The sequence below is a fragment of the Schistocerca serialis genome, chromosome 7, assembly GCF_023864345.2.
Source record: "Schistocerca serialis cubense isolate TAMUIC-IGC-003099 chromosome 7, iqSchSeri2.2, whole genome shotgun sequence".
NCBI classification, from domain to species: domain Eukaryota; kingdom Metazoa; phylum Arthropoda; class Insecta; order Orthoptera; family Acrididae; genus Schistocerca; species Schistocerca serialis.
The window spans coordinates 44,768,202-44,912,380 of record NC_064644.1 but is presented as its reverse complement, the minus strand read 5'-3'; positions in this window follow the sequence as shown (position 1 = coordinate 44,912,380).

Genomic DNA, 144,179 nt, shown 5'->3' with positions numbered 1-144,179 from the left:
TACAATTCACTTCTTTTATTCGTGATACTGATAACGCACGTGGTCGCAGGCTATGATCCAAAGAACAAACAGCTTAGAGGAAGAAGAGGCGACGCTTTCTCGAGGACCCGCACATCATTTTGCAGTACAATTCTCGGACACATACGGCGCAGCTACGACTGATTTGTTCGAGTGACGGAGCTGGGATGCGCTGCACCACCCACCACATTCCTCGAGCCATTGCCACTTCACCTTGATTCATAAACTGAAGGAGCGACTTCGCGACATTCGCTTCAGAAATGTTGCACAGATTCGTAGCGTGATACACCGCTCCACTCTAAGTCATTACATCCGGCGCTACAAAGGGTATTCTATGACTTTCACATCGCTGGCAGTGGGCTATACACAGTGGTCGTGATTCCTTTGAAAAACTTTGAAACACGACTCTATTTTGTATCAGCTGTAAATAAATGGCTACCATTATTAAAGTTCCAAACGTCGTACATCGAGGTACAGTTTTCGCTAACCACAGACGCAGCGGTTCTGTGAAGTAGCTCTGCATATGTGCATGTATGATGCGGAGGCGGTTATCCGTTAGCCGAAATATGGCGACTAGAGTTTCCTCGAGAAATGTCGTTACCCCGTGCCCTATAACCCTCATTAAGTATGAGATCACATCATCTAATTTAAACCAAAAACATAAAGACTTGTGATTTACCGCTTTACCCCTCAACTGCTCAAGGTACCAGATTGTGGCAACTACAATACCGTGTAACAACTTGCGACAAACGCTGTGGTAAGGTCTGGGTCCAAACCCGCTCCAAAGTGCGGCATTCTGACAGTCGACTCGCCGGCAGCGGCTCTCACGCCCCCATTGCTATTTGAGACGTTTGCAGCTTCTGGACTGGGAAAGCCGGCGCAACGGCAGCAGCGAGCAGTAACTGTGCCACACACTCGTACTGACCCCGCCTAAAGCCAAGCCCGTTGACGTTCAGAGAGCCAACCAACTGTTATGCCTGAGCTGAAAATTTAATAAAATCGAGGATACCGAATTTTTCTGCTGTGTTTAGTTGTAAGTAGGCTGTTTGCTATGTAAGTAGGCTGTTTAGGTTTTTATATTGGTAACGCCACCGTCACGTAGCGCTCTGTATGAAAATCACTGACTGTGAAGGCTGTGGTTGGTTTGCATTGTTGGAGTATATGCTATTGTAGCTTTGGTTAGTTGGCTGTTAACAACGCGTAGCGTTGCGCAGTTGGAGGTGAGCCGCCAGCAGTGGTGGATGTGGGGAGTGAGATGGCGGAGTTTTGAGAGCGGATGATCTGGACAGAGACAGTAAATTTGTAAGACTGGATGTCATGAACTGATATATATATTATGACTTTTGAACACTATTAAGGTAAATAAATTGTTTGTTCTTTATCAAAATCTTTCATTTGCTAACAATGCCTATCAGTAGTTAGTCACTTCAGTAGTTAGAATCTTTTATTTAGCTGCCAGTATTGGCGCTCGCTGTATTGCAGTAGTTCGAATAACGAAGATTTTTGTGAGGTAAGAATTCATGAAAGGTATAGGCTATTGTTAGTCAGGGGCATTCTTTTGTAGAGATTACTGAAAGTCGGATTACGTTGCGCTAAAAATATTGTGTGTCAGTTTAGTGAATGTTTGAGTACGTTCAGTTTTGCTCAGTTGTGTGAAAACCAATAACGTAAGATGTTTATCAGCACAATCATTCATTAATTTTTCTAAGGAGACGTTACAAGTGTTTGTGTGCCACTCGCAGATGCAAACTTGCAACTTGTCAAACCAGTAGTCCGACAACTTTTCCACTCTGCAGGGAAGTGTGCTGCGATTCGAAGGGACGAAGACTGGGGTTTAACGTCCCGCCGATGCGAGACGGGTTATAATTTGAAACATACTGGTAGATTAAGGGTATACGGAACGCCCTTTGCTTACAATGTTAAATTGAGCTAAAAGTTAGGAACATTTCCTCATTTGTTATTTGGACGATACTCTTGATTTTTTCACAGAACGCAGAGATATGTTCTGCTTTTATGCTGAATTACTAATTTTGAAAAAATAATGTATAGTTTTTCAGATATTTTATTTTTTGTAAATGTTAAAAAAAGTTATACATTTTAACAAGTATTTTAAAATTTACATCCATCAATACAAAATAATTCCACATATCTTTTAATTCAGATATATTAGAAGGTCTTAAGGAACAACTACAGAAAATTTCATCTTTCTACTATAAATAGGCCCTGAAAAAATGTACCTTATACACAAAAAACTAAAGTTACGGGAAATTAGCTTCAAAGTTTTTACTTCAGAATCGTACAACAGCTTCCTCTTGATGGCTCTGCTATGCTGTCTAGCCATCTTTGAATATACTTTTATGGCATTATCTGAAGACCTGAGCCGTTCCTTGTCCAAACAAAGCATAGCTGCGACAGTTCGTAGTCCTACACAGAGCCCCAACTTTTGCAGAACTTTGCACTTTGTTATATTACCCTGATTGAATGATGAAACAGCATCATAAACGCCAAAGTGAAGTGTGTTTATACCCAAAAACACAGTTTTAGGTAGTCTATTCCATATCACATGGTTCACAACACTCATTTGGATTTTGAGTCCAGCCATGAAGACATTTCATTAGTAGACTAATATCTGCGAGGTCTCGGAATATTCGTTTTATTTCATCCATTGTGGCAGGTGGCAGGTGATGAGGGTGATTGTATTGTTTCTTAGTTACCTTGCACCAACTATCGTCTGCTTTTGGACATAGCCCATGTTGGGGATTCTCATTGTTTGAAGCTGTACGAAAAAACAGAGCCCAGACTGCTCTTCTCATTAATTCTGCATCTGCTGTATTCTGTCTTATTGCTAGACCATAGCACTTCTGAATATGATCTATTGTAGCATCTGTCAGTCTATTTTTCCCATCTAAAGTTTCTCCATCGCTCAGTTTCTTGCCCTTCATGCAAGCCTTGAGCCGTCGAAGTCTTGATCCCATCCTTTTCTGAACATGGCCAACACACTCCAGTTTGGAAATTTTCACATCGTTACCATAGGGTCTCAGTTCCTCAATATCTTTGAAAGCCTTTGAGTCACCATCTCCAAGATAATTTATGTATCTAACGTTGTACCATTTTACTGAGCGTTGATAAATACTTCTTACACCAACAACTTCCATACCACCACTTGACCCATAGTAATTTGCCATGCACTCCTCTTCATGTTTAGTTTTCATTTTCTCCTTGCATCTGCAATGCTTGGAAAGTATTGCCACATCAACTACCTTATTAGTGTCCGCACTTGTAGCTGTTACTACACCATTCAGAGATGTGTGGCCTCTCTTCTGCCAGCTTCCATCAAAAGCTATTGAAAAGTCTCTGCTATTATTATTTTCAACAACTGCTTCCTCAACAGCATCTTTCATGTTTTCCTGTGCCACATCTTCTACAGCAGAGCCTATTGCAATTATGTGTTGGTAAATTTTGAAGGTGGAGGAGGAGGTTCATCACACCACACAACATGGCACCTGCAGCCCTGCCCTTTCCTATACACCGTAATCCATAAACCAGTGTAATGTTTATATCGTATAGTTTACCTGTATCTGCAGTAACATGTGAGGAATTGAAGAAAGTAACACTGTGTTTGCAATAACTGCACATCAACTCTAATTCACAAGCAAGTCCTACATGTAAGTTTGTTTTCAATGAAACGCCACATTTTCCACATTGATTGCAGCACACATTGGTCTCCAAAACGTCTGATAATAAAGAGACGTTAATTACCTCATATTTTGTAGTCCCAGCATTTAGTTTCTTGTATTCTTCTTCAGTTCCAGCTAGTTTTCTTCTTGATGCACTTTCCGGTGTAGTGGCAGCAGCATCAATCAATGTATCACTACCAGTGTTGAGGTTAGTCGCTACTGGGACATCAGATGCTGATGAAGATGAATCAGACGATTTTTTAGTACACTTTGCTTTCTTGAGCCAATGTACACGCTTTCTAAATACCTTCAGACTCTGTCTTGGCATGTTGAAGGAAAGAAAATTCAATGACTTCTCCACATACGACTTTCACAACAATGACATGGATGTACTCACAAAGGAAACAATACAAATGATGCAGAATCTATTGTCAACTGTCTAGCAGTGTAGCCAAAAGAAAAGCTAACTCTCTTGTGCTCTATTATATCTCTGGCAAGGCTGTCTATATCAGGTATATTTCGCGTCTCATATACAAGGTGCGGAACATCGTGTGTCGAAATTATTTTAAAAAATTATTTAAAATAGTTCTATTCACATCATCCAAATAATTTATACATGGTATTAAACAGGAGAGTCTAAATTTTTCTAAAATGCCTTGTAAGTAGGCTGTTTAGGTTTTTTTATTGGTAACGCCACCTCTGTATGAAAATCACTGGCTGTGCTGTGTGCAGTCTGTGGCTAGTTTGCATTGTTGTCTGCCATAGTAGTGTTGGGCAGCGGCAGCTGGATGTGAACAGCGCGTAGCGTTGCGCAGTTGGAGGTGAGCCGCCAGCAGTGGTGGATGTGGGGAGAGAGATGGCGGAGATTTGTAATTTGTCATGAACTGCTATATTTATATATGATGATATCAAGGTAAATACATTGTTTGTTCTCTATTAATATCTTTCATTTGCTAACTATCCCTATCAGTAGTTAGTGCCTTCCATAGTTTGAATCTTTTATTTAGCTGGCAGTAGTGGCGCTCGCTGTATTGCAGTAGCTTGAGCAGCGAAGATTTTTGTGAGGTAAGTGATTTGTGAAAGGTATAGTTTAATGTTAGTCAGGGCCATTCTTTTGTAGGGAATTTTGAAAGTCAGATTGCATTGCGCTAACAAAATATTGTGTATCAGTTTAAGGACAGTCATGTAGAATTGTTCAAAGGGGACGTTTCATATGTCGACCCTTAGCCGAGGATACCTCACTGGAATCTTCTGATTTTTTTCTTGTAGTTTGTGTAATTAGTGTAGCTATTGTTTATTGCTAGCGCGTAATTATAGAGAGAATTTACTTTGTAGTTGTAGTTTTTCATTGTTGTACAGTAAAACAGTTGTGGCATGCATGTAGATTTGCACCAAGTATTTCGCAGCTGCGCTGGCAATTAAGTAGACATTATTTCCATTGCTATGTTATTTTATTTTGCTCTTCAAATTGTGCTTTTCTGTGTTGTCGTGTGAAATATTGTGACAATAATGGCGTGTGAAAAACGTAATACTAGGCTCCAAAGTAAACTGAGAAATGACAGTGAAGACGAAAGCAGTGTGTTAGCGCCGCAGAGTAATGAATTAACAGACATTCAAAGTAGTAATTTGGTAACTGTGCATAGGGAAATGGAGCGGGCGGCAAACAATGGCGTGGACAGTGAAACAATTAGTGAAGAGGGACGCATTATCGATCGATTGGTCGGCAACAGCTCGCCTCAGGAATCTGAAATGACAGGACACAATTTCGCAAATACTGTAGATTCAGGTTTTGGGTTCTCACCGTTTTCTCAAATGAGTCAAGACACATTTTCCGCTTGTCAAAATGTGAATGTTGCCGGTGCAACTTCACTGCCGAAAAGCACTGAGGAACATGTTTCAGACACCAGTGCATTGTTATTACAATTAATGCAACAAATAGGACAAAAGCTTGAAAAGTTAGACACAATGGAACACCACCAGAGACAAACACAGCAACAGTTAGACACAGTGGAACAAAATCTCAAAAAGTTAGACACAATGGAACAAAATCAGAGACAAACACAGCAACAGCTTCAAAAGTTAGACACCACACTTGAACTAACACGTGAAGATTTAACTACTGAGTTACATAACATTGAATCGAAATGTCAAAAAGTCTGTAATGACGTAAAAACACAAATTTGTGAGCATTTTCAACCTATTTTTTCGCGGCATGAAAATGCATTACAGAATCACGAAGCAGCCATAAAAGAACTGCAAATTATTGTTCATGAAAATCATGAGACCTTGCAAGCTAAAATTGACTCAGTTGCATATACCGATTCGGTTACGCAACTGGCAAAAACTCAGGAAAACTTAAAGAACACAGTAGATTCGATTTCAACACAAATGGACACTCTGAAACTTGGTTCAGAAAAACACACTGAGGAAATGTGTTCACTATCGGAGAAAGTAGCCGAACTTTCGGATCAGGTCACTAACTTATCTACAAAGGTAGATGATGATCTGAATGATACAAGACCCGTAGCCTTCACTGACACAGAAGAGTATGAACAAATAAGAAAATTCAAACAAAATCAGAATCAAATTAATACACAACACCAAAGAGAAATCCGGGAAGTACAAGATCAGCTGACACAGGTAATACAAGAATTACGTACTTCAGAGGATGCTCGCGCCCCAATACGGGAAGAGGGACACAGAAATACGGAACAGCCACAAAATAATAACACAGGGCATTTCGGAAGTTATGAAAGAAATTGGCAATGTGCACCGAATTTTGAGATGGAACGGCCGACACGACCTAACAATGACCGATATGCGACTCGCCGACATGATGATTTTGACTATAAGCTGTTCATTACTACACGTAAATTCAAAACATTTAAGAATTCTGGCAATGACATTCATCCACAAGCATGGCTCCATCAATTCTCTCATTGTTTTCCTCCCAACTGGTCGTTAGAACACAGATTAGAATTTATGTGTGGCTACTTGGAGAATGAACCAGCTGTAAGAATGCGATCGGTAATTCACGATTGCCACACTGAAGGAGAGTTTTACCATGCCTTCCTCTCAGCATATTGGTCTCAAGCCACACAAGACCGAGTAAAACATGGTATCATAATGATGAAACATTTCGAACAATCTGAATTCTCCAGTCTTGTGAAATATTTTGAAGACATGTTGCATAAGAATCAGTATCTTTCAAACCCATACAGCCCCTCAGAACTCTTTCGCATTTGCTTACCCAAATTGCCTGAACATTTACGACATATTATTTTAGCAGGACGTTGTAAAGAAGACATTGAGGCTTTTCAGGGACTGTTACAAGAACTGGAAATTGACACAGACAGTCGCGGGATGCGAAAACAGGAAAACAATCACTACAGGTCACTTCCGTCACAATTCCGTGACGACAGAAACAATAACTGGACACGACAGGTCTATTCTTACAACCCAAATCGTGACCAAAACAGACACCACCCATATGACAACCATTGGCAGAGTAATAGTTACAGAGAAAGATCGCATTTCCGTAGTAATGAATATGACAGAGATTACCATAGAAACAGACAATATGGGAACAAAAACGATTATTATCAAGGGAGACAGAATAACTCCAGACGCAACGGTCCAGCACGCAGTTACGATTCAGGGAGAAATTCTCCACCACTTAACCGCCAAGAAAGAAACTACAGGAACTACCGACATGACGACAGACCATGTGATCGTAACGACAGACCTGAATTGCATCAGAACTGGCGGGATTCAAACAGAGCAGGGCCCTCTCGTCACGGTGAATTTGTAGAAGTTAGGTCTCCAAATCCCAATAACGACGCACGCCAACAAAGAGACAGACAATGACTCGCACAGCAGGCAGCCGCGTGCGCCCGCTGGCTCAGGGAAAAATAACATTGACGCTAACCTTGAGCAAAATTCCAGTATTCTTTACGGACGAATACCGCATGATAATTGCATTCAAGTTGAAACTCTGTGCACTAGGAAGAGTAAAGGTTTACACCACATTTCACATGTAAAACCGTTTATTGAGAGATAATCTGCTTTTTAACTTCGTCTTTGCCATAAAACTTTTCACTTCACATTTCTAGTATGCTGTGTCAGACTTAAGAAACTGTTAACATACAACAATGTTTGAAGTTAAATATCCAGTCTAGAACCTAGGGAACATTTTTAAACAGAAATTACGAATGCATTGTTATAGTGAACAGATGACACAGTGTTGTATTTGTACATTCTTGCTTGTTAGTTGCACGATTACATAACGACTATAAGGCTCACATACTTAGAACATTTACCAGTACTGCTAATGAGATTTTAATGCAACATTTTGGTTTACTTGAAAATACATTCTGGGTTTAATGTACTTTCTGTGAGATACCAGACGACACAGTGGTTAGTTTAAGTGACAACTACACGATTTTTATCACGACGCTACTAATGAGTGAAAATTTACAATGTTGCATTTGCAGTGTTTCTGTTTTATATCTGCACAGTTTTCAGTTTTATTCTGGAAAGTAAAACATGTTTCAGTAGTAACTTTTATGGTATAGCAACAATGAGACAGCCTTTTTCGTGGCACAACATTACGTTACTGTACAGTACTTTCTTCATCACGCCAATAAGCATAATAACTACAATATCTATACGCAAAGCATTTCACTTTTGTTTATCATGAGGTAAGTACATTGACTTCTGCAGAACTTAACTTTCGGAGGACGATAACTATGACACTTCCACACAGATTATGTTGCAACAAGACGCACATTTAGCGCTACAGTACACGTATTTGAGTGATTAATTTTGTACTTAAAACATTTATTTTTAAAGATATTTGAAGTATAATGATACAAAGGTTTTCAGTGATACATTTCATTCCATTGCTGTAATCTGTAACACCTGAGGGTATAATTACATTAATCTTCAGGGGGGTACACGCCTACTTTGTGTACCATGTGTTTGGCAAGCACAAGGAACCCTAGCTAATATGGTATTTGCTTATACAACTTTACACATCGGTACCATATTTCTCTAACACACAAATTACACAGCTATCTGATCATTTAACTGAGAGAGACAAACATTTATTTTTACTATATCAGTGACAGATGTTTACGTAATTACACAGTTGGATAACTTCACACTTATGAAACTGTATTTTGTCTGTACTTTGTAAACTGTTCATATTTTTTCGGAATCATTGTGATACTATGAGAGCTTTGAATGATGTATTTGGTATGAGATCATGATTTTTAAAGTACGTTTGAGGCAGCTGACACTTTTGACATGAGCAGAGAATTTTTTTAGGCTTAGAAATTATTGGAGGAAGTTACGACGATTTTGAGATTTGACTGAAGTGTTATGATGTTATTATTACGACGACGATGTGTATTATGTTGTTGAGGAATGTTTATTATGCTACGTATTTCTCATGATGAAATATTGAAGAAGTGTCGACAAATATGTATATGTATAATGAGGTAAGGAATAATGAGTAGTGTTTAGGGACTCTGATTTATGAAAAGGATGTTGGAAACCAAGAAACGTACTTTAAGAGTTATGAAATGTGTGTGTATATTCGTGAATGTATTACAATGCAGACGAAATTTTTTTTTGGACACTGTTATATCAATAGCATTTTGTTTCTACAGATTTGTAACGCAAATTCTTGACCTGTGAAATATTTTTATATGAGACTGTCACTGTAGCGGTAAATATTTCCGTAAGAAAGTTAAGTGACCACCTGCACGTAATGCGTCATGGGCACCCAGCTGTGTCAGACGCCTGGAGAAAAAGCCATTAGAGCGTGCCTTTCAGAGCACAGGAAGAAAAAAAAAAAAGGGAGGCCATTATCCTGGCCATTGTCATTCCTTTAGAGAAAGCATCGCAAATCCGACACGCTGATTACTTGGAAACATATCGTACTTTCTGATATTTACTGAAATGCCTAATGAAATGACGAGAAATATTCTTACATCTGCAAACCTGATAATGACAAGTGTCTTTCTACGAGAATTGAGAGCTACTGACTTACGAAATGCCACATAGCTATTGAATGATGATTTTATGCTTTGGTTTGCGTAATTGCTTATTTCATTTGACATCTGTTTCCAGCTGTGTTGCAGCATTGGTTTCATAAAATAAAATTAAATGCATTTGCTAATGTGAACACTTTCTGTCAACAGATTTATTAAATAATTATTTTCTGATCCACATTCTTCGAAAAAGGAGCTCTTGGAATGGAGAGAACAATAAGAAGGGACTAATACCAGTAATTGCATCTATAATTTTCTTTTCAAGTACTTGGTAATTTCTTTTGTAGAATAATTTGTGGTGCACCACTTTAATTACATAGACATTAAGATGTGAATATACATTTCCCTTATCTGCATTGTTGTTTTTACTGTAATATTTTTTCTGCTTGAGCTATGTCATGTTTAGATATAAGCTGCTGTTTGCCGGGCATAGTGCTACTGAACTTTAATTTGTGTTACTCTGCTAAGCCAGATATATTTTTTTGTTGCTGCACATTGGCTCATATTAGTTGTAATGTTGCATTGCTTGGTAATTTAGATTTACTGTAGCTTGCTTTGCAATTTTCCAATTTTTGGTCATTGCTGTTTGTGTTACTTATTTTGTGCTGCTGCATTGCCTCGTCCCTTAGTTTAGCGTCTGAGCTCAGTAGATTTAAGTTAGCTTAGGAATGAGTTGCGATGAATTGGGAGAAATGCATTGAGAAAACAGGTTTAGGTAGGATTTTCTTGGAAATAAATGTTGAGGTAAGAAATGTGTGAACATATAAATACAGAAAGCATGCTTAGATAGAATTTTTTTGGTGGAAACAAAGGATGAAATAAGAGGAAAGATATATGAAGTTTTGGGTTGGACTGCAGTACCAAATGTTACACTGAAAACGAACCCTGTCCTTTCCTATTGGTGTTATCCCACTATATGTTTGTGTACCCTTGTGTATTTGTTTTCTTCCTGTCTCTGTGCAGTTTCATAGAATTTTTTCTTCTTTTAATATTAAGCTACATTCACTATGATGAGAAATACTGTTATCCTCAAATATAATTTGCATTAATAATATGTTATTTACCTTGTAAATATGCTTAGACATTATTTATTCTGGTTTGTTGCTCACATGTGAAGGTGATGTTTCAAAAGTTCTTGTGATCTTTATGTATTTACTTATGTCATAATTCCTGTAACACTGATGTATATGTCTATTTCTATTCTTTTGTAAAGCCTGTACTGCAAATGTTATCTGTATTATTATGTTCTTTAATGATGTATTTTGTACCTTTGTTATTGTATTCTTCTGTTATAAAATTGTAATTGTCACCAGTTCATGATATTATTAACTTGTAAGTTCCATTTCACTGCACACGTTTCTGTTGGTCATAGTATGTGGACAATATGTGAGAAGTAGGGACTGTTAGTGTTTGCACGTGTGTTAATAATTCAGCAAGGGACTGGATAACAGCATTGCTGGTTCTAAGGACAATTCCAAAAACTTTGTGAGTGCACAAGTGGTGGTTTATGGACTTGCTATGTTCTCTGCAAGACTCTTCAATGGTGTTTGTGCACTTGCACAGTCACAACAGATGGCTGCTGGCCATCTCTACAAGGACTACAGTGGGTCTGCATCTTTGATGACCCACCAATACCATTATCTCTACAAGGACTACAGTGGGTCTACACCTTTGCTGACTCACCAATACCATTATTTCTACAAGGACTGCAGTGGGTCTGCACCTCTGGTGGCCCACCAATACCGTAATCTCTACCAGGACTACACTGGGTCTGCTCTGTGATGACCTACCTACCAATATTCTTCCAAATTGCGACTGACTCTGCTGTGGGTTTGCTCTGTTGTGGCCCATTATCTGTCAGCATGTCAAGAGTCAGCACTGTCTTTCCATTGGAAGGACAACGCTACTTCTTCAAGACTCCATGGAAATCCACTACTTCTGTGTGCATTCTCTTTTACTGTTCAGACTTTGAAAAAAAAAAAAAGAAAAACACTGTAATTTTACTGTGATGAATCAGGACTGTCTTTATGGACTGTGAGAAAATTTTAGCTTTTGACCAACATTGTATCAATAAGTGTGTGCATTTTATATCATTGTTACTGTAATTGTGAAAAATTTTTGTCAAATCTGTATTGGCCAGTGCCCAACACCATTTGTAAAAATTTTTTTGTGGGGAGCATGGGGGCTATGTAAGTAGGCTGTTTAGGTTTTTTTATTGGTAACGCCACCTCTGTATGAAAATCACTGGCTGTGCTGTTTGCAGTCTGTGGCTAGTTTGCATTGTTGTCTGCCATTGTAGTGTTGGGCAGCGGCAGCTGGATGTGAACAGCGCGTAGCGTTGCGCAGTTGGAGGTGAGCCGCCAGCAGTGGTGGATGTGGGGAGAGAGATGGCGGAGATTTGTAATTTGTCATGAACTGCTATATTTATATATGATGATATCAAGGTAAATACATTGTTTGTTCTCTATTAATATCTTTCATTTGCTAACTATCCCTATCAGTAGTTAGTGCCTTCCATAGTTTGAATCTTTTATTTAGCTGGCAGTAGTGGCACTCGCTGTATTGCAGTAGCTTGAGCAGCGAAGATTTTTGTGAGGTAAGTGATTTGTGAAAGGTATATATAGTTTAATGTTAGTCAGGGCCATTCTTTTGTAGGGAATTTTGAAAGTCAGATTGCATTGCGCTAACAAAATATTGTGTGTCAGTTTAAGGACAGTCATGTAGAATTGTTCAAAGGGGACGTTTCAGCCTTTACCCAAAAATCGATTTTTTCATCGAAAAACTCATTCCGTTTACCCTTAAAAATGTCCACCGTATTGCAACTCGAAACCGAGACCTGAAAAACAGGAGAAAGTTACTGGTGCAAATAAGGCAGTGAGGTTGAGCCGTAAGTCATGCTCGAGTAGCTCAGTCGGTCAAATACTTGCAAGGAAAAGCATTACTGTTAGGTTCGAGTACCGATCCGGAGCGTAGTTTTAATCTGCTAGAAAGTTTCTAACTGTACAAAGTTTCCTTATTTATACCCACAAGTTATGCTTGGTAAAGCGACGAAAATACTTTTTTGAAAGTCTGGTGGTAAGTTACCCATTTCATACACTCACGAGAACAATTTAAATGAACGTTTGTTCCTAGAGCTCCTGCGGATAGCGATAACTTTGAAGGTTTATCATCGACTCTTGCTTGTTTGGATTCAAGTCATTTAGTTCTCAGTCCGCCTGCTTAGTTAGCCGGCACGGTAGCTCAGCGTGTTCGGTCAGAGAGCCGGTTGGCCTCTGTAATAAAAAACTGAGTGGAAAGATTAACCAACGAACTTCAACAGGATGTCTTGCGACGTCCGCAACGACCAAACACAACGATCAATAACGAACAAAATGGAGGAAAAAAAAAAGTTGGGTGGTAACATGCTTGCCTCGCATGCACTAGGCTCGCGTCCGGTTTCCGGCCGGGTCGGAGATTTTCTCCGCTCGTGGACTGGGTGTTGCGTTGTCCTCTTCATCTTTCCACCCTCATCATCAGCTGCAAGTCGCCCGATGTGGCGCCGAATCAAATAAGACGTGCACTTGGCGGCCGAACCCGAATGGGACATCCCGGCCAATAATGCCATACGATAATTTCCTTCTTTCATTTCATTTAGTACTTAGTTATATTCCGGCCGCAAAGCGTCCGGGCACCTACCAGTGTATATTAATATGCTGTGTGCCCACACTCCTTAAATTTTGCTGAGGACACTTTCAATGAGGTGTCCGATTATATATGGATGAATGGCAAACCCTTTACTCTTCTAGAGCCGAAAACAGGGAAGGAAGTGATCTTGGATGTCGGTGTTATAACTCTACCCGAAGGTGTTCCATTGGGTTCAGGTCGGGACTCTGGACTGGTTAGTCCATTCCAGGGATGTTATTCTCCACAGGCTACATACTGGCCATTAAAATTACTACACAACGAAGATGACGTGCTACAGACGCGAAATTTAACCGACAGGAAGAAGATGCTATGATATGCAAATGATTAGCGTTTCAGAGCATTCACACAAGGCTGGCGCCGGTGGCGACACCGTGCTGACATAAGGAAAGTTTCCAACCGATTTCTCATACACAAACAGCAGCTGACCGGCGTTGCCTGGTGAAACGTTGTTGTGATACGTCGCGTAAGGAGGAGAAATGCGTACCATTACGTTTCCGACTTTGATAAAGGTCGGATTGTGGCCTATCGCGATTTCGGTTTATCGTATCGCGACATTGCTGCTCGCCTTGGTCGAAATCCAATGACTGTTAGCAGAATATGGTATCGGTGGGTTCAGGACGGTAATGTGGAACGCCGTGCTGGATCCCAAAGGCCTCGTACCACTAGCAGTCGAGATGACAGGCATCTTATCCGCATGGCTGTAACGGATCGTGCAGCCACGTCTCGATCCCTGAGTCAAGAGATGGGAACGTTTGCAAGACAACAACCATATGCACGAACAGTTCGGCGACGTTTGCAGCAGCAGGGATTGTCAGCTCGGAGACCGGGGCTGCGGTTACCCTTGACGCTGCATCACAGACAGGAGTGCCTGCGATGGTCTACTCAACGACGAACCAGGGTGCACGAATGGCAAAATGTCATTTTTTCGGATGAATCCAGGTTCTGTTTACAGCATCATGATGGTCGCATCCGTGTTTGCCGACATCGCGGTAAACACACATTGTAAGCGTGTATTCGTCATCGCCATACTGGCGTATCACGCTGCGTGATGGTATGGGGTACCATTGGTTACACTTTGAACAGTGGACGTTACATTTCAGATGTGTTACGACCCGTGGCTCTATCCTTCATTCGATCCCTGCCAAACACTACATTTCAGCAGGATAATGCACAACCGCATGTTGCAGGTCCTGTACGGGCCTTTCTGGATACAGAAAATGTTCGACTGCTGCCCTGGCCAGCACATTCTCCAGATCTCTCACCAATTGAAAACGTCTGGTCAATGGTGGCCAAGCAACTGGCTCGTTAGTATACGCCAGTCACTACTGTTGATGAACTGTGGTATCGTGTTGAAGCTGCATGGGCAGCTGTACCTGTACACGCCATCCAAGCTCTGTTTGACTCAATGCCCAGGCGTATCAAGACCGTTATTGCGGCCAGAGGTGGTTGTTCTGGGTACTGATTTCTCAGGACCTATGCACCCAAATTGCGTGAAAATGTAATCACATGTCAGTTGTAGTATAATATATTTGTCCATTGAATACCCGTTTATCATCTGCATTTCTTCTTGGTGTAGCAATTTTAATGGCCAATGGTGTATTACCCAACATGCATTATGGCATGGTGCATGATAGCGCTAATACAAACAATCATCGTCTCCAAATTGTACTCTCAATAAACTTTGCTGCACAGTGCGATGATATCCTGCCGCATTTAACGTTTTCTTAGGCGCAAGAAAGGACGACACTCTCCCCACGGAAAACACCCGTGTACCACGACCACCCCTTCCGTACTTCACTGCTGACACTACACGTTGTGGCAAGTAACGCTCTCCAGCCGTTCACCACGCGCAAACCCCTCCATCCGATTGCCACATGGTATACCGCGAACCTTCACTCCAAATCTCTCGTTGCCAGCCAGCCGCTGTCCTATGGTGTCGTTCTTTACACCACTTCAAGCGTCGCTTAGCATTTGTTACAGAAATGTGTGGTTTATGAGAAACTGCCCCAACATTGCATCCCATTCTTTTTGACTCCCTAAGCACAGTCATTTTGCTAGCTGGATTGCTGGTAGCGCATTGGAACTCACAGGTGATTCCTTCCACTGATTTCGTGCCATTTTTTGTAGTCACCGCTGGGAATGCTCGAAAGTCTCCGCCCACACACGAATGAGGTCTGCCTACTCATTGTTTAGGTGTGGTTGTTCCTTCGCGTTTCCACTTCACAGTCACATCATCAACAGTCGACTTGGGCAGCTCTGGAAGTGTTGAAATGTTCCTGGTGGATTTCTTACAAGCTTTTATCCAATAATTAGTCCACGTTCAAAATTACTGAGCGCTCCTGAGCCACCCATTCTGCTGTTACTGCGGCTCTGCTGTCTGCACACTGCTTCCCACCTCCTCTATGTTGGCGCGCCCACACCACAGTGCTTCCCGCCTCTCATGACATCCAGTGATCCATTCCTTATTAGATACGAACGTCCAAATACTTCTGATAAGGTACTGCATATCTGTTCAGCAACAAATTCCTCCTTCTCCTCCTCCTCCTGTTGTATGACACTTCCGGGCAGTTTTTCGCCATCCTGCAGTCCTGTAGAGTACGACCAGAAACCTTCTCGCGCTGCTTCTAGTTTGTTTTCAATCTGTGTGATACATGTCAACACCTCTAATCATTGCTTCTCTGAAGTTAACATTTATTCTTCCATAATACCATCACGATTTTTCCTTAAGTCCTATCTTTCTTAATATCTGAACATGTTTCTCACATAAACTGTCCTTTAGTCTGTTTGCAGTTTCTATTAATTTCGTTCCCAAGCAGCTTGTACTGTAATCTTCTTACTTCAATAGTAAGATTCTTTCTTCCTTACGCTCGAGTACTTCGTGAGTCATCCGTGATTACTTCACCTCTGCTTCCGCTGTATCTACAGTGTGCTGTGTAACGCCACTTTCAATAGTTCAAACCACCACTAACTAATATTAATTTTAATTTTTTATAATCAACAGCCTCAGCTGCACCGTTTACCTAGAATTTACATAGGTTTCAGTTGGGATAACCCAACCTTCTTCAGAATAACAGTAACTACCGTTTGTCCATAGTGGCCATCGTCAAGCTAAAACTACAAATCCATAAATTATCATCAGACTGCAAAAACGTATCTGAAACTGCCTCGGCCCGACTTTGCGACCGCGATGCAGCAGCCTCGAGTGCTGTACTGTACTAGAGTTCCAGTTGCTGACAGGGTCGCGAAATGTTGAAAATATTTAACTAACAAATATGACTGCAGATGAATTCCAGTTTGCTAAATTTTAAAAGCGGAGATGCTCATTGTAAATAATTTTTGCACCGGTACGTGGCTTCCTTTATATGATGGCTTCATTTTCTTCGGGGTATCATTGTTGTTTCCGGATTTTGTTGTAAGATGAGACCTAAAACTTTTCAGTATTGTAAAACTAAAATCAATTACTATCTGCGAAATAATAAGTGTTCATACTTTCAACTTCTGTATTCTTGAATATTTCAAATAACAGGTTGAGGAAATAATTCCCATCAGCAACTGTGAGCTACAGCTTCCAGACAAATACAGGGTGAACGTTAATGAAACTGTTAAATTGCAGGGACAAATTCCTAACTGGAAATGCAGGAAAGGAGGTCCTATGAACAAGTGTCCGGGAAAGCAACGTTGCCGCTGTAGATGTCGCTGACCAATGACAGTTCCTCTGGCTTCTTTTTTTTTTCTTTTTTGTTTTTTAGTGGCTCTGAACACTATGGGACTTAACATCGAAGGTCATCACTCCCCTAGAACTTATAACTACTTAAACCTAACTAACCTAAGGACATCACACACATCCATGCCCGAGGCAGGATTCGAACCTGCGACCGTAGCGGTCGCGTGGTTCCAGACTGCAGCGCCTAGAACCGCTCGGCCACTCTGTCGGCCGCTCCTCTGGCCACGTGCCGTTTACTCTTTGTGTGTTGCAGACTGTGTTATTGATCCATCGTTCTGTAAGCAGCAGACTGGTCCGGTATTCACGTCGGCAAAAAGCTGAGGTGGTGTTCGTGTAGGCCAAGCGGGTGGAAACGGTCGAGAGGCAGCACGGCTGTACCAAAACATTCTCACAGGCACCAACCATGCCACACAACATTTGTAGCCCATGTTGGCCGCTTGTGTGATCGTGGGACCTTTCAGAGAAACGAACGTGCAGGGAGGCGACGGACTGTGCGTACACCACATTTGGAGGACTTGGCTCTGCAGCGTATTGAGACGAACTCTAGAACAAGCTCCAGGCAAGTGGTCCGTCAACATAGTTAAGCCAAAGTAGGATTACGTGTATCGTGTGAGACATTGCATCCCATGGAGGACGCTTTGAACATTTGTTGTGTCGTGGATGCTATGCAGTTCTGTACTGTGTTCCGGGACGATTTGTTGTCGTTGCACGCACACCGTCCATTTCCGGTCACATACTCACAGGAACTTTTTTCCTCCATTTGCCGTCAGATATTAATCTCTGCACTTTGTCGATTTTATTATTGTTCACCCTGTACAAAACACGTGCAGCCTTCACAGTCGAGTTCACACGGCTCCCTTCTTGCAAATGCTCTTCCCGCCAAGCAAGTGGGAACAGCAACTACGTTTGTAGGTACAAAATCTAATTATTACAGTATTTAAATTAACTTATATGCAGGTATATTCCATATGTCAACAGGGAAAATGTTATTGGAAATGTTGGAAATAACTTTATAGGCTATATGGACATTGATGATTGTCTCAAAGTACTTAAAACTGTGTTTATCTTGCCAGAATTCCCCATTAAAGCTGTGTGCCAGAATTCACCTCGATGCGTGATTCTTCGTCTCGAACTTATTTCGTAAGGATATTCATTCATTTATCGTATTGCAGTACATATGTAAGGTTTCTGTGTGTTATCGATGTACTCGTCAGAGAGCGAGCAAATTACGTTGCTGTCGAACAATCTTTGGTCTTGTCGTGGCAGATTCTTCGCCTCTGCGCAGTCTGACACATTCTTACTTGACGTGTGGTGGGCGATGGACGTATTTAGTACTGCTGTGTTGACTTGTGATTGTATCTGTTGAATTATAACGGACAGCAAGGGTGAATAAGACGTATATATTAGAAAGCGAATATAACTTTTGAATAATGTTATTACTTTCTTTTCTTTGAAGAGAAGAAGATTGAGTGAAGACTGCAGCACTGGGCAGCTAGTTTGTCAGAATGACTGCTGTCAGCTAGTTAGCTTCGTTCATTTGCTCAGAGCTGACCACCCAACTTCCCTGAGTCATGCATTAACATATTAATTGAGTGAACTGCGTGATCTTTGTAGAAATTTTCTGTTAACATTGCATGCTTAAGTCATAGTTCACTTTGTTAAAGGTAGTATTGTTCAGACGTATGTTATGTGTGAAGATAAAACGAAGTTTTATTCTGTCTTTTTGAATGATAGGAGCTGAAACGTTTGTGGCACAAATGTTGCATGGGACAACGGGGGCCATAAGATGACGTTGGTTTTTTGTTGTTAGGTGGGGTCGCGTCAGAGATATGAAGGTCAAATTTGTTTTTTTATTTTTTATTTTTTTGTGGGATGCTATAGTTTGGTACTTATTTTCTGATAGCGGCTATCGAGACAAATCCAATGATGAGTAACAGTAAGGTTTCGAAGGTCAGCGAAGGTCAAAAAGGTGGCATGAACGTCCATTTACAGAAGATGTTCGAAATGATGACCACTGGTATCAGTGCAGTGCTGCAGTCTTCTTATCGTGGATTGAGTGGTATTCCATATCACTTCGGCACTTATCGAAGCTCTGACAATTCTCTCTCGTATATCGTGCAAATAGTAAATATTCGCCGAATACGGCATATCCATCTAACGTGCCATTGACATGTAAACACCATTCAAAATGGCTCTGAGCACTATGGGACTTAACTGCTGAGCTCATCAGTCCCCTAGAACTTAGAACTACTTAAACTTAACTAACCTAAGGACATCACACTCATCCATGCCCGAGGCAGGATTCGAACCTGCGACCGTAGCGGTCGCGCGGTTCCAGACTGTAGTGCCTAGAACTGCTCGGCCACTCCGGCCGGCAAACACCATTCGACGGTTTCGCAACACAACACTGATATCAACGGTGAGACTAATATCGTGGAATCAGGAGAATGTGAATGACGTATTCCTTCGAAGAACAAGTCGGTATGCTTCTCACTTATGGAGAATGCCAACGAAATTCAGTGAGAGCTAGTCTTATATGCTGAAAGATATCCTCAACGTACTCACCCTACACGTCGTACATTTAAATATGTGTATGATAAATTGAGAACAACTGGATCTTAAATGCATCAGAAACATATCCGGCAAAGGAAAGTTACTAACAAGGAAACGGAAACTGGTACTCTTGCCACTACGGCTGAAGTCCTTGTGTTAGTTCGCGTCAAATCGCAAGGGAATCTGGCATGAGCCAGAGTAGTGTCGTTCGTGTTCTGCATCACCATAAATATCATCCTTACCATATCAGTCTCCACCAAGAATTAGGTGGTACGGATTGTGTGCGTCGCATTGAATTCTGCTGATGGGCTCAACTTCAGATTGAGAAGGATGACACATTTATTAATTTGATTTTATTTACTGACGAGGCTACATTCATGAACCATGTAAATGTTAATTTACATAACATACATTATTGGGCAAGTGAAAATCAATATTGGCTGCGGCAAGTTGCCCACCAAATACCGTGGTTGGTAAATATACGGTGTGGGATTCAGGAGGTCAGAATTATAGGCCCCTATTTCATCGAAGGAGATCTTAATGGTAGGAAGTTCGCCACATCCCTGCAAGAAACATGAGGTCTGTTATTGGAAGGAATACGTTTAGGAACATTTCGACATTTGTAGTAACGTCCTATGGGACCAAACTGTTGAGGTCAACGGTCCCTATGCTTACCCACTACTTAATCTAACTTAAACTAACTTAAGCTGAGCACAACACACACACACCCATGCCCGAGGGAGAAATCGAACCTCCGGCGGGGGGGGGGGGGGGGGGGGGTGCCGCGCGGACCGTGACAAGGCGCCTTCAGGACCAAGGAACAGAATTTGGCATCAAACACGATGGCTAGAGATGAGTTGCAGAGACAATTCCTCAATCGTTTTACTGGACGCGGAGGGGATGTGTCGTGGCCGGCTCGTTCGCCAGACCTGACGCCTCTGGATTATTTTCTTGTGGGGATTCGTAAAAGACATTGTTTATAAAGACGTTCCAACTACACCTGAAGGTAGGCGAGAGGGAATAGTCAGAGCATGTGCTTCGATAAGTGCCGATGGGATGAGAAATAACACTCAGTCCATGATAGGAAGATTGCAGCTCTTCATTGATACCAATGGTCATTACTTCGGACACCTTCTGTAAATGGACGTTCATGCCACCTTTTTGACCTTCGTTGACCTTCAAAGACCTTACTGTTGCACATCGTTGGATTCGTCTCGATAGCCGCTATCAGAAAATAAGTACCAGACTACAGCGTCTGAATTAAAAAAGGAAGTTCACCTTCATGTCTCTGACGCGACCCCACCTAGCCAAAGTAATATTATGCCCCCATTTGTCCCACGCAGCTTTTGTCCCACAAACTTTTCAGCTCCTATCATACTTTCGGAGTTATTCTTGGTAACAATAGTTAGTGATTCACCCTGTATACTTCATTCTAAAATCTTGGAATATCATTTCATAGGAATAGTTGCTCTCGTCATTCCTCTCTTTAAACATTTCGCATTATCACATCTCACATTTTATTTAGAAATTAAAATCTAGCTTAGCCACCGCCTGCTTGCTGTTTGCTATTGTGTTTTCGAGAAATCTGTAACAGCGCCGTCAAGACGCGAGATAAGTGGAAATTTTGAATAGGGCCAGATAATTGCTTCACTTCAGCTGCCCATTGTATATAACACAAGTTGTCTCCAGGTCAGTTACACATCAATTCAAATTAGGTTTTGTTTATTCAGAGGTTAGCATACGAGTGTAAGTTGGATAACAGTTTGTGGATACATAGTTTTGCTAATACGCAGATTTTATAGAATCGGTGGTAAAGTTAGGCCTAATTCGACACAGAAACAAATATAATTGAGAGGCTACGCATGTACAAATATTACAAAACTGCTACATGTCAACATTTAAACAAGGCTCTCCAGCATAAAATAACAGACATAACAACAGCTATAGACCGATGTCAAGGTCTTTAGCGTATCACATCATATCACTCATCGTTGTCAGAAAATCTTGCAAAGGATCCTTTTAGACGCAGGTGGAACATGTTAATACGCGGTAGCAACTGTCTGTCGTTCCGCACCACAGTCACACGATGCTGATGAAGATTTAGCCAACTCGTAGAGTGCGTCTGCACATCTTTCTTGGCTCATTCGGATGCGGTTCAATGTAGCTCGAACTTCCCGAGGCTGGCTGAATCCAGGGGGAAGCTTCTGGAGGCAAGACAGCTTCAGGCATTGTGAAGGACAGTTTTGTTGCCAGCAGCGTTTCAGTTCATCGATGGTATTGAATTCAGTTTCTGTGAGAATGGTGGCTGTGATCAGAGTGGAATGACTTGATTTTAGTCTTTTTCGGTCCGCACGGAATACATCATACAATATTGGAAGGTCAGTGTTATCAGCAATCTTTTGGTGTTCAGGCAATAGCGAGTGCTCTTCCGTCTGATATTAGGAGATGGAATATGGCTCAGTGTAGGTAACCAGTGTGCGGGAGTGCATCGTATTGACCACTAGCAACGCGCATCACCTCTTTAAGTTGTACACCAGTCTTTTTTACGTGCGAACTTAAGCCAGACAGACGCACAGTAGTCTGCTGCTGAGTATACCAGCCGGCCGGTGTGGCCGAGCGGTTCTAGGCGCTTGAGCCTGGAACTGCGCGACTGCTACGGTCGCAGGTTCGAATCCTGCCTCGGGCATGGACGTGTGTGATGTCCTTAGGTTAGTTAGGTTTAAGTAGTTCTAAGTTCTAGGGGACTGATGACCTCTGATGTTAAGTCCCATAGTGCTCAGAGCCATTTGAACCCATTTTTTGAGTATACCAAACCGAGTGTTGATACCCAAAGAGTGTCTGCCGACGACCCCCAACGAGTGCCACAGAGCTTATGGAAAATGTTGTTTCTGCTTTTGAGGTTAGCACATATTGGTGTTAAGTGCTTCTTAAAGGAAATCGTTTTGTCTAACGCGATCCCAAGGCATTTTGAATGCGTGTTAACATGAAGTTTGTCTCCCTTAAAATAGCCATCGAGGGCTCTGTTCAAAGGTGTTCAAATACCCCTGCACTATCGACGTTTTTTCGGTAATCCTCGACAAATATCGGGCATGTCCAGCCAGAACAAATATGATCGCTGACATCAGAACACGCTCACACTGAAGAAATACTGCCGCGACTGATCAGTGGTGCTGGAACGTCAGTGAGCGTGTGTGGCTGGAGGTAATGTACGAGGCGCTGGCGGTGGCTGTGCGTGGGCGTCGCCTGCCGCGATACGGCCCCCGACACCCGACACCGGCGGTCTTTACGGCGCTCCGCCCCTCCCCCACCCCTCCCCACAGCAAGGTGCGGGCGGCAGATAAGGCGCCCGCCACGCCTCTCCTCTCCTCTCCTCTCCTCGTAAACGCGGCTGCCGTCATCGCCGCGGGAGCCGCAGCTGAGCGGAGCGACGGCCCGCTCCCATCGCCGGCTGAGGGAGTGCCGAACACTGCACAACACGACGCAGAACGTGCTGTGGCCACAACAGCTCAGCACGCAAGCCCGGGCTAAGGCGGGGAACCATCTCAGTAATCTAGTCTGCCCCCGAACTACACTGAACGGGATAGCGATATGCATGTGCATTTTCAACTTCTCGCGGCGTAATAAATAACCCATTAAATTTCGGGCATGCAGCCGCGCAAATAAAATTTCCTCCACTGATATTTCGGCCGCGTATCGTCCGGCCATCCTCAGAGTGAGACCTGTAACTAGCACTATTGGTTCATCAACGTATTTTTCTGCCATATATTTAGCTTCCTTATTAAAACCATTGGTAGGAAAATGTGGACACAACATTCCTAATTCTATTGATTTTATTCAGAGACTTAGTAATGTCAGGCTAAATAGTACGGATGTGCTTGGTACTTTTAATGTGGTATCATTATACACCAAGGTACCTTTAAAGGACTCTTTATCTCTTATCGGCCAATATTTTCTTAAGAACATTATGGCCTTATTTGAACATGTGCTTTTATCATCTTATTTTCAGTTTAATGGTGAAGTTTATGAGCAAATTGGTGTTGCCATGGGAAGCCCCCTCCCCCCTCTGGTAGCTAATTTATTTATGGAAGACTTCGAGGACAAGGCACTGGACTCGGCAAGTTTTAAACCAACGATCTTCTAGAGGTACGTGGACGACACATTCGTGGTATGGCCCATTGGATGAATTACATCGATTTCTTGAGCATTTGAATTCCATTCATGCTAGAATTAAATTTACTGTGGAACTAGAAAAACAGCCTTGCCGCAGTGGATACACCGGTTCCCATTAGCTCACCAAAGTTAAGCGCTGTTGGGTGTGGTCGGCACTTGGATGGGTGACCATCCAGGCCGCCATGCGCTGTTGCCATTTCTCGGGGTGCACTCAGCCTCGTGATGCAAATTGAGGAGCTCCTCGACCGAATAGTAGTGGCATCGGTCAAGAATACCATCATAACGACCGGGAGAGTGGTGTGCTGACCCCACGCCACTCCTATCTGCATCCTCCACTGAGGATGACACGGCGGTCGGATGGTCCCGGTAGGCCACTCGTGGCCTGAAGACGGAGTGATTTTTTTATGGAAATAGAAAAAGATGGCTGCCTCCCCTTTTTGGATGTTGCCGTTCGCCATAAAGGTGATGGCACATTGGGACATGCAGTATATCAGAAACCAACACACACAAATCTATATCTTCATGCCAGTAGCTGCCATCACCCTTCACAGACCATAGGTGTCCTTAAGACCTTAGTGCATTGGGCACACTGTATATCTGATAAAGACGATTTTCAAGAGGAGCTCACATACCTCAAGAACATTTTCTCCATAACAAATTCGCAGAGCATTCGATGCAAAACCTAAAATTCAGGTATGTGATGGGGAAGAAGATAGTAATTCCTTCAGGTCTAGTGCGTTTTTGCCCTATGTGGATGCTCTTTCCTCGAAGATAGGCCGCATTCTTGAGAAACACTGTGTTAAGGTGATCTTCCGGCCCCCCAAGAAGATTGCAGCTTTACTCGGCTCTGTGAAGGACGATTTACAGCTTCGTAAAGCGGTGTGTATCAGATTCCTTGTGGAAATTGTGAGAAGTCGTACATAGGTCAAACAACACGCAACATTCATGAGAGGTGTGTGGAGCATCGAAGATAAACATGCTTATTACAGCCAGACAAGTCAGCTGTGACCAAACATTGTATTGATACAGGGCATTCCATGAATTACAGTGATGTGAAGATTTTAACATCCAACTCTTCTTTTTGGGAATCTGTCTTCAAGGAAGCTATAGAGATTAGATTAGCTAATAATTGTAAGATGACAAGAACTATGCCACGTACATGAAGTCATCAAAGATCACCTAACTCACGTTGAGCGAACAGTAGGGCTGAACAAAATGACTGACGAGGCACAAAGCATCTTGTAGATGGTATTGTATGGACATATTGGAATAATCATTGTCGGGTGATGGTTTTAAAGTAATTCACACGACATAAAAACTTTGTGGAAATGCGTCGATTTACTGGAGGCTAGTTTATCCCAGGGAAGTACCCAGAAATGACTGCGGCATGGGGCTGGGAAGCGGCAAAGGGAAGTGACAATAGGCAGCTTAGGGCGATTCAAGCTCTGAGAAAGTGGTAATGGGGCGTGGCCTCCAGCTGCCTTAAGATGAGTGACAGTGAGTGGGTGGTTGACCCCATGCTGGTGTACCGGGAACTTGTACGCCTGTTGATAAATGTCAGTCGTCCAGTTTTCAGTGAAACATCCAAGAAAGCCACGTAAAGCTATGGTGGAGCAGTCAACAGAGGTCAAAATATGTGTGTTCATGACTACAGCAACTTCATGCTGAATTCACGGTCCGCAGAGTCTGAAGTAAATCAGGTGAAGAGCGACAGAATGAAATAGACCGGTCTCCGATGGGAACGTAGGACCAAGGAATTTGAAGTACTCTCCTGGGAGTCAGAATTCCGGAAAAATTGGTGTTTGTGCAGACGCTAACCTTAATGGGTGGCCTGGGAGGAGCTAAATAGCAGAAGTTGAGAGGAAGGGAAATTTTGTGGGAATTTGTTCACTTCCCAGAGCAGGCATTGGTCGGCACTGGGAAGGGACGCATAATTAACGCGACTTGCGCTGCAATTGGCGTAAGTGATTTTGCTGGAGGGGAAACCGAGGTGAAGAGCGGACTGGGAGAAGTCCCCGTAGAGGTCTTCCGTTCCCAGCTTGCCTAGAGTGCGGACGTGGCGTTCTTTACTCAGCTTGCCTGAGAAAGAGTGAGCATCTCTGCAGTTTAGGACTTAGCAAATGGAACGATTGAGCTTGGAGATAGGAAGTTTTGGTTCAGCTATGTACTAAGCAAGATAGCTGGGAGTGAATAGACGAGTGCACCACGAGGTCGGCCGATGTCTGCACAATGACGCCGCTCCGCCACGCTGTATTCGGTGATATTGCACCCTCTCCGGCCACTGGTTAATTTGTTGGATTACGTCGGCAAAGTTTCCACGAAGGTTTCATGCGCCGTGTAGTGTAGAATTCTTCTCGCACTTCACATTACGCCTGGGTCAGTCGATAGGAATTACTTTTAGTTGTCACGCTTTACTCCACGCAAACGCAATTTATTACCACTGCCTGTTAGGAGAGTCATGTAATGTGATGATTGAAGGTCGTGAGTTACAAATAAATCTGTGCTAATCAACTGCATCTGTTTTCAATCAAGTAGTTGAAATCCCAAGTCACTTTCTTAAGTAATTTTATGTTCAACATTTGCATCTGGTGTTCAATAGCTGAATATAACATCAATGTGCACCCCTTTTAATTAAAAGGGATCAATTCTGAATTAATTAATGTCAACACTGCTACCACAGTTCAATCACGAGTCACAGGGCCTTATTACTTTCGTTGCGTTATCTGACATTGCGGCAGTTTTGCACTCTCTGTTGATCTGTTAGTCAATTAACTGGGGGGAACACACACCAAAACCAGATAAGTGACGGGTGGGATGTTACATAATTTAATAAATAGAGATAGTGGTTTTAATTTGGACAAAGCATGGAATCCGGCTCTTGGGGTAATTAAACTGCAGAGAAGTCGTCATGGTGTCAGCGCCGCCGATCATACATCGATGAGCGAATCGAATGTCTGTACCCCTTCGTCACAGGCGGCGGATGTGTAAGCGGATTTCTCTGCCGCCGACAAGCATCTGTGACCCGCATGTGCAGTACCGCTGCGGTGGAGAATATAAGGCCGCGCTTGGCATCTTGTCGTCAGTCTTGTAACTCACTCTGAGGATGGCCGGACGATACGCGGCCGAGATATCAGTGGAGGAAATTTTATTTGCGCGGCTGCATGCCCGAAATTTAATGCATTAGCGATATGCATGTTTGCAGATACCGGTAGTGGTGTGCAAAAGGTATAAAAGAGCAATGCGTTAGCAGGGTTGTCATTTGTACTCCGGTGATTCTTGTGAAAACGTTTCCGACGTGATAATGCCGCATGACGAGACTTAACGGGCTTTGAACGCGGAATGGTAGGTGGAGGTAGACGCATGGAACAGTCAATTTCGGAATTCGTAAGGGAATTCATTAATCCGAGATCCACAGTGTCTAGAATTTGCTGATAATACCAAATTTCATGCATCTGAAAAACATTGGGAATATCATAAAGATATGTACAGCCAGTTCGTCGATTTTCAACGTGCATATGACAGCATCCACAGGAATAGCCTATATAATGCAATGTGTGACTTCAGAATCCCCCAGAAGTTAGTGAGAATGGTGCAAGCTTGTATGGAAGGATCAAAGGCAGCAGTACTTTTCCGAGGAGCCACATCAGAAACATTCGAGATTGAGACAGGCCTCAGACAAGGGGATGCTCTGTCATGTGTTCTGTTCAATGTCATCTTAGAGAAACTAATAAAAGAGTGTAGCCAACAGGAGTGGTCTGGATTAGAGATGGACGGTAAGTTCAATTGTCTCGCATATGCAGATGACATAGTACTATTAAGTGAATCAAAGCACGAGTTGAAAGAAATGTACCAGAAAATGAACAATAATGCACTGAAAATAGGGCTCAAAGTGAATCGAGACAAAACAGAGTTCATGCAGTTAGGAAGAAGACAAGAGCAGGTGGAATTTCTAGAGATAGATGGCAAGAGGTTCAAGAGAGTAGACCAGTTCAAATACTTGGGATCTTGGTTTATCACGGACAACAACATAAAAATGGACATCAAAGAAAGAATAGCAGTGGGAACGAAATACATGCATTCCCTCAAAGAGACGCTCGGTTCTAAATCGATCTCAGTGAGCACTAAGATGAAAATCTACAACATAGTGATATGCCCAGCAGTAATGTACGGTTCGGAAACATGGGGCATGACCAAGAGAGAAGGGGAAAACTATTAATATTTGAAAGAAGAGTAATGAGGGAGATATGGGGACCAGTTGTAGATAACGGAGAATGGAGGAGGAGGAAAAATGAGGAAATCTGCCTTCTGATGCGACAACCAACTATCCTACAGAAGATATAGAGCAAAAGAATACAATGGGTGGGCCAAGTAGCCCGTATGCCAGATGGAAGACAGGCGGAGATGGCACTAGCGGGGACACCAAACACCAAACGCCCCATTGGACGAACAAGGCAGCGCTGGATGGACGACCTGGCGAAGGACGTAGCAGCCCTGGTAACTGAAGACACCTGGAGGAGCCGGGCACAAAACAGGAAGGAATGGAGGCAGTTTGTGGAAGCAGCGCGTGGTGTGCAGGGCCTGTGATCGGTGAATATCTGTCATGCATTACCTCTCACCACGAATAACGCAGTGACCGACGGCCGCCACTTATAGACCGAGAGCAGCGGCGTTTGCGCAGAGTTATCGGTGCTAATAGCCAAACAACACCGCTTGAAGTAGACGCAGAAATCATTGTGGGATGTACCACGGATGTATCCGTTAGGACAGTGCGGCGAGATGTCGCGTTAGAGGGTTGTGGCGGCAGACAACCGATGCGAGTGCCTTCGCAAACAACACGACATCGCCTGCAGCGCCTCTCTTGTGCTCGTGAGCACATCGGTTGGACCCTGTTGTTGTTGTGGTCTTCAGTCCTGAGACTGGTTTCATGCAGCTCTCCATGCTACTCTATCCTGTGCAAGCTTCTTCATCTCCCAGTACCTACTGCAACCTATATCCTTCTGAATCTGCTTAGTGTAATCATCTCGTGGTCTCCCTCTACGATTTTTACCCTCCACGCTGCCCTCCAGTACTAAATTGGTGATCCCTTGATGCCTCAGAACATGTCCTACCAACCGATCCCTTCTTCTAGTCAAGTTGTGCCACGAACTCCTCTTCTCCCCAGTCCTATTCAATACTTCCTCATTAGTTATGTGATTTACCCATCTAATCTTCAGCATTCTTCTGTAGCACCACATTTCAAAAGCTTCTATTCTCTTCTTGTCCAAACTATTTATCGTGCATGTTTCACTTCCATACATGGCTACACTACATACAAATACTTTCAGAAACGACTTCCTGACACTTAAATCTATACTCGATGTTAACAAATTTCTCTTCTTGAGAAACGCTTTCCTCGCCATTGCCAGTCTACATTTTATATCCTCTCTACTTCGACCATCATCAATTATTTTGCTTCCCAAATAGCAAAACTCCTGTAATACTTCAAGTGTCTCATTTCCTAATCTAATTCCCTCAGCATCACCCGACTTAATTCGACTACATTCCATTATCCTCGTTTTGCTTTTGTTGATGTTGATCTTATATCCTCCTTTCAAGACACTATCCATTCCGTTCAACTGCTCTTCCAAGTCTTTTGCTGTCTCTGACAGAAAAAATTTTCTAACTTACCTGCCCGATTAAAGAATCTGACATTCCACGCTCCGATCCGTAGAACGCCAGTTTTCTTTCTCCTGATAACGACATCCTCTTGAGTAGTCCCCGCCCAGAGATCCGAATGGGGGACTATTTTACCTCCGGAATATTTTACCCAAGAGGACGCCATCATCAATTAACCATACAGTAAAGCTGCATGCACTTGGGAAAAATTACGGCTGTAGTTTCCCCTTGCTTTCAGCCGTTCGCAGTACCAGCACAGCAAGGCCGTTTTGGTTAGTGTTACAAGGGCAGATCAGTCAATCATCCAGACTGTTGCCCTTGCAACTACTGAAAAGGCTGCTGCCCCTCTTCAGGAACCACACGTTTGTCTGGCCTCTCAACAGATACCCCTCCGTTGTGGTTGCACCTGCGGTACGGCTATCTGTATCGCTGAGGCACGCAAGCCTCCCCACCAACGGCAAGGTTGGACCCTAGACGACTGGAAAACCGTGGCCTGGTCAGACGATTCCCGATGTCAGTTGGTAACAGCTGATGGAGTATGAGTGTGGCGCAGACCCTGCGAAGCCGTGGAGTTAAATTGTCAACAACGTGCAGTACGAGCTGGTGGTGGATCTATAGTGCTCAGAACATTCTGGAACATTTCGAGTGTATGATTTGGCCATCCAGATCACGCAACATGAATCCCATCCGACGTGAAGGGGAGGTCAGTTAGTGCACAAAATCCTGCACCGATATCGCTTTCGCAATTATGGCGACTATAGAGGCAGCACTGGTCAATATTTCTGCAGGGAACTTCCAACGGTTTGTTGAGTCCACGCCACGCGAAGTTGCTGCACTACGCCGGGTAAAAACGAGGTCGGACACGATATTAGGAGCTATCTCATGACTTTTATCACCTCAGAGTAAAGAACAACCTTGTCTACTTGCACAGCACTAAAAAAGTCACTCTAGTTTTATTTTCCAAATAACTGAGACGAAATCGGAGTGTACACTGATAAACCAAAACATTATTACCAGCTCATGACGCCTTGAGCGTTGCGGCCACGTGTACAGAAGTATGTAAGCGGAATAGACATGGACGGGGGATCACTCTAACGAAGATACGGGCTGCAAATGGAGAAATCCATTGAGATAAACGACTCTGAGACTCTGACAAAGGGCAGATTATTATTACGCAGAGCCTGAGGAGGAGTATCTTGAAACCGGAGAAACTGGTCGAATGTTCACGTGCTACTCTCGTGAGCACCTACGGAAAGAGGTAGGACAGTGAAGCTACCACTGGGCGGTAAATGGTTTGACGCACAAGACTCTTCACAGAACGTGGGGTTTGGAGGCTGGTCTGCTCTGCAAAGTGGGACAGATGGTAACGTGTGGCATCTCTGCCGAAACAGTACAATGCTGCTTTCATGCACAAGTGTTTCATAGCACACCGTTCACCGTTCGGCAGACCTCCCCTACATGTCCACATGTTGACCCAACGGCATCGTCAATTACGATTATTCAACTGTTCGACTGTGTGTGAATTGCTAAGGGCCGGCCGGTGTGGCCGAGCGGTTCTAGGCGCTTCAGACCGGAACCGCACGACCGCTACGATCGCAGGTTCGAATCCTGCCTCGGGCATGGATGTGTGTGATGTCCTTAGGTTAGTTAGGTTTTAGTAGTTCTAAGTTCTAGGGGACTGCTGAACTCAGTCCCATAGTTCTCAGAGCCATTTGAATCATTTTTGAACTCCTAAGGGACCAAACTGCTGAGATCATCGGTCCCTAGACTTACACTACTTAAACTAACTTATGGCAAGAACAACACGGACACACCCATGACCGAGTGAGGAGCCGAACCTCCGGCGGGAGGGGCCGCGCAATCCGTGACATGGTGCCTCAAACCGCTCGACCAATCCGCGCGGTAATTACGATTGCAATGAGCATGAGACCAGCGGGATTCGACGTTCGATCAATGGGAACGTGTCGAGTCTTCCGGTGAATCACATATTTGCTACACTAGGTCGATGATCGTCTCCGCAAGCGCCTTCAACGAGGTGAACGACGGCTCGAAACGTGCAGCGTGCTACGTACGAAGACTGGTGGGAGCAGTATTATGGTAGGCATGCTCTTGCATTGAACCTGTGGTTGTGATTGAAGAGTCGCTGACAGCTGCGAACCGCCTGAATCTCTTCATGTTTGATGTCTTCTCCATGGCGATGTCGTCTTTCAGCAGTATAATTGGCCCTGTCCTATGGAACCCACCTGAGTCGCTATGGGGCGCCATCATAGTGTACGGAAATCAGTGACTCATTGTTTACGCGATCCGTTCGTAGACATCTAATACCACATGCCTCAACAAGCCTACGTATAAAATTCCGGATACCTGATATACAGATTCAGTTACTTATTTTTTTTCCAAAGACTGACAAACAAGCTATTAAGCAAGCAGTCATAATGTTTTCACTCATTGTATAGCAAAGAGGAACTGATGAGATTGCGAAAACCTAGTGAATTTTCATAGAATCACCTCCAGATAGGAGCGTTCTGTACGAACTCAGTAATGCCGAATCCGGCTCTCCATCAAGTAGTGAAGTTCTCGGCGATGGTCACATCGCGCCGCAGTCGATACTAGCGCTGTTAATTCAGGCTACTCCCTCGACAAAAATTATCCTAAAAACGAGAGGCACACGGCTCTGAAGAATACTGCATACACCGTTAGAGCTGCACCTGAATCGCCCTGCAAAAGAAACGATTCTGTAGTCATCATTCGATTGATAGTACGGTAAGCCGAAGGAACGCTCTGTGTACGAATGGCGCTACCAAAGGAAGACTGGACGAGAAATAATAGCGAATTCTTAATCTGACATTGAAACTCACGCTACAGACAGATAATAAGCATAATTGAGCCGTGGTAAAATTTTGCTGTTTTGAAGAGCGCGCCGCAGCGTCTAGTGTAAAGCAGTCTCCCTCCGTTTCTGGCGGTGGCGCCACTGTGGCAGTCGCAGCTTTGGTGTCTCCCTCTGGTGTGAAAGGGGGAAGGTAGCCTGTTCACGTGCATTTAATGGGCGCTATGAGCTCGCTAGTCGGAGCGAGTCGGACCTGTTGGTCAGCCGGGTCAGTGTGGGGCTGTCAGTGTCTGTCTGTCTTCCGGAGTGCTAGTATGCGTTAGGCCAGTCTGCTCGAGTTGCTCGGGCAACGGTCATTGGCAGTTGTATCGATCGGTTGGTCGGTCGCGCACTGAGACACAAGATGACTTGTCTACCTTGAGCGTCGGCGCATGGGAGGTCCCCACGTGAGTCCAGTGGGCCGCGCCGTATAGAAAGGGGTAGTGGCTTCGCGGTTGACACGAGAGCAACAGGAGTGAAACCACGACATCAGTCTGGCCGGTGCGAGCTGCGACGAAGTGAGACGGGAGATCGGCGCGCCTTCCTGCGTCCGTTGAAGCGGCTGGCAGCGGACGGTTCGGGAGAGCGTTGGGGGTGCTGCGCCAGGTCTTCGCCAGAAATCGCAGTTTATTAGAAGTTAAGTGATTGGAGATATGTTGTTTCATTTACTTGTTAAATTCTACTTGTTTTCATGGTGAGGTCATCAGACGCTTTGTTTTGGGATCGTCCCACCATTATTCTGTGTTTGCCCACCCGTGGGAAAGTGGTTATTTATGAATTGGGTGGTCCGTTTTTCCCTTGTGGAGTAGGGGCGGATTAGAGCAATCTGCAGTTCGGGTTGTTAAGTAATCCCCCTGTCAATCTGCCATACGTTAGTAGCTGCCTCTGTCGTGTTTGTCGGATTCGGGGCTAACTAAATTATTGCTTAAGGTGAAGGCCGAATACCTGAAATATATTTTTATCTTGCCTAACATCTTGAGAGGCGGTATATGTGTAATGTAGAGCATGTTTGTACATTTTATGTATGACTACATTCCATGGTTTCTTATTTAAATGGTCATTTTAGTATATAAAGTTGCCACCCTTCCACTGTAAGAGTTTTCTTTTAAAAACAATTTGCACTTTCGGTGGGAAGTAATTTTTTTATGTGAGTGTTTTCTACCATTTCCATCCCTCCTAAGGGGAGCATAGTTTATGTGTTAGTGTGAGTTGTTAAAAATTTTTAGTTTACAGTAATCTGGTGTGTTGCAGATTTGCACTAGTGTAGTCTTTCAGAGGTTGTTGTGAGCGGTCGTGACTATGGCTGTGTTAAAAGGGAGCGTCAAGATTCTCAGCCCGAAAGCTCATACTATAAAAAAAAAAAATGTTATTTCTGCCTCTCAATAAATTTGTAACTTAATATTTTGAGGGCGCTTTCTGATTATAATTTTAAATCTTTTTTTTTTTTTTAAAAAAAAAAGGAAAGGGCTTTTAGGAATAAATTTTCCATTTGTTGAAAGAAATTTGTTTTCATCAGTTACCCACTGGCAACTACTTCCACGCTCACATAGTGTTATTAAATGTGTTAATGTTCTTGATGAGTCGCTAGTAAATGAAGTAAATTCTTTAAGAAAAGATTTTGAAAGTATATCCACGGTTCAGTAATGTTTCTACAAAACAGTATGTAACTTAAGAAATTTCATTTCGACCAATGATACGAAGCGTATTCCGAAAGTAAGGTCCGATCGGTCGCGAAATGGAAACCACAGTGAAAAACAAAAGTGTTTTACCTGCAATAGTTATCGACACCTTCCAGCAAAGTCTCTACATAGTCGACGCTCCATCTATGACATTTGTCGTAGCTTTGTACCAACTTTCCAATATCCTTGTCATATAAGATCATAGAAGGCAGCCGCCAGCACTTTTCTCCGATTCTCTACGCTGATCTGCATTTTGTGGTATGTGCCAAAATGCTGACTTCATAGCCAGCGGTTCATGTCAGCAGAGATGAAAATCAGAGGGAGCGAATTCTCGGCTGTATGGAGGGCGATCAAACATTTCTCATCGAAAACGCAGCCGGAGCGTCCTCGTTGCCCCTGCAGAATGCGGCCGAGAATTGTCATGAAGTAGGAAATGCGTGACAGTTATGTTCTGTGGGCTGCATCAAATCAGGCGAAATCTCTCACGGGCACTCAGACATGGCGGGAGACACTGTTTTCTAGGCATCTTCAAGTGCTCACTGTGCTCCCAGGACTGAAAACAGACCTGACACGATCAACGGCCATACTAGAGACACTGTTCAACACACCTGCTCAAAGCTTTGTCGGATTTTCATTGCTCTTTCCATTTCGCGACGGATAGGACGTCACTTTCAGAATGCGGCTCGTAATTTTCTGTCTTCCTACTCAGAACACGATGGCAGCTAGCCCCTATCCTGAAAGAGATATCCCAGTGACTTACGAAGAACAGTTTTGTTCTCTCTGTCTCTCTCTCTCTCTCTCTCTACATAACACTCATCAACAAGAGATGAAATATTTAGTTTGTTCAATATTGATTGGTACTCCTCCTAATCCCTATGCAGAGTAGCAGTTTGAAATGTGTCCCGATGTATGCTGTGCTTGAAGACTGTAATACTGCCTACCTCCACCAAATGGTTTTGCTTATTTCAATGGGTGGCGGATTACAGCAGCAGTTGTTCCTACTTGCGAGTGTGCTGGTGGATATCAATAATACAGCATGGAAGCAGACAATCGCGTCTACAGTGTGGTTTCTCTGGAGAGAAGAGGTGACTGCTTCAGAAGTCCGCAAGGGCTTAGTAGCGACATGTGGGGAATCAGCACCAAGTCGCAGATCCGTGTTTCGTTGGTTACCAGAGTTCACAGACGGCAGGTAGACCCCTACTGTTCCGAAAAACATAAAAGTACTGGGGGGGGGGGGGGGGGTCCAGAAACAGCAAGAAAACAAACAGTGTTCAGAGGGTTAACGACCTGACAATGAAGCACAGGCGAGTCACGTTTGATGAACTACAGAATGCAACAAGTCTATCGCGGGGAACCCTCAGTATCATCATACATGAGGAGGCGTGTGCACGTTGGGTGCCCAATCTCTCATTAGTGCGTAGAAACAAAAGCGTGTGGAAATACGCCAACAGTTGGTGCAGATCCAGTGGAGTTATTTGAGCGTCTGGTCACCGTCGACGAGTCATGCTTCTTACATGAGACTCCAGAAAAGAAATGCCAGCCTATTGAGCGGAAGCATAGTGGAACCCTCGTCCCAAGGACGGCCGGGACTATCCGTGCAGAAGCAAATGGCAACTGTGCTGTGAGATCAGGAAGGGATATTGTTGGTGGATTGGCTCTCTCCCAATGCGACTCTCAACAGTGATCGGTACTGCCGTTTACTGTACGATCTCGGCCGACGCATTCAACAACGCTCCCACGGAGAATTGGGCCGTGGCCTTCTTCTGCAGCACAATAACGCGCGGCCACATGCAGGTCACCAGACTATTGCCATCGTGCGTGAAACCAATGACGAACTTCATGCAGTTCTCCATTAGCGGCATGGGGTAACCCTAAAGGAATAGTTTGCTACGCGAAAACGGGAGCTCTCAGAACGATGGCAAAAGTGCATAGACATGTTGTTGTTGTTGTTTGTCTTCAGTCCAGCAGCTCTCCATGCTACTCTATCCTGTGCAAGTTTCTTCATCTCCCAGTACCTACTGTAACCTACATCCTTCTGAATCTGTTTAGTGTATTCATCTCTTGGTCTTCCTCTAGGATTTTTACCCTCCACGCTGCCATCCAGTGCTAAATTAGTGATCCGCTGATGCCTCAGAACATGTCCTACCAACCGATCCCCTCTTCTAGTCAAGTTGTGCCACAAACTTCTCTTTTCCCCAATCCTATTCAATACCTTCTCATTAGTAGTTATGTGACCTACCCATCTAATCTTCAGCATTCTTCTGTAGCACCACATTTCGAAAGCTTCTATTCTCTTCTTGTCCAAACTATTTGTCGTCCACGTTTCACTTCCATACATGGCTACACTCCATGCAAATACTTTCAGAAACGACTTCATGACACTTAAATCTATACTCGATGTTAACAAATTTCTCTTCTTCAGAAACGCTTTCCTTGCCATTGCCAGTCTACATTTTATATCCTCTCTACTTCGAGCATCATCAGTTATTTTGCTCCCGAAATAGCAAAACTCTTTTACTATTTTAAGTGACTCATTTCCTAATCTAATTCCCTCAGCATCACCTGATTTAATTCCACTACATTCCATTATCCTCATTTTGCTTCTGTTGATGTGCATAGACATAGGCGGGGAATATCTGTAGCATAATCTGTATGCGTAGGTGTTATCATGCTTTTGTTGATGTGCATAGACATAGGCGGGGAATATCTGTAGCATAATCTGTATGCGTAGGTGTTATAAAGAATACTCCGATAAAAATAGAGTAACGAAGATCATTCCAAGGTCTCCTCCAATTACCCTGCCCAATAAAACCGAACATTTAAGCGGAAAAAAGAGATTCTTCACTCCTCCTCATCTCTACAGACCTTACTGAAATACAGGACGATCGAATTCAGCTGCGTAATTTCAACTATGTATTAAGGCGCAGCGTATACGTAGCGGATCGCAACAGCGAAAACTACACATCTCAGATGCATGATGCAAGAACTCGAGAGTCAATAAGCTCGAGGCAGACTGGAACGTCTCGGACTTCTGTGCTCCTAGAGTAGAGGAGAATGTTGTACCTTAATACATTTTGAAATAGAACCTATTGAAAGCCAACAGAGTTTGTACTTTTCAAGAGAGGTTAAATTGTTACAACATTAAAGAAATTCATTTAATTTGCAAATTTCACATGTTGTATTATAACTCTTCCGTTTGAAGGTGCAAGACTGCACGGCCAGCGAAGAATGACTTAATTGCCCAAATGATATATAGTTTTAAAAATACATAGAATTAGGTTCAACACAAAATTATTTCACTGAAATAGCTGTAATAGATCCCACAGCATTTAAATAAGTAGATCTGAAAATTTTTACAAATGCTGCATAAAACTTGTAACACCATAGTTTAGACATTACATACCTTTTGTTGATTCATTTTGCTTTCTGTTTTGTTCAACATTCCATTGCTGAGCTTCTGTAAATGTTGTTTGATTGAATCAATAACACAAAATTGTATACTCCTTTCTTTGTAAAAACTTTGATGCCATGGTTTGATTCTATGCAATGTAGTGTATCTGTCATTTAAATTCTTTCTCATTTGGAGGGAACAAAAGTTACTGTATATAAAAGTAATTTTGTTGAAATAATTTTTTATAGAAATACCAATATGTGCAAATGGCATGTTTTGTTTAAAGTAACTACTTGCTGTTATGTAAAGACTGATCCTCACTAAGGTCTTTTACGTATTTTGTATGTAAAATGTGGTGTGGTTCCCCTCGGAAATGGAACTGTGTAGCGCGGGCAAAATGTGGTGGGCATGGATAGAAAGGTGGAACTAAGAGTCAGTCGGGGACGAGCTACCAAACTATCAACTGCCCATGTAAAAGTTGTGTATGGTGCTGGTTCTCGAGAGAGGCTTTTCCTGACGCTTTCCAATGCCTCGTATGAGTGAATAAAGAGCTGGAACCATTCTGGAATTGGTATACCTATCATCGCCACCAAGAAATGATAGAGTCCAGCATTTCTACTTGCAAATCCTCCTACCAACATGCACTCGCCACCACATTGCGCAATCACTGTAATGGAACAGAAGAACTAAAGTAACGTACAGTGAAGGATCAGCTCATAGGATGTTGTAGTGTATTAAAATATAAGGTAAAATTTGACTGAGGTCTTGTACCTACTGTGATTTATCCTCAGTCACTTACCCACTTAGGGTCCCTCCCACTCTAAAGTGCTTACCGAGTGTCCTTTATTGAAAGTATATTAAAATTAATATGACAATAGAGTGTGCTAAAATTAATTGTTTGTTGAAAGGATCTCACAAATATCTCAATTTTGTGTTTCACTGCAGTAAAAGTTCAGAACTGCAACGGTTGAGACTTATATGTTCATGTCTAATAAGTGCTGGTTTCACTAATGAAATGAAAGTGTGTTTAGTTCGCTCTGCTACAGTGGTCAAAATTAAGGCACCCCCCCTCATTGAAAATAGTTCAAATGCACAAAGTTACTTAATTATAGAAAGTTTCAATTACTTTTGCTATACAAGTCAAATTCTGTACAATACTGGGTTCCTCTTGTGTATTAAAAGTGCATATTAGTGGTGTAACAGGATCCACAGTTTGTCTATTGTGCTGATGCCAGATAATGATTAATAGAAAGACCACTAACTATGAAAACAGTAACTTCTTTATTCAAAGGACAGTGAGAAGTAATTTGTTAGTGAACTCCATTTAATTTTCATTCCAAGTAGGAAGGTGTTTAGTAGTGAGACACTTAATCTATGCACAATAACTAATTTTGCTGTGAAACATATCCATATGTCACAACAGATAGGAATTTGTTTGAAAAGTAATATTAAATCTACGTCCAATTTACGATTCTACAGTAAATATCAATAGTAACGTTATTGAGACTATTCAGTTTGACTAAGTCCTCAAGGTAATAGTGTGTTTTGTTATCTGTTATATTTATGGAAATAGTTTGTTCTGCTCTGTCAGCTCCAACCTAGTCCACCCCCGGTAGCTAAGTGGTCAGCGCGACAGACTGTCAATCGAAAGGGCCCGGGTTCGATTCCCGGCTGGGTCGGAGATTTTCTCCGCTCAGGGACTGGGTGTTGTGTTGTCCTAATCATCATCATTTCATCCCCATCAACGCGCAAGTCGCCGACGTGGCGTCAAATCGAAAGACTTGCACCAGGCTAACGGTATACCCGACGGGAGGCCCTCGTCACACGACATTTCATTTCAGCTCCAACCTTAATTTGAACATACTGCATGCAGGTGCCAGAGTTGATTGCACTCTCGTGTGACAAAGTATAGGCTGTGTTTGCCCACTGAAGTTACTTATTTTCAGTTTCTTGAATAAGAATGTTACTCATTCTTATGCCTAATTAGGCTGGCGGCTGTTTTCTTTATTCTTTGAACTATATGGATAGGTAAAATATTGTTTGTTACAGTTTAAATATTTACGTAATTCTGACTTTCACTTCCGATAAGCCACCTCCATTAGGTACATCACGGTCAAAACAACAAAATTCCTTTCAGAGGATAACACTGCTCTGTTGCTTTATACCATAGTTGATTTAACAAGATAGTTCCATTTTACGATCTGCCTCCAACTTTAAGGTTATGGTATAGCAGTAGCACACGGTAGTGTTATGAACTCAGCTTCGTGTCTCCCACCAACAAAAACAAAATAAAATGGCGGAAACTCTTTGTTGCAGTCTCTAACGCGCCTTCCTTCATGTGATTCTAAAATCGATCACTTAGACAGAAACGCCTGTGAGGTATTGCTGAGCTTTCCCCTGTGGATGTCAAAATGACCGCCTAGGTTGGACTGGCGACGGTCAGATTGCTACCCATGGACTCATGGGCATTTATTAAATGGAGTCCTGCAACGGATAACTACACGCTAAGACAAAAAAAAAAAATCTTTCACCATGAAGGAAATATCCGAAAGAGACGGAAATTGGTATATGTGATGCGCAGGTACAGACAATCAAATGATTCCAATTTCACATATTTGGATGATTTATTCAGAAGAAGGAGGTTCACAAAGTGTGCAAGTCAATGTCGCGTGTGTCCACCTCGGGCCCTTATGCACGCAGTCGTTCGTCTTGGCCTTGATAGTGTTGTTTGAGTCCTCCTGAGGGATGTTTTGCCCAATTCTGATCAATTGGCTCGTTAGAGCGACAAAATCCCAAGCTGGTTGGAAGGTCATACCCATATTGCTCCAAACGTTCTCAATTGGAGAGAAATCCGGCGACCTTGCTGGGCAAGGTAGGGTTTGGAAAGCACGAAAAGAAGCAGTAGAAACTCTCACTGTTTGATGGCGGGCATTATCTTGCTGAAAAGTAAGCCCAGAATTGTTTGCCATCATGAGCAACAAAACTGGATTTAAAATATCGTTGACGTACCCCTGCATTGAAAGGATACCACAGAGGACGGCCAAAGGGGTCATACTACGAAATGAAATGGCACCTCAGACTACCACTCTGGTTGTTATCCCATCACTCCCTGGGGCGTCTGCAGAAGACAATTCTAGTCCAGTCAATACGATTCCAAGCTGAAGATGTGTCTGGAGTCGCCCCGGAAGCGGTGGGATACCAGCCAGACTGTGGCTCTCCATACGGCCCACCAGGAATCATGGTGATGGTCTGGGGTGCCATCTCTTTTCATAACAGGACCCGTTTGGTTGCCATCCGCGGCAGTCTTACATCATAGCCGTACGTCGACGGTATTAACCCCCCCCCCCCCCCCCCGTTTTGTTGTTCTTCATGGTAAACCATCGTGAGCTTGCTTTTCAGAAAGATAATACCCGCCAGTACACGGCGGGAGTTTCTACCGCTTTCCCACGTGCTTCCCAAACCCTAGGGCAACAAAGCCGACGAATGGCTCCCCATTGGAGAATGTTTGTGGCATTAAGGATAGCGTCCTCTAACCAGCTCTGGATTTTGACGATTTGACGCGCCTATTGGGCAGAACATGGCACGATATCGGCCAGGAGGACATCAAATAGCTGTACCAATCAGCGCCAAGACGCATAAATGCTTGCACAAGAGCCAGAGGTGGACCAATGCGCTACTCACTTGCTCAATTTGTGAAAATCTTTTTCCTGAATATATCATCCGGATTTTTTGAAATTATGATAATTTATTTTTCTGTTCACCTACATCACATGTATCAGTTTCCATCCCCTTCGGATAATTCCTTCTTCGTGCGTTGCGGTTTACATTGATTTTTATTTTCTATATTTTTTACAAGAGTATAATACACTCCTGGAAATGGAAAAAAGAACACATTGACACCGGTGTGTCAGACCCACCATACTTGCTCCGGACACTGCGAGAGGGCTGTACAAGCAATGATCACACGCACGGCACAGCGGACACACCAGGAACCGCGGTGTTGGCCGTCGAATGGCGCTAGCTGCGCAGCATTTGTGCACTGCCGCCGTCAGTGTCAGCCAGTTTGCCGTGGCATACGGAGCTCCATCGCAGTCTTTAACACTGGTAGCATGCCGCGACAGCGTGGACGTGAACCGTATGTGCAGTTGACGGACTTTGTGCGAGGGCATATAGTGGGCATGCGGGAGGCCGGGTGGATGTACCGCCGAATTGCTCAACACGTGGGGCGTGAGGTCTCCACAGTACATCGATGTTGTCGCCAGTGGTCGGCGGAAGGTGCACGTGCCCGTCGACCTGGGACCGGACCGCAGCGACGCACGGATGCACGCCAAGACCGTAGGATCCTACGCAGTGCCGTAGGGGACCGCACCGCCACTTCCCAGCAAATTAGGGACACTGTTGCTCCTGGGGTATCGGCGAGGACCATTCGCAACCGTCTCCATGAAGCTGGGCTACGGTCCCGCACACCGTTAGGCCGTCTTCCGCTCACGCCCCAACATCGTGCAGCCCGCCTCCAGTGGTGTCGCGACAGGCGTGAATGGAGGGACGAATGGAGACGTGCCGTCTTCAGCGATGAGAGTCGCTTCTGCCTTGGTGCCAATGATGGTCGTATGCGTGTTTGGCGCCGTGCAGGTGAGCGCCACAATCAGGACTGCATACGACCGAGGCACACAGGGCCAACACCCGGCATCATGGTGTGGGGAGCGATCTCCTACACTGGCCGTACACCACTGGTGATCGTCGAGGGGACACTGAATAGTGCACGGTACATCCAAACCGTCATCGAACCCATCGTTCTACCATTCCTAGACCGGCAAGGGAACTTGCTGTTCCAACCGGACAATGCACGTCCGCATGTATCCCGTGCCACCCAACGTGCTCTAGAAGGTGTAAGTCAACTACCCTGGCCAGCAAGATCTCCGGATCTGTCCCCCATTGAGCATGTTTGGGACTGGATGAAGCGTCGTCTCACGCGGTCTGCACGTCCAGCACGAACGCTGGTCCAACTGAGGTGGCTGGTGGAAATGGCATGGCAAGCCGTTCCACAGGACTACATCCAGCATCTCTACGATCGTCTCCATGGGAGAATAGCAGCCTGCATTGCTGCGAAAGGTGGATATACACTGTACTAGTGCCGACATTGTGCATGCTCTGTTGCCTGTGTCTATGTGCCTGTGGTTCTGTCAGTGTGATCATGTGATGTATCTGACCCCAGGAATGTGTCAATAAAGTTTCCCCTTCCTGGGACAATGAATTCACGGTGTTCTTATTTCAATTTCCAGGAGTGTAGAACAGTGAGACATGAGTGTTGCACCTCATAACAGATAACAAACACGGTGATCAACTACGAAATGAAATAGAACAGCAGTCCACATTAATCCCTGTTTGTTACAAAGTTCCTTGCTGACATACATGAGTTAAAAATTATTGAAGGATCTGTTCAGTCAAAAAATGCAGAGAATGAGAAAATTAACGTTTTCTATGGAAAGTACTAACACAACATTTGAATGTCCCGGTAACAACAGGATAGCTTAGGTGAACGGGATGAAACCTTAATGTAGGCATGAATTATGGGAAGATGAATCCGCGATGACTCCAGAAGAATAAAAAACGTTACATAGAAATCTTTACTAATCGAGTCACGAAAGAGCCATCAATCACTCGAGAAAAATATTAGATGTACCTAGTCGTAACAACGCGCCTACAAAAGTGCGGTAGTTCTCATCCCCTGCTCGCCGAATGTGCTATTTCCCACTATATTCAGCACTCAGAAGGGAAACTTCCCCATCGCAGCCCCTCATATTTAGTGGTAAGATGGCCCACTCTAACACCAAACACAGATCAAGCATGAAAACAGGAAGAAAGTGTACTGAATTGTGAAACAAGAAGCGACGTGGGAACAGTCAAAGGTCAAGATGTCCAACATTGAGCGCGGGCGTACAGCGGCGGTGCCGCAGTCATATGGCCAGGGTGTTGCACTGTGGAGGGGCTATCCAAGTCTCCTCCGTTCCACACTTTTCCTCTCATACAATTATAAACTGTCTTGACTGACGTGTCTGTTCGCTGTATTCAAATTTGTGGTTTAATGTCCGTTTGCAACAGCGAAGTGTAAAGAAAGAACCTCCACACGAATGTACCTCCTATTTGTTCTACACTAGTAACACATGCTATGACTTTTGTGTTGCGTTTTGAATCTTGAATTCCTTTGTTGTAACATAGTTCACAACCGGTTTTTTTTCATTTTTGTGATTTCCTTTACCATCCTTCCCCAATCCGATGGAAACGATGACCTCGCCGCCCCCCGCCACCCTCCCCCCCCCCCCGAATCAATCAACCAACCAACCATTTCTATGAGAGGTCTAAGCGGCATCTGGCCATGTAGCGCTATTCTTCACATTTACCTGTGACGGTAATACATTCTTCTTGTATAAGAAATGTATAGTATGACTACAAGAGGAGAACATGTGAGTGTACTGTCATATCGCTGAATTGGTTGCGGAGTATCTTTGCGGCCAGCCGCGTCTGCAGAGTCGAGCACTTTTTTTTTTTCTTTATTGTAATTTCATTCTCCTGCCCCATATGGGCAGGGGAGGGCTGTCAGCAGCACAATCCGCCGCTCTTCAGCCGAGTGACATGACAACTAAAACAAGAATAAAATAATACATACATAAGCAGATAAAAAGGGGAACATAAAACAAAGTAAGGGGAGAAAATGGAGGTAAAAATACACTGACACGTAGACGTTCATTGGGGACAGTTAAAAAGGTCACCAGAAAGTTAAAAAACACAGTTGGCGATTCTTAAAACCAGAGAAGACACTGGATGCGCATGCACATGTTAAAAGTTGGCCACAGTATTAAAAACACTCCGAAACAACACACTTAAAACCCACTTGGAGCACACACGACGAAGAATAAAACTACCAGGTGGAACCTGCCGAGGGAAAGGTCAGAGAGGATGGAAAAGGAGGGGAGAGCATGGGGCAGACTGGGGAAGCGGCGGGATGAAGAGAGGAGGGGCAACCGTGGGTTCACGAAGAGGCAGGAGACACATGGGGCGGGAGAGGAAAAGGGAAGACAGGGCAGGAGGGAGCGCAGAGACACTGAAAGAAGGCACAAGAGATGGAGGGGGAGTAGGAGGGGAAATCCGCTCGGAAGGAGGGAGGGGGGGGGGGAGAGGGAGCCCTGAGGAGGAGGCAGGAAGAGGAGGTTAGAATCGGTAGGAAGGGTAGATGTCAGGGCGAAGCTCATCATCCGGGAGGGGTAGACGGTGGAAGTTGTGTTGGGAAAGGAGATGGAGGGTGTGGAGATGGAGAGAGGGCGGGACACAACGGTAAAGGCGCGGCAACTGGGTAGAAGTGGAGAGGAAGGGAGACACCAGGGGGTGAGGGGGATCAAGGCGGCGGACAATATATAGTGTGCGGATGTGTTCGAGGAAAAGGGGAAGGTGGGGGAAGGGGATGAGGTCAAGTCGAGCACGGGACACGGAACTGTTATGTTGTGTTGTGGGTAGCTCTGCATGTGAGAGGCATTGTTAGTATGGAAGTTGAAGTTTTGCTACAAGTGCTGTTACAGTAAAGTGATGAAATATGGAAGTGATTCAGAGGAAAGTGGGTCAAGATGTAGTTAAAAATGGGCAGTGCCGTCGATAACGTATTTGTGTATTCTCTCGTTACGTGTCGTACTGTACAGTATCATTCATGTGCGCTGTGTTCGGTCTCCCAGAATCAACTAACGTAATCAGTAAAAATTAGTTATCACAAAAGAGTGCAATAATTTGCCAGTGTCTTGTAGCGAGCGTGAGAAGGTGTGTTCGGTCATCGACTTTCTGCATCATCAACAATCAGCCGCGCCGCGACGGTTACGCGCACGCTCGCACAAGTGAGAACTGAAAATTTATCTTTATGGACGGTGTTATATTATTACTAGCGGCAAGGAGGACTGGTACCAGATATCTGTGTATGTGTGACGAGCGTAAGAACTTTCGTTCGATTATTCGGCTTCAGCATCATCATCGCGCCGTGTTCGGTTACGCGTACGCTCGTCCTAGTGATGTTGTGGCCAGATAATCATCTAGAAGTTGGCATAAAAACTTACCACTTAGAATGTAAGCAGTGCTACCTGCGATTTCTTATCGGCTCAGAATGTAGATGTTCATACCAGACGTAGGAAAGTGTTGTGTTTTAACGTTGAGTGGCTCCCCTAAACCCGCTTGCATATTTAGATAGATTATTTCAGGCAAACCAGCAGCAGTGTGGAGCAGAACAGTACGACCGCCACGGGATTACCAGCTACGTGGTGTGGACAAGGCGCACGGTCAAGAAGTGAAGAAACAGTTTTTAGGGTCCCCCGCCAGTTGTACCCCCGGGCGTGTTACAGATGCGTAAATGATCGGACGGAAAGCTCATAACTTTGTAAGGGATAAAAACAGGGGTGGAAGGAGTTGTGAACACAGATCTCTCACTTCACAATCCAACACCATAACTACGGAACAATGATTCCTGACATTTTCTCGATGTTGCATATGTTGAGCCTGCTTCCTTTTTTAACAGTTCAGTACACCTTCTTCCAGTTTTCATACTCGATCTGTGTTCAGTTTTTGAAGAGCTATGCACTGAGCCATTTTACCACTAAATCTGAGGGAAGTGCGCTGTTGAGTTTCCCTCATCAGTTGAGCGGATAGCAGCGAGCGCCTTAATCTGCAGCAGACGGCAGCACATGAGCTTCCTAAGACGAAATGTGTTGTGTCTTGTATCCACGCTCGAAGACCTCTGCTCACTGTCCCCAGGAGAAGTGCTCTCCACCGTAGCCCGAATCGAAGTGTGTTCTCCACCTACAGATGGTTCTTTCTCACCTCTACAGTTCCACGAAGTTCCCGTGTACCGTTGGAAAACGCTCTGGAAATGCTGACCAATGACATTTTTGCTAATAGGATAGTTACCTCCTCTCCTGGTAAAAGGTTTAGAACATTAATGACTCGTGACGAGCCCACCGCCGCAGTTCTTGATTTTGAGTTACTCAGCCACTCCTTAGCTAAGTTTTCTACTCAGGCCAATACACTCGTCTCCATGTACGTATTTTTCGGAGGCTGGCGCCCTGACGACTTCTACTGTCCTATTTTTTTGCAGAGTAACCACGATGAGCCCTCTTACATTTTGGGCGAGGTGTTATTCACCTCGCGAAAAATGTCACCGGGAAATCGGCTCAGCGCTTTACAAACAGAAGAGAATCGCTGTGCAGGTGTGTCGCTTCTCACATAGCATCGAGATCTACGTTTGTCACTGACACCTCCTGGCCCATCTTCTTCGCAAGGCGACTCGTCAGTTCCTTTGAAAGGTGTTTTGGCCAGACGGCACTGATTGTAAAAACTCAGACGCTACACGAGTGAATGAAGGCTGGACCCCAAACGCGCAGGGAGCATTGTACGAAGAACTGCAACAGTGCGGCTATCAGACGACATTATTAAGTAATTCTTCAGTAAAAAAAAGCTGGATAAACTGAAAGAACCAAAGGTTGTACAGAGTTTCAGGAAGAGCATAAGGGAACAATTGACAGGAATGGGTGAAAGAAATACAGTAGAAGAAGAATGGGTAGCTTTGAGGAATGAAATAGTGAAGGCAGCAGAGGATCAAGTAGGTAAAAAGACGAGGGCTAGTAGAAATCCTTGGGTAACAGAAGAGATACTGAATATAATTGATGCAAGGAGAAAATACAAAATTGCAGCAAGTGAAGCAGGCAAAAAGGAATACAAACGTCTCAAAAATGAGATCAACAGGAAGTGCAAAATGGCTAAGCACGGATGGATAGAGGACAAATGTAAGGATGTAGAGGCTTATCACACTAGGGGTAAGACAGATACTGCCTACAGGAAAACTACAGAGACCTTTGGAGAAAAGAGAACCACTTGTATGAATATCAAGAGCTTAAATGGAAACCCAGTTCTAAGCAAAGAAGGGAAAGCAGAAAGGTGGAAGGAGTATATAGAGGGTCTATACAAGGGCGATGTTCTTGAGTACAATATTATGGAAATGGAAGAGGAGGTAGATGAAGATGAAATGAGAGATATGGTACTGCGTGAAGAGTTTGGCAGAGCACTGAAAGACCTAAGTCGAAACAAGACCCCGGGAGTAGACAACATTCCATTAGAACTACTGACAGCCTTGGGAGAGCCAGTCATGACGAAACTCTACCATCTGGTGAGCAAGATGTATGAGACAGGCGAAATTCCCTCAAACTTCAAGAATATAATAATTCCAATCCCAAAGAAAGCAGGTGTTGACCGATGTGAAAATTACCGAACTATCACTTTAATAAGTCACAGCTGCAAAATACTAACGCGAATTCTTTACAGACGAATGGAAAAACTTGTAGAAGCCGACCACGGGGAAGATCAGTTTGGATTCTGTAGAAATGTTGGAACACGTGAGGCAATACTGACCCTACGACTTATCTTAGAAGAAAGATAAAGGAAAGGGAAACCTACGTTTCTAGCATTTGTAGACTTAGAGAAAGCTTTTGACAATGTTGACTGGAATACGCTCTTTCAAATTCTGAAGATGGCAGGGGTAAAATACAGGGAGCGGAAGGCTATTTACAATTTGTACAGAAACCAGATGGCAGTTATAAGAGTCGAGGGACATGAAAGGGAAGCAGTGGTTGGGAAAGGAGTGAGACAGGGTTGTAGCCTATCCCCGATGCTATTCAATCTGTATATTGAGCAAGCAGTCAAGGAAACGAAAGAAAAGTTCGGTGTAGGTATTAAAATCCATGGAGAAGAAATAAAAACTTTGAGGTTCGGCGATGACATTGTAATTCTGTCAGAGACAGCAAAGGACTTGGAAGAGTAGTTGAACGGAATGGACACTGTCTTGAAAGGAGGATATAAGATGAACATCAACAAAAGCAAAACAAGGATTATGGAATGTAGTCGAATTAAGTCGGGTGATGCTGAGGGAATTAGATCAGGAAATGAGACACTTAAAGTAGTAAAGTTTTGCTATTTGGGGAGCAAAATAACTGATGATGGTCGAAGTAGAGAGGATATAAAATGTAGACTGGCAATGGCAAGGAAAGCGTTTCTGAAGAAGAGAAATTTGTTAACATCGAGTATAGATTTAAGTGTCAGGAAGTCATTTCTGAAAGTATTTGTATGGAGTGTAATTATGTATGGAAGTGAAACATGGACGATAAATAGTTTGGACAAGAAGAGAATAGAAGCTTTTGAAATGTGGTGCTACAGAAGAATGCTGAAGATGAGATGGATAGATCACATAACTAATGGAAGTATTGAATAGGATTGGGGAGAAGAGGAGTTTGTGGCACAACTTGACCATAAGAAGGGATCGGTTGGTAGGACATGTTCTGAGGCATCAAGGGATCAATTTAGTATTGGAGGGCAGCGAGGAGGGTAAGTATCGTAGAGGGAGACCAGGTTGCAGTGGGTACTGGGCGATGAAGAAGCTTGCACAGGATAGAGTAGCATGGAGAGCTGCATCAAACCAGTCTCAGGACTGAAGACCGCAACAACAACATTTATTACCAATCAGCGGTTGACGGGAGAGGGGTACCTACATTTTTGGAAAATTCATTTGTCGAACTAAATGAAGACGTTCCTTTAGCCAAGCGAACTGGAATGTACTTTCAACACGACGATGCCCCTCCACATGTTACCTTCCGTGTGAGGGACCATCTCAGCCACACCTACCCTAATCGCGGGATTCGCCGTGGCGGTGCTACTAACTGGCCTCCAAGATCACCTGACCTTACACCTTTAGATTTCTGTTTGTAGTGTTGGATGAATTCAGAAGTGCACAAAGTGAGGATAAGTACACAAGATGAACTGCTTCGTCGCATCATGGACGCTGCTGAATTGATTAGTAACCAACCACAGCAATTGAACAAGCAACACAACATGTTATCGCTAGAGCGCAAAAGTGCATTGACGTTCATGGTGGAATTTTCGAACGTGTTCTGTGAACTGTACAACATCTCTACGATAAGTGTTAAAGCCGTTTGTAACAGACGTGGTACGACTTTCTGAAATAAATACATGTAACATGCATGTTGTAATGCATTATGTACTAAATGCAAAGTAAATAAACATTATGTAAAAATGTGTAACATAACTGTACTTATCTGTAACATCGTTTTCAAGAAAATCACGTAACGGTCCCGTTGTATTGCGTATACGTTCACGTTGTGCGCATCAGTTTTGCAGAATTAAAGTTCCTTTCAATACCCATACCTCACTAACGAAGCATTTGCGGACCTATGTTCATATAACATTTTTTGTTCAGAATTACTTATACTGTCATTGTGTAAAATATTGACCGTTCCTCCCCAAACACCTGTATATGAGTAAATAAATGTGAGAGCTTATCTAAACAAAATAAAGACAATTTTATCAAGGTGCAAGAATCAGTCACAGCTCACCCCAGTCCTACCATTCCCTCTAGCTGTGCACTGATATTAGACGCCATGCTTCTGCTTACGTTTTCGACTCCAGCAGGTATCACCTCGTGACTGCAGTGCCCTGCAACTAATGTCTGCGTTTTCTCATTGAGGCTTCATGAACTGAAAATTCCGGTAGGGTCGTGGTGGCCACAGTCGTGGATGGATTATTCCGTCCTTTTGATTTTTTATAGATATTCTGGGTGCAGTCCAACTTAATGTGAAACTAAGAATAAGAATAACGATAAATCGGACACTGGAGAGAAGTCTCTTTATCTATTGAGGATCGTTATGTGTGTAAACGAGAACAAACGTTTAGATGGTTACTCTATCACAGTAGGACAAAACACTATTCTTTGCAAAGACTCTAGACATACAACTTGTAATGATTAGTATTTACCGTTAAAAAGTTTAATGTTCAGGTAAGTCAGAACTTTCTAATATTAGTAAATTGCTGATTGCGCTAAGCGAACGGGAGCTATATTTTCATACCCAAACTGTCTGAAAACGATGTTGTCAGGAAGAGTGTTTGCAATTTCGTTCATCATATTAGATGTTTCAAGAAACCCTACAGCTGTATCGTTCATGATTTAAAAAAGTAAAAATGCACCACTTATTTTTCTTATGCCTAGCACAACGCCGTTTGAGAATTTATTCTCATTTTGAAGTGCATTTGTTTACATGAAAATGTTTGATTATGTTTGCCCGTGTGATTTTCTGCCTCTTGCGTCTTTTTAGACTGCAGTCGAAAAATCGGACAAAACGAATCTTTGTGTGTTTTTAAATGCTACTGTTAGAAATAATATATATAAGGTTGTAAATTATAAAATTTATTTTTGCCACTGTTGACTACTAAATTAGCGATTAAGTTTTTCTCCAATGAGGAAATGTACATCTTCATGAAACTTGTTATAGTTATCATATGCAGAAGAAACGTTCCAAGAAATTACCTGATTCACTATGTAGTTTGTCATCAAGAACTTTTTCTCGTTGCTTTTTGTGGTGTACAAAAATTCCGGCACCTCCATTAAATTCATTTATAAGATTTTTGGAAGTGACAGAGTATCTTAAGGTCTTCTATGTTTTCGAATGCGTGGAAAGTGTTTTCTATATGTGTTACTATTGCTGATTTTGTAAATTGGTTACGTATTTAACAGGTGATGTGTTCAGTGTATCTAATTTGAAAATTCCTGTCAGTTTGTCCTATGTAGTAGCTTGAGCAAGTTTTACTTCTCACTTTGTATATTCCTGAGTCGGAAAATTTATCTTTTTTACTGTTTAATGTGTGGAGTAGTTTCTGTTATAATTTGTTGCATGTGGAGAAAACTACTTTCACTTTATGTGACCTAAGTACGTTTGCTACGTTTTGAGAAATGTTGCCTACATAGTCGGCCGGAGTGGCCGAGCGGTTCTAGGCGCTACAGTCTGGAAACGCGCGACCGCTACGGTCGCAGGTTCCCTCGGGCATGGATGTGTGTGATGTCCTTAGGTTAGGTAGGTTTAAGTAGTTCTAAGTTCTAGGGGACTGATGACCTCAGATGTTAAGTCCCATAGTGCTCAGAGCCATTTGAACTTTTTTTTTCTTTTTTTGCCTACATAAGGTATGCTAGCCATATATTTGACTTTGTTATTGGTTCCTCCTAAAGAACCATGCATTTCTTTCTTTTTTGTTATTTGTCTCTGCATAATGTCTACCTTTGAGCTGGGGAAGTCATTGGCCACTTAAGTTTACTTATTGATGCATAATCTTTCCTCTCTGTCCTATTTGTTCAGTGGGGTTTTATTTGCTCTATCTTCGTTTTGTATTCAGCTTTCTTGTGTAGGTCTGGGTAACATGATGTGGCAGCAATTGTTTTGCTGAAAGTTATCTTTTTTCTGTATATCTTGAAATTGTGCCTGTTTCTCTCGTCTTCTATGCACAAATCTAGAAAATTAATGCTATTGTTTATTTGGTATTAAGCTGTGGCATTTATTTCCATGTGCACATTATAAAACAAATTTGTGATGTTACTGGTATTTTTGCTGACATTCGAAAACATAGAAGATCTTACAATACTCACTCACTTCCAAAAATATCATACAATCATGGAGGAGCTAGAAATTTTTGTACACCACAAAAAACAATGTGAAGAAATTTTCGATGACAGTCTAGATAGTGAATTAGTTAATTCCTTCAAAAGTTTCTCCTGCGTATGATAACTGTAACAAGTTTCATAGTTATGTACATGTGCTCACGAGAAAAAAAAGTAATCGATAATTTAGTAGTCAATAGCGACAAAAATAAATTTTATGATTTACAACCTTATACGCATACATAATGTAATCCAAAAAGACTGTAACAACTCTGTGTACAAACTCTGTGAGAAACCATAGCATCGTCATATCTTTGTAGCATGTTTTGTAAACAAACAGTGTAAGCGATTATTTGCGTGTGTGTGAAATCTATATAATGGAGACGGCAGAATACCTGTAAGTACACAAACAAAAATACTATATCAGTAGCATTTAAAAACACTCGAAAATTCATTTTGTCCAACATTCCAAGTGCAGTGTAACTTCCAAAACACGCAAACATCGCGAAACATATTCATATAAGCAAGTACACATATGCCCTTGAAAATTAGAATAAATTCTCGGAACGCGTTGTGCTAATCATCAAAAAATAAGTAATTGGGGCATTTCTCATTATTTAAATCATGAGCAACACAGCTGTAGGCTACTAATATGATGAACGAAATGAAGCTATTAGTGCCTAGCCAGGCCACGAAAGTAATACGCAATTTCAAAAACATGAAAATGAAAGTTTTCAGAACAACTTCCCAAAAAAAAAAAAAAAAAAAAATGGAAATGAGAATACGGCATTGTGGGTCGGGAGTCCCCCATTCGAGGAAGTTCGGCAGCCGAGGGCAAGAACTTATTGCATTCATCGCCACATTGGGTGACTTGGGCGTCGGAGATGGGGATTAAGTGATGATGAGGACAACACAACATCCAGTCTCTGGGCGGAGAAAATCTGCTCCAGACGGGAATCGAACCCGGGACCCTTGGTGTGGCATTCCGCACCGCTGACCACTCACCGAAGCGGGTGTGGACGATTGCACACATAAAATTCAACAAAGAATGTCGGCAATTAGTTCTAATTCCTAACTACATTAACTACAGACTGGGACACAAAAGACGCTGTACAAAGATTTTAAAGCGGAAAACACAAGCAATATGGTTAAATCTAAAAATAAATCTTCTATACAAAAAGAAAGGCATTATAAACAGACAACTTTTGGACATACATTTACTAACAGCAAACAGAATGTACTATAATATATGGAGCCTTGTATTTGAGAAAATTCATGACATTTTGTAAGGAATACCTTAAGATCTGTGACACACGCAGTAAGAAACTGCATAATCTGAAATCTAAAAAATATCAGAATAATAAAGAAAGGAACATCGCTAAAATCACACGTTCTACAGCAGGGTAGTGAATAACACAGACAAAGCATTTAATGAAAGAGAGTTAATAATGTTAAATGAAGGTTTAAAATATAATGCAAAAGAAAACCTATCAGACAACACAGTGAAAAAGCTCATAGTTGTAACAAAAATGCAACAGACATGGTAAAACTAAATAGCAATGAAACATCTGGCATAGGTCACAAACTAAACAAACTCGAAAAGGAAGTAGTGAAGTATAAAGATAACCATAGACGTATACAAAATGATTTTAAAAAGCAGCATGGCGTGCTGCAGCAAACCTTTCTTCGGATTGCTGACCACAACCCAAACACGCCACACATCAGGAAACTTTCACCACGTGCTGGACAGGTGCCATGTTGACAGCCGGGATAGATTTCCTCGTGCCATTTTCGATATACTCATTTGTTGTTCTCCAGTATTTGATTGTCGAACGGTTCATTGGAATGTGACCAAACCATCCGCTGTAACACCTGCAGCAGTCGAGCGTTACCCTTACGGTCAAGGTACTGTTGTCCACAGCAAGTGACTGGAGGTGATGGCTCTTTCTGAATAAAGGTTTTCATGGTACACCCTGCCCCGTACTTCCACGACCTCGGATACGCAGCGTGCTACCGTGAGTCCTGTATGGCCTCAGGCTGATGCGCTACCAACATGCTTCTATCGCATGCTGCAGTCGACTGTCAGGCCCATTGTTAGCGCAAAGTCTGACACGTAGTTGGTTGGTTGGTTGGTTTTGGGGAGAGGTGACACGTGATCATGACACAATACCGCACCAGCGAACAATCACGGGGCATCAGATGAAATTCCTGACCACATTACGTATTTATTGGTAGGTGGACCCAGAATGGTACCTTGGACGGAGAGTCATCGACAGGAGTAGTAGCGGCTTCGGGATTGCTCCAGGAAATTGTGTTGGGACGCTTTAATTATTACTGACCTAGCATTAATAGAAACCTCAGACAAGTTTCAGGTGAATAAAGGTGATCAAAAATTCAGGCAGACCCTGATAAGGTTTCAAAGTGCTGCAAAGACTGGCAACTCCTTTAAACGTACTGAAATGAAACACTGTATACTTCAGAAAACGTTGAGAAGTAGTATTTCATAACTACAGTATCAATGAGTCAGAACTGACTAACGGGAATGCTAAAAACCTTATTTTGTAGATGGTTGAATATTGATGCCACTTATCTCGCTAAAGGCTAATTACGAAGTTGCGAGTTGCGGTATTAAGTGAAGAATCTATGAATATTCTACATGTCCCTTCGTATTGCTCCCGTAGGCCTGTGAAGTCCAGATAAAAATCATTACAGTGCTCACAGAGGCTTTTAAACATCCCTCTTGCACGATAAAACGCTAACATGAGGTACAATGGTAATTATCTCAGGCCGTGCACTTCACAGTGCTATGGAGTGTATGTAACTCGATGTGGTACTTGGAAATGATGCTGTCTTCTGGGGACAACAAAAATCTCTTGCACATTTCAAAAATACTATGATCCGAGTGACAACTCCATTACCACTAGAAGAAATACAGCTAGCACAACATATAACATAGCGGAAACATATGGAAAACAGTAAACTTAGAAGTCAACATCCTACCCATGAGTGATCGTTGTTAATAGTGAATCAGTGCTTCAAGGGGAAGAATGATCGTTTCGAAAATTCCTCATGTTACATACCATGCAACGCTTATGAGAAGGAAGTCAGGAAGTCATAGGAAAAGGGCAGCTCTATTCTTGGATACGGCGTCCGCTTCTGCGAATGTTCTACGAACAGAGCGCTTTCGTAGCTTGCGACGGCTCCGGACAGGGGGCCGTGGGTGGCGCTGATGAGAAGAGGCGCCATGTTTTGAGGGCGGCGCTAATAGGAGCGGCCCATGAATACATAAATTTTGATCCACGGATTAACGCCTAACGCCAGTAAGGCGACCAAGTAGTGCGCGCCGGGCTGCCTGCCTGCTAGGGGCGGCAGCAGTCTGGGAGCAACTCGGCCACTTCTAGTACGGGCCGTGGCTAATGACGCAGGACGGACTAAAACACCGGCATACATTTAGGGCTATTTAGAGATTTGTGAGTGTTTTTGTGTCTTTATTTGCTGTAATTTGTTTTGACCAGGCATCATGTTTCTTGTAGTGGGCCAGTTCTTGTCGTGGTCTTCAGTCTGCCGACTGGATTGATGAAGCACTCCGCACCAGCCTATCCCGTGCAAGTCTACCTACTGCAGCTTACATTCGCTTGAATATGCCTACTCTAAACAAGCTTTGTCTCCATCCTCAGTTTTGCTCCCCTCCCTCAGTTAAGAAATTAAATCTTCATCGATGCCTCAGGATATCTGGCCTGCCGAGCCATCACTTACTTTAGTGGTGTGTCTTAAAGTCTTTTGCCCACCATTACATTCACTGCCCCTTTGCTAGATACTCGTTCTGCCTACGTAATTTCAGCATTACCTAAAACCCCATTTCAAAAGCTTGCATCTTATCTTGTCTGTGGCTTCAATCGTCCACGTTTCACTCCAAACAAATAATTTCTGGAACGTTTTTCTAACAAACCATTTTTATTCGATTTTCAAACATTCATTCGTTCCAGAAAAGTTGTGATGTTGCCAATGTTCATTTTATATCGCCTTCGTCTCTCGTTGATAATTTTGTTACCCAAATAGCAAAACTTATCTGTTTGTGTTGATGTCTCGTTTCTTAACTGAATTCCTCTCAGCATGGCCTGATTTAGAGTTACTACACTCCGTTAACCATCTTGTCTTTTTTATGTTTGTCTTGCAAACTCTTTTCATGACAGTATCAATTCCGTTCAACTGCTCTCCCCAGTATTTTGCCAGTATTGTGTCATCAGAAAGCCATTAACTTTTTCTTCGATCTCTCTCAACACTCACTATCATTCAAAATTTCTCCTCAGTTTGCCGTTACAGGGTCATCTGCAATCCATTAAGCCTTTATTTCATCCCTCTGAACACTAATTACCTTTAGAAATTATTCTTAGTTTATTTTTCTGCTTATCCATGTACAGACAGAATAACATTGGGATAACGTCCAAAGCTGTCTCTCTTCCTTCTTGACTACTGACAGCCTACCATGTCCTTCCAGTCTGCTTTCTGGACAAGTTGCGCATGTCCTTTCGCCTCGTGTACAGTTTCACTGATAATTTCAGAAATCCAAAATGTTTTTTCCCAGTCAATAATATCAAAAGCTTTTCTTTCTAGATCTAGTGTGTCGTAGTATTTCACATTTTGATACTCTAACAACTTAATAATACCTGATAATTAATTATTTAATGCAGAGAGTATTACAGCTTCCTAAATAACTACTAAGTACAACAAAAAACAAAAAATACGGATAAAGTAAACTAATGTCTAAGGTTATTATAAAAAAGCAGTAATAATAATAAACAAAAGAATTCCTAGAATATAAATTTGTGACGCCATTATCAGATCTTTATTTCGCTAGCTGAGCAACGTTAATTTTCTTTCCAGACAGACGGACCCTACTAATGTCTTTTATTACAACCTATGCCCCACTGCCCTAAGCTGTCTAGTGTCATGGATCCCAACGGATAAACAACGTGAATTATATGGTAGTCGTATTCTAGGGTAGCCATAGTGGCTATTATTGGCAGACCGACGCTGTGAAATGAATTGAAACAGTGAACTCCGTTCACTATATATACGTCATTTCTGTTCTTTCAGACATGACAGAAAGAAGAGCCACCATTTTTATCCAGCAGCCAATATGAATTAAGACACAAGGCAGTTACAGACATTGGCTGCAAGTGGGCACTGATTATATCAATGGGAAACATTGAAAATTTGCGCCAGACTGTGATTCGAACGCGGGTCTCTTGCTTACTAGGCGGATGCTTTGACAACTCTGCCTTCCAGATACAATGGTCATCTCTAACCCAGCACGCCTCCCGTCAGACCAACCACACAAGACTCGAACTCTTACGGGAATCAGCGAAATGCCACTAGAAATGAATATAAAGAGCAAGGGGCATTGCATCAACAGTGTGAGCATATGTTGAGAATTGGGTCTGACGGGAGACATGCTAGGGTAGTCTGAGCAGTTGCGATGACCACTGATTCCAGATGGTTCAGGGGTACGTGACCAGGCCTCAGAAGGCGACCCCTGCCACGTTTCCACCTCCTCTCAGGATTCTCTTAAAAAAATGGTAAGGTAGTCGCTCGCGATAAGCGGGAAATAATAATAAAAGTGCACAGCGCAGCTGCCCAGTAAGCAGGAGTCGCGGGTTCGAAACCGGTCTGGCAACAATTTTCAACTTTCTCCATTGTTATAAATCAAGACCCACTACCAGACAATGTCTACAATTTCTTTATGCCGTCCATATACTGTTTTTGTAACATCTGTATTACCCCAGTTTAGATTTCGAATGTAAGGACGTTGATCGCGATGTCAATGCATCAGATAAGCATATCTGTGAATTTTGTTGAATCCTGAAAACATTGTGTTAATCAACGTCTTGCCTGTCTACCTAAGACATTTTCTAGCAACGGAAAAATTTTAAAGGATCAAACAATTGGCTAATGCCTCACAGATTTTGACAGATGCACAAAATAATTTGCTCAAATCGGAAAGAAGGATCGCGCTATCATCTCAGCACCAAAATATTCCATACCTTGTCTTACGGCACCAAGGCTCCGTTAGTGACCGATGAGAAACATTTGACAGCCCCTTTCGGTCTAAGACAAAAGTTCCCACTAAAAACTCCAAATACCTGGAACATGGAGTTCTTTTCCTAGGTTGATACTACACTGAAGCGCCAAAGAAACTGGTATAGGCATTCGTATTCAAATACAGATATATGTAAACAGGCAATTGTTAGATCGATTACTGCTGCTACAACGATAGGGTTATCAAGATTTAAGTGAGTTTGAACCTGGTGTAGCCACGCGGTCTGAAGCCCTCTTGTCACGATCCGCGAATCCCCCCCCCCCCCCCCCCATCCCGTTGGAGGTTCGAATCATCCCTCGGGCATGGGTGTGTGTAGTCCTTAGCGTAAGTTAGTTTTAAGTTGGATTAAGTAGTGTGTGTAAACTTAGGGACAGATGACCTCAGTAGTTTGGTCTTCCGTTGTAAGATGGTAAGGGAGTATGCTGTTCTCCTGGCACATCAGTTCTTCGGTTCTTTGTTTGGGTCCAGTTCTAGCTTTACCTGGTTTTCCGTTCTCCACGAGCTGACTTGCAATTTGATTTGCAGAAATGTTACTATGTAGTAAGGACTCTGGTGTATCATCACTGAGGTGACTAAGTCAGCTCCAGGCATTGAAACTGTTTCTTCCCATGTCCAATTCTTCCATTAATTTACCCCATTGGTTGCGTTTGGATTCAGAAATGGATAACACGCTGCCCGATAGAGATAGTTTCATCACTGAAATGGTCGTTTTTGAATAGGTCTTGATATTCTTTCAACAAAGTGGATGTTTCGGAGGTAATGTCTTGAATGTAACTGGTCCTGCAGCGTCTAGGAATAGTTTTCTTGAGCAGTACTGGACTACTTCCAGAAACTCTTCATATGCCTCAGGAACACGATCAATTATTGTAATCATTTCATCAAGCATTGTGGAGAATATTTGCCCGTTTGCCTTCTTGAAATTGTACCTTCGCCTGAAGGCCACGGTGTGTGGGCGGATTTCTGGTACCAACTGACACATAACTGGACGGAGTTGTGTGACCGGAATCGGTGTACAAACAGATTTGATACTTCGTTCAGCCAATTTCTCACTCACAAAAATAAGATCAGGATTGTATCCGCGTTGCCATCTACCACTATTGAAAGACGGAGGAAATTTATTATCGTGGATCAAAGATAGTTGATGCAGTTCTGCCCATTCTAGTACGGCATCTCCATTTGGACCATCCTGAGAGTAGCCCCAAACAGCGCTGTAGCTGTTGAAGTAACCAATAATTACAAATGGCTTCAGGCTGCTGAAATTGGCAGGTGAATTAAATAAGAATGCTTCATTAGGAGGCTTGTAGACAGAGGAAACTACAAGGTTACTAACTTCTACAGTAATTATTTCAATATTATTTTGCTCTGTGATGGTAGTCGTGAGAATATGGAGATCGGGTTTGGCAAAGATGACACTGCCATATTGGCCATGAGGTCTTTCAGCCACCAATTTCATTCCTGAGTCTTAGGGCGTCCATGAATGTCTCTATGTGTTTCTTGGACGCATAATGGAGCGCATTTGTGTGTATAATTAAGGTTGTGTAATAGCTCTTCTTTACACGTTGATAAACCTTCAATGTTTACAGAGATAATTGTAATGTTTGGCTCTGGTACGAACCTTTCACGGTTGTTGGATACCATCTTGCTCATCTTACTTGTGAGGAAGGAGAATATGATTATTATTGCTGTTAGTTTCACTCGTAGCAGTTTGTCCTTTTAGGTTCCTGCCTAACCACAGACTAGGAAGTTGCGAAATATTTATTTCATGCTTCGTTCTCTAATCAAACGGAAATGTAAATAACATTAAATATATCAAAACATAATAATATTACATTCGTAATAATATCTCAGAATGTGTTAACAGAGCTGAGATGAATATATTCAGATGGGGTGGGATGCGAACCTACATAAACCACGATATAATCCGCTACGCTAGCGCTTACTTACGTGATATTAATCTCCTGTCTCGGTAATTATAGCATATCTTGAAGGATTATATCGTAGATGCTTTATTAAATAACAAATGGTTCAAATGGTTCAAATGGTTCTGAGCACTATGCGACTTAACTTCTGAGGTCATCAGTCGCCTAGAACTTAGAACTAATTGTTGTTGTTGTTGTTGTTGTTGTGGTCTTCAGTCCTGAGACTGGTTTGATGCAGCTCTCCATGCTACTCTATCCTGTGCAAGTTTCTTCATCTCCCAGTACTTACTGTAACCTACATCCTTCTGAATCTGCTTAGTGTATTCATCTCTTGGTCTCCCTCTACGATTTTTACCCTCCACGCTGCCCTGCAATGCTAAATTTGTGATTCCTTGATGCCTCAAAACATGTCCTACCAACCGATCCCTTCTTCTAGTCAAGTTGTGCCACAAACTTCTCTTTTCCCCAATCCTATTCAATACCTCCTCATTAGTTAAGTGATATACCCACCTTATCTTCAGCATTCTTCTGTAGCACCACATTTCGAAAGCTTCTATTCTCTTCATGTCCAAACAAGTTGTCGTCCAGGTTTCACTTCCATACATGGCTACACTCCATACAAATACTTTCAGACTAATTAAACCTAACTAACCTAAGGACATCACACACATCCATGCCCGAGGCAGGATTTGAACCTGCGACCGTGGTGGTCGCTCGGTTCCAGACTGCAGCGCCTGGACCCGCACGGCCACTCCGGCCGGCAAATAACAATTTTTGATAATTTTGACGTGTTTGTGAGAATCTTCGGTGCACCGCTACCCTGAAATGGCATACTGCAAGTTAATACAAGCGCGTTTCATGCTTAATTTGTATATTATTGACGATAACAGCTGACTGCTGAAAGAGCACTCTTATATGAAAATGCACTACTGGCCATTAAAATTGCCACTCCAAGAAGAAATGGAGATGATAAACGGGTATTCATTCGACAAATAAATTATACGAGAAGTGACATGTGATTAAATTTTCACGCAATTTGGGTTCATAGATCCTGAGAAATGAGTACCCAGAACAACCACCTCTGGCCGTAATAACGGCCTTGATACGCCTGGGAATTGCATCAAACAGAGCTTGGATGGCGTATACAGGTACAGCTGCCCATGTAGCTTCAACACGATACCACAGTTCATCAAGAGTAGTGACTGGGGTATTGTGATGAACCAGTTGCTCGGCCACCATTGACAAGACGTTTTCAATTGGTGAGATATCTGGAGAATGTGCTGGCCAGGGCAGCAGTCGAACATTTTCTGTCTCCAGAAAGGCCCGTACAGGACCTGCAACATGCGGTCGTTCATTATCCTGCTGAAATGTAGGGTTTCGCAGGGATCGAATGAAGGGTAGAGCCACGGGTCGTAACACATCGGAAATGTAACATCCGCTGTTCAAAGTGCTGGCAATGCGAAAAAGTGGTGACCGAGACGTGTAACCAACGGCACCCCATACCATCACGCCGGGTGATACGCCAGTATGGCAATGACGTATACACGCTTCAAATGTGCGTTCACCGCGATGTCGCCAAACACGGATGCGACCATCGTGATGCTTTAAACAGAACGTGGATTCATCCGAAAAAATGACGTTTTGCCATTCGTGCACCCAGGTTAGTCGTTGAGTACACCATCGCAGGCACTCCTGTCTGTGATGCAGCGTTAGGGTAACCGCAGCCATGGTCTCCGAGCTGATAGTCCGTGCTGCTGGAAACGTCGTCGAACTGTTCGTGCAGATGGTTTTTGCCTTCCAAACGTCCCCATCTGTTGACTCAGGGATCGAGACGTGGCTACAGGATCCGTTACAGCCATGCGGATAAGATGTCTGTTATCTCGATTGCTAGTGATAGGAGGCCGTTGGGATCCAGCACGGCGTTGCGTATTACCCTCCTGAACCCACCGATCCCATATTCTGCTAACAGTCATTGGATATCGACCAATGCGAGCAGCAATGTCGCGATACGATAAACCGCAATGGCGATAGGCTACAATCCGACCTTTATCCAAGTCGCAAACGTGATGGTACCCATTTCTCCTCCTTACACGAGGTATGACAAGAACTTTTCACCAGGCAACGCCGGTCAACTGCTGTTTTTTGTACGAGAAATCGATTGGAAACTTTCCTCATGTCAGCACGTTGTAGGTGTCGCCACCGGCGCCAACCTTGTGTAAATGCTCTGAAAAGCTAATCATTTGCATATCACAGTATCTTCTTGCTGTCGGTTAAATTTCCCGTCTGTAGCACGTCATCTTGTTGGTGTAGCAATTTTAATGGCCAGTAGTGTATTAACCGTAGAAAAAACATTATGTGACGTTTAACTATAACAATAATGACAATAAATCAAACGAAGAACGACACGTTTTTTATAAATCTTCGATACGCGTGCACGATACGAACTCTTGTGAGAACACCACATCGAACGCTAACGGATGTCGACAGTACTTCCTGTGGTCGTCGATATTGCACGTGACGTTAAAATGACGTCACATTTTCAGAAAGTCTTGTGAAATAAGTGTTATCCCGTCGTATGCGGCGAAGATCATAATTACTGTAGAAAGGTAGAAAACAAAGAATACGCTCACATCATGTCAAGAGTAACGAGAGTGAGCGCTACAACGATTCAGTAATTTTCTCAACGTCTTCCGCAGCCAAAGATTGTGTGTGCGAAATGTATGTGCCAAACGACGCTGGTAGAAGGATATTTGCGAAGCAACTCAAATCGCTTGATACGGGCAAGTCTTCAGGTCCAGATTGTATACCGATTAGGTTCGTTTCAGATTACGCTGATACGATAGCTCCCTACTTAGCAATCATATACAACCGCTCGCTCACCGATACATCTGTACCTGCGGATTGGAAGATTGCGCTGGTCGAACCAGTATTCAAGAAGGGTAGTAGGAGTAATCCATCGAACTACAGACCTATATCATTGACGTCGGTTTGCAGTAGGGTTTTGGAGCATATACTGTATTCAAACATTACGAATCACCTCGAAAGGTACGATCTATTGATACGTAATCAGCATGGTTTCAGAAAACATCGTTCTTGTGCAACGCAGCTAGCGCTTTATTCGCACGAAGTAATGGCCGCTATCGACAGGGGATCTCAAGGTGATTCCGTATTTCTAGATTTCCGGAAACCTTTTGACACCGTTCCTCACAAGCGACTTCTAATCTAGCTGCGGGCCTATGGGGTATCGTCTCAGTTGTGAGACTGGATTCGTGATTTCCTGTCAGGAAGGTCGCAGTTCCTAGTAATAGACGGCAAATCATCGAGTAAAACTGAAGTGATATCAGGTGTTCCCCAGGGAAGCGTCCTGGGACCTCTGCTGTTCCTGATCTATATAAATGACCTGGGTGACAATCTGAGCAGTTCTCTTAGGTTGTTCGCAGATGACGCTGTAATTTACTGTCTAGTAAGGTCATTCGAAGACTAGTATCAGTTGCAAAGCGATTTAGAAAAGGTTGCTGTATGGTGTGGAAGGTGGCAGTTGACGCTAAGTAACGAAAAGTGTGAGGTGATCCACATGAGTTCCAAAAGAAATTCGTTGGAATTCGATTACTCGATAAATAATACAATTCTCAAGGCTGTCACCTCAACGAAGTACCCGGCTGTAAAAATTACGAACAGTTGGAAAGACCGCATAGATAATATTGTGGGGAAGGCGAGCCAAAGGCTGCGTTTCATTGGCAGGACACTTAGAAGGTGCAACAAGTCCACTAAAGAGACAGCTTGCACTACACTCGTTCGTCCTCTGTTAGAATATTGCTGGCTGTGTGGGATCCTTACCAGGTGAGGTTGACGGAGGACATCGAAAGGGTGCAGAAAAGGGCAGCTCGTTTTGTATTATCACGTAATAGGGGAGAGAGTGTGGCAGATATGATACGCGAGTTGGGATGGAAGTCACTAAAGCAAAGACTTTTTCGTCGCGGCGAGATCTATTTACGAAATTTCAGTCACCAAGTTTCTCTTCCGAATGCGAAAATATTTTGTTGAGCCCAACCTACATAGGTAGGAATGATCATCAAAATAAAATAAGAGAAATCAGTGCTCGAACAGAAAGGTTTAGGTGTTCGTTTTTCCCGCGCGCTGTTCGGGAGTGGAATGGTAGGGAGATAGTATGATTGTGGTTCGATGAACCTTCTGCCAAGCACTTAAAAGTGAATTGCAGAGTAATCATGTAGATGTAGATGTAGTATATAAATAAAATAAAACACTGTTCCGCATGCTCGGTTTTTGTTCATTAGGCGACGGATTATTTCGTCCACGGTCCTTTAAGCAGCATTTAAGAGTGTGTCTGTGTGGCGGAGGTGGGAATCGCGGCCGTCCGGCACAAAGGACGTGTACTCGCACAGTGCCGGGAGGGAAGTCTCTTTGACGCGGCCGGTCCGCACGCGACGCGCGCCCATTACGCACGGGCGGGCGGTCACGTGATTCTGTTAGAGCGTCCGCTGCCGCGGCCGCACCTCGGGCGCCGCCGCCCTGCCCCAGCCGCGCCGTCGCGACGCCCCTGCCGGCCGCTGATTGGATGCAAACTTATCGGCGCGGCGGTTACTTCCGCTTGATTGGCCGTCGCCCTGGCTACGCCAGATAAGCCCCCAGCGCCCTCCTCCAGGCGCCGCAGATAACCGGCCCCTCGCGCAGACACCCTCCACCCGACACCCTCGCTATATTTAAAAGCTAGGCAGGGGCGCGCGCAGCACTCGTCGCCAAGGGGCTGCTCGCATACAGGCGGGAGTTGAGGTGTGTCTCTGTGCCGAGACCGGCCTTCCAGCACTCTACCTTCACGCATTCTATTTATCCTTGCATTTATTGCTCTTATATTCAAACTCTCTCTTCATTTTCAAATGTGTGCTATTAGTCTCTGATTCGGATCTCCTTCGCAGTTGTTTCTAATCATATCTACACTACTGGCCATTAAAATTGCTACACCACGAAGACGACGCGCAACAGACGAGAAATTTAAGCGACGGGAAGAAGATGTTGTGATACGCAAATGATAAGCTTTTCAGAACATTCACACAAGGTTGGTGCCGGTGGCGACATGAGGAAAGTTGCCAACAGATTTCTCATACACAAACAGCAGTTGACCGGCGTTGCCTGGTGAAACGTTGTTGTGATTCCTCCTGTAAGCAGGAGAAATGCGTTCCATCACGTTTCCGACTTTGATAAAGGTCGGATTGTAGCCTATCGCGATTGCCGTTTATTGTATCGTGACATTGCTGCTCGCTTTGGTCGAGATCCAATAACTGTTAACAGAATATGGAATTGGTGGGTTCAGGAGCGTAATATGGAACGCCGTTCTGGATCCCAACGGCCTCGTATCACTAGCAGTCGAGATGACAGGCATCTTATCCGCATGGCTGTAACGGATCGTGCAGCCATGTCTCGATCCCTGAGTCAACAGATGGGGACGTTTGAAAGACAACAACCATCTGCACGAACAGTTCGACGACGTTTGCAGCGGCACGGACTATCAGCTCGGAGACCGTGGCTGCGGTTATCCTTGACGCTGCATCACAGACAGGGGCGCCTGCGATGGTGTACTCAACGACGAACCTGGGTGCACGAATGGTAAAACGTCATTTTTTTCGGATGAATCCAGGTTCTGTTTACAGCATCATGATGGTCGCATCCGTGTTTGGCGACATCGCGGTGAACGCACATTGGAAGCGTGTATTCGTCATCGCCATACTGGCGTATCACCCGACGTGATGGTATGGGGTGCCATTGGTTACACGTCTCGGTCACCTCTTGTTCGCATTGTCGGCACTTTGAACGGTGGACGTTACATTTCAGATCTGTTACGACCCGTAGCTCTACCCTTAATTCGATCCCTGCGAAACCCTAAATTTCACCAGGATAATGCACGACCGAATGTTGCAGGTCCTGTACGGACCTTTCTGGATACAGAAAATGTTCGACTGCTGCCCTGGCCAGCACATTCTCCAGATCTCTCACCAATTGAAAACGTCTGGTCAATGGTGGCCGAGCAACTGGCTCGTCACAATAAGCCAGTCACTACTCTTGATGAACTGTGGTATCGTGTTGAAGCTGCATGGGGGGCTGTACCTGTACACGCCATCCAAGCTCTGTTTGACTCAATGCCCAGACGTATGAAGGCCGTTATTACGGCCAGAGGTGGTTGTTCGGGGTACTGATTTCTGGGGATCTATGCGCCCAAATTGCGTGAAAATGTAATCATATGTTAGTTCTAGTATAATATCTTTTTCCAATGAATACCCGTTTATCATCTGCATTTCTTCTTGGTGTAGTAATTTTAATGGCCAGTAGTGTACTATTAAGAATTAAATTATTCTTCCCTACACATTGCCAACAATCTTTACACCCGTTCCTCTTATTTTCCAGCATACCATACACTTTCATATATACTGTCTGATCAAAAGTAGCCGCCCACTTATTAGTGGACATTAATATGAGGCGTGTCAACCATCGTCTTTATGAACTCTTTTGTGAATACTTTCAGTGAGGACTCTCAATGTCTGTTGAGGAATGGCAGCTTGTTCTTTCTCAAGAGCTGAAACCAGAGAATGGAGTGACGTCGGTCTCTGGTTTCTGCATTGAAGTTTAATTGATCCCAAAGCTGTTCCATTGGCTTCAAATCGCGACTTTGGGCACGCTAGGCCTTTTGTGGAATATTAGCGACCACAAACCATTGCCACGCAGGGTGCATTGTCAAGCTGAAACAAACAGATCATCGTCTCCAGATTGTTCATCCACTGTGCACAATATACATTCCTAGAAAGTGTGTTCGTATCCTTCCGCATTTATCATTTTCTGAAGTGCACTGAAGAGGCCACACTCTAACCAAGAAAAGAAATCCGTACCGTAACTCCACATCCTCCGTACTTCACAGCTGGCATAGCAGGTAAGGTTCTTCAGTCGTTCGCCAAACCCAATCCCTTCAATCGGATTACCAGACGGTATAGCTTCACTCCTCAATGCAAATCAGTCTGAGACGGGTGTTACGATTAATCAAGGAATACCCCCAGTTGGGAAACGGGGCCAAAATTAGTTGGTCACTGTCGAGTTGCAATTTACAATCTCTTTATTGATTACTTCAACCATTAAAAGTCATTTCTTTATCACTTGACCAGGAACAGATCCAAAATGGCTTGTAGGCATGAGTGCCTTTTCAAAACAATTTACTTTACAGTTAACGGCCAAGCCATTTTGCTTAAAACCGACGTTAATAAAACATTTGATTACAAATCAAAATTTTCCAAGTAATGAAATTGAAAACTTTACTTTACCGTTAATAGCCAAGCTATTTTACTTAAAACAGACTTTGATAAAGCATTTAATAACAAAATTAAAACTTTCCAAGTAATGAAACAAAAAAAAACACAAATTTGCATACAATTTCGCCACCGAACATGTAGGGAGCCAACTTGTTTTGGCACAACAAGGTATTACATTACAAGGGCTCGCTAACAGGAGACAGAACTAGCATTTCCAAATGATTCCAAGTAGATTAAACAATCAAAGTAAAGATACAGTCATTCACCTTTTACAATAACTAACAATTTTAAAGCCACTTAATTTTAAAAACCCACCAATGAAAGGCAAACTTAAACTTTTTAAACAGTGGCCAAAAACAATCACAGTAAAATACAACCATTTAACATTTTACAATAACTAACAACTTTAATACAATGTCCTGGGATAGAAATAATTAACGGACCGGGTGTAAGGGCGGCCCCAATTGTCTCCCGAAGGATGCTCAGGCTAGAAGCGGACTAACAGACCCACAACGCCTCACATTCAGCAATCACATCGACCTCACGCGAGGCCAGGGGAGGAGGAGGAATAAAATCAGGAAACATAATCCCTGCCCAAAAATACACTTCCTCCCAGGCAGTACTAATAAGCCAAAAGTTCACTATCTATAATTACACCGGCGACAGGGACAGGAAATCCGAACGCAGGATGCCACAAGGCAGAAAAAATGTGATCTGAAACAATAATCACTGCCCAAAAATACACTTCCTACCGGGCAGTACCAATAAGAAGCGGAAAAGATCACTGTCTATAAATACACCGGCGACAGGGACAGGAAACCCGAACGCGGGAGGCCACAAGGCAGAAAAGACTCTGGTTGCACAAACAAAAATTCTTCAATTAACATCTAAACCTTTAACCAACTTAGCTTGCAGTTTATCAGAGAAACAGCAGGTGAACTCCGATGCAAAGGTTCCTCACACCCGACCGTGTACACGTCGCCAGCGGACCCAACTGGGCACAGTCACGCAGCCGCGCGCTCTCTCACCGGAGCCCTCGTCTTGTCTGCACCCAAGGCGGCGAAATACCACTCCTCAGGTTAGGCGAGTTACTAGTCCATCATTCCCTCCTCCAGACGGGCAATTTAACATCCGTTGCCGCTCCCACCAAGTAGTCACTCGGAACCACAGCCGTGGCCCCCGGGTGCTCACAGCAAGAGCTTACAGCCTTGTCCCGTCAACGCGTCCCACTCGTCTCGCACCGCCAGGATAGACCACGCGGCTTCTCGGAACAACAGCCAACCGTCCACCGCCACGCCGCGCCGCGGTCTCATCGTACGACATGCTCTAATTCCCGAGTTTAAAAACCGACCGACCGACTCGTCACCGCTAGGCAACCAACCAGCCATCCTTCCAAAGATCTTATTCCTTTACATAAGGCTAACAGGAAGCAACGACTCGAAGATCGATAAGACCAGACACGCCGCCAGAGGGGAATCTCAACAGAATCGTACGCAGCATGACGATAAATATGAAAGAATCAATTAACGATGGAATGGAAGGACTCAGAACAATCTTTACAGCGCGATATATGTTGAGAGCCGACACACGGCTCACAGTCTATTCCAGTCATCCACCGTCCCGTGGCGTTGTTCTCTACGGAACATCAAGTGTCGCTTAAAACATCGAATACAGAAATGTGTCGCTTATGAGGAGCTGCTCAACCACTGTGCACCATTATTTTCGACCCCTGCGCACAGTTATTGTGCTGGCTTGACTGTTGGTGAGTCCTCCAGCTGATTTCATGCGATTTTTTTGCAACCACCTTCCACAATGCTCGACGGTCTCCCTCCATCAGTGAACGAGGTCTGCCCGTCTTGGTTAGTCTTACGTATTTCCAGGTCACAATCAACATCACCAGCAGCCGGCTTGGGCAGCTTCAGAACTTTTGAAATGTCCCTAATATATCTGTCACTCAGGTGACTCGCATTGGCTATTCAACGTTCGAAGTCGCTCTCCCGACCGATCGATTCTGCTTTTACTGCTCCTCTACTGACAACACAATAGTTCTCATCTCGTTTTACACTAGTGGTCTAGAGAGCCTGTATAGGGAGAGAGTGGCCAACCGGACGATATGGCGGCCATTTTTCTATCAAACTGCGGGCGGGACTTTTGAATGCCCAGTAGTGGAGTAGTGGAGTACACACTCACCGAATCAAAAGCACAAGACAATATGGCGAAATGGCTCTGAGCACTATGGGACTTAACATCTATGGTCATCAGTACCCTAGAACTTAGAACTACTTAAACCTAACTAACCTAAGGACATCACACAACACCCAGTCATCACGAGGCAGAGAAAATCCCTGACCCCGCCGGGAATCTAACCCGGGAACCCGGGCGCGGGAAGCGAGAACGCTACCGCACGCCACGAGCTGCGGAATATGGCGAAATCATTCGTTAAATGCCTTTGTTTATAAGAATAATGTGTTATAATAATTTTCACACAGACAATTTACATGTCTGTTTTCAAATTTAACTATGTATATTGCAAGTTGTTTTATATGTAGTAAAAAACAAAAACGACTTACTTCGCATAGATAAGAGTACCTGGTTGGTCTCCACAAGGCCCCTGTTTGATTTATGTCTGCCCTGTTGACTGCCACTGCCCACTGCTTTCGTCTTTCTTCATTGCGTGGAAATGCTAACATGCGAAATCCACCTTCGCCTCTATTGGAACAACCAAATGCAGCACAACCTGGCATCGTTTACGAACGTCTGCAGAACGAACTACAGATGTCAAAAACAATACTGTACAATTACTAGCGTGTTTACTTCAAACGTGTAGGCCTACCGACTTCATCACAAAACGCTTCATTATTTCAACGCGATCTTAAAGATCGCTAACGCTAATTACGTACTAAAAACGATATACAACTAAATCGAACATGCATGCACAACGCATAACAAGTCTCTCAATAATTCAAATACCTTTTAATCGTTTCCAAAAGTCCCCTGAACTTCAATTCAACTCAAAAGCACGGCGAACGTAGGTAGCGCGAGAGACGTTTGGCGCCATTTTTCTGCCAAAGCTAATCAACCAATCACGGGCAACTTCACCTCCGGCCACTCTCTTCCTATACAGGCTCTCTAGAGTGGCCCCGACTCTCGTGACATCTAGTGGTCAGTTCGCTAACACATACGATGCTTTTAATCAAATACGGTATCTCTATTACTACTTGAACGTAACGTCCGTCACTGTTGTCCGCCGTCGTCTCCAGATTGCACATAACCCTTTCACTGGTTCCTCTTATTATCAACATCTTCCTATAGATACAAGTATTTCCCATTAATCGCCGCTTTAAGCCTGTTGCAATTGTGTTTCTATTAAGACATACCTTAGCCAGCAACAGTGAGTAAATTCGGTTTTCATCTTTGCCTTAAAGGACATTTTTAAACATGTCAATCTGCATTGCAATTTCTAGTATTACTCTGCTGGCCACTAATATTGCAATATCAGGAATCATAGCAAATAACGAATCTTCGTTATTGTCCATACACACTGCGTTAGGAAGAATACCTGATTAAATTTGTAGGTAATTTGGGTAAAATTTACAGGATGCGAAATTTAGTAAACATAGCTGCCCCCCCCCCCCCACCTCCACCTGTGAACCATGGACCTTGCCGTTGGTGGGGAGGCTTGCGTGCCTCAACGATACAGATAGCCGTACCGTGGGTGCAACCACAACGGAGGGATATCTGTTGAGAGGCCAGACAAACGTGTGGTTCCTGAAGAGGGGCAGCAGCCTTTTCATTAGTTGCAGGGGCAACAGTCTGGATGATTGACTGATCTGGCCTTGTAACACTAACCAAAATGGCCTTGCTGTTCTGGTACTGCGAACGGCTGAAAGCAGGGGGAAACTACAGCCGTAATTTTTCCCGAGGGCATGCATCTTAACTGTATGATTAAATGATGATGGCATCCTCTTGGGTAAAATATTCCGGAGGTAAAATAGTCCCCCATTCGGATCTCCGGGCGGGAACTACTCAAGAGGACGTCGTTATTAGGAGAAAGAATACTGGCGTTCTACGTATCGGGGCGTAGAATGTCAGATCCCTTAATCGGGCAGGTAGGTTAGAAAATTTAAAAAGGGAAAAGGATAGGTAAAAGTTAGATATAGTGGGAATTAGTGAAGTTCGGTGGCAGGAGGAACAAGACTTTCAGTCAGGAGAATACAGGGTTATAAATACAAAATCAAATAGGGGTAATGCAGGAGTAGGTTTAATAATGAATAAAAAAATAGGAGTGTGGGTAAGCTACTACAAACAGCATAGTGAACGCATTATTGTGACCAAAATAGATACGAAGCCCACACCTACTACAGTAGTACAAGTTTATATGCCAACTAGCTCTGCAGATGACGAAGAAATTGATGAAATGTATGAGGAGATAAAAGAAATTATTCAGGTAATGAAGGGAGACGAAAATTTAATAGTCAAGGGTGATTGGAATTCGAGAGTAGGAAAAGGAAGGGAAGGAAACATAGTAGTGAATACGAATTGGGGCTAAGAAATGAAAGAGGAAGCCGCCTGGTAGAAATTTGCGCAGAGCATAACTCGGTTCAAGAATCATGAAAGAAGGTTGTATCCAAGGAAGAACCCTGGAGATACTAAATGGTATCAGATAGATTATATAATGGTAAGACAGAGATTTAGGAACCAGGTTTTAAATTGTAGAACATTTCCAGGGGCAGATGTGGACTCTGACCACAATCTATTGGTTATGAACTGTAGATCAAAAGTGAAGAAACTCCAAAAAGGTGGGAATTTAAAGAGATGGGATCTGGATAAACTGAAAGAACCAAAGGTTGTACAGAGTTTCAGAGAGAGCATAAGGGAACAATTGACAGGCATGGGGGAAATAAATACAGCAGAAGAAGAATGGGTAGCTTTGAGAGATGAAATAGTGAAAGCAGCAGAGGATGAAATAGGTAAAAAGACGAGGGCTAGTAAAAATCCTTGGGTAACAGGAGAAATATTGAATTCAATTGATGAAAGGAGAAAATATAAAAATGCAGTAAATGAAGCAGACAAAAAGGAATACAAATGTCTCACAAATGAGATCAACAGGAAGTGCAAAATGGCTAAGCAGGGATGGCTAGAGGACAAATGTAAGGATGTAGAGGCTTATCTCACTAGAGGTAAGATAGGTACTGCCCACAGGAAAATTAAAGAGACCTTCGGAGAAAGGAGAACCACTTGCATGAATATCAAGAGCTTTGATGAAAACCCAGTTCTAAGCAGAGAAGGGAAATCAGAAAGGTGGAAAGAGTATATAGAGTGTCTATACAAGGGCGATGTACTTCAGGGCAATATTATGGAAATGGAAGAGGATGTAGATGAAGATGAAATGGGAGATATGATGCTGCGTCAAGAGTTTGACAGAGCACTGAAAGACCTGAGACGAAACAAGGCCCCCGGAGTAGACAACATTCCATTAGAACTACTGACAGCCTTGGGAGACCCAGTCCTGACAAAACTCTACCATCTGGTGAGCAAGATGTATGAGACAGGCGAAATACCCTCAGACTTCAAGAAGAATATAAAAATTCCAATCACAAAGAAAGAAGGTGCTCGCAGATGTGAAAATTACCGAACTATCAGTTAAATAAGTCTCAGCTGCAAAATACTAACGCGAATTCTTTACAGACGAATGGAAAAACTGATAGAAGTGGACCTCGGGGAAGATCAGTTTGGATTCCGTAGAAATGTTGGAACACGTGAGGCAATACTGACCCTACGACTTATCTTAGAAGCTAGATTAAGAAAAGGCAAACCTACGTTTCTAGCATTTGTAGACTTAGAGAAAGCTTTTGACAATGTTGATTGGAATACTCTCTTTCAAATTCTGAAGGTGGCAGGGGTAAAATACAGAGATCGAAAGGCTATTTACAATTTGTACAGAAAGCAGATGGCAGTTATAAGAGTAGAGGAGTATGAAAGGGAAGCAGTGGTTGGGAAGGGAGTGAGACAGGGTTGTAGCCTATCCCCGATGTTATTCACTCTGTATATTGAGCAAGCAATAAAGGAAACAAAAGAAAAGTTCGGAGTAGGTATTAAAATCCATGGAGAAGAAATAAAAACTTTGAGGTTCGCCGATGACATTGTAATTCGGTCAGAGACAGCAAAGGACTTGGAAGAGCAGTTGAACGGAATGGACAGTGTCTTGAAAGGAGGGTATAAGATGAAATCAGCAAAGCAAAACGAGGATAATGGAATGTAGTTGAGTTAAGTCGAGTGATGCTGAGGGAATTAGATTAGGAAATGAGCCGCTTAAAGTAGTAAAGGAGTTTTGCTATTTGGGGAACAAAATAACTGATGATGGTCGAAGTAGAGAGGATATAAAATGTAGAATGGCAATGGCAAGGAAAGCGTTTCTGAAGAATAAAAATTTGTTAACATCGAGTATAGATTTAAATGTCAGGAAGTCGTTTCTGAAAGTATTTGTATGGGGTATAGCAATGTATGGAAGTGAAACGTGGACGATAAATAGTTTGGACAAGAAGTGAATAGAAGCTCTCGAAATGTGGTGCTACAGAAGAATGCTGAAGATTAGATGGGTAGATCACATAACTAATGAGGAGGTATTGAATAGAATTGGGGAGAAGAGGAGCTTGTGGCGCAACTTGACTAGAAGAAAGGATCGGCTGGTAGGACATGTTCTGAGACATCGAGGGATCACCAATTTAGTATTGGAGGGCAGTGTGGAGGGTAAAAATCGTAGAGGGAGACTAAGAGATTAATACACTAAGCAGATTCAGAAGGATGTAGGCTGCAGTAGGTTCTGGGAGGTGAAGAGGCTTGCACAGGATAGAGTAGCATGGAGAGCTGCATCAAACCAGTCTCTGGACTGAAGACCACAACAACAACAACTGCCACCTGTGGCACCAACAACGACTGTACCCCGACTGGGCATCCCGCCGAACCGAGCTTGGATGAAAGCTACGGTTACGCCATTCTGTGCTGCCTCAGTCACTCAATTTTACGTGCACACAATTTTCCCTCATCGCACCCACACTACCTTTAATCCCCTCACTTCTCCCGCTTATTCTCCGCCTCTCTCCACAATTTCCATAATATCCTATTAGTTCTAGATTCTAGTGATTGTTGCAATTGTGGGTCGTTGACTTGCGTTAATTATATCCCCGTAACCTCCCAACTATATTTGTTTATGTGTGAAATTTAGCCCAAGTTTGCCTCACACACTATAAAAATCTGCATACTACTAAAACTATGTATTCACAGACTGTTATCCAGCTTACACTCGTATGCTAATCTTTGACTAAACAGATCCTAATCTGAACTTAACTGTACCTGATCTCAATGCAGCTTGTCTTTATATTAAATGCGCAACTGAAGTAAAACGGTTATCTGGCCCTAATCAAACTTTCCACTTACCTCGCGTTCTGACAACGTTGTTGCAGATTTCTCGAAATACAACAGCAAACAGCAAGCAGGCACTGGCTGAACCAGATTTCTATTACTAAGTGAATGTTCAAACGGTTGCGTACTACATGATGCAATGTGGGAATGTGTAATGATAAACAATAGGGTGGGGATAGTAACTATTCCAAAATTATACACTCCTGGAAATGGAAAAAATAACACATTGACACCGGTGTGTCAGACCCACCATACTTGCTCCGGACACTGCGAGAGGGCTGTACAAGCAATGATCACACGCACGGCACAGCGGACACACCAGGAACCGCGGTGTTGGCCGTCGAATGGCGCTAGCTGCGCAGCATTTGTGCACCGCCGCCGTCAGTGTCAGCCAGTTTGCCGTGGCATACGGAGCTCCATCGCAGTCTTTAACACTGGTAGCATGCCGCGACAGCGTGGACGTGAACCGTATGTGCAGTTGACGGACTTTGAGCGAGGGCGTATAGTGGGCATGCGGGAGGCCGGGTGGACGTACCGCCGAATTGCTCAACACGTGGGGCGTGAGGTCTCCACAGTACATCGATGTTGTCGCCAGTGGTCGGCGGAAGGTGCACGTGCCCGTCGACCAGGGACCGGACCGCAGCGACGCACGGATGCACGCCAAGACCGTAGGATCCTACGCAGTGCCGTAGGGGACCACACCGCCACTTCCCAGCAAATTAGGGACACTGTTGCTCCTGGGGTATGGGCGAGGACCATTCGCAACCGTCTCCATGAAGCTTGGCTACGGTCCCGCACACCGTTAGGCCGTCTTCCGCTCGCGCCCCAACATCGTGCAGCCCGCCTCCAGTGGTGTCGCGACAGGCGTGAATGGAGGGACGAATGGAGACGTGTCGTCTTCAGCGATGAGAGTCGCTTCTGCCTTGGTGCCAATGATGGTCATATGCGTGTTTGGCGCCGTGCAGGTGAGCGCCACAATCAGGACTGCATACGAACGAGGCACTCAGGGCCAACACCCGGCATCATGGTGTGGGGAGCGATCTCCTACACTGGCCGTACACCACTGGTGATCGTCGAGGGGACACTGAATAGTGCACGGTACATCCAAACCGTCATCGAACCCATCGTTCTACCATTCCTAGACCGGCAAGGGAACTTGCTGTTCCAACAGGACAATGCACGTCCGCATGTATCCCGTGCCACCCAACGTGCTCTAGAAGGTGTAAGTCAACTACCCTGGCCAGCAAGATCTCCGGATCTGTCCCCCATTGAGCATGTTTGGGACTGGATGAAGCGTCGTCTCACGCGGTCTGCACGTCCAGCACGAACGCTGGTCCAACTGAGGCACCAGGTGGAAATGGCATGGCAAGCCGTTCCACAGGACTACATCCAGCATATCTACGATCGTCTCCATGGGAGAATAGCAGCCTGCATTGCTGCGAAAGGTGTATATACACTGTACTAGTGCCGACATTGTGCATGCTCTGTTGCCTGTGTCTATGTGCCTGTGGTTCTGTCAGTGTGATCATGTGATGTATCTGACCCCAGGAATGTGTCAATAAAGTTTCCCCTTCCTGGGACAATGAATTCACGGTGTTCTTATTTCAATTTCCAGGAGTGTACTCCAAAACAACGATTTTAGAATGAAGTATGTATTAAAATGATAGTAAAATTTTGCGTGTTCACACATAACATTGACCCGAACAATACTATGCTTAACAAAGCGAACAATTATTTAAAAAGGGAAGTATGGAAACGAAAAATTTCTATAAAAAAACAAACTTTTTTTAAACAGTTGAAATCTTAATGTAGGATTCAGGGTAGTGGGGTGGCCTATCTCTCAATCTGAGAAAGCGAACAAACAATAATCATTTCTACAAATTAGGTGCGCAGTGCTGCAGTCTCACCTCAAGCTTCTTCTCTTCAAGAATAGAAAAAAAAAAGTTATGCAACACCAATGCATACGTTATATTGATCCTTGCTGTCCTGTACGACCATCTGCCTTCATCTAACTGATACAATCATTAGTCCACACCCCACTACTAAATATGTCCATCACCTACCACACTTCAACTAAGAATGTATCAGAATGCGCAAAGACGAAGACTGTGCAGCGACGAGATCAAAGATTGTTTAACGCTAACGTAATTTGCTCTCACTCTGATATGCACATCGATAACTTAACAAAAAGGAAAATGTCATGACCACTTTACGAGCTTACTGAACCCATCGATTCTGTATTCGTGTATTCATCGTGAAATCCAGACCAAGGCGCGGAACGATAAACCACAGTCTCGATCTCCACATTCTTATGGCGTTGAATTTCGACACATGCATCAACCATTCACATAACGTGCAATGTGTTTCACAAGTTAGTACACAGCACTCGCATTCTGAAAGTGTTTACTTAAGGCGAATGCTGGAGTGCTTCTCTCGAACTGTGTGCCAGATTTTTATAATCGGAGTTCAGTTACTACTGACCTCGACGTAGATTTAATGGCACACCTTAACCTTTCACTGAATATTGGCCGAGATTTTCTGCATGAAACAAGGAACATTAATCAAAACCGAAACTAATTGAATCCTCCTTGGGATATCTGAATGTAAACTGTGAGTAGGATATTGTAACAGCACTCTGAAATAAACCGTTAGAATTTTTTTTGGGAGGGGAGGGGGACAAGGGAGGTAGGATGGTTCAGGTTGGTAACAGATTCAGCTGCGTCCGACACTCTAGCTGTATAAAATCCAAGTGGAGCTATTTTAACGTCAGGGAAAGCGTTATTGTGTCTTGGTACACATCAGATTTAATTTGAACCTACCCAACTGCGTGTGTGCGGCAAATATATTCCACTGCTGCTAGAAATGCAAGAACCAGTGATCGAATATGATCATCTAAACTCGATTTCACAATCTTCTTTATTTCTACTGTAATGTGTCCACAGGACGTACTGAAATTTGGAAATTTATGGTACGTTTCTATGGGACCAGACTGCCGAGATCATCGGTCTCTAGACTTACACACGATTTAATCTAACTTAAACTAACTTACGCGAAGGACAACATACACGCACATGGTCTTGTTTCTCTAAAAAATGGTTAAAATGGCTCTGAGCACTATGCGACTTAACTTATGAGGTCATCAGTCGCCTAGAACTTAGAACTAATTAAACCTAACTAACCTAGGGATATGACACACATCCATGCCCGATGCAGGATTAGAACCTGCGACCGTAGCGGTCGCCCGGCTCCAACTGTAGCGCCTAGAACCGCACGGCCACTCCGGCTGGCTCTTGTTTCTCTCACAGTCTTCAAAGAGAAAGATAAACGTCACAAATTGAATGGGTTAACAAATCAAGAAATTTATATATGAATATCGTTAGTTAAGAACTTTTGAGCACTGACGTTTTAATAGTATGATTCTAAGTGACAACACACAGTGTACTGATGCTAAAGATCAGATAATGTAGTAACCCGAAACGCGCCATGAGAAGTTGAGAATAAAGAAAACCTGGCTACGAAGAGGAGTGTGTGACGAGATGGCGTCAGATCCCCTCAAAGACATTTTGACTAAGGTGATGAGAATTTACATCATCAAAAAAATTAACACGAATTTAGTTTTGTAATACGCACTAAATATTGCAAAAATTATATCGCTAGTAGCAGCGACAAAAAGGAAATCGCAAGAGAAGGTGGACATAAACGGGTCCATAAAATTCGATTTCGTAATGCCCATGGTCTGATGTAAAACACATTTGCAATCGCAATGTTTCCTGAACGAACCAAAGCTTCCTTCGATATCGTTGTACACGCTTCAGTTATGAGATACTTTAGATTCTGTGACTTCGTAGGCTTTCCCAGCGTAATAAGTCTTAAAAGTCTCTTCGGGTTTGCTGCCGGATCCTAAAATCAAGTTGACTCGATATTTCGGCGGTCCAGCTGGTCACCATCTTCATGGAGAATGCTGCTTCTGCTGATGAGTCCCGCTGAGAACCGACGCCAGGCTGCAAATCGACGTCCAATAAATTCTCTTTGTCATGGCACGGATTTCATCTTTGACCTTATTCTAGAGAAAAAGAAGGAGTTGGGTGAGCGCTTTATTAGCTACTATCTAACAGTTAGCTGGGCACCCATCGTGCTGATATCACACACGTAACATGTCCACTTCGGTAAGAAATTGCGAGTACGTGTTACCTGTTACGATTTGTTCAACAAAGGAAGGATCAATCACGTAGTCTCCAATAACACCGCACCAAAACTTTACACTCCACAGCCTCTGACCAAATTCAGCCATAGCTGCTTCTTTGCGATTTACTAACGGATATTTCTTACAGTCTGTTTTAGATAATTTAGGGTGAAGGTTGTTTCATCAGGAAAAATTATTTGCAGAAAGAACTTTCTGTTCTGATGTCGCATCAGAACATGACACCTCAATTCGATGCATTCTGTGCAATCCCGCTGGTTAATTTGGTAGTGAAGTGACTTATGGTAGGAATAGGAGCTGCTTGCACACAAAATGCGAGAAACGCTAGGGTGACTAATTCCAGAGACACTCACAATTTATCCGGTGCTGACATATGGATTCTGAGCAACAACTTGCAGGACATCTTTTTTTTAAATTTTTTTAATAAATTGTAATTCTTGTTGACTTGTTGGATACTCTCTGACAGGATACGTTTGTAGATACAGCTAGACTATTTTCTTCGTGCTCCTTCTATATTATCTGTAAAGAAATGGAATGTCTCATTTCTCTTCTTTAATGAAATACATTTTTGTTTCACAGCAGTCAGTAGTCGATATATGTGAACGACACAGATACAACAGGAATCTGCATGCATTTCTCTCTTCTCCTGTTATACAAGTATCACGGCGATGTTTTTCCCTTTCCTGTCCAACGTGACGTGTTCTTTACTTGAGTGTGGAATCAGGAACATCCACGGAAGACAGCAATCAGTTTGATTTCTGCAGATAAATCGTTAGTTCAAATTACTGATTTTTTTTTCGAAGCTATCTTTCTGATTCTTGGCGAGTGAAAATCATCTCTAAGGCCCATGAGTCTAGTTGCAGAAACTGCTATTGTTTTATTTGAGAAAACAAAGGCGAAGTTGGTATCGGTATCTCTGTAATTAATACCGCTATGACAAGAGACGATACATCGTTTGCTTAGGACTTTGTTACATTTGTTCACATTTCCCATGTTGTTGACAGAGACCATCAGTGAGCTCACTACATTTGATTACAGAGGTTACCAGTAAATGCTCAGACATGTTTTCTGTCTAAACCAGTTTTGAGTCTTACGTCATTCTCTTGTGTCATAGTCTTTAGCCGATGGCTGCATCAGTATTATGTAACAGGAGCGGGCGTTTCGACAGCTCTCCTACTAGAAGACTGTGGTCAGACGCACGCTCCTACCAAGTACTGACACAGCCATCATCTTACTTGTGAATATTAACGTATGGGAATTATAAACAACTTGCGGACTAAAAGTTGCGCTCTCCTTTCATAAATTGCAAAATTATTTCTCTATTATCTGCTCAAGATACATACGCTATTAATAAAACTAATAACCATTGTATTTTTCTTTAAATACCATTAACTTTGTTTCCAATATCGATGCAAGATACTCAATAAGTTATTGTGTTAATGATGTTTGTATCAATGAAATTGTCATCAATTAATTCACACTCAGCTTATATTAGTTTGACATTTAAATCAAAATTTTAGTTGCTACGTCTATTTACGTCACGTATATTTCAATTGCTTGTTTAGGACAGGAATCTAGTAAACACACACTCATCAAGGAGACAGATATGAAAGTAATTCTTTACTACAGATAACCACTACGAGACCCATTGCATACTAGACAGAGAAATCTTAGATCTATACAGAACAAGTACGATACTGGGATAAATCCTTCAAATTACACAACCTCAAAATGAGGAAAAATAATCCTCCCATTTAGGTATTAATTCTTTTCTGCAATTTTAGACCTATCCAATAACAATGAATTTCAGTACGGTCTGAGTGGCACATGGTTAAACACTCCGACACGAATACAAAGAAACCCAGTCTCTTCTCCAAGAGAAATCGATTTATATTTCGAAATCTGCACATATATTGCATAATCACTGAAGGTGCAAGCATTTAGACTTAAGTAATGGGACAGAGAACTCGGCTTCTATCAAAGATAATGTGGGGTCCTAGCTGACCAAACCCACCAGCTTTTAACTAAGTATAAAATTCAATTCTGGATTTCACACAATTGTGCTCTGTGAATTTACTTCACACATTTGAAGCAGTTTGACTTTACTAACTGTACTGGAGAATTTCTTTGTGCTGAACGCCACATGGTAGGCAACACATTCACAGGCAAAATACTTTCTTTTAAAACACAAAAATGGTGGTAAATCCATACCCTAAATTAGTTCTACGATAATTAGCATGATCTCCCCCTAATATAAATATGCTGAAATAAAGATAGTGAAATATAAACATCGCACACTAATTAAATTCAGAGTCCCCCTTTCACAGGCTGACAGAAAACACATCTGTTTTTATCCAGTCTCACCAGCAGCGTGTGCTTCTACCGTACGAGAGGTAACTGTGCCTCGCTATCACCCACGGCAGAGGTAGCCACCAAAAATGTCCACAGCACCCACTTGTCGACCTGAGGAAGACTACCCGCTCAGACACCTGCTCTGAAAATCACTGTAAAACTCTATCACTGATCCATCTCGACAGTTACTTGGTACCATCACGAAATCAAAGTCAGCTCTCGAATACGTTCCCAGCAGCACAGTGTCCGTTTGAGGCCGAAGTCGGCGGAGGCGATGGCTTTGAGGCGGCTGCTGGTACCTCACTGCAGAGTTGCTGTGGTGATCCTGCTTGACTGGTAGTGCAACTGGAACTGCTCGCTCTGAGACCGGACGGCCACTTGGTCACGGGCTTGGCGGACTGATACTTGCTCGATGTTTCTGCGGACACGTGATCGGAGGAAGAGGTCGGCCCGAGCATGTAGCACCGCATGCCGTGACGAGAGGATCGTGGCTGGTGAAGCGAGCGCCGCACGTTTCCATAGCGTCCGCCGGAACCGTAACTTACAAGCGAACATTCCCAAGTGTCAATAAGTGAGCTTGATGAAAACTGGCGGGTGTGTAGAGGGGCAAAATAACGCAGTAATTACTTTTTTGTTTGTGCCCATTTTCACTGTTAAGCGCTAAAAAACACCCCGAAACGTAATTTGGTATGTTGGTTTGCAATGATTATCTTCGAAACAATGATGAAAAAAAATTTTTTCTCATACAAAAGTTGAAATGTATTTAATGTTTTAGAAAACCGTTTAATCGAATTTTGTAATAATTTGAAATTTCGCAAAATGCCCCATACCATTAATTAATTCTGAAAACGAAAACTTTCGTTACAACTTTAACTAAAGGATCCATATAATCAGGTGCAAACTACATGGTGAAGAGCAATAGTTTTTTTTATTTTTTTTTTTTTAAGTCGTCAGTCTTCTGAGTGGTTTGATGCGACCCTCTACGAATTCCTCTCCTGTGCCAACCTCTTCATGTTAGAGGAGCACAACCTACGTGCTCAATTATTTGTTAGGTGTACTCCAATCTCTGTTTTCGTCTACAGCTTTTACCCTCTGCAACTTCCTCTAGTAGCATGGAAGTTATTCCCTCAAGTCTTAACGAATGTCCTATCATCCTGTCCCTTGTTCTTATCAGTGTTTTCCATATATTCCTTTCCTCGCTGATTCCCTGGGGAACATCCACATTTATTATGATATCATCCCAGCAAATTTTCAACATTCTTCTCTAACAACACATCTCAAATGCTTCGATTCTCTCCTTTACCCACAGTACCTGTCTCACGACCATACAACGCTGTGCTCCAGACGTACTTTCTCAGAAATTTCTTCCTTAAATTAAGGCCTGTGTTTGATACTAGCAGACTTCTCTTGACCAGGAATGCCCTTTTTGCCAGTGTTAGTCTGCTTTTGATGTCCTTCTTGCTCCGCCCCTCATGTGTCATTTGCTGCCTAGGTAGCAAAATTCCACAACTTCATCTGCTTCGTGATCACTAATCCTAATGTTAAATTTCTATTTGTTCCCATTTCTGCTACTTCTCACTACTTTCGTCTTTTTTAGATTTACTCTCAGTCCATTTTCTTTACTCTTTAGACAGTTCATTCTACTCTAAAGGAAACCTCCCCGTCGCTCCCCCCTCAGATTAAGATATAAGTTGGCACAGTGGATAGGCCTTGAAAAACTGAACACAGATCAATCGAGAAAACAGGAAGAAGTTGTATGGAAATATGAAACAAATAAGCAAAATATACAAACTGAGCAGTCCATGCGAAGATATGCAACATCAAGTGTACTGTGAGCGCAGGAGCGCCGTGGTCCCGTGGTTAGCGTGAGCAGCTGCGAAACGACAGGTCCTTGGTTCAAGTCTTCCCTCGAGTGAAAAGTTTAATTTTTTTTCAGACAATTATTATCTGTCCGTCCTTCCGTCCGATGCGAGATAACGCTACACCTAAACAAACATCGAAACAAAACATATGTTTTGACAGAGCACTGGGAAAACTGTGCGACTGTGAAACTGTTGCATTCATTTGTTGCAGTTTTTGTGACAAACTCTTGTGGATTCATCACTTTTTTGGGAGTGATTATCACATCCACAAGAAAACCTAAGTCGGGCAAGGTAGAAGAATCTTTTTACCCATTCGCCAAGTGTTGAAGTTAGGTGGGTCCACAACATATTCGTGTCATGTGACGCAGTGTCGTATAGAATGTATGAGACGTGTTTTCTTGTGGAGGAATCGTTTGACCTATGACCTTGCGACCAAATGTTTTCGGTTCCCATTGGAGAGGCACGTCCTTTCGTCTACTAATCGCACAGACACTAAACTTATTACAGTGAACAGAGTTTCGAAAATAAGGAAAGTAAACTTCTCACTCGAGGAAGACTTGAAACAAGGACCTGTCGTTTCGCAGCTGCTTATGCTAACCACGAGACCACGGCGCTCCTGCGCTCACAGTATACTTGATGTTGCCTATCTTCGCATGGACGACTCAGTTTGTATATTTTGCTTATTTTTTTCATAGTTCCACACAACTTCTTCCTGTTTTCTCGATTGATCTGTGTTCAGTTTTTCAAGGCCTATCCACTGTGCCAACTTATAAATAAATCTGAGGGGTGGGGGGGTGCGATGGGAGGTTCCCTTGTCAGCAGACCCTGTAATTCTTCTTCGCTTTCACTAAGGAGAGCAATGTCCTCAGCGAATCTTATCATCGATATCCTTTCACCATGAATTTTTAATTCTACTCTTGAACCTTTCTTTTATTTCCATAATTGCTTCTTCGATGCATAAATTTGACACTAGAGGCGAAAGACTACATTCCTGTCTTACACCCTTTTAATCTGAGCACATTGTTCTTGGTCTTCCACTCTTATTGTTCCCTCTTAGTTTTTGTACTTATTGTATATTACCTGTCTTTCCCTGAAGCTTACCCATATTTTTCTTAGAATTTCGAACATCTTGCACCATTTTACATTCTCGATTGCTTTATCCAGGTCGATAAGTGTCTTGATTTTTCTTCAGCCTTGTCCGCCCCATTAGCTGAACGGTAATCTATTACTTTGTTTTGCGGGAAGCACAGTGATGAAACTGGTATATACCCTATAATTAGTTTCTATCTTTCTTTCCTTTTCTTTTCACAGGAAGACACATTTCTGTTAATTATGTGTAAAATCAAGCAGAAGAAACCTAATTTACTTCATTATCTTCTGAAGAAGAAAATTTTACTTATCAGCAATAATGAGTTTGCTTCTTTCCGTTTTTCCACGCACTGAGAACGAAATTTATAGCTGCAGTTACATTTCCATAACAATTATGTGACTGCCTTCTCAATGGAATTTACATTTATTTTTATTCAAGCCATGTTGCAAACAAAGGCAACAGAAGGGGCATACTTCTTTTGTCGTTGAGAAGAGGCGTGTTAAAAAAAAAAAAAAACAACGGTCAGCGCGTTGGACTGTCACGCACGGGAGCCCGGGTTCGGTTCCCGGCTGGGGTGGGAGATTGTTTCCCCTCAGGGACTGGGTGTCGTGCTGTCCTGATCATCATTTCATCCCCGTTGTCGACGCTTAGGTTGCCCAATGTGGCGTCACACTCAATAAGATCTGAACTCGGCGGCCCAACTTCCCGACTGGGAACTCCCGGCCACTGACGCCGCCATACGCTCATTTTTCCATTTCTTCAGCCTTGCTTCCATTATCAACCACAACATCAGAATTGCGTCTCTGGTGCCTTTACGTTTTCTAATGCCAAACTGATCGAAACCTAACAGATCCTCAATTCTTTTCCTTTCTTTTGTACATAATTCGTGTCAGCAACTTGGATGCATGAACTGTTAAGCTGACTGTGCGATAACTCTCGCACTTGTCGGCTCTTACAATCTTCGAAATTGTGTGGATGATGTTTTTCCGAAAGTCAGATGATATACCGCCAGACTCATACATTCTACATACCAAAGTGAATAGTCGTTTTGTTGCCACTTTCCTTAATGATTTTAGAAATTCTGATGGAATGCTATCTATCGCTTCGGCCTTCTTTGATCTTAGGTCTTCCAAAACTCTTTTAAATTCTGATTCTAATGCCGAATCCCCTATCTCTTGTATATCGACAACTGATTCTTCTCCTATCACGTCATTAGGCAGAGTCTTACCCCTCATAAAGGTCTTCATTGTATTGTTTCCAGCTATCGGCTCTCTCCTCAGCATTTAACAGTGGAATTCACGTTGCGCTCTTTACGTTATCACCCTTGCTTTTAACTTCACCGAAGACTGTTTTGACTTTTCTGTATGCTGAATCAGTCCTTATCATAATAATTTCTTTTTCGATTTATTTTCATTTTCCTGCAGGATTTTCGTCTTAGCCTCCCTGATCTTCCTATTCATTTCATTGCTAAATGGCTTGTACTTCTGCATTCCTGAATTTCGCTGAACATTTTTGTGCTTCCGTCTTTCATCGATGAACTGTGGTGTTTCTTCTACTGCCCATGGTTTCTTTGCAGTTATCTTATTTACGCCTAAGTTTTTCTTCCCAACGTCAGTAATTGCTCTCTTTAGTGATTTCCTCTTCAATTGGACTGATTACAGAGCTATTCCGTTTCGGAATATCTATAGCCTCAGAGAACTTCAAGCAAATTTCCTCATTCCCTGGTATTATACTTCTGTGCACACTGACTTTTCCTGACTAATCTGTTAAACTTCAGCCTACTGTTGATCACTAGTAAACTGTGATCTGAGTTCGTATCTGCTCCTGGGTACGCCTTACAACCCAGTATCTGATTTCGGAATCTCATCCTGACCATGATGTAATGTAACTGAAATCTCCCCGTATTTCCCGGACCTTTTCAAGTGTACCTCCTCCTCTTGTGAGTCTTAAGCAGAGTGTTCGCTGTTACTAGCTGACGTTTATTGCATAACTCAATTATTCGTTCTCCTCTATTATTCCTAGTTCGAAGCTCATATTCTCGCACAACGCTCTTTTCTACTCCCTCCCCTACAACCGCATTCCAATACCCATAGACTATTAGATATTAATTTCCCTTTACGTACTGAATTACCCGTTCAATAACAGTACACACCTCCTCTATCTCGTGATGTTGGGCTAGCGACATCGACATATACACCTGAACTATTGGTGTCGGTGTTGGTGTTAGTTTGCTACAAATAACGAATCCTATTCTCGTTATACCATTTTCTGCTTCTATTGATATTATCCGATACGCTTCTGACCAGAAATCCTTGACTTCTTTCCATTTCACTTCACTGACCCCCCACTACATCTAGAATGAGCCTTAGAATTTCCCTTTTCAAATTTTCTATCTTCCCTACCACGTGCAAACCTCTATCATTCCATGCCCCGACTCGTAGAACAATACCATTTCTTTACTCAATCTTTTTCTCATGGTCACCTCCCCCTTGGCAGTCCCATCCCAGACTAATCCGGAATCTTTTGCCAGTGTTAAGATAATCAGGACACTTTTTCAGCTACAAGCCACATATCCTGTGGATACACAGTATGTGTCTTTCATGCAGTGATTTCCATTGCCTTCTGCATCCCCAAGCCATTGATCGCTGCTGATTCTTCTGCTTTTATCGGAGGTTTCCCACCTCAAGGGCCAGAGAGTCCGATCCTCCGCCCTCTTTGACAGAGTGAGGGTGACTTCTTATCCAGGACGTCTTCGGCCGCCAATGTTGATGATCGCTCCTAGTCAAGATATACTGTATTATTCAGTGACTATTGTCTACATTTCATTGGCGAACGAGACAAAGACGTGATCCACTAATTTCGTAGATCGTTGATGGGTGAATCATGCACTTATAAAGCCACGTTTTAAAATTTGTCTGTCTCTAAAAGAACAAAAAGTACTTTATAGTGAGAAAACATTAAAATTTCTTAAAAAAATTTTCAGAGGCCGGACTGGCAATAAAAAATTGTTACTACCAACGTGGTGTCACCGCCAGACACCACACTTGCTAGGTGGTAGCCTTTAAATCGGCCGCGGTCCGTTAGTATACGTCGGACCCGCGTGTCGCCACTGTCAGTGATTGCAGATCGAGCGCCGCCACACGGCAGGTCTAGAGAGACTTCCTAGCACTCGCCCCAGTTGTACAGCCGACTTTGCTAGCGATGGTTCACTGACAAATTACGCTCTCATTTGCCGACAGTTAGCATAGCCTTCAGCTACGTCATTTGCTACGACCTAGCAAGGCGCCATTATCATTTACTATTTATCTTGTGATGCATGTACCGTCAGACCGATGTTCACCAATTATGGATTAAAGTTAAGTATTCCCGCAGCTACGTACGGTCTTTGCTACTATAACTTCCTTTACCTGTTCCAGACCTCACGCCAGCCTGCGTGAACTTAAACGCGTGCCTTTCGACTACCGGTCACTGTGGATTGGCCGTCCTGCCAGTCCACAACAACCAACATGGGTAGTTGGGCCACAGTGTACTCGTAAATTACTGTATGGAATGGTATGAGGTGGACCCTTGTTCCCGGTGCGACAGCTGGAAAACCCGGTATTGGGAACAGTAGAAGCCGTCCGCACAAGCAGCTGAGACGGGCTGAAGGGCTGGCGGAATGGAAACTATCTACGTGGGCAGTGTGACAGCGTGTAGTCATGATTAGCAGCACTTGGTCGCTCCCTTTACAAGCGAGGATAATACTGAATTTTATTTCGTGTTAATACCTAATCGAATAAATAATCGAAATTACCTAGAATGTTGTGGGGCTTTAATTCTAATCAGATATTCAACGTGAACTCTGTAATCTCATTTTGGCGTCCAAGAACTTCAACTTCATCTAATATATTCAAAGTATGACATTTTTCTATTTTGCGAAGTATTTTTAAATATCCCGAACGGCTTGTGATGCTGTGCCCCTCTTCCTGTATGTTAATGCAGATAGGGGACTGTTTAAATTAAGATGTTCCTGAAATCTATTTAGAAATGACCTACCAGTTTGCCCAACATAATTCATAGGGAAATCATTGCATGTAATGCACTACACACGCGCTTCATTATATTTTATTTATCATAGCTTTTCCCTTATGCTAAGTTCGCTACCTATATCCGAAGAAGTACACTACTGGCCATTAAAATTGCTACATGAGGGTGATGACGTGCTACAGACGCGAAATTTAGCCGACAGGAAGAAGTTCCTGTGATATCCAAATGATAAGCTTTTCAGAGCATTCACACAAGGTTGGCGCCGGTGGCGACACCTACAATGTGCTAACATGAGGAAAGTTTCCAACCAATTTCCCATACACAAACAGCAGTTGACCGGCATTGCGTAGTGAAACGTTGTTGTGATGCCTCGTGTAAGGAAGAGAAATGCGTACCATCACGTTTCTGACTTTGATAAAGATCGGATTGTAGCCTATCGCGATTGCGGTTTATCGTATCGCGACATTGCTGCAAGCGTTCGTCGAGATCCAATGACAGCAGAATATGGAATCGGTGGGTTCAGGAGGGTAATACGGAACGCCGTGCTGGATCCCAACGGCCTCGTATCACTAGCAGTCGAGATGACAGGCATTTTATCCGCATGGCGTAACAGGTCGCGCAGCCACGTCTCGATACCTGAGTCAACAGATGGGGACGTTTGTAAGACAACAACCATCTGCACGAACAGTTCGACGACGTTTGCAGCGGCATGGACTATCAGCTCCGATACCATGGCTGCGGTTACGCTTGACGCTGCATCACAGACAGGATCGCCGGCCGCGGTGGTCCAGCGGTTCTGGCGCTGCAGTCCGGAACCACGGGACTGCTACTGTCGCAGGTTCGAATCCTGCCTCGGGCATGGGTGTGTGTGATGTCCTTAGGTTAGTTAGGTTTAAGTAGTTCTAAGTTCTAGGGGACTTATGACCTAAGATGTTGAGTCCCATAGTGCTCCGAGCCATTTGAACCATTTGAACAGACAGGATCGCCTGTGATAGTGTACTCAACGACGAACCTGGGTGCACGAATGGCAAAACGTCATTTTTTCGGATGAATCCACGTTCTGTTTACAGAATCACGATGGTCGCATCCGTGTTTGGCGACATCGCGGTGAACGTACATTGGAAGCATGTATTGGTCGTCGCCATACTGGCGTATCACCCGGCGTGATGGTATGGGGTGCCATTGGTTACACGTCTCGGTCACCTCTTGTTCGCACTGACGGCACTTTGAACAGTGGACGTTACATTTCAGATGTACTATGACCCGTGGCTCTACCCTTCATTCAATCCCTGCAAAACCCTACATTTCAGCAGGATAATGCACGACCGCATGTTGCAGGTCCTGTACGGGCCTTTCTGGATACAGAAAATGTTCGACTGCTGCCCTGGCCAGCACATTCTCCAGATCTCTCACCAATTGAAAACGTCTGGTCAATGGTGGCCGAGCAACTGGCTCGTCACAGTACGCTTGTCACTACTCTTGATGAACTGTGGTATCGTTTTGAAGCTGCATGGGCCTGTACAAGCCATCCAAGCTCTGTTTGACTCAATGCGCAGGCTTATAAAGGCCGTTATCACGGCGTGAGGTGGTTGTTCTGGGTACTGATTTCTCAGGATCTATGCACCCAAATTGCGTGAAAGTGTAATCACATGTCAGTTCTAGTATAATATATTCGTCCAATGAATACCCATTTATCATCTGCATTTCTTTTTGGTGTAGCAATTTTAATGGCCAGTAGTGTAAAATACGCTGGAATGATGTTTTTGGGTCTTATAGATCCGCCTGTTTTTTCTGATGTTAGACCGAGATATGGTATTTTGATCGGCTAGTCCAAGGGTTCTAAGATCTCTTATGAAACGTCCCCTTTGAAAAATTGTACATGACTGTGCTTAAACTGACACACAATATTTTGTTAGCGCAACGCAATCTGACTTTCAAAATTCCCTACAAAAGAATGGCCCTGACTAACATTAAACTATACCTTTCACAAATCACTTACCTCACAAAAATCTTCGCTGCTCAAGCTACTGCAATACAGCGAGCGCCACTACTGCCAGCTAAATAAAAGATTCAAACTATGGAAGGCACTAACTACTGATAGGGATAGTTAGCAAATGAAAGATATTAATAGAGAACAAACAATGTATTTACCTTGATATCATCATATATAAATATAGCAGTTGTAATATTGATACACGAATTTGCTATGCTGAAATCGGGTGCTAATAGTAGAATAAAAGCGGGTTAAAAGCTGTGAGCTGTCTGGGGAGGTTAATCTTGTATTACTAAGCAACTGTTTCATCAGGTATCTAGCCTAAGTTTACCAAATTCCCAAACAGACTAACATTGATTATAATCTTTTACAGTCATACAACAACCGGTAATATATCTATATATAAAAAGGAGAATTTAAATAAAAAGAAAGAAATCAGTTTATATTTGGAAATTTATTTTAAAATTGTTCATTGAAATTTCAGCATATTATACGTGAGTTATAACTGAGCTGGTGCCTTGTTTAAGGATTGTAAAAATGTGAGATTTTAATCTTACGGAACACATCAAATATGGAGCCAAGATTGGGAGACTGCATACAACCCTGCATTCACAAAACAACACCCAAAGAACGTTGAAACATAAGCAAGGAGAAATTAACCACAACCAACAGATTCAGTTTTCACCCAAAGAAATTACGTTCGTAACACAATCCTGTCCGTCATGTAATTACCACACACTGGTATACTAAATTCATATTAACTATTTGTAAAATCTTCCCAAAAGGAATAGCTGAAGGCTACTTTGATGATTACACCACATGCTCCACGTGGTCAACTTGGTTTACAGAAAGCGTATAACTCCACAGTAATTTTGATAATTAAAATAAATTCGATCGAAAAGCAATTGACAAAAGAAAAACCTTGAACTGGTTACTAACGTCTTACTATTAACCTGATGGGTCAAACAGTTATATAAGCACGTGGTACTGGTCTCGCAAAGTACACTCCACGTGGGTTGAACATAAAGAAAAGCATAAAGAAAAGTTGTTATATTGTAAAATATTGTCAAGACGAGACGTTATAATCACACAAGCATTCACATTTAAGATTGATGAACTTAGTTAGAGTTACTGATCAACACGTGGTTCCACTTTACTCACAAAGTAGTAACAAAGCAACAACCGGAAACTAATATGCACTTCACACGAGAATTACACTACGCTGCAATTTAAGATAACCTTAGATATTTTAGAGCTAAACCCGAAATAAAGATGATTAAATTTTCAGTTAGGCTGAACTTAACAAATCCATTGTCCTATGGACTTAGCAGACACGCGCTTAGCCGGAGATCTTACCACTTCAGACGCTCGCCACCGCCAGACTGCAACCGCCTACTGCCCAGCGTGCTTCCTGAGGGTGGCTCACAAAGACAAACGGAAGTGGCCAGAGGGGCAGCTTCCTATACCAACATGACAACGGACGGACAGAACCATACTAAGGATAGAAACCTCTTTGCTTTAAGAAAGCGTAGCTACCTGTTCCGACGTTGGTCCTACTGTTCTCTAGCAGACAGCCTTGTCTGCTACCCTCAAGCATGCAACTACAAACACATTTGATCATTCATCCTCTCACACAGAAGGGAAGGGAGATGACAGTATCTTATCATATACAGTATATAAAAGAAAGCGGATGTAGGTTCCGTATGAGACTGTGTGACATGAATTACATATAAACTGTGTTTTAAAGTGTAGTAGTGTGACAGATCGTTCTTGTTTACGTGTAAAAGTAACACGTTCCACTACTCAGTCTCCTCCCAGATAGTCAGAAACGCCACAGTAAATTTTGAAGAGGAATTATTCCATAAATGACAACAGATTTAAGAAATCAAACATGAAAGGAATCCAACAGAGACCTTTCATAACCCCAACGCTCCGGGAAAAGACTGTGCAGGGAATTTTCTGGCCATGCTAGGACATTCCCAAGCAGGCTTCTCACACCCTACTTAAACCAAAAGTGTAAAGAAAAGGCAAAAGGTCACCAGCTACTTGCTAAAACACAATAATTTCAACACATCTTTAGAATCTACCAATTTCAAGGAGGAAACAAAAAAAACAATCTGTGATACCTATTTAAAAGATATTGTAGACCTAATTCGGTCAGCAAGTAAAAACAATGGTTCCTGTGTCATTAATATGAAAGCAATTTCTGGTTGTTACCCTTATGGAGTTCACCAGTATTTGCTCATTGCAAGAGCCAACCGATCACAGGAAAATTTATGACTGTTTATTAACAAGTAAAATTTATGAAAATAGCAAAGGTCCTACAGCAATTAAAAAAAGAACATGAAATAACATCAGTATTATAAAGCAGAACATTGCAATGCACAATCCGCAAAAGCAAAAATTGATAAGAAAAAAAACATGTTTTACAAAGTGGTTATCGCAAAAAAAATTCTATATCGTATAAAACTAATAATTTGTAGAATTAACATAACTATGTGGCATTAATTTAATCACTCTACTATATTTCAGTTAGTTAGCAAACAATGAGCACTGTGTCATTATACTGAAAATACAATTAATTATGTGATTGTTACCCTTAAGGGGTTCCTCACTGTAAATATGCCCCATGCAAAGGCTAATCGATCACAGTCCAATGAGAATGAATAGCAATCTGACTGATAAACGAAGCAATGCCACATGAATGAATTTACGAAACAAAATAACACAAATCTAATACATCACACAAGAACAAACATTGATCAATAAAACAGTACAATAGTCAATATCTAATAAAAAACACCAATAAATAAAACACCTGCAAAATACAAGAGTCAAAGTCTAAAATAAACAATAAATAGAACACCTGCAAAATACGAGAGTCAAAGTCTAAAAAAAATTAATAAATAGAACACCTGCAAAATACGAGAGTCAAAGTCTAAAAAAAAATTAATAAATAGAACACCTGCAAAATACAAGAGTCAGTCTAGTAAACACCAATAAATCGAATCCCTGCAAAACACACGAGTCAAAGTTTCTGTGACAGAAACACACGTATATGCATTGAACTAAGAACCGTATAATCACTGTTCACTGATACACTCACTAGTTCCACTGTTCCGAGGCACAGTATAAGGGGAGGGGAAGGGGGTGCGTCGTCGCAGCTGTCAGTAGGGATTTTTGTCCATCTGTTGCGTGCAATCCCGCCGTCTCTGCCCTCTCATGAAGTTTCTCTTGGTGGTCTGTGTCACGTACATCTCGATTTGGTTCCATGTTTGTGTTGTCAAATTCGTGCGGTATCCTCGATTGACACGCCAGGTTGATATTCCTGGGCAAGGATGACACTTAATGGCTCTTCTTTTGTGCCACCCTTAGCGACCAGAGAACATCGAACCATGATTTACTGTCGCTTGACAGTGGGTACCGTCAGGAGATGTTGATAGGCGTCGTTGAAGTCTGCCAGTTTCTCTGGACAGTATGTGTCAAAAGGCTCCATGCCCCTTGTGTTGTTTCTCCGCGGCCGTCTCGTCACGGTCGCGTGCGTGTGGTGCGTTGCCAGCAGATGGATTTCCGCGCGGTGGACCGCTCGCCCATCTCAGGTCATCGCCTCGAGGAAGGGTCGCCCGGGGCGGCCGCCCATTAGCTCCAGGTACAAGGGAAAGTGTTTGCCACATGCCCTTCTTTTGTGGTCAACCGCGCTCCCGAAGTGGCCCGGTTGACAGCGTCCCCCGCTGGGAAACCCGCCAGTTTACAACTAGTCCTCCTCCTCGCTGCTCCCGCTATCTCGTAAGAGTTTAGCCGGTTCGCTTTCACGTTCTCAACTGCATTCACAGAAATTTTTTTTTATCGTAGTTATGTGATTACACAATGTCATACATAATACCACTTAGTATTGTCTTTCACAATTTTTAAGAACAAACGTGAGACTTAATTTTTTTTTTTTTAAATTAGATGAATCGACAATATAAAATAAAATTTAAATGACTTGACAATGTAAAAAAATAAAAATGAAATGACATTACAATGTAAAAAAAATAAGAATTAAATGAACTGACAATATAATATTTAAATCCACATCACTAATGTGGTTCACTTACGTTTCAATAAATCAAATGCTACTTATTAATTCACTAAAATGAATAGGATTATGCCTTGTGTAAGTATAGGTCAGGACAGCATAGGGTTCACATGTTATTTACACACACACATGCACACCTGTTGTCTATTCTACAAACTAACTACCCATAAACATGCATTACTCAAAATTCTACTTCACTCCACTACTAGTTAAGCCCACAAGCTACTTCAATGCTATTTCAACACCGTGTATATACCACTACAACATTGTTCTAATTCGTCCTCTTCTTGACGCTCGCGGCATACGTCTTGTCACATGATAAATATGGAGAAACTTTCCTTAAACATACACAGTAAAAAGAACAATGGTTATTTACACGCCAAAACATTTATACCAGTTGACACACCTGATAAGAGACTCGCAATTATACATTTATCATACTCATATATTCACACATAAAACAGTAAGAAAATTTCATCTAAAATTACGTTATCACAAGAATTAATCACACAGATGGCTCTGAGAAGGGTACAAATATTTTAATTATACAGGTTATACTACATTTTCTTACCCATTTCGTCCCTTCTTTAAGTTACCTTTCGCTTCCAATTCAGTTATTTCGCCTGTGGTGGTTATTCTGGATTCATTTCTCATGAATGTCAAAATTGTGGTCACCTCTATTCTGTAAAACAGTATCATCTTAACATATTGAACTTACAACAGACACAAAAGATCCGAATCCTCCTGCAGTTTAAATGACAAATGTTTTGCTTCATCCTTATTACCTTAAACCAAGCTTTCCTTCGTTCCCATAATCAAAATTATTTAATCATCCTCTACCTTTAAGAGGGAAATTTCCTCAGTACACATCATATAGGCTGCAGTGCATCCCGCACCAGCGAAAACAGTAAGCTGTAATGCTCACAGCATCAGCAAAACACATAAACGTCGCTTTTCTAGGACAAGTATTAACGCAGAATAATTTTTTTAGGCTTTGGCTCAACATCAATCAAGAGTACAGAAAGGATCCATATTTCTGTTCCATTCTCCATTTGCTGAAAAACTGCTCGTATTTGACTACCACAATAATATTTCAGGGCCACGTAAATTCCACAAACCACAATTCTTCTTTCACCTTGAAGGGAATCAATATACTTACGAAATCCACAGACAGCACTTTACGTACTCAGCTATAAAGAACAAAAAAGACATATATCATCAATATTGACATATCATCGCATATTGGGAAGCCAATGGTTAAACAATCGTATTATCGCATCCTGTTTTCAAGATTCCAAACTTCTCATTCCTTTCTCAGAGTTCTCCTATCTTAAAATATTCATACAGCACGCATACTATAGTAAGAGATCCTCATTTATACTGACAGATATAGAATAGTAATAGATAGATAGTAGCACTGAAAGCAGAAAATCGGAAACAAGGCTACTAACAGCTGGGGACCTGGGTTTGCCAGACCCATAATACCCACAGATCGGATATTCCCCTGAGTTTTGCATTAATTCAACACAGATCTTGCTTCTCTCAGGAGCGGCTCTTTTCAATTTACACACACAAAAAAAACAGCATTTCACTCGTTCACAAGGAAACCTTTTATCTTTACGTTTGAATCAAACTAAATCCTAATTGCACAAGGAAAGAAAACAAATTAACAACATCACTTCAATCAATCACATAAAAACATCTTTATCATTAATTTTTACCACCATATTATTCAAAATGCATGTCACAAATTTAAACTAATCAATTCATTCTCTTCACCGTCCTCTCTACTTCTCACTGTCCTTTCTGCTCATTTACCATGTCGCTCATTTGTTCTGATTGGGCGCCTTCTGCGCTGATCATTTGTCATTGCCGGTTTTGTTCATTTCCATTTGCTGGATTATGTCTAGGATTGGCCGGCCGAATTTCAACATCATGAGGTGCTCCGCCTATAGTCCTATTCCCACCGTGTTCACCGTAGTATCGATTCTGGTTGCCGTAACTGTTCCGTTCACGATTCTGTCCACGTCCTCGATCATTTCCGCTGTTCCACCTGTGTTCGCGACTGTTACCCCAGTTTCTATACGGCCTGTCCCGATTGTTGTTCCGTTCGCGTCGCGACGACCAGTCACGCCGTTGATTAGTAATACGGCCACGACTGCGGTCGCGCTGCTGTGCCCCGTAATAACTTTGTGTCTGATTAGGCGGGCATTCTGCTGTATTATATTCCAACTCTTGGAGAAGTGTTTTAAACGTTTCCACGTCCTCTTTGCATCGTCCCGCAAGAATGACGTGCCGCAAGTGCATCGGCAATTTGGTGATGCATATCCTAATTAGTTCCGCAGGCCCGTATGGATCGTATAAAAACTGATTTGCCTGCAGCATGTGGTCGAATAGGCGTGCAGGGCTGCCGAAACCAGACTGGTTCAAATTTGGCAGCATAATTATGCCATGTTTGACCCTATCTTGTGCCGCTTCCGACCAATAGGCGGAGAGAAAGGCTTGTCGAAACTCCCGAGTGGAGTTGCAGTGACGCGCTGCCGACCTCATGCGAATCGCCGGTTCGCCTTCCAAATAGCCACACATATATTCTATCTTATGTGAACTTGCCCAGTCGGGAGGAAGACAGAACTCAAATTGCTCGAGCCATGCTCGTGGATGTATTCCTTTTTGCGAATTTCGGAATATCTCAAACTTTCTTACCGTAAGGAAATGTTTGAAATCAAATCCCCGCATTTCCTCCTGTCGAGGCCCTTGAATGTTTCTATTTTTCTCATGTCTGCCCCTCAAATTACATTCTTCCCTGTCGTCAAAATCTCCCTCGTGGCCGGAGTCCCTCTCTGCACTGTTCGTATGGCTATTTTTAGTGCTATTGGCGAGTTCGGAATCACACGCCATGCGGTTTTCCAGATGCGCCACGCGTTCTTGTAATTCGCCTGTTACAGCCTTGTGTTGCTTGTTCACTTCGAATTGTCCCTTCTGAAATCTCAGAAGCGAACGCACTTCTTCGGTCTCTGCGGCCGCTACCGGTGTAGTATTGTTCTCGCTTTCCGTCAGCTTCATCGTGCCTACAATGTCCGCTAATGCCGCAATCTTATCATCTATTTGTCTCTTGTCCTCCGCCCCAGTCTGCTTCAATTGTTCTACTTGCTGTTCCAACGCGTGGATCGCTAAACTGTTGTCCGCTATTGTGTTGCTAACGGACGTGGGACAATGCGTTTCTGCCTCTTGGACCCTCGAGAGTACCTGCTGATATTCCCTTTGGCATTCTTCCCTCAGCTCTTGGAAATTTCTAAGTAGCCGTTTTTCGCTTCCTTTAGATTCGGCATCGTGACTCCGCTTGCTCTGTTCTAAGGCTTGCAGACGATCATCGATTTGTTCAAATGTACGGCCTAATTCTTTCATAATATCACTTTTTATTTCACTTGCCAGATTGTTTATTCTTTGTGAGATATCATCGGACACCCTCTGCATCGACTTGTCGACTTTATTTGTCTGCTGGATTAGTTTTTCGTCTATTTGTTCGCCTAGCTCGCGGATCGATTTTTCAGATTTCTGCGTCATTTGATCGCCTAGCTCTCGGATTGATTTTTCAGATTTCTGCGTCATTTGTTCCCCTAGCTCGCGGATCGATTTTTCGGATGATTCTTTTTGTTCTCGGAACGATTTTTCTGATTTCTGTGCGTTTTCTTTATTTTGTTGCAATAAGGCTTTCATGAGTTCTGCCACATCATTTTGGTTAGTAGGAGGCAAATTAATTTGTGGCTCTGATGTGAGCCCGTTCGTGCTGTTCTGCATTTCGTCTGAAGTATTTCCCATTGCATTTTCGGAACCGCCCGACGCGTTAACATTCGAAATCAAAGTATCCCCTTGGTCCATGTTGCTTAAGTTGTCGGACCGCTTACTTTTAGTTTGGTTACGTGTCTGCATTAGTTCAATTTATACCCAGTACGCAACACACTAATCACAGTAAATGTATCCCCCAAAAATTTCGACAGTTACACGAAAGGTACCCAACCTAGTACTCACTTTTTCACACGCAAAACAAATTTTTATCTTTGATCGAAACAGTGGAATTTACAAGCGAGAAAAAAAAAACCACACACACACATATAAAACACACAAATATAGAAAACAAAACAACAAGATAAACAACACAACGCCGCTCAACAGCGCAGTGAATCTTTAGAAAGTCTCCTCAGAAACAACGCAGAAGTTGTTTGAGCGAAGTAAGGAAAAAAAATTAAGATTATACAACGCTTGCAATCTAACGTCTCAGAGATTCCAGAGTCTACCGGAATCACAGAACAGGGTCGCCATGTGTAATATTGCTACATGAATTGTGCTATGCTGAAATCGGGTGCTAATAGTAGAATAAAAGCGGGTTAAAAGCTGTGAGCTGTCTGGGGAGGTTAATCTTGTATTAGTAAGCAACTGTTTCATCAGGTATCTAGTCTAAGTTTACCAAATTCCCAAACAGACTAACATTGATTATAATCTTTTACAGTCATACAACAACCGGTAATATATCTATATATAAAAAGGAGAATTTAAATAAAAAGAAAGAAATCAGTTTATATTTGGAAATTTATTTTAAAATTGTTCATTGAAATTTCAGCATATTATACGTGAGTTATAACTGAGCTGGTGCCTTGTTTAAGGATTGTAAAAATGTGAGATTTTAATCTTACGGAACACATCAAATATGGAGCCAAGATTGGGAGACTGCATACAACCCTGCATTCACAAAACAACACCCAAAGAACGTTGAAACATAAGCAAGGAGAAATTAACCACAACCAACAGATTCAGTTTTCACCCAAAGAAATTACGTTCGTAACACAATCCTGTCCGTCATGTAATTACCACACACTGGTATACTAAATTCATATTAACTATTTGTAAAATCTTCCCAAAAGGAATAGCTGAAGGCTACTTTGATGATTACACCACATGCTCCACGTGGTCAACTTGGTTTACAGAAAGCGTATAACTCCACAGTAATTTTGATAATTAAAATAAATTCGATCGAAAAGCAATTGACAAAAGAAAAACCTTGAACTGGTTACTAACGTCTTACTATTAACCTGATGGGTCAAACAGTTATATAAGCACGTGGTACTGGTCTCGCAAAGTACACTCCACGTGGGTTGAACATAAAGAAAAGCATAAAGAAAAGTTGTTATATTGTAAAATATTGTCAAGACGAGACGTTATAATCACACAAGCATTCACATTTAAGATTGATGAACTTAGTTAGAGTTACTGATCAACACGTGGTTCCACTTTACTCACAAAGTAGTAACAAAGCAACAACCGGAAACTAATATGCACTTCACACGAGAATTACACTACGCTGCAATTTAAGATAACCTTAGATATTTTAGAGCTAAACCCGAAATAAAGATGATTAAATTTTCAGTTAGGCTGAACTTAACAAATCCATTGTCCTATGGACTTAGCAGACACGCGCTTAGCCGGAGATCTTACCACTTCAGACGCTCGCCACCGCCAGACTGCAACCGCCTACTGCCCAGCGTGCTTCCTGAGGGTGGCTCACAAAGACAAACGGAAGTGGCCAGAGGGGCAGCTTCCTATACCAACATGACAACGGACGGACAGAACCATACTAAGGATAGAAACCTCTTTGCTTTAAGAAAGCGTAGCTACCTGTTCCGACGTTGGTCCTACTGTTCTCTAGCAGACAGCCTTGTCTGCTACCCTCAAGCATGCAACTACAAACACATTTGATCATTCATCCTCTCACACAGAAGGGAAGGGAGATGACAGTATCTTATCATATACAGTATATAAAAGAAAGCGGATGTAGGTTCCGTATGAGACTGTGTGACATGAATTACATATAAACTGTGTTTTAAAGTGTAGTAGTGTGACAGATCGTTCTTGTTTACGTGTAAAAGTAACATGTTCCACTACTCAGTCTCCTCCCAGATAGTCAGAAACGCCACAGTAAATTTTGAAGAGGAATTTATTCCATAAATGACAACAGATTTAAGAAATCAAACATGAAAGGAATCCAACAGAGACCTTTCACAGTTCATGACAAATTTCAAAACTCCGCCATCTCTCTCCCCACATCCACCACTGCTGGCGGCTCACCTCCAACTGCCCAACGCTACGCGCTGTTCACATCCAGCTGCCGCTGCCCAACACTACAATGGCAGACAACAATGCAAACTACCCACAGACTGCACACAGCACAGTCAGTGATTTTTCATACAGAGGTGGCGTTACCAATAAAAAAACCTAAACAGCCTACTTACATAGCCCCCATGCTCCCCACAAAAAAATTTTACAAATTGGATTGGGCAGTGGCCAATACAGATTTGAAAAAAATTTTTCATAATTACAATAACAAAGAAATCAAATGCACACACTTATTGATACAATGTTGGTCAAAAGCTAAAAATTTCTCACAGTCCATAAAGACAGTCCAGATTGTTCATCACAGTAAAAATGCAGAGTTTTTCTCAAAGTCTGAACAGTAAAAGAAAATGCACACAGAAGTAGTGGATTTCCATGCAGTCTTGAAGAAATAGTGTTGTCCTTCCAACGGAAAGACGGTGCTGACTCTTGACATGCATACAGGTAATGGGCCACAACAGAGCAAACCCACAGCAGAGTCAGTCGAAATTTTGAAGAGTATTGGTAGGTAGGTCATCACAGAGCAGACCCACTGTAGTCCTGGTAGAGATTGTGGTATTGGTGGGCCACCAGAGGGGCAGACCCACTGCAGTCCTTGTAGAGATGGCCAGCAGCCATCTGTTGCGATTGTGCAGGTGCACATTCACCATCGAAGAGTCTTGCGGAGAATATAGCAAGTCCGTAAACCACCACTTGTGCACTCACAAAGTTTTTGGAATTGTCCTTAGAACCAGCAATGCTGTTATCCAGTTCCTTGCTGAATTAGTAACACACGTGCAAACACTAACAGTCCCTACTTCTCACATATTGTCCATATACTATGACCAACAGAAACGTGTGCAGTGAAATGTAACTTACAAGTTAATAATAAGATGAACTGGTGTCAATTACAATTTTATAACATGAGAATACAATTACAAAAGTACAAAATACATCATTAAAGAACATAACAATACAGATAACATTTGTAGTACAGGCTTTACAAAAGAATAGAAATAAACATATACATCAGTGTTACAGGAATTATGACATGAGTACAAAAATAAAAGATCAGAATCACTTTCGAAACATCAACTTCACACATGAGCATTAAAACAAAACAGAATAAATAATGTGTAAGCATATTTATAAGGTAAATAACATATTATTAATGCCAATTATATTTGAGGATAACAGTATTCCTCATCATAGTGAATGTAGCTTAATATTAAAAGAAGAAAAAATTCTATGAAACACACAGAGACAGGAAGAAAACAAATACACAAGGGTACACAAACACATAGTGGGATAACACCAATAGGAAAGGACAGGGTTCGTTTTCAGTGTAACATGTGGTACTGCAGTCCAACCCAAAACTTCATATATCTTTCCTCTTATTTCATCCTTTGTTTCCACCAAAAAAATTCTATCTAAGCATGCTTTCTGTATTTATATGTTCACACATTTCTTACCTCAACATTTATTTCCAAGAAAATCCTACCTAAACCTGTTTTCTGTACTTTTTTTCGTATAACTTCTGAATGCATTTCTTCCAATTCATCGAAACTCATTCTCTTAGAGGCTACCCCCTCTTAAGCTAACTTAAATCTACTGAGCTCAGATGCTAAACTAAGGGACGAGGCAATGCAGCAGCACATAAAACAATTAATATAAACAGCAATGAAAAAAAATGGAAAATCGCAAAGCAAGCTACAGTAAATCTAAATTACCAAGCAATTCAACATTACAGCTAATATGAGGCAATGCACAGCAAACAAAAAAATAAATCTGGCTTAGCAGAGTAACACAAATTAAAGTTCAGTAGCACTATGCCTGGCAAACAGCAGCTTATATCTAAACATGACATAGCTCAAGCAGAAAAAATATTACAGTAAAAACAACAATGCAGATAAGGGAAATGTATATTCACATCTTAATGTCTATGTAATTAAAGTGGTGCACCACAACAACGTATTGTAAAAGAAATATTACCATGTACTTGAAAAGAAAATTATGTGTCCAGTTACTGTTACTAGTCCCTTCTTATTGTTCTTTCCTTTCCAAGTGCTCCTTTTTTTTAAAGAATGTGGATTACAAAATTATCATTTAATAGATCTGTTGACAGAAAGTGTTCACATTAGCAAATGCATCTAAGTTTATTTTATAAAACTAATGCTGTAACACAGCTGAAAAACAGGTATCAAATGAAATAAGCAATTACGCAAACCAAAGCATAAAAATATCATTCAATAGTCATGTGACATTTCATAAGTTAGTAGAAATTCTCTCAACTCTTGTAGAAAGACGCTTGTCGTAATCAGGTGTGCAGATGTAAAAATATTTCTCGTCATTTCATTAGGCATTTCAGTAAATATCATAAATTACGAGCTCCACAATATGCTTTCAACAAGGAAATGTCAATAGCGAGGATAATGGCCTCCCCCTTTTTTTTTCTTCTACCTGTGCTTCCGGAAAGGCACACCTTAATGGCTTGTTCTCCAGGTGTCTGACACAGCGGTGTGCCGACGACGCACGTGCAGGTGGTCACTTAACTTTCTTACGGAAATATTTACGACAGCAGTTTCCGCTATAGTGACAGTCTCACATAAAAATATTTCACAGGTCAAGAATTAGCTTTGCAAATCTGTAGAAAGAAAATCCTATAAATATAAGTGTCCAAATAAAATATTCGTCAGCATTGTGATACAGTCACGCATTTACGCACATTTCATAACTCTTAAAGCACGATTCTTGGTTTCCAACATACTTCTTATTCCTCATATACAGTAGCATCATCTTATTGATCATAAACATACTCAACAGCATAGTACACATGGTTGTCGTAATAATAACATCATAACACCTCAGTCAAATCTCAAAAACGTCGTAGCTTTCTGCAATAATTTCAAAACCTAAAAAAAGTTCTCTGCTCATTTCAATAGTGTCATCTACCTCAAACGTACTTTAAAATCATGCTCCCTTACCAAATACATCATTCAAAGCTCTCATAGTATCACAATGATTCCGAAAAAATATGAACAGTTTACAAAGTACAGATAAAACACAGTTTCATAAGTGTGAAGTTACCCAACTGTGTATTGCGTAAACATGTGTCACTGATGTAGTAAAAAAATGTTTATCTCTCAGTTAAATGATCAGATAGCTGTGTAATTTGTGTGTTAGAGAAATATGGTACCGATGTGTAAAGTTGTATAAGCAAATACCATATTAGCTAGGGTTCCTTGTGGTTGCCACACACATGGTACACAAAGTAAGCGTGTACCCCCCTGAGGATTAATGTAATTATACTCTCAGGTGTTACAGATTACAGCAATGGAATGAAATGTATCACGGAAAACTTTCTTTGTAATTCAAAAATCTTTAAAAATAAATGTTTTAAGTACAAAATTAATCACTGAAATACGTGTACTGTAGCGCTAAATGTGCGTCTTGTTGCAACATAATCTGTGTGGAAGTGTCGTAGTTATCGTCCTCCGAAAGCTAAGTTCTGCAGAAGTCAATGTACTTACCTCATAATACACAAAAGTGAAATGCTTTGCGTATAAATGTCTTAGTTATTACGCTTATTGCCGTGATGAAGAAAGTACTGTGCTGTAACGTATTGTTGTGCTACGGAAAAGGCAGTCTCATTGTAGCTATACCACAAAAGTTACTACTAAAACCTGTTTTACTTTCCAGAATAAAACAGAAAACTGTGCAGATATAAAACAGAAACACTGCAAAAGCAACATTGTAAATTGTCACTCATTAGTAGCGTCGTGATAAAATCGTGTAGCTGTCACATAAACTAACCACTGTGCCATCTGGTATCTCACTGAAAGTACTTTAAATCCAGAATATATTTTCAAGTAAACCAAAATGTTGCATTAAAATCTCATTAGCAGTACTGGTAAATGTTCTAAGTATGTAAGCCTTATAGTCGTTCCATAATTGTGCAACTAACAAGCAAGAATGTACACACACAATAACACTGTGACGTCTGTTCACTATAACAATGCATTCGTCATTTCTGTTTCAATAAGTTCTCTTGGTTCTTGACTGGATATTTAACTTCAATCATTGTTGCATGTTAACAGATTCTAAGTCTGACAAGCATACTAGTAATGTAAAGTGAAAAGTTTTATGGCAATGACAAAGTTAAAAGCAGATTATCTTTCAATAAACGGTTTTACATGTGAAATGTGGTGTAAACCTTTACTCTTCCTAGTACGCAGAGTTTCAACTTCAACGCAATTATCATGTGGTATACGTCGGATTCTGTAAGGTCCATTGTAAACTAGAAAGAATTTGTGACTCAAGTGTTTCTTCTTATGTGACAATGAATGAGCTTTAATGAGAACTTTCTGAAAAATATATAATTTCTTTGCATTTGCTTTACCGTGTAGTTCTCTCCTTTTGTCTGCTGCAGATTTTATATTTTTAAGAGCCAAATCAATTATGTCTTTGTGTCGAAGTTTACGTGTATTCGGGAAAGGTACAAGCTCTCTGATTCTGTTCGGTGGTTCTTCATTCTTCAGTACAAGAGTAGGTGGTAAAGCAGTGGAATCATGAGGCATTTCATTCAGCACATTTTGAAATAATTGTAGATATCTGTCCCAATGCTGATGCTTTCTGTGACAATAAAGTCTGCAAAGCTTATTGATTTCTTTCATAATCCGATCAGACGGGTTGCAATGTGGTGAGTACAATGAAATAAAAACAGGTTTGATTTTATGATTCCGAAGCGTGCGTGACCAAACAGCAGATCTAAATTGCGGTCCGTTATCTGAAATGACTTTAGCAACGTGGCCAACTTCACGTAAGAAATTTTTAACAAAGGCGTTGGAGACAGATCGTCCAGTGGCTTTACGTAACGGAGTGAAAGAAACAAATTTTGAAGTAAGTTCAACAGCGACTAGAAAGTACGAAAATCCATTGGATGTTCTGACAAGCGGTCCCAAGAGATCAACAGCAGCAAATTCTTTTAATTTAGAAGGAATAATAGGAAACAACGGAGCACGATGTGAGACAGTAGATGGTTTCGCCTTTTGACAAAGTTTACAAATAGACAAGACTCTTCGAATTCTTTTTTCCATATTGTTAAAATAACAAGTCGTTCGAAGAATATGATAACATTTTCGTGGACCAAAATGTGCGTAGCTGAAATGAATGTACCAAATGAGCTTATTAACAAAATCGTCAGGAATGCAAAGTACCCATAGCTTGTCATCAACAGTGCAGCGTTTGAACAGTATGTTGTTTCTAACCAGATAATAATGCCGAATCTGTGTGTGTGTCTTTTCATGCCATTTCCTCTTGATGTCTTTCCAAATCGGATCTTTATCTTGTTCATGAGCAATGTCCTTTAAAGATGTGGTGATGAAGTTTTCAAAGGCGACTTTCTGAATGTAAAGAATACTGAAATTTTTCTCGAGGTTGCCTTTTGTGGTACTTTTCTCAAGCCCAGCCGGTGCGCGTGATAGTGCGTCCGCAACAATGTTCTCCTTGCCGGGAATGTAGACTATTGTGAAGCGGAATTCTTGCAGAAACAATGCCCAACGTTTTAACCTGTCATGATTTAATTTTGAAGACATAAGAAATTGTAATGCACGATGATCACTGTATACTTTTACGTGCTTACCAGAAAGAAAGAAACGGAATTTGTTAAATGCCCAAACGATAGCTAAAGCTTCTAATTCAGTAACGGAATAATTTTTTTCAGATTTTGTTAGCACTCGGCTAGCAAAAGCAATGGTTTTCTGAATGGTAGTGTCATTTTCTATGGCTTCTTGAAATAAATGGGCACCAAGACCGACTTTAGAAGAATCCGTGCTAAGGCAGAAATCTTGTGACAGATCTGGATGAGCTAAGATTGGCGCGTGAAGTAACGCTTCTTTCAAAGAATTCAATTCCAATTATGCTTGTTCGTCCCAGTTCCAAATAGTATTTTTTCCAGTGAGAGAACAAAGTTTTGGTGTAACAAGAATTTGCATATTCAGAAAACGACGGTAAAAATTTACGAGACCTAGAAAACTGCGGACTTGTCTTTTTGTGGATGGAACTGGAATGGCTCTGATTGCTTCTAACTTTTCAGGATCCGGCTGAATGCCTTCAGAAGAAATAATATTTCCCAAAAACTTCACCTTTGTCCTACCGAATTCAGACTTTTCCAAGTTAACTGTAATTCCAGATTCTGCAAAAATGCGTAACAAACTGTTGAGGATGCGATTATGTAGTTCCCATGAAGCTTCTGCTATTAGAATATCGTCCACATATAAGGTGATGTGACGTTTTAAGAACTCAGGTAATATGGAATTTAGCCCGCGAATGAATGCTGCTGAAGAAATGTTCAAACCAAAGGGAATTTTCCGAAACTGATAACAAACGCCGAAACAAAGGAAAGCTGTGTATTTTCTACATTCTGGATGAAGTTCGATCTGATAAAAGCTGGATCTGAGATCAATGGAAGACAACACTTTTACACCATTAAAATTTTGAAGACGTTCTTCCAACGTTTGCGGCCTGTCTGTTTCGGGAATAATGATCGTATTGATTTGTCTCGAATCTAAGACAAGCCTGATCGATCCATTTTTCTTCTCAACAACATGTAATGGATTGTTGTATGAGCTTACTGCAGGCTCAATAATGCCCTCGTCAAGCATAGATTGTATTTCTGTTCTAACACGGTCCCTATAATGTGCTGGAATTACATATGGTCTAACACAAAATTTAGTATGCTCACGAACACGAAATTGGTATTGAAATCCCTTGATTGTCCCTGTTTTATGAGTAAAAACTGTGGAATGTTCTTGTAAAATCTCAAAAAGGTCCTGCCTATCAGTGTCATTACAATTCTCAATTGTTTGAATTTTATTCTGAATTAACTCATTAATTTCAAATATGCCGTCGATATCATCCCTGTCAGTTCTTGCAGAGTGATTGTTAGTGTCTAGTTCCGTAGAAAATTCCGAACTGTTGTCCAACAGAAGGTAAAGCCGATTGATTTCTTCGTCATGGTTTGAGAGCCAATCTTCAAATTTCAAAGCTATTGACTTACCTTCCTTCTCTAAACTTATTTCAGCATCGTGAAAGTTTAAGATTGCTTTGAATTCATTCAAAAAGTCTACTCCCAATATAATTTCCGTCGACAATAATGGAACAATAAGAAAGTTCGTAGAGAAGCTGTGGCTTTGACAAAAGAATTCTAAGTTGGTTTGTTGGCGTACATTACACTTTTTCCAAAGTTTGCACCTTGTAATTTAATCTTACGTAACGGAAGTGTGGGGCAATCGTTCGATTTGTTGCATTTGCTAAAGGCTGTTTCACTAATTACTGAGATGGGACTGCCAGAGTCAAGTACTGCCGTAAATTTTATGTCATTTACAGTAATGTGAATCACAGGATATGCAATGTTGTTAAGTTTTACGTCGTGTTCCTGGAGTAAGATGTCCCTAATGTCTTCCATTTTTACGTAATTACTACCTACGGCAGCTGCGTCATCAGTTTCATAAGTACGTTTTGTTGCTGCCAGCGGTGTGAGTCATTGCCTATTGTCTCTTTGTTGGCGCGCATCGTTATTGGGATTTGGAGACCTAACTTCTACAAATTCACCGTGACGAGAGGGCCCTGCTCTGTTTGAATCCCGCCAGTTCTGATGCAATTCACGTCTGTCGTTACGATCATATCGTCTGTCGTCATGTCGGTAGATTCCATAGTTTCTTTCTTGTCGGTCACATGGTGGAGAATTTCTCCCTGAATCGTAACTGCGCGCTGGTCCGTTGCGTCTAAAGTTATTCTGTCTCCCTTGATAGTATTTATTTTGGTTCCCATATTGTCTATTTCTCTTATTGTCTCTGTGATAGTCATTACCACGGAGAGGTGATCTTTCCCTGTAGTTATTACTACTCTGCCAACGGTTGTCATACGGGTGGTGTCTGTTTTGGTCACGATTTGTGTTGTGAGAATAGCCTTGTCGTGTCAAGTTATTACTTCTTTCATCGCGGAATTGCGACGGATGTGACCTGTAATTGTTGTGTTCCTGGTTTCGCGTTCCGCGATTGTCAGTGTCAATTTCTAATTCTTGTAAGAGTCCCTGAAATGCTTCAATGTCGTCTTTGCAACGTCCTGCCAAAATAATATGTCGTAAATGTTCAGGCAGTTTGATTAAGCAAATGCGGATGAGTTCTGAGGGGCTGTATGGGTTTGAAAGATACTGATTCTTACGCAACATGTCTTCAAAATATTTCATAAGACCGGAAAATTCAGATTGTTCGAAACGTTTCATCATTATGATGCTATGTTTTACTCGGTCTTGTGTAGCTTGAGACCAATATGCTGAGAGGAAGGCATGGTAAAACTCTCCTTCACTGTGGCAATCGTGAATGACCGATCGCATTCTTACAGCTGGTTCATCCTCCAAGTAGCCACACATAAATTCTAATCTGTGTTCTAATGACCATTTGGGAGGAAAACAATGCGAGAATTGATGGAGCCATGCTTGTGGATGAATGTCGTTGCCAGAATTCTTAAATGTTTTGAATTTACGTGTAGTAATGAACAGCTTATAGTCAAAATCATCATGTCGGCGAGTCGCATATCGGTCATTGTTAGGTCGTGTCGGCCGTTCCATCTCAAAAGTCGGTGCACATTCCCAATTTCTTTCATTACTTCCGAAATGCCCTGTGTTATTATTTTGCGGCTTTTCCGTATTTCTAAGTCCCTCTTCCCGTGTTGGAGCGCGAGTGTCCTCTGAAATACGTAATTCTTGTATTACCTGTGTCAGCTGATCTTGTACTTCGCGGATTTCTCTTTGGTGTTGCGTATTAATTTGATTCAGATTTTGTTTCAGTTTCCTAATTTGTTCGCTCTCTTCTGTGTCATCAAAGACTGCCGGTTTTGTGTCATTCAGATTATCATCTACCTTCGTAGATAAATTAGTGACCTGATCCGAAAGTTCGGCTACTTTCTCCGATAGTGAACACATTTCCTCAGTGTGTTTTTCTAAACCAAGTTTCAGAGTGTCCATTTGTGTTGAAATCGAATCTACTGTGTCCTTCAAGTTTTCCTGAGTTTTTGCAAGTTGCGTAACCGAAACGGTAGATGCAACTGAGTCAGATTTAGCTTGCAAGGTCTCATGATTTTCATGAACAATAGTTTGCAGTTCTTTTATGGCTGCTTCGTGATTCTGTAATGCATTTTCACGCCGCGAAAAAATAGGTTGAAAATGCTCACAAATTTGTGTTTTTACGTCATTACAGACTTTTTGACATTTCGATTCGATTTTATGTAACTCAGTAGTTAAATCTTCACGTGTTTGTTCAAGTGTGGTGTCTAACTTTTGAAGCTTTTGCTGTGTTTGCCTCTGATTTTGTTCCATTGTGTCTAACTTTTTAAGATTTTGTTCCACTGTCTCTAACTTTTTAAGATTTTGTCCCATTTGCCTCTGATTTTGTTCCATTTGTTGCATTAATTGCAATAATAATGTGTTAGTGTCTGGAATCTGTTTCTCTACGCTTTTCGGCAGTGCATTTGCACCGGCAACATTCACATTTTGACAAGCAGAAAATGTGTCTTGACTTATTTGAGAAAACGGTGATGACCCAAAACCTGAATCTACAGTATTTGCGAAATTGTGTCCTGTCATTTCGGATTCCTGAGGCGAGCTGTTGCCGACCGATCGATCGATAATGCTTCCCTGTTCACTACCTGTTTCACTGTCTACACCATTGTTTGCAGCCCGCTCCATTTCCATATGCACAATTACCAAATTACTACTTTGAACATCAGTTAATTCATTACTCGGTGGCGCTAACACACTGCTTTCATTTTCACTGTCATTTCTCAGTTTACTTTGGAGCCTAGTATTACGTTTTTCACACGCCATTATTGTCACAGTATTTCACACGACAACACAGAAAAACACAATTTGAAGATCAAAAATAAGAGAACACATTAACATAGCACTGAAAATAATATCTAGTTAATTGCAGCTGCGAAATACTTGGTGCAAATCTACATGCATGCCACAACTGTTTTACTGTACAACAATGAAAGACTGCAACTACAAAGGAGATTTTCTCTACAATTACGCGCTAGCAATAAACAATAGCTACACTAATTACACAAACTACAAGAAAAAATCAGAAGATTCCAGTGAGGTATCCTCGGCTAAGGGTCGACATATGAAACGTCCCCTTTGAAAAATTGTACATGACTGTGCTTAAACTGACACACAATATTTTGTTAGCGCAACGCAATCTGACTTTCAAAATTCCCTACAAAAGAATGGCCCTGACTAACATTAAACTATACCTTTCACAAATCACTTACCTCACAAAAATCTTCGCTGCTCAAGCTACTGCAATACAGCAAGCGCCACTACTGCCAGCTAAATAAAAGATTCAAACTATGGAAGGCACTAACTACTGATAGGGATAGTTAGCAAATGAAAGATATTAATAGAGAACAAACAATGTATTTACCTTGATATCATCATATATAAATATAGCAGTTCATGACAAATTTCAAAACTCCGCCATCTCTCTCCCCACATCCACCACTGCTGGCGGCTCACCTCCAACTGCGCAACGCTACGCGCTGTTCACATCCAGCTGCCACTGCCCAACACTACAATGGCACACAACAATGCATACTACCCACAGACTGCACACAGCACAGCCAGTGATTTTTCATACAGAGGTGGCGTTACCAATAAAAAAATCTAAACAGCCTACTTACACTCTTTCTCTACGGAAAAGAGCATTTTTCCTTTTTAATATATTTCTGTTAGTTGGGTTAACAAATTCTGTGTCATAACCGTTTTGAACACTATACGCGGTATAACCTTACAGTCAGCCCTTAGTCATCCATCTGAGTTTCGCATGTAAGGAGCATTTCCTTGCGGATTTATAATTCATTAGGTGACATGACTCCTTGTGGAATTCTTCTTAACATCATACCTATCAACAGCTGCGTATTCGAAGAGTACAAAATACTTTGTGATTAACTTTTCAGTTCCTGTACATCAGAGTGCGAGCTCTGAACCCTATCTATCCCAATTTGATCCACACAAGTTATATTAATTATTAATTAATTACTATTTGAATGTGAGAAATTTGTGGGAGCGATTAATGTTTTTTACGACGGTTTGTTTTACACTTTCTGTACTTCGATTCGGGATCGATCCTTCGTTTTCTAACCATTCACGTGCAGAAGCACACGGTCTAGCGCTCAACCGATCGGAGCTACAAAGGGGATACGTTACAAACTCATTCACCCGTTGCCTAGCTGAGAGGTCGGCCTGACAACACACCTGCATCGGTTACCCTTATCTGTAGTGACACGTTGTGACGTCATTCTATTGAGTTCTCTGCTCTTTAGCTAAGCCAAAGGTCGACTGCGAGTGCTCCAATTATATCTGAAAGATTGCTTCAGAGGGAAGACCATCTGTCAACCAATCCGACATTTTCTCTCAACAAAAGCAGGTTCTGATGCAGCAACAGACATTTTTGACTACGATATAAAATTACTTGAAATGATCCTCTTCTTTTCATATTAACCATTTTACAGCGATGAGCCAAAACATTATCACCACCTGCTTAATAGCTTGTCTGTCCGTCTTTGGAACGAAATACATAACCGATTTTGCGTGTCAGGCATCCGACAATTTGTTGTGAGGCTTGTGGAGGTATGTGGCATTAGAAGTCTAAGAACGGGCGGCTGACTTGCGTACGCGATGATGGCACCCGAAAGCGACCCAGATGCATTCCACAGGATTTACATCAGCCGAATTTGGTCTTCGAGACATCAACGTGAGTACACTATAATGCTCCTCGAACCACTGTAGCAGGTTCTGTCTCCGAGACACGGACTGCTGAAAGATTATGTCGCTGGCGGGGAAGACATCAAGCATGGAGGGATGCAGGTGGTTCGCAGCTACCAGTGTGCCTTCCATTCCTACCATAGGTCCCATTCAAGCGCAGAAGAATGTCTCTAATAGAATAACACCGCACCTACCAGGCGATACATTCGTGGCGCGCTGCGCGTCTCGAGTTGCCGTTCACATCGATGACGGCGTTTGTGGAGAGCACAGGCGACCTAGCGTATAAAAAATGTGATTCACCAGATGATCGACAGTCGAATCCCAATAGTTCGGTGCCCACTGCAATCGTAACTGACGACGTCGTCGGGTAAACATGTGGTCACCCAGGGGTGGTCTGCTGCGAAGCTCCATGTTCAATAGTGTACGGTGAACGGTGTGGTCAGAAACACTTGGGCGTGCACCAGCGTAGTCCTCTTTCGGCAGAGATACCACGGATCACCATCTATTCTACTTTACAGAGCAGAAAAGCCTCCGAATCCATCGTCGTTTAAAGAGTCGTGATCGTCCAACCAGTGGTAGTTTCACTGTCCTTCCACCTCTTTCTGTAGATGCTCACGACAGTAGCACGTGAACATTCGACCAGCTTCGCCGTTTTCGAGATACTCGTTCGCAGGCTCTACATAATAATGATCTGCTCTTTATCTCAATGAATTTCCACATTTTCAGTCCATATCTTCGCTAGGGTGATTCCCTGTCTGTATCTGCTCTGCTTACATGCTTTTTTTACCGCGTCACGTTCCCGCAGCGTCACGTCTTGGTGGGCAGAGGTCGTAGTGTTTTGGCTGATCGGTGCAGATGATGAAGTGCTGAGAAGAAGTGATCTATGCAGCCTGCACAAAAACCTTACTGAAAGAGACTGTAGTCACGAAAGATCGAAAAATCAGTGCATTTACTTTATCAGGTTTCTTCCTGTAATTCTGATTTTCAAAGTGTGTTCCTCTTTCGGAAAATGTCCTCAGAAATACTAAAAGTTATTGGAACTCAGACACCTCTTATTCGCTTTGACGTAATAGGTTTCGTGGGGGGTAGCTCCCATAACGTAATGCCACAGAGCCTGATAGCCCACAGCTCAACTTACTTTTTGGTACTTTCTTTGAAAACCATTCGGGAGCTATTACGTATCAGAATCGACTCATGAGGCCGAAATACCTCGATACGGGTAATTTAATCCCGAAGGCAATGTTTTGATTATTTTTTATTAATTCAAGTGTCGATACAAATGCATCCATAATTTAAGAAACAGTTTGCCTTGGCAAAATCAAAGCCCAGATTTGTGATCTGTGAATGAAATCCAATCTTTTTATATGTGTATCAACCACAATACGTCTGTGCTTCTTAAACTTCTCCCAGCGTAATTTTTCAATGGTGAACACCTAGATGTGATATTAATGTTCAATGGGCGCAATCTTTTGGCAAGCGACCACATTCCCATCATCAGATTCGCTGATGAAGTGACTGCCTGGGAGCGAGCACAGGGCTTATATCTCCTTCCCCGTCAACCCCAACCCCTTTCCAGCCTACGCCTCGTCACATCCAGAGACGAGTGTTGATGGGTGTCTATAGTTACTCCTCCTGCCCTTGAGGTCAATTCGTTGTGGGATGACTCTTTCCTCTTCTTAATCAGACTAATTTTGTGTTCCCAGACCTAGCTAAGGATGTACCACTGTCATGACTGATCACCTGTTCCCTTACTGAAATCTCGGTAGATTCATTAATCATACAGTCCCAGAAGTCAGACCCTTAGTTTGGTCGTAATCCGTTCTGTGTAGTTCCAATGGGCAGTGTTCCACAATTACTGACTGATATACGACCTGGAGCTAAATCATAGGTATTGCTTGGTAGTGTCTTGGACTGTAGAAGTGCAGGGTCTACCAGATCCCCCACCAGTATGGCATGGACTATATAGGCGAGAAACCACTTTCTCTTATGAAGACCAAGGGCATCCCAGACTACAACAGCCTATCGGGTTGACAGTCGCAAAACCGTGGCTACACGGAACTATACCCGATGGATTACGACCATACTAAGGTTCTGACACAGACATCTAACTTCCGGGACTGTGTCATTAAAGAATCTGTGGTGATTCCAGTAGCTTATCAATCATGAAAGTGACTACATCCTCGGAAAGGCCTGGGAAGCCGCACCTAGACTGGTTAAGAAGGAGATACCACACAATGGAGTGACCGTGAGGGCAGGCATAACAACAATAGAGACGCCGACGGGACGCATCCCTGGGCACGATCCGCTGACGGAGCGACTAGTTGGAGGGAGAGAGCTGAAGATAATGGGGGGGGGGGGGGAGAAATACGTACCGTGCCGGCTGCTGGAGGGTTAGTTCATCAACGCACCTGCTGATGGGAACGAAGCCGCTTGTTGAAATACTGTATCCGTTGGACGCTTACAACCATCTTTTCATCATTGAACTATTTCGTCACATTGTGTTTCATTTTTAGTTTGACCTTTGTGTAGTGATTAATGATTGTGGCTGTTACATACACTCCTGGAAATGGAAAAAAGAACACATTGACACCGGTGTGTCAGACCCACCATACTTGCTCCGGACACTGCGAGAGGGCTGAACAAGCAATGATCACACTCACGGCACAGCGGACACACCAGGAACCACGGTGTTGGCCGTCGAATGGCGCTAGCTGCGCAGCATTTGTGCACCGCCGCCGTCAGTGTCAGCCAGTTTGCCGTGGCATACGGAGCGCCATCGCAGTCTTTAACACTGGTAGCATGCCGCGACAGCGTGGACGTGAACCGTATGTGCAGTTGACGGACTTTGAGCGAGGGCGTATAGTGGGCATGCGGGAGGCCGGGTGGACGTACCGCCGAATTGCTCAACACGTGGGGCGTGAGGTCTCCACAGTACATCGATGTTGTCACCAGTGGTCGGCGGAAGGTGCACGTGCCCGTCGACCTGGGACCGGACCGCAGCAACGCACGGATGCACGCCAAGACCGTAGGATCCTACGCAGTGCCGTAGGGGACCGCACCGCCACTTCCCAGCAAATTAGGGACACTGTTGCTCCTGGGGTATCGGCGAGGACCATTGGCAACCGTCTCCATGAAGCTGGGCTACGGTCCCGCACACCGTTAGGCCGTCTTCCGCTCACGCCCCAACATCGTGCAGCCCGCCTCCAGTGGTGTCGCGACAGGCGTGAATGGAGGGACGAATGGAGACGTGTCGTCTTAAGCGATGAGAGTCGCTTCTGCCTTGGTGCCAATGATGGTCGTATGCGTGTTTGGCGCCGTGCAGGTGAGCGCCACAATCAGGACTGCATACGACCGAGGCACACAGGGCCAACACCCGGCATCATGGTGTGGGGAGCGATCTCCTACACTGGCCGTACACCACTGGTGATCGTCGAGGGGACACTGAATAGTGCACGGTACATCCAAACCGTCATCGAACCCATCGTTCTACCATTCCTAGACCGGCAAGGGAACTTGCTGTTCCAACAGGACAATGCACGTCCGCATGTATCCCGTGCCACCCAACGTGCTCTAGAAGGTGTAAGTCAACTACCCTGGCCAGCAAGATCTCCGGATCTGTCCCCCATTGAGCATGTTTGGGACTGGATGAAGCGTCGTCTCACGCGGTCTGCACGTCCAGCACGAACGCTGGTCCAACTGAGGCGCCAGGTGGAAATGGCATGGCAAGCCGTTCCACAGGACTACATCCAGCATCTCTACGATCGTCTCCATGGGAGAATAGCAGCCTGCATTGCTGCGAAAGGTGGATATACACTGTACTAGTGGCGACATTGTGCATGCTCTGTTGCCTGTGTCTATGTGCCTGTGGTTCTGTCAGTGTGATCATGTGATGTATCTGACCCCAGGAATGTGTCAATAAAGTTTCCCCTTCCTGGGACAATGAATTCACGGTGTTCTTATTTCAATTTCCAGGAGTGTATTTTCAGCACTTCTGTCGCCATGCCATCCAGGTTTACTCAATACATAATCAACGGGATTTGCATGGCAATACAACCGACAACCTGTGAGAGTCCTGGAATGCTATTTTGTTTGACCGATTCATAGTGCAACTTGGTCATTTAAAACTGTAGAAAGAATAATTTGATTTATAAGACATTTCGTAAATCTGGCATAGGACTTTGTTGACACCATAAGTATGACATCACAAGTCAACATAATAAAAGGAGTTGCATCAACTGAAAATGGGCAGCTGTGGGCTGTTCTGGAAAGCTGTCAAGGAGTTATATCAGTCACTGGCAGATTTTTGGGAGAAGCAGCTTCAAGTGATACGTTTCTAAGAAGTAGCACGGTGGGAACACTGACGATACTATATTGAAGTGGAGCAGTATGGTTTGTGTTCAATAACAATAATCAAACATTATACGAACCTGAACAAAACAGTGGACAAAACGAGATAAGTAAGTCAACAGGAGCTGCGGATTTGAGAATCCACGGATGTGGGCTCGCCTTTAATGCCAAAATATATATAGCAGTTGGACAAAAATATGGAAACACCGAGGGAAGTGCGTGCCTGAACATAAATGCAGATACAAGCCAAACCCGCAGCCTGCGTTATTCAAAAGTTAATCGTAGTCAGATCAGCGTTATGTGTGAGTGCATTAAGTCGCAGATAGTGAATTCGAACGCGGAGAAATTGTTGGTAATCTTATGGTCGGTGCTTCCGTAATCACGATAGTCATTGTCTGGTGTTTCAACAGGCACTATATCGAAGATATCTACCGAATGCAAGAAAAGCAGGTAAACGTCATCCGCTAAGTCACAATACGGACGAAAGTCTGTGTCCAGTGATCGGACAGACGGTCACTGAAAAGAATTTGGACGAATAATGGGAGGACCACACCAGCAAAAGTCACAGCAGAACTGACTGTTGCACTCGAGAATCCCGTCAGCACCAAAACAATATGAAGGGAGCTTCAGAAGCCGTGAATTGCACGGCGAGTTGGAATTCGAAAGCCACTGGTCACTGACTCAAGTGCCCATAACAGGAAAACGGACTGCCAAAGCCACGACACTTGGACTGTGGATCAATGGAAGAACGGCATTTGGTCAGATGGGATTTGTTTCACACTGTTTACAACTTCTGGCCGAGTTTACGTCCCAAAAAGTGTCACATGATGGGATACATTAATTATTTGAGCACCTTATCGTGGTTGTTGTTGTTGTGGTCTTCAGTCCAGAGACTGGTTTGATGCAGCTCTCCATGCTACTCTATCCAGTGCAAGCTGCTTCATCTCGCAGTAACTACTGCAACCTACATCCTTCTGAATCTGCTTAGTGTATTCATCTCTTGGTCTCCCTCTACGATTTTTACCCTCCACGCCGCCCTCCAATACTAAATTGGTGATCCCTTGATGCCTCAAAATATGTCCTACCAACCTATCCCTTCTTCTAGTCAAGTTGTACCACAAATTTCTCTTCTCTCCCATTTTATTCAATACATCCTCGTTAGTTATGTGATCTACCCCTCTAATCTTCAGCATTCTTCTGCAGCACCACATTTCGAAAGCTTCTATTCTCTTCTTGTCTAAACTATTTATCGCCCACGTTTCGCTTCCATACATGGCTACAATCCATACAAATACTTTCAGAAACGACTTCTTGACGCTTAAATCTATACCCAATGTTAACAAATTTCTCTTCAAAAACGTTTTCCTTGCCATTGCCAGTCTACATTTTATATCCTCTCTACTTCGACCATCATCAGTTATTTTGCAACCCAAAAAGCAAAACTCATTCACTACTTTAAGCGTCTCATTTCCTAATCTAATTCTCGCAGCATCATCCGATTTAATTCGACTACACTCCATTATCCTCGTTTTACTTTTGTTGATGTTCATCTTATATCCTCCTTTCAAGTCACTGTCCATTCCGTTCAGCTGCTCTTCCAAGTCCTTTGCTGTCTCTGACAGAATTACAATGTCATCGTCAAATCTTAAAGTTTTTATTTCTTCTCCATGGATTTTAATACCTACCCCAAATTTTTCTTTTGTTTACTTCACTGCTTGCTCAATGTACAGACTGAATAAGATCGGGGAGAGACTACAACCCTGTCTCACTCCCTTCCCAACCACTGCTTCTCATTCATGCCCCTCGACTCTTGTAACTGTCATCTGGTTTCTGTACAAATTGTAAATAGCCTTTCGGTCCCTGTATTTTACCCCTGCCACCTTCAGAATTTGAAAGAGAGTACTCCAGTCAACATTGTCAAAAGCTTTCTCTAAGTCTACAAATGCTAGAAACGTAGGTTTCCGTTTCCTTAATCTAGCTTCTAAGATAAGTCGTAGGGTCAGTATTCCCTCACGTCTTCCAATATTTCTACGGAATCCAAACTGATCTTCCCCAAGGTCGGTTTCTACTAGTTTTTCCATTCGTCTGTAAAGAATTCGCGTTACTATTTTGCAGCCATGACTTATTAAACTGATAGTTCGATAATTTTCGCATCGGTCAACACCTGCTTTCTTTGGGATTGGAATTATTATATTCTTCTTGAAGTCTGAGGGAATTTCGCCTGTCTCATATACCTTGCTCACCAGATGGTAGAGTTTTGCCGGGACTGGCTCTCCCAAGGCTGTCAGTAGTTCTAATGGAATGTTGTCTACGCCCGAAGCCTTGTTTCGACTCAGGTGGTATTCCATGAATATTCAGCTAGGTCATATTACTGCCAAGAATTGCGTGACCATTTCGGCTGATCACGTCCATTCCACGGTAGAATGTTTGTTCCTCAACGGTGATGCTGTTTTCGTAGATGACAGGGTGTTTATACAGCTCGCATCGTCCAGGTCTGCTTTTGTGAGCACGAGGAGAAACTCTCACGGCCGGCCGGGGTGGCCAAGCGGTTAAAGGCGCTACAGTCTGGAACCGCGCGACCGCTACGGTCGCAGGTTCGAATCCTGCCTCGGGCACTGATGTGTGTGATGTCCTTAGGTTAGTTAGGTTTAAGTAGTTCTAAATTCCAGGGGACTGATGACCTTAGAAGTCAAGTCCCATAGTGCTCAGAGACATTTGAACCATTTGAAACTCTCACGTGACTCCTGGCCGCCACAGCCATCGGATCTGAGTATTTTTTACCCTTTGTGGTCTACACGGGAGAGAAGAGTTCGTGGTTGCTGTCCACCTCCATCATCGTTATCTGAACTCCCACTTATTTTGGAAGACGAATGGAATAAAATACCTTCGCAAACCATACAGTAGCGATATTTAACTCCGCGAGGGTAGAAAATCGGATGCACATAATTACTGACCAATTTCACTGACATCGATTTGTTGTGGAATCATGGAACATATTTCGTGTTTAGACATAATGCCCTTTCTAGACTCTGAGTAGCTCATCTGCAGAAACCAGCACGGTTTTAGGAAACAGCGGTCATGCGAGACACAGCTGGCCCTCTTTAAGCATGATATACAACAGGCTCTAGATACCGGCTCCCAGGTTGATGCCATATTTCTCGACTTTCGAAAGGCGTTCGACTCACTTCCGCACTGTCGCTTGCTCCAAAAAGTGCACGCTTACGGTCTATCCAATGAGATATGCTGTTGGATAGAAAGTTTTCTAACAGACAGGGAGCAGTATGTGTCCTGAACGGGGTAACTTCAACAGAAACAAGAGTAACTTCAGGTATGCCTCAGGGCAGCGTAATAGGTCCTCTGCTTTTTACGATTTACATAAACGATCTGGTTGATAATATTGACAGCGGCCTTATACTGTTTGCCGGTGATGCTGTAGTCTACAGGAAAGTAGTATTACACGAAAGTTGTGAACAAATCAATGAGGATTTGCAGAAAATAAATGCGTGGTGTAATAACTGGCAGTTATCTCTCAATATTAGTAACTGACATCTACTGCGTATAACAAGGCGAAAATCCCCATTAATGTATGAGTACAAAATAAATGATCAGTCTTTGGAAGCGGTAACATCAGTCAACTATCTGGGTGTGACTATTCGAAATGATCTCAAATGGAATGATCAGATTACACAAGTAACTGGTAAGGCAAACTCTAGATTGCGGTAGGATTCTGAAGCGATGCAGTCCTTCAATAAAGGAAATAGCTTACAATTCGTTAGTTCGTCCACTATTATTGTTCGTGTGTGTGGGACCATTGCCAGTTGGGTCTGATTCAAGAGATTGAGAAGGTCCAAAGAAGAGCGGCAAGATTCGTGACGTACATTTAGCCATCGCGAGAGCGTTACAAATCTCATAGAAAGTTTGAAGTGAGACACACTTGCGGATAGACGACGCGCTAAACAGAAGGGGCTGCTCTGTAAACTCCGAAATCGAATCTTCACCGACGATGTAGAGCATATATTATTACCACCAACTTTCAAAGGTAAGGGAAATAAGAGCTCGTACTGAGGCGTTCAGTGATTTTTCCCTCGCGTGATCCGCGAGCGGGACAGAGGGGGGGGGGGGGGGGGGGGAGTATGAGTTTGGCGCGAATTGTGCCCTCCGCCACACACTGCTTGGTGGCTAGCGGAGTATGTATGTAGATGTAGACCGTTTGAATTCCAACGGCTTTTCTACTCCGTGTTAGGTACGGTAACATGTTTTTTGAAGGCACCGTTTCAGAACTGAAGGTGTGCCGTACCTTACGTCTGTTCAGCCAGGCAATTAACGAAACACCTGTGCCGGAGTACGGAAGTCGACTTGCGGGCGAGTGCAGCACGTGCTGGAGGGAGCCATCAGGGGAGCGGAGGCGGCCCGGGCGGCGAGACGGAACGGCCAACAAGTGTCAGTGGCAGCACCTGCGGCAGGCCAGACCACTGGCTGCGTGATGCGATCGGCCGCTTTGATCGCGGCGACGCGTGGCCGCGCAGAGGCCGCCACGGGCGAGCGCCGCCGCACGCCCGCACTTCAAAGGCGCCGCGCCGCTATAAATGGACACCGGCGCCGACCGCCGACGCACGACGGGCAGGCGTGGAGTGGTGCGTAACGCGCTCAGTGCGAGCCGCACGCAAAAAGGCGCGCCGCCTCTTTCTGTGACCCCTCGGCCGGACAGCTAGCTGATAGCGACCACACACACGGACGCAGACAATGGCTGTACGATGATCTGCCAGATACGAGTATCTCGTGGCGCCCCACTGTCACTGCAGTGGGTGCTTTGTAAGCCCGCGTTTACTCGCTCGTCGATTCTCATCCACCATTAGCTGTTCTGCCTTCTCGTGGTGAGTAACCGGGCAGTCGTATCAGGAAAAGGCTACCATAGAAGCACTTTAATCGAAGTCAGTAAATGCATTAATAGCGGTCGTGGTTCCAACCCGAAAAGAATGCTGTATTTGAACGTTGTGAGTTTGATTTTCCTGCTAGTCTTTTTACATTTCGAGCTAACTGACATTCATCACACAAACTAGAAATTTTGTCTAGGTCATCTAGTATCCTCCTACAGTCACTCAAAGCCGACACCTTCCTGTACCGGGTGATCAAAAAGTCAGTATAAATTTGAAACCTGAATAAATCACGGAATAATGTAGATAGAGAGGTACAAATTGACACACATGCTTGGAATGACATGGGGTTTTATTAGAACCAAAAAAATACAAACGTTCAAAAAAGTCCGACGGATGGCGCTTCATCTGATCAGAATAGCAATAATTAGCATAACAAAATAAGACAAAGCAAAGATGATGTTCTTTACAGGAAATGCTCAATATGTCCACTATCATTCCTCAACAATAGCTGTAGTCGAGGAATAATGTTGTGAACAGCACTGTAAAGCATGTCCGGAGTTACGGTGAGGCATTGTCGTCGGATGTTGTCTTTCAGCATCCCTAGAGATGCCGGTCGATCACGATACACTTGCGACTTAAGGTAACCCCAAAGCCAATAATCACACGGACTGAGGTCTGGGGACCTGAGAGGCCAAGCATGACGAAAGTGGCGGCCGAGCACACGATCATCACCAAACGACGCGCGCAAGAGATCTTTCACGCGTCTAGCAGTATGGGGTGGAGCGCCAACCTGCATAAACATCGTACGTTCCAACAGGCTGGGGATGATGCGATTCTGTAACATATCGGCGTACCTCTCACCCGTCAGCGCCATCTGTAGGACATTTTGTGAACTTTGTTTCTTTTTTTTTTTTGTTCTAATAAAAACCCATGTCATTCCAAGCATGTGTGTCAATTTTTACCTCTCTGTCTACATTATCCCGTGGTTTATTAAGTTTTCAAATTTATACTGACTTTTGATCACCCGGTACATCACAGTACCATCAGCAATCACACATTACAGCTCATTTTCTCCTCTAGACCATTTATGTATAAATAAATTAGCAGCGGTAATGTCATACTTCACTGGGGCAATCCTGATGATACTCTCGTCTCTGATGAACACTCGCCGTCAGCACACTGGGTTCTATAATGAAGAGCCAAAGAAACTGGTACACCTGCCTATTATCGTGCAGGGCCCCCGCGAGAACGCAGAAGTACCACAACACGATGTGGCATGGACTCCACTAATGTCTGAAGTAGTGCTGGAGGGAACTGACATCATAAATCCTGCAGGGCTGTCCATAAATCTGTAAAAATGCGAGGGGGTGGTCGGAAGTACCGACCATAAGAGCACCAACAATTTGTTTACGTTCGAATTCACTTATCTCCGGCATAATACACTCACGATTACACAGAGCACTGTGCTGGCCACTATTAACCCTTGCAACGTATTTAGGAGATTTCACAGGTATCGTTCGTGAACGGATAGAACAACGCAGCTAGAGTGCTTGTCTGGTATTTGCATTTATATTCAGGCACGTATATCTTGCGGTGTTTCCATATTTTTGTCCAACTCCTATATATATTTCGGCATTAAACGCGAGCACACATCACTAGATTCTCAAATTCACAACTCCTGTTGACTTACTCATCTATTTTTGTCCAAGATTTTGTCCAGATTTATAGAATGTTTGTTTATTGTCATTGAAAACAAAATAAAACAATACTGCTCCACTTCAGTATGGTATCGTTAGCGTTTCCACTGTGATACTTGGTAGAAACGTATCACTTGAAGCTGCTTCTCCCATAAATCTGCAACTGACTGATGTAACTCATTGCAGCTTTCCAGAACAGCTCCTTTCATTATGGTGGCTTCTGGTGTAGTACTTGTGGTGTCAACCAAGCCCTATGCTAAATTTACGAAATGTCTTATGAATCAAATTATTATTTCTGCAGTTTAAAATGACCAATTTTTATTACGAGTCGGTCGAACAAGCACGTTGCAAGGCATCCCACAGTTGCTCAATAATGTTCATGTCTGGGGTGTCTGCTGGCCAGCAGAAGAGTGTTCCTGGAGCCGCTCTGTAGCAATTCTGGAAGTGTGGTGCGTCGTATTGTTCTGCTGGAATTTCCGAAGTCCGCCGGAATTCACAATGGACATGAAAGGATGCTTACGTGTCACCCGTAAGAGTCGTATCTAGACGAATCAGGGGTGACGTGCAGGGTCCATGGGTTCATGAGGTTGTCTCCATACCCGTACACGTCTATCCGCTCGATACAACTTGAAACGAGACTCGTCCGACCAGTCAACATGTTTCCAGTCCTCAACAGTCCAGTGTCGGTGTTGACAGGTCCAGGTGAGACGTAAAGCTTTGTATCGTGCAGTCACGAAAGGTACACGAGTGGGCCTTCGGCTCCGAAAGCCCATATCGATTATGTTTCGTTGAATGGTTCGCATGCTGACACTTGTTGATGGCCCAGGAAATCTGCAGCAAATTGCGGAAAGGTTGCACTTCTGTCACGTTGAACGATTCTCTTCAGTCGTCGTTGGTCCCGTTCTAGCAGGATCTTTTTCAGACAGCAGCGATGTCGGAGATTTGATGTTTTAGCGGATTCCTGACATTCACGGTACACTCGTGAAATGGCCGTACGAGAAAATCCCCACTCATCGCTACCTCGGAGATGCTGTGTCCCATTGCTTCTGCGTAGCCTATAACGCCAATTTCTAACTTACTTAAATCTTCATAACCTGCCATTGTAGCAGCAATAATCGATCTAACAACTGTGCCAGACACTTGTTGTCTTATATAGGCGTTGCCGACCGCAGCGCCGTATTCTGCCTGTTTACATATCTCTGTCTTTGAATACGCATGCCTATACCAGTTTCTTTGGCGCTGCAGTGTATAACTTAAGAAGTCTTCGAGCCACTCTTATCTGGGAACGTATTGCGCATGCTTGTACCTTCGTTAACAGTTGGCTGTGTGTCTCCATGTCAAAAGCTTAACGGAAATATAGGAATATGGTATTCGCCTGTTCCGCTTCATCCACTGTTCTAAGGGCTACCATGAAAGGAAAAAAGGACAAGCTGAGTTTCGCACGAGCAACGCTTTCTGAAACCATACTGATTTGTGGACAAAACCTTTTCCCTCTCAAGGAAATTTATTATATTCGAAATAAGAATATGTCCAAGGGTTCTGCAGCAAACCGATGTTAAAGACTTTGGTCTGTAATTTTGCGGGTCCGTTCTTTCACCTTCCTTATATACAGGAGTCACCTGCGGTTTTGCTAGTCGCTTGGGACTTTGTCCTGGGTGAAATATTCGCGATAAATGCAAGATAAATAAGGGGCCAATACCATAGAGTACTCTTAGGATCTGGCGACTTATTCGCTTACAACGCTTTCACTTCTTTCTCTACACCAGGGATTCTTATTAGTATGTCATGCATCCGGCAGTCTGTGCGTAGGTGAAATAACGCTATCTTTGTACGCCTTTGCGTGAACGATTTCTTAAATGCGAAATTTAAAACTTCGGCTTTACCTTTGCTGTCTTCCACTGCCACACCGTACTGGTCAACAAGTGACTGGATAGAAGCCTTAGACTCACTTAGCGATTTTACCTAGGATCAGATGTTTCTTGCATTCCTTTGCTAAAGCATGACGGTGGTATTTGTTGCAAGCTTCTCTCATCGATCTTTTTACAGACGCACGAATTTCTATTAACTTTGCCTGTCGTCATTTGGACGTTCTCTTTTGTATCGAGTGTGCAAAACCCTTTGGCTCCTCAGAAGTTTTCGAATTTCATTGGTTAACCACGGTTGTTCTTTTCCGTCCTTAATCGTCTTACTCGGCGCATTCTTGTACACAGTATGGTTTACAATTCGTTTACATTTTGCCCATAATCCCTATATGTCCATCGAACTGGAACTAAATGATGTCAGATCATCTTCTAAGTGGGATGCTAATAACAGTCTGTCTGTTCTTTCTAGCAGAAATAATTAGTAACCAAAGTCGCTATGATGACATCATGGTAACTAATCCCTGTCTCTAACCTGATGCTGTCAGGCTTGTTTGTAGTTACAATATCTAAAGTGTTTCCATTACGTTTGGGCTGTCAAACTATCTGCTCAAGATAGTTTTCGGAAAACATGTTCAAAAGAACTTCGCAAGACTGTATGTCTCTACTCCTTGCAATTGTAATTTTTCCTCCTATCTACGTAATTCTGTAGCTCTCAATTCGTTCGAGCAATCAATCATTCATGATAGGAAATACAGTCATAGCTCAGTCACTCAAAATGATTCTGAAATTTTACTTGTTAGAATGAAATCAGGCGACGATTCTTCTTCTCTGCAGGCTCGTGCTTTGCGGCAGTCTGCTAATCTGTACAAATAAAATGCCTCGTAATTTTGGGAGCGTTGTATAATCAGTCGGGAAACCTCATATCAAGCGGATATTTGGCTTTGATGAAGTTTAACCTTCCGAAGAAGTAATGGAGCTCTTGGATTATTAAATTCAGGTTCGTATCCAGTCTTTCGGAAGTTCCCTTCTGATTAACAACTACGCAATATATCGATAAATATCATTAATTCTCATATTTCCAATACACACCTTTTATTTGAAGGAGCAATCTATATATATATTTCCTCTTAATCGTACAGTTCGTATCAGTTATCTTCTGTGATAAATCTCAATAATCAGATTACAGTTCTTCCAAACCAAGCTCAGGCTAATCGGCACGAAGACAGTCTCGGAAGCTCCCTTTCTTTTTCTTTTTTTTTTTTTCTAACAACCACCAGAGAGAGTACTACAAAGAATACTTATGCGCTCATGGCATAGCTATTGTATGAACTACTTTTCGCATGGATTCTGCGAGTATGAAGACAGAAAATTAGTAAACGTCATTCAAGGGTAGAATTGTATCTGAATAATTCATCGAATATAAAGAGATATTACACAATGAATCCATAGACTATCAAACAAATACTCATGATCTGAGTATTTCCGAGCTACTGATCATAAAACTTCTTTGAATGATTCTAAATCCGTCACAACAGAATCGAGAGGCCGGTAAAAACTCCCAACAATTAACTTGATTTCACCGTAACATGTTATATGCGACGAGATAACTTCACTGTCGCAATGAAATTCTACCGCAGTAGAGACAATATTTTTTGTCAACTGCAATTAACACAGCCGCGCCTATGGAGACTAATCTGTCTCTTCGATATACGTTCCATGATTCGCTAACTAGCTCAGAAGTTTCCACTTCAACTTTCAGCCAGTCTTTGCTCCGAGAATAATTTGAGCGCGATAGGTTTCTTGGAAGGCAGTAAATTCGGGAACTCTGTTACGACTACTTTGACATTTTACTTATAAAATTTTCAGAGTCGAAGTGCGTCTACTCTGAAAGTGGTTCAGATCCCTCTCTGTGAGTCGTTTATCGAGCATTCATCGGAGTAAACCTACCGCCTAGCCTAAAAAAGAACCGATGTGCACTCCACAAGTACTCTGCTACCTGAGTAGCTGCTTCCATTGAGAAGTGCACCCCTGATCTATCAAGGGTAGTGTTGTGTTGGCAGAAGAGCCAACACCGTGTTACTAGAGGAGGCCGAAATGCACGCGTTTTAGCTCACGCAGGCTGGCGTGAGGAGGGAAGAACTATACTGACGTGAGGTCTGGAACATGACAAGGAATTAGAATTCAGAAAGCGGACGTAATTAGTTTGATACTTAACTTTAATCCATTAATGATGAACGTCGCTCTTGACGGTACATGATTCACAATATTATATGTTCAGAATATATTCTTTAAGAATATGGCGCCTTGTTAGGTCGTAGCAAATGACGTAGCTGAAGGCTATGCTAAACTGTCGTCTCTGCAAATGAGAGCGTATGCAGACAGTGAACCATCGCTAGCAAAGTCGGCTGTACAGCTGGGGCGAGAGCTAGGGAGTCTCTCTCTAGACTAGACCTGCCGTGTGGCGGCGCTCGGTCTGCAATCACTGAAAGTGGCGACACGCGGGTCCGACGTATACTAACGGACCGCGGCCGATTTAAAGGCTACCACCTAGCAAGTGTGGTGTCTGGCGGTGACACCACAGGTAGTCCTACGGATCCCCACACGATAATGCATATCTAGAAATCTGCACCCAAGACCGTCACAGAGTTGACGAAGCCTTTAGTTGAGATCCTTCACTCAGGTCCAAACCAAAGGACCTCGATCGACTCTGGGAACAATGCTACAAATTTGGAGCTCTGTTTGTACCATGTGCGCGAGGCCAGCAACCTCCACCACCTTCACCAAACGTCTGTACGAGCTGAGGGTGGCCTCAGAACCCAAGCTACAGGCGACGTTAATACCGACATGAGCCACAACTCGCAGACGACTGCACCCTGTTCGCTCGGTAGCCGCAGACAAGGCCTCCTCCTCAGATGAAGCCCCCCAGCAGACAGACCGACTGCACATTGACTTTCTTTCCGACCCTGAATGCTATCTCGCTGAAGGCCTCCACAACTAGTAAACCCCTCCCACCGTGTGCCTTCTCGGACCCTGCTGAAGGAGCGGCCACCTGTCCTCTCACAGGGTGAATGGGCAAGGTCTGATGACCAGGGCGGACCCACCGCGTCGGGTACACTGGGGGGTGCCTCGGGAGCAGAGCCCGTGGGAAGGTATGTGTTACTTTACATTTAAATCTTACCTGTATGCAATTAGTTGTTGTGTACAGTATTACAGAAGCAGTCGCAGAATACAGTGTTCCGAGACAGTGTGGCACTTACGTCACGTCGTGGGCTACGATCTATCATATCGTGTACAATTACATGAGCTGTTGTAGCGATACAAGCCGGCAGAAAATGCACTATTTCATCTCTCAAAGCTGCCCATTCTACTGTATTTCTTTCCCCGGTTCTTGTCAGTCGTTCCCTAATGCTCCCTCTGAAATCTCTACAACCTCTAGTTCTTACAGTTCATCCACGTCCCATCTCCTTAAATTCTTACCTTTCTGCAGTTTCTTCAGTTTCAATCTACAGTTCGTAACCAATAAATTGTGGTACGAGTCCACATCTACCCCTGGAAATCTATTACAGTTTAAAACCCGGTTCCTCAACCTCTGTCTTACCATTATATAATCAATCTGAAACCTTCCTGTTTCTCCGGGTCTCTTCTACTTATACAATCTTCTTTCATGATTCTCAAACCAAGTTTCAGCGACAATTAAGTTATGGTCTGTGCAAAATTCTACCAGGTGGCTTCATCTTTCATTCCTTACCCCCAGTCCATATTGACCTACTACTTTTCCTTCTCTTCCTTTTCCTACTATCGAATTCCAGCCCCCTATGACTATTACATTTTCGTCTGCCTTAACTATTTGAATAATTTCTTTTATCTAATCATAGATTTCTCTAATCTCTTCATCATCTGCAGAGCAAAGTGGCATATAAATTCCACATATTGCGTTCACTACACTGTTCGTAGTACTTATCCGTGTTCCTATTTTGTTTATTCATTATTAAACCTATTCCTGAATGACCACAATTTGATTTTGTATTTGTAGCCCTGCATTCACCTGACCAGAAGTCCTGTTCCTCCTGCCACCGAACTTTGCTAATTCCCACTATATTGGGCAAAAAGGAAGAGCCTTATTAACAATGTACAACAAGGAGCATATTCCGACTAAAACTGGAGACTGCACACGTGGTTCGATATTTGTTAAACATTTAGTGCAACCGGCTTATATACCCAACCCCCCCCCCCCCCCAAAACACTCAAACATTTACTACAGGACAAAAGCAACCTTCTTAATGACCAACTGCAGCTGCGAAATAGAAGCTTCTTTGAAGGTTTACAACCATTATTTCATCCACCGTAATGTTAATACGGGGTATTAGTTTGACATCGTAAACATTTCTTTGGACCCATCTATGAAGGTGTCTATTAGTTATATAGGAATATTCAGTTACCTAATTAATATATCATAATTATATAGGGTAGCAGCGTAAATGGTTAATATTTAGCGTATCGAACATGCACACAGATGGTCAACCGATATTCGGTATGCACGTCCTAGAGTTAAGAACGCTTTCAACATTTGATTTAATTAGTGGATAATAACTTCGTCGGTGTAGAAACCGGAATGACGATCACCAAGTCACTACCCCATTATAGAATGTAGGTACTACCACATAATCCTTCAATATGACCGATTGTGGTCAATATTATGTGCATATGATAGCAGTGATGCCTTCACCTAGTCATACACAACTTTTTATTAACATAATTAATGGCAGTCATATCCATATAAGTATCACGGGATGGTAACGTCCCCTTGCCACAATCTACTGGATACGAAGTTTTGGTTCAGACTAGCCGGATCAGTTTGAATTGATCATACTCAATGACGTTTAAAGGTGTCCTTTGGAGCGTTTTCGCAAAAATCAAATCATAATTTAACCATTTTCCCGTCATCCTCCCATAGTTTATAATAGTTTATTAAGTACATATTGAACTTTGTCGGTCAATTATTTTAAGTGTGTTTGCCAAGTCACACTTTAGCTTTGAGCATAATTGACCTCTGTCGGTCAATAGTTTTTAGTTTGTTGACCGGAGCGATGTTCGCCAAATCACACTTTAGTTTTAAATTTAATTCCGCTGTCATTCCCTAAGTTCAATGGCAGTGGTCACTTGGCCAGAATTATGATGGTAGTATTCCACACACAGTTTTTACAGTATGTGTGTGGATCACCTCGATGAAGACAAATTGATACTCCATTGCCGGCACATTATCCCCTACTTCAGTGTCTTCTGTAACTCAGAACCATAATTTCGTCATGAAGCTCAATCAGGCACGTGCATTAGTTAATTTTGACTTGATTCTAGACCATTTCAGGTAAAATATAGTAATCTTGAATAATAACCATCTATTTTATAAGGCCCGTATTGTTGGATGTTACAGATTAGATGTAGACTTGTTCATAAGTTCATTCATGACCATTTGTGTGCTAAGTCAGTAGGATGTTCATGCGTTGTAACCATAGCTAAGCAAATGTTTAACATTTATGTCTCAAAAAAAATTTTTAGACCTAGTCATAATAATGACGATGTTGGCTTTATATTATCCTTCTCGCTTCTAAGTTCTTTCTAGGTGATTTAACTTCGTGCCTTAAGCACAAAATTTTCCCAGACAGGCCATACGTTGTAAGCACTTGAAGTCTTCCTCATATCATGACCAACGAATACTTCATAAATGTTAAGGCAGTCGATCTAAGTACGTTCTGCACAGGATAACATAGACGCCCTTTTGCTCAGCTGTACCTTTCTTTTTTTTTCACTATACTAGTAAATTCAAGGTCAGGAGTTAGGTTCGCGTCTTGTCTCAAAAGGCAGTTTCAGATAAGTTTTTACAGTCTGACGATAATTTATGGATTTGTAGTTTTGGCTTGACGATGTCCACTATGGACAAAATGTAGTTACTTTTATTCTGTAGAAGCTTGGGTTATCTCGACTGAAACCTAGGTAAATCTAAGTAAACTTTGCAACTGAGGCTGTTGGTTTTTAAAATTAAAGTTAATTCCCACTATACCTTACTTTAACCTATCAATATCCCTTTTTAAATTTTCTAACCTACCTGCTGATTAAGGGATCTGACATTCCACGCTCCGATTCGTAGAACGCCAGTTTTGTTTCTCCCGATAACGTTGTCCTCCTGACTAGTCCCCTCCCGGAGATCCGAATTGGGGGACTATTTTACCTCCGGAATATTTTACTCAAGAGGACGCTATCATTTAATCATACAGTATAGCTGCATGCCTTGGGGAAAAATTACGGCTGTAGTTTCCCCTTCCTTTCCGCCCTTCGGAGTAGTAGCGCAGCAATGCTATTTTGGTTGATGTTAGAAGGCCAGTTCAGTCAATCATCCAGACTGTTGCCCCTGCAACTACTGAAAAGGCTGCTGCCCCTCTTCAGGAACCACACGTTTGTCTGGCCTCTCAACAGATACTCCACCGTTGTGGTTGCACTTACGGTACGGCTATGTGCATCGCTGAGACACTCAAGCCTCCCCACCAACTGAAACGTCCAGGGTTTGTGGGGGAGGCAGTTATATGTCTTAAAAACGACGGGAAACTCCAGGTCAATTGTAATTAAATGTCCCGTCCCCTTCCCCATCTTTTTTTACTCCACATGTGTGAGTTTCATCATTCGATGTCTGTAGACTGTAGGGAAAGTATCAACATGAAACGTCCGCAGCGGATATCGGCCATCGGTCAGAAGAAGAGTAAGTAATTGCACATCCATTATTATTCATATTAACAATATTATTAATACCCTACGCCTCGAAGAATCAATGTAGAAGGAAGAGCGATAGTGAAGCACTGAGTAATGATGGGATGTATTTGAAGTTCACTAAGAATATGGACACCCTGATAAGGAATATCACAGAAGCTGGTTCGCTGAAGAGGAGTGGGCGTCTCTGAAAAGGACAATCACATATCATGGAGACACAAACATAAGTACAAAGAACATAACTCCGAAGAAAGCTTGGATGACAGAATAGATACTTCTACTGATCGACGACACAAGGAAGTACGAAAATGTTCAGGGAAAGACAGGAATACAGCAATATACAATCCTTAACACTGAAATAAATAGGAAGTGCAGGAAAGCGAAAGTGGAATGGCTGCAGGAAAAATGTGAAGTAGTCATAAAAGAAAGCATCGTTGGAAGAATGGATTCAGCATACAGAAAAGTGGAGTGGTAATATTAAAACATTAAGAGTGCAACGGGAATACCACTGCTACGCGCAGAGGACAGAACGGGTACGTGGAATGAGTACACTGAAGGCCTCTGTGAGTGGAAGGACTTGCCTGATGACGTGGTAGAAGAAGGAACAGGAGTCGATAGGGAAGAGATATAGGATCCGGTATTAGAGTTTAAAGAAGTTTGGAAGACTGAGATCACACGATGCAGAAGGGATAGATAAACTTCCGTCAAAATTTCTAAAATCATTGAGGGAACTTGAGACGAAACGACTACTGAAGTTAATGTTGATAATCTATGAGACCGGCGACATACCATCAGACTTATGGAAATTTGTCATACACATAATACCAAAGGCCGCAAGAGCAGACAAGTACTAGAATTATCGCACAGTCAGATTAATAGCTCATGCACCCAAGCTGCTGACAAGAATAACATACAGAAAAATGGAAAGGAAAACTGAGGATCTGTTAGGTGACGATCACTTTGGCCTTAGAAAAGGTAAAGGCACCAGAAAGGCAGTCGTGGCATTGTGCTTGATAATGGAAGAAAGACTGAAGAAGAATCAGGACACATTCGTAGGATTTGTCGACCTGAGAAATGTATTCGAGAATGTGAAATGGTGCAAGGTGTTCTAAATTCTGAGGACAATAGGAATAAGCTGTAGCGAAAGGCGGGTAATATACGATATGTACAAGAACCAAGAGGGAACCATGAGACTAGAAGATGAACAAAGTGCTCAGCTTAAAAAAGGTGTAAGACTGGGACGTAGTCTTTCACCCCTCCTGTTCAATCTATACATAAAAAAAAAGAAAGATTCACGAGTGGGATTAAAATGCAGTTGAAAGATTCGATGACGACATTGCCATCCTCAACGAAAACGAAGAAGAATTACAGGACCTTTTGAATAGAGTGAAGAGCCAAATGAATACACAGGAAGAACTGAGAGTAAACTGAAAAAAGAAAAAAGTAATGAAAAATAGCAGAAATGAGAACAGCAAGAAGTTAATATCAAAATTGATGATCACGAAGTAGACGAAATTAAGATATTCTGCTACCTTGGAAGCAAAATAATCCATGAAGATGTAAATAACACTGCTAACTTTCATGTCGGAACTATCGATATTGTACTCGTTACTTATCGCTGGCTTCCGGAACTTTCGGACCAATCGCGGCTGTTGTGTGAGGCAGCATTTCTTGTCGTATTATGAGGACGATGCCGCAGCCCAAGTGGTCACGAGACGTCATGGCGTATGCAAGGAGAGTCGGTTTTGAGCTTCCGTATGGAGCAGTCGCGCACTGCCGTGCCTCAAATAAGTAATGCGTAGAATTTGGTGCAAAGTGCAGTTAATAGCCAAAAAGTGTGGGACTGATTTGTAAAAGAAAAATATTTCAGTAACTCAGTTACTATAAGGATAGTTAGGAGATTTATAGCTGATACAGTGTCGAGGGCTAATAGAAATCCTTGGGTAACAGAAAATATACTGAATTTAATTCATGAAAGGAGAAAATACAAAAATGCAGTAAACGAAGCGGGCAAAAAGGAATAGAAACGTCTCAAAAATGAGATCGACAGGAAGCGCAAAATGGCTAAGTAGGGATGGCTAGAGGACAAATGTAAGGTTGTTGAGGCATATATCACTAGGGGTATGATAGATACTGCCTACAGGAAAATTAAAGAGACCTTTGGAGAAAAGAGAATCACTTGCATGAAACTCAAGAGCTCAGATAGAAACCCAGTTCTAAGCAAAGAAGTGAAAGCAGAAAGGTGGAAGGAGTATATAGAGGATCTATACAAGGGCGATGTTCTTGAGGACAATGGAAATGGAAGAGGATGTAGATGAGGATGATATAGGAGATATGATACTACGTGAATAGTTTGACAGAGCCCCGGGAGTAGACAGCATTCCATTAGAACTACTGACTCTATCATCTGGTGAGCAAGATGTATGAGCCAGCAAAATACCCTCAGACTTCAAGAAGAATATAATAATTCCAATCCCAAAGAAAGCAGGTGTTGACAGACGTGAAAATTACCGAACTATCAGTTTAATAAGTCACAGCTGCAAAATACTAACACGAATTCTTTACAGACGAATGGAAAAACTGGTAGAAGCCGACCTCGGGGAAGATCAGTTTGGATTCCTGAGAAATATTGGAACACGTGAGGAAATACTGACAACTTATCTTAGAAAATAGAATAAGGAAAGGCAAACCTACGTTTCTAGCATTTGTAGACTTAGAGAAAGCTTTTAACTATGTCGACTGGAATACTCTCGTTCAAATTCTGAAGGTGGCAGGGGTAACATACAGGGAGCGAAAGGCTATTTATAGTTTGTACAGAAACCAGATGGCAGTTACAAGAGTCGAGGGACATGAAAGGGAAGCAGTGGTTGGGAAGGGAGTGAGACAGCGTTGTAGCATATCCCAGATGTTATTCAATCTGTATATTGAGCAAGCAGTAAAGGAAACAAAAGAAAAATTCGGAGTAGGTATTAAAATCCATGGAGAAGAAATAAAAACTTTGAGGTTCGCCGATGACATTGTAATTCTGTCAGAGACAGCAAAGGACTTGGAAGACCAGTTTAACGGAGTGGATAGTGTCTTGAAAGGAGGATATAAGATGAACATCAACAAAAGCAAAACGAGGATAATGGAATGTAGTCGAATTAAATCGGTGATGCTGCGGTAATTAAATTAGGAAATGAGACGCTTAAAGTAGTAAATGAGTTTTGCTATTTGGGGAGTAAAATAACTCATGATGGTCGAATTAGGGAGGATATAAAATGTAGACTGGCAATGGAAAGGAAAGCGTTTCTGAAGGAGAGAAATTTGTTAACATCGAGTATAGATTTAAGTGTCAGGAAGTCGTTTCTGAAAGTATTTGTATGGAGTGTAGCCATGTATGGAAGTGAAACGTGGACGATATATAGTTTATACAAGAAGAGAATAGAAGATTTCGAAATGTGGTGCTACAGCAGAATGCTGAAGATTAGATGGGTAGATCACATAACTAATGAGGAGGTATTGAATAGAATTGGAGAGAAGAGAAATTTGTGGCCCAACTTGACTAGAAGAAGGGATCGGTTGGTAGGGTATATTCTGAGGCATCAAGAGATCACCAGTTTAGTATTTGAGGGCGGCGTGGAGGGTAAAAATAGTAGAGGGAGACCAAGAGATGAATACACTAAACAGATTCAGAAGGATGTAGGTTGCAGTAGGTACTGGGACATGAGGAGCTGCATCAAACCAGTCTTTGGACTGAAGACCACAACAACAAGACAACAGAGTGTCGTTTTTGAGAATAAGTAATTGTCGTGGATATTGATAGTAGAATATAAATCAAAAAGGCAGCCCTGATCAGTGAGTACCTGTTTATTAATGTGAAAACGCAATGGTTGTTTAGTGTGAATGTGAAACAAACATGAGTGTTAAACGGAGCTAGGTGAGTTTAAGTATTGTTGAGAAAGTGTGTTGCATGCAAAAGGAAAAGAAAGTAATCTGACTTCTAATAGTATTATTGCAAAGTGAATTTCCTGTTTTTTAATTAAGTTACTTTAATATTTACAACGTATAAGAGACACATATGCGATTTAGGTACATGGTCAGGTTATCTTCGTAACGAAGCGTGATCTCTACGTACAGCTCCCATATTTGAGTTTGTCAGTGCGATAGCCGCGAAAATAAAATAGAAAAGACATTAACGAGAGAGCAGCGAGGAGCTTTACACATAAAGAGAAGAGTACCAAAGGCACAAAGGGTACACCCGGCCGAAAGAAGCCTAGTAGTAGAAAACACAGGCCTTACTGTGAACCATTGACCCTAGGAAGACCGGAAGAATGTTGAGACTTCGGTGGACTGTTGAGGTAAGGAATGAGAAGTTCCTCCTCAGAAGCGAAGAAGAAAGAAACATAATGTTGAAAACACTAACAAGAGGAAAGGATGGTGCGATAGGACATGTGTTCAGACATCAGGGAATAAAAAGAGAGAGCAGTAGAGGGTAAAAACTGTAGACAGAGGCGGAGGTTGCGATATACCCAACAAATAACTGAGGACAAGTGCGCAAGAGCTGCTCTGAGATGAAAAGAGTTGGCGCAGGCGGGGAAGTCGTGGCGAGCCGCATCAAATCAGCCAGAAAACTGATGAGTAAAAACAGAAGAAAAGTAAAAAACCGCTCATTGCGTCTACTTTTAACGTAACTGCCCGTATATTGAAGCTTGTGAATGAATGCCTAGCATCTGATAGTCTGAGGTAGTAATTGAAGTCGAGAACGTCTAGCGTGTTGGTGCTAGAGAGCAGTATACGTGTTATGAGTGGGACTGCCTGTGCAGTAAGATGGAGAGGAAGATGACGACTGAGTACGATCCATCCCGTGCACCAACTGACGTCCTTATATTTGGAAGGAAGGTGTCCGTAGCGGACATGTATGAAGAAGCAATGCTGGATTAAGTTCAGGAGAGACACATATTTACATTAAGCAGTCAGGCGTCATGAATCTGCGGGAACTACAATGTGCATTAGCGATCACGACTGACAGATTGTGTCGCCGGTGACTATATCTCACGGCCACATACCATGACTGCAGACTACTTACATAATCGTAGTCTAAGTACGACCCAGGTGTTCATCCAGTGACAAAATCGGTAACTATTAACCCAAAGCTATAAAATCCATAGAAACAATAGGTGAATAGAATACCCATATATGTAATTGCTCCTATGTCGTTGAATACCAAGGCATTATTTGCATTATACTGTAGAATTATTGTAATGTATATAAATAAATAAAAGTATTATTTCCTGCAAAAACTGTTTTTAATTTCACTTATCCTACCATTAAAATGTTTTATAGCCACAGATTGGTGGAAAGAAACAGTATCAGTGCTACCAAAGACTCATGTTAAAACTGTACATACCAAGCCACGTGCTCCAGTGCCTCTGCAAGCCAGTCACTGCATGCTATCGCTGCCGTCGGTTCCATCACTGTGTCTTACAGCACCTGACTTTCTCGCAGGTCACTAAGCAGAAGCAGGACTCGATTGGTAATGACTGCTGGAAGCCGGCACGTGCTGATGTCGTCCCAGATAGCTGCCAGTGAGTCCTAACTGGCAGATGTAAAAGTGCCACCACCATAGCTGCCCTCATTCGTGATGACCTACACATGACATAGCAGTCAACAGAGCCACGGAGATAAAGTGCAGCTGCCTGCCTAAGTACACCTTAGGGAGAGGAATAACCACATATTACACAAGATTTTGGACCGCACTGACGACGTTACCCGACAGATTTCCAGCGAAAGCAGTCAGATCCTGTCAGCTGAAAAAGTAAAGCCAAACAGTGTACTCGTATTTTACGACATTGCAGTGGAAGACCAGAAGCATGTATGTAAATATTTTTGTTTCTGTTGTGATATGAAAGTTGTCTTTTGTTTGTGCTAGTCATACTCCACCATTCCGAAGGATTTGATAACGGATAATGCCTTATTATCGCTTTCAAACAGGACAATATGAGTTTAAAACATGTTTAGTAAGTACGTGTAGGAACTAACGTGATGTTCAGTAGCCACACACGCAGACTGCTAGTCTCACACAGTACAGATTTCTGGGTAAAGTGATGAAACTGAAAGATGGACGATGCAGACGAAACTTCCTGTCGTTTCCGTTTAAAAGATAGTTATCAACACGTAACTGTGTCAGTATATTGTGGATAATGGGAAAATTCGCACTCTTGTAATGCATTCATTCTGAAGGGATCGCGCATAAACAAAACATAATTGTATTCATTGATAGAAAAACTGAAGCAATGAACATATGATTAACGGAATTTTATAGCATTATCAAGGCAACAGCTATGAAACGCGAGATACGTAGAAGTGTGGCGGACAGCTGAATGAGAGAATCCAGCGCCATGAGCCATATGTCAAGGTAAAAATAGAAGCAGTCAACAGAAGTCTCAGTGCATAGCTAATGAAACTGGATCAATTTATAAAGCGAATAGGTATGATAGTCGAGGTGTAAGAATCCTTGATGAGGGGCACAAATGAACCAGTCCATCGATGTGAAACTGAGACAGAAGAGTTAGAAAAGAGAACAGCCCATCACCACAGCTAGTTCCAGATTATACAAGTTGTATACCGTCCCAGCAGCTATTCAGTATGCTGCAACACATCGACAAAGCTGAACTCATAGAGGCAAGGAAGGCTACATATTACAAATTACAACTGCTGAAATTAGAACAGTTGGAGCAAGAGCCCTGTCTCTGCAAGATTTAAACCAGTAACCGGAAGTGCTAAATAGCTCTACCTATGACAGATGGAGGCAGAAGAGAAGAAGATGAAGAAGAAGAAGGAAGAGAGGGACCTATTGTTATCGATTACATTAAACATCACATTGGTTGTGAAATAGGTGAAACTTACGAGGTGATCTAGGAATGGTGGGATAAGCTGGGAAAGATCCTACATGGTTAGCCAACCATGTAATAAAGGTCTGCGACAAGACATTTGAACAAACACCTAGTCTAGTCGCACTAGTATTCTTAAAAACGTCGAAACACTACAAGTATGTACGCAAAGAGAGAAAAATGGTGCTGAAATATTACGTATGACTAATGCACAAAGGTGAGACAACACCCCAGATGGATGAATAGAAAGCCAAAGAAGTAATAAATACATTAACATATTTAGATCTACATTAGCTAGTGTACATATCCCAGGTGGAGGTATTGGCATTCAGCATAAGAGACTAAACAATCTACCTCTGGAGTATATACACTAAGATGACCCCAAGAATGTAACAGAGTGGCTGCAACTGCTCACAGCGTCAGTTGCCTTGAGGAATAAAGCTCACATGAATGAAACAGTATCAAACTTCGAGAAAAATGATTGAACAATAATTATGGAGACAGTGGTCTGAGAGCTCTACAAACTGATACTTGAACATTCCTGCATAGAAGTATCATAGCATTGGACGATTTATGGAAGGTAGATGTCGAAGACATCAGACGATATTCAAGGTTTCAAATTTATATTTATTGTTATAGATACATATTCCAAATTTTCCTAGGCCCTAACTGTAAAGGCAAAACTGGAAGGAAGTTGCACAGGTGTTCGAACAATGTCTGCAGATGGGGATGAACTCTTCCCCTGATGGCCTTCAAACCAACCAAGGATGTGATTTCTGCAATAGGTATTTCAAGACAGTAATAGAGCAGTACTGGATAAACCACGACATTCTCCCATGCGAAAGCAAGTATTACAGACTATTTGAACAGCACAATAAAATACAATATGCGGACGTAATTTAATCTTCATGGCCCATACAAATGGCCACAGATTCTCCCACAAACGGTAAAAGTATCACCAAACGAAACACCATATGGCTAAAATGAGGCCAATTGATGTTGACGGTAATGAACTTCTAAACACAGTAACCAGTTGTATTAAATTGGTGAATTCAGACAAACATAAATTCTGCGAAGGCAGTTTCGTGTGCATTTCAAAATCCAACGACACATTTGAGAAATATTACGTGCTGAATTGGTCAAAGGAGATATATACTCAAGACTTTATGCCTTAAAGGATAATAAACTTGAAAATACTGCTGAGTTTTTACACAGAAGAAATACAGAGAAACTCCGAACCAGGTCTGTTTCTCATATAGTGTATTATAAGCCGTCGAGGGAAACATGGTTTTATTTAAATGGCTTGGCTTCTTATGATTTTACAACAGTTGGGTGAATGGTCACTATTTGGTATATAACAGGATGGGCAAACCTCCAACAGTGCATTAGCATAATAAGAATGCTGGGGATGGGGTCAGAGAATATGGTGGTATTCTCTATAAGTTGCCAGTTGACTTGCACAACTCTGGTCATAGCTGCTGTGACCTGGAATGTAGCTGAAAAATTGTCTAGCTCATGGCGATGAGGTGTTTAATCTATTAGTTGAGGCCTGCAATGAACATGATTTAACATACACTGTAAATCTAGGCTTGGCAGAACGTTATGCTGAAAATAGAATTTTGGCTGACAAAGCCAAGCAGGCATGTCGAGGAGAGACAGAGGCAAAGGACAACATATTGTAGCATTCACAGCTGATGAAGCAGTGTGTGCTAACTTCAAGTTGGGTGCTAGGATAAATTTACGACAAGCAATGAAACTGGCTCATTGTTCACTAAAGAAGCAGATGATAAAAGCCTGTGGGATCTCTAAAAGGATTTCATCCAAACAGTGGCAGAGGTTGAAGATACCTTGAAGCTAAGACTAGCAGGAATAAAAAGAGGTATTAAAATCCCTAGGCTTCCGTCAATGCCTAAGACATCTGGTGGAATTATACCAGTTCTAATTCCAGCACTTAGCTAATGATTCTTTATCAGGTGGGCTGATACCATACTGCAAAGTGTGAAGAAACGCAGAGAAGCACTTACAGGAGGCTAAAAACCGCAACAGAATGATGGAAACAATTGCTACACGCAAAAAAGGGCTTTATCTGTTTATTAAAAAAAAGAGCTGTACTACCAGAAGGAGCACTCATAAATGCAGAGCTGCCTTAAATCGCCAAAAAACTCAGAATCCCAAGATTTAAAGTAGTGTTTATGGGGAATACGTTTCCAGAGATGATGTGGCGTTGAGACAATGTGAGAATGTAAATTTATAAATGTAAATTTAGCTGTTGCTGGAGGATTTGGAACGCACTGGGCTTTGTGTATTTAAAAAAAATCTAGGACAACGTGTAATACTTTGACTTGTATGTTGATTTAACATCGCTGGAAAAATTACGTTGTTACTTAGCCTACAATAGTGTGTTCTACGATTTCTGGCGCTATCAAGACTTCGAATCATATCTCTGTGGATATTTCTGTCTGATGTTTCTTCTGATGATTATATAAAAACAAGCTACATACACATCACTGCGTCAGTTGAGGAAGAGATGTTGTACTGTACTCTCTAAAGTTAAAAGCATGTTTGTCAGTATTAAGCACAAATTACTTCATGTTAATAGGTCTAAGCGATGGGGAATGGTGTATTGGACTTGTCGACCTTAAAACATACAACTGCATACCTAATACCAGCAAAATGAACAAAAAATTACATCTAGAAAGTGGTAAAGGCTCATATGATGTTCACTATTTAAATGTAATTATAAAACGACCTGTAGAAATGTTGAGCTATGTGTAAATATTAATACATTTAAAACAAAGGTAAAAATAACAAAACAGTCTATAGGCTTTAGCGAGGAAGATTCCCAAGGAACATTACTGAGAAAGTGTATGAGTTGGATCAAGGAGCGGACATACGACCGGTTAGCTCTATTCATGTCGAATATAACATCGCAACAAATTCATATCTCAATGACAGATTAATTCACACAATCTATGGAGGCTTCCATACAGTGAAACCAGAATATAAACTCATTGAAGTGCTGAGCAACCGATTTACATCCTAGTGAGACTTCAGACATTAAGCCAGATCGAGTTGAACACTGTGGACCATGATACAGCTGATTTACATTTTTGTACTGTTTACATATGTTTTGATTTAACTTGTCTACCATATGGGTATCATAACCATTTTCTAGTGCTATTTGTTTTATTGTGTTTCTGTGTTTCCCCACACAGACACACACGCACACACACACACACACACACACACACACACATAAACAAACACGAAAACTGGATACACTACGAATACACTCTGCAAAGTCTCACCATTTTACATAAAAAAGGAACACCATGTAAAAGGCAACACAAACAGCTAAGAAGCGCACAGAAAACACATACACACATAGGCACACAAAGATAAAATTTAAACAAAATTCAGATTTGGCGTCGAACTCTCTGTTGAACAAATGAACACTGACTGGGCTGGGACATACAACAACCACAATTACACTGTGTTTTGGTGAAGTGCAAAGCGCTTTTGTGACCTTATTTGTGAAAATACATCTTACGTGTGTATCACGACACTTCACCATGATGCGAGAATAAAAGTGCTTGCCACACGAAAACGTAAGTAAAACGAATATAGGGGTGAAATTACGCTACAAACTAAATTACTTTTAGATGGTAGGTTAACTCGCAACAAAATTTCTCATCAACATCGTTTGGTTGCAGATGACAAGCTACCTCTAGTAAATAATACACAAGTGGGCCTGAAAATCATCCACATCAAGTGTAAAGGTATTAACAAAAAGAAACGAACTATTGTTGACCTAAATATCCACATAATTTTGTAATCATTTAGTAAAAATGTTTCACATTACAGATTAAATGAAATGGAAACCCACTGATGATGGCACAGTCGTTCTGAGACATGTTTGGGTACTTGGAAAAACGGTGTTTTGCATAACTGGCGGACCTCACATCCTACAATTTTAAGTGAAAACACGGTAAACACAAAGAGCTGCTAATCAAAGTGATGAATATGTGATCCGTCTGTGTGTGTGTGTGTGTGTGTGTGTGTGTGTGTGTGTGTGTGTATGTGTGTGTGTGTGTGTGTGTATGTGTGTGTGTGTGTGTGTGTAGGTGTGTGTAGGTGTGGGTGTGTGTGTGTGTGTGTGTGTATGTGGGTGTGTGTGGGTGTGTGTGGGTGGGTGTGTGGGTGTGTGGGTGTGTGGGTGGGTGTGGAAGTTATGTAAACAATTCTATCATGCCTCTAGTGCAGAAATACCTAGACTTCATCATGTCCCTAGCATGATCTCCAGGACATGAGAGACTCTCGAATACGTAACCCTCATTAGAATGTTGTATAAAATTATGTGTTATTATGAACAATTATTCTAGGAGACAGAGTTGTGCTATAGGGGAGATGCACAAATCTTTATACTATGTAGTAATACTAATTAATATTTCTTGAATATTGACTTACACTTGCTTGCATTATGTATGAGATGTTCTTGTTTCTTTCATCTAGATGCTGTCGATAATGGGTGGTCGTGGCAGGGGGCTGGTTTGACGCTGCAGTCATGGAGATAAAAGCTGTAATGCCTTTCTCCAATCGGAATTCATGGGCTTTGTAGCCAATCATCGAGGGGCAGATACAAGGGGTAGATATATATGTAATAATTCGTTTATTCGTTGATGAAAAGAAGTTGTCTAAAAATTGAAGCATCCCAACAATACTTATACCCGCCGCCTTTTTCTTTTCTAGCTGTACTTGAAGCTGACATTGTGATATCTGACCGATACTGATGCCACAGCCACTCATATCGACATGAATGTTGCTGCCAAGGTAGATAAACCATTGGAATTTATGTAATTATTTTGCAATTTCCTTTTAGTGTAGATACAAGAATAAACCAAATGTAGCTAATGAATTGGCATGCATATTCCACCCTATATTTTAATGTAATTTCAAATGTATTAGTACCAATAGGTATTAAGGTAGTTAAGGATAAAGATCTACAGAAAATATCTATGTTAATAGAAGAAAAACAATTTTTAAAAAGAAAAAAATGTCTATAGACCGCATTGGGCGATCTGGGGCACAGAAATATGTTCACTAGGAATCCAGAAGCACATGCTACTGGTCTACTACCACTACACTACTAAACAACACTACACAGCACTACACTACACTTCTCAGCACTACTGTATATAGTATCAAGACCAAGCTAAAGTATTATGATCCATTATTCTGAATGATGCTGATAATGTGAGGTCTGCCTGTATCGAGATGGATGTTGTTGCTGAACTGGATAAAATATTAGAATCAGTTATTATTTGATGATCATGAATGGCTAAAATCCGCATGTGGATATACCAAGACTGATAATTTCTCGTGCAAGTACTAGATATTATTATTATTGTTATTATTATTATTACTGATGTCTGCATGTATGTCTAAGAGACATA